General features: G+C 61.4%; 4 protein-coding genes across 8 annotated transcripts; all 4 read left to right on the top strand.

Moving 5' to 3' along the window:
- Positions 1 to 336: 336 nt before the first annotated feature.
- NCS1 (neuronal calcium sensor 1) lies at positions 337 to 26,165 on the top strand. Of its 5 annotated transcripts, none has more exons than XR_010886143.1 (10): positions 337 to 383; positions 1,093 to 1,301; positions 14,933 to 14,957; positions 19,498 to 19,636; positions 20,199 to 20,277; positions 20,455 to 20,543; positions 20,838 to 20,915; positions 21,022 to 21,137; positions 21,311 to 22,671; positions 25,398 to 26,165. XR_010886143.1 is itself a non-coding variant. In XM_067309082.1 (8 exons), the coding sequence occupies exons 1-7, from the start codon at positions 1,238 to 1,240 to the stop codon at positions 21,118 to 21,120; spliced, it is 573 nt and encodes a 190-aa protein (XP_067165183.1). In that variant the 5' UTR covers positions 891 to 1,237; the 3' UTR covers positions 21,121 to 21,137; positions 25,398 to 26,165. The 5 variants fall into 5 exon arrangements, 1 of the variants encoding a protein (XP_067165183.1); XR_010886144.1 differs by having other exon boundaries at positions 358 to 376; XR_010886142.1 differs by lacking the exon at positions 337 to 383 and adding an exon at positions 393 to 599.
- Positions 26,166 to 29,246: 3,081 nt separating this feature from the next.
- Positions 29,247 to 85,504, top strand: HMCN2 (hemicentin 2). Its single transcript, XM_067308989.1, has 79 exons — positions 29,247 to 29,478; positions 31,009 to 31,079; positions 32,151 to 32,309; positions 32,603 to 32,725; positions 34,186 to 34,357; positions 34,734 to 34,840; positions 35,161 to 35,281; positions 35,370 to 35,633; positions 35,836 to 35,980; positions 36,329 to 36,450; positions 36,589 to 36,861; positions 37,115 to 37,256; positions 38,053 to 38,180; positions 38,289 to 38,402; positions 38,517 to 38,666; positions 41,827 to 42,021; positions 42,412 to 42,507; positions 43,186 to 43,313; positions 43,638 to 43,782; positions 44,665 to 44,777; positions 45,090 to 45,246; positions 45,560 to 45,725; positions 48,523 to 48,650; positions 55,086 to 55,194; positions 55,674 to 55,843; positions 57,232 to 57,327; positions 57,741 to 57,917; positions 61,113 to 61,232; positions 61,561 to 61,722; positions 62,156 to 62,437; positions 63,069 to 63,236; positions 63,405 to 63,518; positions 63,726 to 63,812; positions 64,388 to 64,579; positions 65,048 to 65,221; positions 65,609 to 65,722; positions 66,065 to 66,207; positions 66,399 to 66,549; positions 66,784 to 67,002; positions 67,315 to 67,428; positions 67,557 to 67,744; positions 67,908 to 68,004; positions 68,859 to 69,020; positions 69,418 to 69,531; positions 70,407 to 70,538; positions 71,032 to 71,175; positions 71,301 to 71,460; positions 71,897 to 72,021; positions 72,109 to 72,286; positions 72,502 to 72,599; positions 72,985 to 73,254; positions 73,430 to 73,620; positions 73,717 to 73,798; positions 73,964 to 74,100; positions 74,236 to 74,377; positions 74,601 to 74,748; positions 74,922 to 75,049; positions 75,235 to 75,391; positions 75,468 to 75,589; positions 75,825 to 75,989; positions 76,067 to 76,174; positions 76,338 to 76,472; positions 76,824 to 76,958; positions 77,461 to 77,651; positions 78,048 to 78,261; positions 78,430 to 78,564; positions 78,645 to 78,835; positions 79,183 to 79,264; positions 79,640 to 79,909; positions 80,539 to 80,688; positions 80,930 to 81,067; positions 81,795 to 81,916; positions 82,042 to 82,279; positions 82,423 to 82,485; positions 83,027 to 83,155; positions 83,267 to 83,578; positions 83,815 to 83,934; positions 84,310 to 84,436; positions 84,518 to 85,504. Exons 1-79 carry the CDS (start codon positions 29,247 to 29,249, stop codon positions 84,867 to 84,869), a joined length of 12,195 nt encoding a protein of 4,064 aa, XP_067165090.1. The 3' UTR covers positions 84,870 to 85,504.
- On the top strand, positions 48,976 to 54,817 carry LOC136993888 (hemicentin-2-like). The gene is made up of 10 exons (XM_067309145.1): positions 48,976 to 49,015; positions 49,388 to 49,660; positions 49,820 to 49,903; positions 51,432 to 51,623; positions 51,877 to 52,007; positions 52,100 to 52,247; positions 52,858 to 52,984; positions 53,115 to 53,269; positions 53,646 to 53,924; positions 54,483 to 54,817. Exons 1-10 carry the CDS (start codon positions 48,976 to 48,978, stop codon positions 54,815 to 54,817), a joined length of 1,764 nt encoding a protein of 587 aa, XP_067165246.1.
- Positions 85,505 to 88,673: 3,169 nt separating the features above from the next.
- Positions 88,674 to 117,066, top strand: ASS1 (argininosuccinate synthase 1). Its single transcript, XM_067309030.1, has 14 exons — positions 88,674 to 88,781; positions 89,121 to 89,189; positions 89,633 to 89,821; positions 92,454 to 92,510; positions 92,618 to 92,692; positions 95,038 to 95,108; positions 95,570 to 95,600; positions 100,015 to 100,105; positions 101,609 to 101,693; positions 103,154 to 103,218; positions 107,794 to 107,925; positions 114,506 to 114,662; positions 116,362 to 116,427; positions 117,012 to 117,066. The coding sequence occupies exons 1-14, from the start codon at positions 88,674 to 88,676 to the stop codon at positions 117,064 to 117,066; spliced, it is 1,251 nt and encodes a 416-aa protein (XP_067165131.1).
- The last annotated feature ends 4,830 nt before the right edge of the window (positions 117,067 to 121,896 follow it).

Here is a 121,896-nt window from a genome sequence, read left to right as displayed (position 1 = left end):
TTTACTGTATCCAGGCACAGATATTTCCCTCTCCTTGGCTGCTGACACAGAAGTCCCGGCATGTCTGGGCAGCTCCAGCGAGGCCTTAGTTGCAACATAGGAAGGGAGGGAGAAACCTGAATTTATCGTGTGCATCAGGTATGGCTAACGAATGCGTGCACACACATACCCCGGGTGCTTTTGTAGAGGCATGAAACCCTGGATGATGGCGGAGAAGAGCTGAGTACTGCTGCTTTTAGCGCTTGTACGGGTCGCTGGCTGTGCCACAGACCTGCTGCAGGTTAAATCCATTGGGGTTTTGGACGGCTTGAACGTGGTCTCCCTATGCACTTGCAGGCAGCGAATGAACGCGCACAGGAGCCCTGAGGATCTCGGGGTGAGAGGTGGGGACCGGCCTCGAGGTGGGCACGCCGGGGGGCAAAGCGACAAGAATCGGACGACGCTCCTACAGCCGAAGGTCTCGGTGTCCCGCCAAGGTCACGCTGTGTCCCACGGGCCCCGGAGCGCCTTGCCCACGGCTGTGCGTTGCACCGCCAGGTCCCTTTTCTCCACGTCCTCTTGCAGCCCATCAGCCCTCCGGGACCCTACAGAGCGCTTGGGTGGGGAAGCTCAGACCAGCGTCATCCCCCCCCCCAACCCCCCCCTCTTTTTCAGCCTCCTAATATTTTGTTAAATATTCGCTCTGGGCGCATTTCCCCGGCGCGTTTGGTTTAACGGGAAGGGTCGGGGGACGCTCGCGGGCAGCCGGCGCTTCCCCCGCCCGGCCGCGGGCCGTTCCCACGCGCGGCCGCGCTCCCGCGGGGGGCGGAGCGGGGCGGGGGGGGGCGGGGGGGGGCCGGGCCGGGCGCGCCCGCCGCAGCGCAGCGCAGCGCAGCGCTCCGCGCCCGCGGCCGCGCCGCTCCTGCCGGCGGAGGGCGGGGAGGCTGCGCGTAGCCAGGGACGACGGGCGCACGCAGAGGCGGCCCTGCAGCGCCGCTCCGCTTGGGTTTCTGCCCAAACCCCGGCAACAAAGACACCCCCCCCCCCAAAAAAAAAAAAACCCAACAACAACAACACCGCGCAACCTTTTCCTCTTTCCTCCGCGGGATGTAGCCGCGCGGAGCCGCCGCCGAGGCCCCGCTGCCGGCAGGCTGCGCGTCCCCCCCCCGCTCCCTCCATGCCCCGCCAGTGAAGCCGGGAGGCAGCGGGCGACACGGCGCTGCATGCACCGCTCGGGCTGACGGAGCCGCCGGCCACCATGGGGAAATCCAACAGCAAGTTGAAGCCTGAAGTTGTGGAGGAGCTGACCAGGAAAACGTACTGTGAGTAGCCGGCCCTGGCGGCGGAGGGGGGGGAGCGGGGGGGGCGGCGGGGCCGGGTGCTGCGGGCGCCCCCAGGCCGGGCCGGGCGCTGCTGGCGGCCGGGGAGCCACCGCCGGGCAGCGGCTTCTCCCTGGCGATGCTCCGGGTTGGGGGGGTGGGGGGGCGGCGAGGGGGGCCCCTGCGTGTGCGTGTGTGTGTGTGCGTGTGCAGGGGGCCGGATGCGGTTGCGGAGGTTGCCGTGGTCTGCGCCCGGCTGGAAGATTTGCAGCTGCAAACCTGAAATGTTATTGCACCCCCCCCCCCGCCGCCGCCCCGGCCTGCTCCCCCGGCTGCTCGTCCCTGGGTTTCCGAGCGAGCAGCAGTGATTTCTCCGGGCATCGGCACTGCCGTGGACGTTCCCCGAACGGAGCGCGCAGGCTCCGCCGGGCTTTGTTGCAAGAATTCCGAGATTAGCCTGGGAAGGAGGGGAAAATAAATAAATAAATAAATAAATGCAAAAGGCAAGCGGCAGAGACAAGGAGAGCGGCAGGGGAGCCGGAGAAACGCTCTGTTTTCTCGTGAAAACAATCCTCCGCGGCCTATTTCTAAGCCTCCAGGAGCTGTGGGACAAGGGCCGCATCCTGCCCTCCCGCTGTGCCCCCCCCAGGGCGAGGAGCCTTCCTTCTCCTCCGCCCTCTCCCTGCCCCTGCGGCTCTGAGCATCCCTTCTCCCTGGGGCTGCCTGGCCCCCGGGGTTTCGCTGCCGGGAGGGTGCTGCAGGCCCTCGCGGGGGGTTCTTTTCCCCTCGCTCCTCTCTGGTGCTGGGCAGCTTCTCCTTAAACAGGGCACCGAACCGTTTGCGCGGCTCTCAAAGTTTGGGTGCATCGGTTCTTAGTTAGAGGGGTTTCCTTTGTTATTGTGCTCTGAAGCGCAGAGGAGAGCCCAACGCCGCGGAGTTCCCTGTTTTTCTATGAGCACCTTAATACCAGTTTAATAACCTGATTTTCTAAGCGAGTGGCTTTCCAGTCTGAACCTCCAATCTAATCTCATTAACGTGGCTAGTGGCTCAGCCATCCAGTTTTGGCAGAATCTTTTTTTATTTTTTTTTATTTTTCTGACGGATGCACAAAGGAAACAAAGGCTTCGGTGGGTCAAGTTTGCCTCCCGGCTCACAGGTTGGAGATATTTGCCCTTTGCCTAGCTGGGGAGCTGCTAACGTCTATCCAGACCTGCGAGCTCTCCCCGCTGTCATTGCTGCAGTCCCACAGCAGCGCTTACCCAAAAAGGCAATAGATTAGGATGCAGCAAGTTCTCCCATATGGAGAAGAGGCAATGCTGGTGCATTGCACAACCCTACGCTCAGGGCTGCTCTCGCGGCGTGGCACAGCCGGCAGCGGGCAGAAGGCGGGCAGGTTGCAGGGGGCAGGTCCGCATAGCCGAGCCACGCGTGATGGTGGGACAGGTTGGCTACCCCGGCTGGGCTTCCCCGAAGTGGCCCGGGAGCGCACGTAGTGCCGGCGTGGCAGTGCCGGCTGAGCCCTGCGCCTTGGCATCCTCGCTGCAGCCGTGACCCACGGCGGGCGCAGCCGAGCCAGGCCGGGTATGATTACCGCCGTGCTGCAATCGCGCGTTCGGCTCCCGTCGTCCGCAGAAGGATGTGCTCCGCCGATAGCATCCGTTCTCCGCCGGAGAGGGATCGGGGCAGAGCTGGCCCCAGCGCAGGCTCATCTGCTGGGTGATATCCGCCCTGCTGGGTTTTCTGCCCCCGCCAGGTGCACGGGGAAGGCGCTGAGCCCGGGCGGGCTCACTGCGTGCCACACCAGGGCAGCGACGCTCTGCGTCCCACCAGCCGCCGAGCAAACGTGGCGCTGGCGCAGCCGTCGTCTGCCTGCACCCGAACGTCTCTTTTGCTGGATGAGGCCGGCTCTGCTTTAGAGTCACTTTATTCTCAACTTTCGGGTGCTCTCGGCTGGCCGGGTGGGAGCGCGGTGGGAGCCCGCGGAGCCGGGGAGCGCAGCAGCCGGACGTGCCCATGGGAAGGCGGCGTGCCCGCTGGCGGTGCGGGGCCCGTCGGCGAGAGCTGCCGCTAATTCCAGGCTCTTGTTTGTTGAGCTCTGCTCTCTCCACCTCTCGTCTCTGGGATTAATTGCTTTTGCTGAGTGTTTCTGCACCTTTTCCGCAGTCGTCAAGGCGAGCAGGCATTCCCTCGCCTCGCTGAGCGCCTCGTACGGCCCTCCCAGGCGTGTCTGAGAGCCTCTGATTTATCGCCAGACCCTGGGAGGTTGGAAAGATATTAATTTCCTTTTCCATTTGAGGGAATCCAGGCACAGGGGAGGTGCAGGTGTTAGTCCAGGGTTGCACCACGTGCCGGGGAGGAGGACTGAGCCAGGCCCCAGTGACGCGTCCAGTGGACCGGCTTGAGTAGGGGACAGTTGCACCCACAAATTAGGTGGCTCCTATCCATGTTACGCTTAACGCTTCCCGGTGGTGTGGGTGGGGGCAGGTTTTGCTCCCTAGCACTGGGGTATTTCAGCCTTTCTCTGGTGGCTTGTCACCGACCACCTTTTGAAGCACCTGGCACGTGGCTGCCATCCCTGCAGTCAGTGACGTTATCGAGCAGACGCTGGGCCTGCCTCGAAGTGCTTGGAGCTGTTTCTGCTGCTGTTCCAGTTCTGGGGCTGTCACCTGGTGGTTGACTTGCACATCTGGACAGATGTCTCCCAGGAGCCGTGACTGGCTGCTAACGGAGACCCGCTCTTGTCCAGGGAGGGCACAGACTCCTCCGTGGTGAGGTCCCCGTGACCGTGCAAGCCGGTGGCTGCGGTACATGAAGGCTTTCTCCCAAGATGGGATTTCCTTCCATTGCATCATTTTCTACTTGCGGGATTTCAAAACAAAACCGAGCAAATAGCGAAAAGCCCGTTCTTGGTTCTGTTGCCATGGGAGGGGGGAGAGATTTCAACCTCCCACCCACGGCTGCTGTGCAGATTTATCAGTCCTGCGGGACTGAAGAAGACCCTCAGCCCAGACCCGTGCAGTGTGTCCTCTGGGCTCCTCCAATGCCCGGTGGCTCCCTCCTATGCCCTGTCCCCTCTGGTCTCACCGTTCCTTCCTGCTTTTTTTTTCATTTTTTTCTCTGGCCCTGCCTAGGTAGCAGCAATCCCGGGGGAGGTAGTTGATGGAGGAGAGGAGCTTGGGACCATTCGTGTGCCCGGGACAGCGGGGCATGTCGGTTGTGTTGGGGGTGCTGTAGGTTTGCCATCATGGGTGCAGATGAGATCTGAGCATTATTTTGCTGCTGTTTTCACTCTTCAAGGCAGGTTTTACTGGGACCTGCTGGTAACAGCAACCTGGGAGCCTTGTCTCTTGGCTTCCCCTCCCAGTCTGCCCCTGACTTACAGTGCTTAGGGCCAGATTTTAATGGTATTTGGATACCGAAAGACGCAGAGGGACCCCCAAAGGTGTCCTAGAAGAGCCGGCTGCCCAAGTCCTGTTGATTTGGATGCATCGCCAGGTGCCTTTTGGCATCTCCAAGCACCTTAGAAAATCTGACATGGCCAAGCTTGCCCGTCTGCCGGGCGTTGGAGCGGCGCTGGCGGGGGGAGCCCGGACGAAGGGTGCGGATTTAACCTTAGAGGCCAGGCTGTTGACATATAGGAGAGTGCAGGAGAAGCCAACGCTGAATGATAATAATAATGAATAATAAATTACGTAATTCTTTGTACTTCCATAGAGCCTTTCATCCAAAAGCTCCTAAGTGCTTTGTAATCATTAATTTATTAATCCTGCCGAGGCCTCGTCGAGGTAGCTCGGAGAAGCAGTTTTGGCTGCTGTGCATTTTGTCCCAGGAGGCGATAACGCTCGAGGCTCAAAGGAACCACCCTCTTCCCTTGGTCACATCTAGTGGCCCCGATTCCGTGTGGATTTAAGCATACGCTTAACTTTAACCAGGTGCTTACGGCTCAGGGCTGCGATGGGGTTTGGGACTGTGCTCAGGAGCCTCGCAGGGCTGCGATCAAAGGGGTCTGCTAAGCTGGAGGTTGATGAAGAAACCGGGATATTGCTACTCCTGCAGCCTGGCAAGGCTTCGAATTCGAGTTGCACGAAGTGCAGAGCGTGAGTATGGGTGCAGGATGCACGTCACGGGTGGAAATAGCTTGAAGTGGGCTCCTGGTCCTGCGTCCAGGGCTGCTAACACCACTTTTTTTAACGAAAGCTATAATGCCCGTGTAATCCCGCGTGTCTGGCAGCAGGGCTGGCACGGCGAGGGGCGGTTTTGCTGCGCTCGGCTCCGTTCGGCTGGAAGTGCCCCACCGCGAGGATCCGAGGGCAGGACCGGGATGCGGGACCTGGCGCTGCGGGTGCCTTTGCGGGCCCGCGGCGAGCGTGCAGGGAAGAGCGTGGGGAGGGCGGGAGGTGTGGGAGCAGCTCTCCGAGAGTGCCAACGTGACGCCCGCGGGAATTGGAGGCCCGGGCTGCAAAGTGGGCGCAGGGAGAAGGAAGATGCTCTTTTCCCAAGAGCCGCGTCCCACCCACTGCGATCTGTTTTGTGGATTTTAAGCTCGCTCTGGCATCGTCGTTTTCTTCTCTTTTAGAATAAGCCGCAAAATTGGCTCTGCTGGTCAACAGTAATGCGTTGAATTAATGGGCATCAGTTTAAGAGCAAACTACAAACATATTGATTTACAGTTAGCGAGGTATGTGGCGGCTGGTTGAATTCTGCGGGAAAGGGAAGAAAATTCTTTAATCGCAGTAGTTTAGAGCTAGGAACTTCCCTGTCGCCTCCTGGCCCGGAGGACGCAGGACGGGGGCCATCGGCGCTGGTAGCGCCCGCGATCCCCACGGCGGAGGCGGCTCGGGGGAGCGGATGGTGCCGGCGCGCTCTTTGCTCTCCTCAGCCTTGCTGCGAGCGCCGGGCGCGAGCCGAGCGCGCGGAGCCGGGCAGGATCGGCCCCCGTGGCCCTCCGGCATCACCGGGGAGCCGGGAGGACGCCCGAGGGGGCGGCGGGATGGAGGAGCAGGGAAGGGACGTCCGTGGACGGGGGCTGCCAAAGGCTCCCCGCTGCGGGTTTGGTTTTAGCCAGGGAAGCGTTTGGCCCCGGGCACCGGGTTTCGCTGCCAGGTCGGTTCGTTTTGAAATCCCTCCTGTTGCTCATCCAGCAGAAATTGGGGCAAGGAGGTAACCGGAAAGCCCGATGCTTTGGCACCTCCTGCCCGTCGGCAGCAGGTGGTGGGCGCAATCCCTGCAGGAGAAGCGAAGCGTGGAGGGGTGGCGACGCCGGGGCCCCGAAGCCAGGCTGAAACGCGTGGGTGGTGGCACCCGTGGAGGTACTTGCACTGCCGCGATGGGAAGGGAGAGAGGGAAGAAGCGACGGCAGCATCCCTGGCTCCCTCTGCGGCGGAGGAGAGAGCAGTTCCCCCCCGTCGCTCTCGCGGCAGCTGCCTGGTGCTGCCAAGGCATCAGAAGAATCACATTTCATTTATCCACTGACATGTTAATGGATCTGCTTAACCACTCTCCTGACCTTTGCTGCTGCCGCTGTAATTAAGGTGGTGAAACAAGAAACTCTGAAGTCATCAAAGGAAGCGACTGCTCCGGGGAGGAGCTGGCAAAGACGCTCGCTTCGTTATCGGGGTGACATCCGTGCGCTCGCTTTGTTCCTTCCTCCCCGCTCGTGTTCCCGGGCCTCCTCGGAGGCGACCGGGGCCGGGGGCTTTCCGCATCCTTGCGGGGGGCCAGGGCAGCTCCGGGGATGCTCGGAGCAGGGCTACGCTGCAGGATGCGGCCGGGCGGGCTGGGAGCAGCCCCGAACCTGATCTCTGCGCTTCCCTTGGTGGCAAGTGCTCCGAGCGTTTTGTCCTGGAGACGCGAGTCGTGCCCTGGATGCGGTTCCTCTCGGTGCTGAGGAGGGATCAGGGCTCATTCCCGTATCTCCTGCAAATTATTCTCCCCTTAAGGCACGTTTTAGGTTTCTAAACGGAAGGAGGGTTGTCGGGCACCTCCGTGTTTCTCCTGCGCGTGTTTCTCCGGCTTCTCCGCGTTAATCCGTAGGAGCCCGCGGCGAAGCCCTGGCTGTCGGGGCTCCCTGGCCGGGCAGAGCGGGTGCTCAGCGCCGCGGGCAGGCTCCCGCGCCCGCAGCCGCCTGCAACGGGGCTCCCGGGAGCAGCCGCCCGGAGCCCGCTCGGCATTGCCCGGAGATGTCTTCCCGACCTCACCTTGGCCCGGGCTTAGCGGTTGAGTCAGGAGGAGCTTCCTTCCCTCCCGTCTGCCCCGGCTCGGCTGCCCGGGTCAGGGTGCCTCTGAGCAGCCGGCAGCGATGAAATCCCCATAGGAAAGGGGAGAACGGAGCAAGCGGCCGTGGAGAGCCGCCGCCGTCCCGCAGGGCCCATGGGAGAGGGGCTGCCGGCCGTCACCGGCTTTTCCGTCTCCAGCAGTCCAGGGGCAGCTGTGCCCTCGGCGTGGGGCATCGCCCTGCCGGCTCCTGGGGAAGCCGGGATGAAACGCAGCCTGGGATGAAGCTGCTGCAGCCGCCGGCTCTTGCTGCGGGAGCGTTTCTGTGCGATTCATTAATTCCCACGCGAGGTCCCTCTCCTCTGCCCTTCCTCTGCCGTCTTCGTTGCAAGCAGCGACTGCTGCTTCTTCCCCGAACCCAATTTCTGAAACCTAATGTTGGGCCCTTAAATATTTAATAAAGTCTAAAAAGGATTTTAACTGCATATTGGCTTTCCTGTTGGTACCGGCCCCGGGGGAGACGGGAAGGGAGCCGCTCGTGGAGCTGCTTCTCCAGTCTGCTGGCTCGGCAGACCACTAATGGCAGCCGTTGGAGAGGAGCGCCAAATGCACGCGCCGTTCTCTCCGCACATTGCTTCGTGTCTCGGCGGCAACGAATGACAGCGACAAGGCTCTGCTCTTCTCCGAGCATCTCGGAGCCGATGCCGGAGGTGTCCGCGTGGAAGGGGGCGAGGGGAGGAGGAGCAGGGCGTCGTGGCCGAGCGAGCGGATCCGCGTTGCCGAAAGCGCCGGGGCCCCGCGCAGGGAGCGGTGCCGGCGCCGCAGCCCGGGCGCCGCGGGAGGACAGCGCGCTCTGTAATGTTTAACCAGGATGTTGGTGGCGTGCTTCAACCCCAGTTTTAACGAGAGCGAGTCGTCACGGCTGAACAACCCGAATTTCCGAAGCGGTGACGTGCGGCTCGGCTTCGAGGCCGCCCGTGTCATGGGGTGCAGCCGCGGGGACCCGGAGGAGCTCGGCGCTGCCTGAAGGCGCTGCCCGCCTCCCGTTTTGGGGTGAACGAAGCCCTGTAGCTGCTCTGCTCAGGAACCCGTTGGCACCTCCAACGCTGGGTTTAACCTTTGCTCCTGCCGCCTCAATCCCTTGCTCGTATGCTAAAGAGCAGTGAATAACTTCAGCTGCTGTTATGCTCTTGGTTACGTGTTTTGTAGGGACGAGGCCTGAAATCTGGTATACGTCTTCAGATTATGGTGATTCCTGATAATCCGGTCTGCAGGGGCGGAGGGTGGCGTTTATATTGCGCAGACACGGTCAGGCTGTTGCTTAGGTGTTTTGCAGGAGCCGGGTGTGAAGCTTGTAGTAAGCGTGGGTTCAGGCTGCCGTAGCACTAACCGCTGTAGCCCAGCGCGCGGGGGTGAGGGGTTCGTGCTCCGACGGGGATGCTAACCCCTGCAGTCTGCTTCCCAGGGGAAAGCAGTGAGACTTTAGCGAGTCTGTGTGCACATCGTTACGGTATTAATCCCTATTGTCTGTTCTGTAGGGAGGAAGAGCGGAGTTTATACTTGATGAATATTAACACTGAGATGATGTCGAAAGTAGCGTTTGTAATGGATTTATGTTCAAACAGTTCTGGAATATGTGTTTTGCAGAGGCGAGGGGTGGGATGTATTGGGCATAAATTGCAGGGTTTACTGGGTTCACACAGGAGCGCCCAATTCATTTATGCATGAGCACGCAATAAATTCATGCATGAGTGCCCAGTCAGTATGCACATGAGTGTGCAACTAATTTACGCATGAGCGCCTGATTAGTTCGTGCATGAGCACCCAATTAATCTGTGCATGAGCGCCCAATTAGCCCGTGCATGAGCGCCCAATTAGTTCACGCATGGGTGCCCAATTAATCTATGCACGAGCACCCGATCAGTTCATGCCTGCGCACCCAATCAGCACCTGCACGAGTGTGTAATTACACGGATAGGTGCAGGAGCGCCCGAGTAACTCGTGAATGGGCACGCGATGGCTTTGTGCATGAGCGCCCGTCCCTTCCCGCGTGAGTGCCCCTTTCATTCACGCCTGCGCGCCCAAGCGGTTGATGCATGGTCGCCCAGTGAGCCCACGCAGGAGCGCCCGAGTAATTTATGCATGAGTGCTCGATTAGCTTGCATGCGGGTGCCCAATTCATCTGCGCACAAATGCCCATCTAGCTCAAGCATGCGTAGCCAGTCATGCATAAGCGCCCAATTAATTTACGTGTGAGCACCCAGCCCGTACACGCATGGGTGCCCAGCCAGCGCGCGCATGGGCACTTCTACACCGCGGCTTTAGGCAGCCCCAAAACGTCCGCCCGTCCGGGGAGCAGACAGATGTAAGAAAAAGCAGCAGCTGCGAGGGGAGGAGACACGCGAGGGGACGTGCGGGGAGACGCTCGAGGAGACGCGGCGCTGCAGACCTCGCGCGGGGGACGCCCGCGGCTGCTTTGTGCCGGGCCCGCGCTCCCCGCTGGCTGCTCCCCTACGGACGGACGTACAACTGCAGCCAGGCAACGGCTCTTCCCTGTCCACGAGGCAAAGCCGCGGGGGAAACGCAGCCCCGCGACGCCGGCAGGGACCGATGCCGCCAGGCGTCTCGGCGGGCGATGCTGGACGAGTTGCCGTCGCGGCCGGTGGCTCTGCTGCGACGCAGAGATAAGGTTGCAAAGTGGTTTTTGCAGAGAGCCCTGCGGCGGTCAGGGGAAAACTGCTCCGCGGCTGGAAATAATTAACTTTGCTTCTCCCGACAGCTCGGCTGTGTCCGTGGCCCCGGCCCCTGTGGGATCAAGGTGCTTTTATCCCGTGCAAGGTCTGGAGCGAGGGAGGGAGGCGCTGGGGAGCTCGGCGGCGACATTTCCCGGTGGATCAGCCGCCGGTCGGGAGGGCAGCGGCGAAGCCACGCAAAAAAGCTTTGCAGGGCTGGACCGCGACGGCGTCGCCTCGTGCATCCCACCGTGGCCGGGAGCTCCCAAACCCCGCGGCTCCCAAAGCCTTGCCCTGCTCCCGGCTCTCCTGCCGGGGCAGGATGATGGATGAGGATTCGCCGTCCCGAGCGCCTCCTCTCCCCGCTGCCTGGCAAACACGAATTAACGGGCTTAAGCAATGATTAACCAGAGCTGCTCTTGCGGCGGTGGCAGCTGGGTGGTGGGAAGCGAGGGGGCACGCGGGGGGCGGGTGGCGACGGCGCTGTCAGTCCCGCGTACGCCGCTGCGCGGTGATTGAAAGGCGGGGGCCGAGGGTGGGGGGCTCCGGGGGGCCGGGGCGGGCGGGCGCTCCTCGTTAAACGGGAATTAGTGCCTGTCTTCGGTCTTGCCGAGGATGGAGCCGATGGGAAGCGACGGGAGCAGCGCCGACTGCAGAGCCAGGAAGCCGGAGCACAGCCCGGAGCTTATTTAAGCACCAGAGCTGCTATTTAAGGGGCTACGAGACTCCCACGTCTTTTAAATCCCCAGTGTCCCTGCCCTCCGCGCACTTTCGCTCCCTGCTAGCTACGCTTCTGCTCTTCGTCTCTCCCTAATTCCCCCTTTTTCCAGCCGCGTGCCTGGCTCAGCTTGCCTGCGCGCCTGGGCGGGAGGTTGTTCCCAAATCCCTGCTGCCGTGGCGCTGCCGCCTGCCGCAGGACGCAGGCTGGGGCTGCGCGTCGGGTCCGAGGCAGCGGTGCCGAGCGGGGACGTCTCGGACGTCTTGCCCGGCGGCTCGTGCCCGCGGTGCGGATCCTGCGCCTGGCGCTTCCCCGCGTTCTGCCGCGAGCGGCGGCGATGCGGATGCTGACGGCACGAGCCGGCGCGCGGCGCTGTACCAGCGGGCGGGCGTCCTCGGCGCGTGGCTGGGGCTTCCAGCTCGGCGATGCCGCTTCCAGTACTACGGTTAATAATGAATACTAATACCGTGCATTTATTTAGTGCCTTTCATCCCAAAGGATCCCAGGGCACGCTGCATCCGCTAACAAGCTGCTACGCGCGCTATTTATAGCTGTGCCCGCAGCCGCTGCTGGAACGGGCGTCCCGGGGGGCCGGCACGCGGCAGCTCTCCGGCTGAGCTGAGCACCAGCTCCTGGCTTAGCGGGGAGGCGCCGGGCACAGGGACGGCCCGGGAGCACTCCCCTCCTCCAGGGAGCCAGGGATCCCTTGCAGGATCGGCTGCAGGGCCGGGACAGCCGGGTCTGGGTGCAGGTGGCGGTAGGAGAGGCCGGAGCTGCTCTGCTGATCCGAATCCGCCCTCATCCTTGAGCACTGGGGGTCAAGCCTTCGGCTGCCTCCGCGTCTTGCTGTGAATTAGTTTGCGTCAGCTCGGCGTCTCGCCGCGATCGATGCTGGCGGACGTAAACGCCGCGGTTTCGGGGCAGGGGGCCGGCTCCCCACCCTGCCCCAGCGCTGCCCCGCGCTGCCCCGCGCACCGGAGCTGCCGGGACGGGGAGCCTGACGGCAACGCGGCGGTGGGGCCGGATCCTGCCGGGGCTGCGTGTCCCGGCGAGGCGCTGCTGGGAGTCCCGGGCTCCCGCTGGCTGCCGCACGCACGTCTCTCTCTGTCCCCATCAAGCCGTGCTTTGCTTGGCACCTTTCTGTGGGTGCCTACGAGCAAATCCCACCTGGGAAGCCCAGTTGCAATTTTAGGCCGGGCAATCTGGGAGCGAGTGGGTATGGATCCCATTCCAGATGGGATCCTTAAGGAGTCGTGGACCACCCTGGAAAATGGAAGCGTGGGCGCACGCGGCGCCTTCCATGATTCGATTGGGCTTAATCATTCGGTTGCCGCATCTCCTTTCGTCTTCGCCTGGCTCGGACGTTGCCCTCGGTCCTCCCGGGCGCACAGCCGTGCAGAGAGCGTGAGGGATGCTCCGCGGCCAAATCCTGCTCGCCCGGCTCGGGCCGCACTCCGGCAGGATCCATGCACCCAGGGAGCTGGTTTTTGGTAGGAGAGAGTTGGCAAAGTCGGGGTGAGCAGCACCGCGGAGGCGCTGGAGCCTCCTCCTCCGTCCGGAGCCGCGGAAGAGCCGCGGTGCAAGGCGCCTCTTCCCCCCGCGCCGGTGGCAATCGCTGCTCCCGTTATCCCTGCAAGCGAGTGGTTTCCTAAAGGCACAGGAGCGGCTCCGGCGAGGTGCTGCTTCCCCGCGACGTCTTGGCACGTACAGCGTCGCCTGGCCCCAGGCCCCGCTTGCGGCGTGCCACCCGCTGGGGAGGGGGGCGACGGCGGCGATCGCTGGCGGGGTTCCGGCTCAAACCCCTGGCAATGGGCTTTTGCTGCCTAACCGTTAGCTAGGACCCAACGCCTCCCGCGGTGCCGAATGGGCTGGCGTCCCTCCGTCGGAAAAGCTGGCGCCACGTGGGAGCCTTGCGCGTCCCTCCGGCAGGCGCGAGGGGAGCCGGCTCCGTCCCCCCTCTCCTGCCCCAGCCCCGGCGTGTCGCTAGCAGTGTTGCTCCGCTGCTAAAAAAAGCACACGTGTCTTAATCGCTTCCTGCCGGAGCTGAAAGGCTGCTCCAGGCCCAAAATAGCACGTTGGAGGAAAGGCGGCCCAACGGGAGACAGCGAAAGGCGGCGAGCCTGGAGGGGCTGAGCCGAGCCTCCGACCTCGGCTCCAGGCCGCTCTCCTTGCCCCGTTCGCCTCCCCCGGAGTGCTGCGAAGTCCTGCCGTCTGCCTTCCTCCTCCTCCCGTCCATCATCTGCAAAGTCCTGCCGTCTGCCTTCCTCCTCCTCCCGTCCATCATCTGCAAAGTCCTGCCGTCTGCCTTCCTCCTCCTCCCGTCCATCATCTGCAAAGTCCTGCCGTCTGCCTTCCTCCTCCTCCCGTCCATCATCTGCAAAGTCCTGCCGTCTGCCTTCCTCCTCCTCCCGTCCATCATCTGCAAAGTCCTGCCGTCTGCCTTCCTCCTCCTCCCGTCCATCATCTGCAAAGTCCTGCCGTCTGCCTTCCTCCTCCTCCCGTCCATCATCTGCTGCAAAGTCCTGCCATTTGCCTTCCTCCTTCTCCTGTCCATCATCTGCAAAGTCCTGCTGTTTCCCTTCCTCCTCCTCCTCCTATCCATTGCTTGACATCTCTCTTTTGGAAGGACGTTTCTGTGCAGCCCCTGGGTTTTGAGACCAGGGGTCCGTGGGCATCGGCGTGGCTGTCGTTTCCCCCTCTGCTGGCTCAGCCTCTCTCCGGCTGGATGCATGGTGTCATTCCCGGCTCCATCCTGCCAGGGGACCCTCTGTCCTTCCCAGTGTCTGTTCTTACCATCCTACTCGACAGTCCTGCCAAAGCAAGCGTCAGAGTCCCTGCCGCGGCGCTGCCGAAGCCCGTGTGCGTCCTTCAGGTGCCGAGCATCCCCCGTGCCGCCTCCCCACGCCTTCCCCGCGCGGCCGCCGTCTAGACACCCCGTCAGTAAAATATATATCGCTCCGCTCCCGCTGCGGCGCGTCCCCGGGCTTCTGCCGAAGCCCTTCGCCAGCCTGGGGCCGGGGAGGCGCCGGGGGACCCTGCCTCGGCACAGGGTGCCCGCGTCCCTGCCCCGCGCCGTGGCCGGGCTGCGGGACCAGGGCTCGCCTTTGCAGCCTGCACCTTTCGCGGAGCCCGTTATAAATCTCTCCGATGGAGACGGGCTTTCTTTTATTCGCCGTCCGAGGTAGCTGGCAGCTGCTGGTGCACCTTGGCTCTCTATTTTTATCAGCCGCTTGCAGGTTGACACATCCCCGCTCTGCCTGTTATCCCAGCCAGCCGCAGAGCTATCGCTTTTTTGTTGCTATTTAGGTGCACGATGCAAAGGAAACGGCTAAGGAGGCCGCTCGTCCTGCGGCCGGCGCCGGCCCTGCACCCAGGCGGGGGCCTCCCGTGCGCGGGCCCCCCCAGCCGGGCCGCGGCCCCTCGCTCGCCCGGGCAGCCGGGTGCCCCGGCGCTGCGAGCCCAGACGCGGGCAGCGGCGCCGGCAAACCTGGCAGTCAGGCTTTAAAAACAGCCCAGGGGAGGAGGGCGGCTGTGAGAAGGAGCTCACGCGCCGGCACGCGGCGTCTTCGTGCAAGCCCGGAGGGAGCCGCTCTGAAGCGGCAGGTTAATGCAAAAAGGGCCGTGACGGGCGAAGGCGTCGGGGGTCTCCGGGGCGGCGGCGGAGCTCGCCGGCGGGGAGGGGGCACCTCAGCAGCCCCCATCGGCCGGCCGGGCTAGCGAAAGCCTCCCCGGAGCTGGGGTTTGGAGGCAACCGCTTGCACTCAAGTGAAGCACCAACTCGGTCCAAAGGCTCTTCACCGGCCGTTGGCAGCCCCGCGGGGCGCGAGCCAGCCCCCGGGCACCTTCTCCCGGGAGAAAGTCCTGCGGGCTGCAGGAGTCGCCTGTGTTAAGTGTGAAACGGCGGCAATCGCTGGGAAAGCTCTAAATTTCTTTTTTCTTTTCTTTTTCTTCCCTCTTGTTCTCTTTTGCAGTTACGGAGAAGGAGGTGCAGCAGTGGTGAGTGTCCGGCCGCGGCGTGTCGTGCGGGTGAGACGCTGGGCGCGAGGGGGGACCGGCGCAGGGAGCCGGCTCTCCCGCGCAGCCTCGCGGCGCCCGGGCCCTGCGGAGCCTCCGCCAGCGCCGGGCCCTGCCGCCTCCCTCGCGGCCCTCGTCCTCGACGCTCGGCGAGACACGGCGTTTTCCTGCGCGTGAGCCGCTCGGCTTCATCGCTGGCGGAGGCTGCGTGACAGGCAGGCTCGGAACCCACGGAGCCAGACATAAATAATGTAGCGCGAGCGGCTTAAAAAAGAACAAACTGCGCCAGCGCTTGCAGGTTTCCGCTGCGGCAGCTTCGCGGGCGGGTGGGAAGCGGCGGGCGATCCCGCGGCCGTCCCGCGCCGGCGGCTGCGGCACTGGCGAGTTGCCCCCGGCCCCGGGAAGGGGCCCGCGGTGGCGGCGGCGGTGGTGGTGGCGCGGGGGCTCGCGCCGTGTCCTGGCCGCGGTGCCGCCTGCCCGCGTGGGATCGCTTGCGCTTCCCCACCTCCGCTCCTGGCTGCCGGTAAAGGTGAACGCTCCGCTTCCATCTGCTCCCGCTGGAAGGATGCAACGGGGAGTCGTCAGCCAAGCCCGGAGTTTGCCAAGCCCCGGCTTCGCCCCGTCTCTTTCTCCCAATCCCCCCTGGAGGGGAGACGGATCGGGATGGTTTCTCCTGCCTGCAGCTATCCCAGTGCCGAAGGGGAATCCGTTCATTGCCATGAGCGAGAGCGAGCGAGACTCGAGCCCGTGGTCCTCCGCGGGCAAAAGTGCCTCGAGGGCTTGCTCGCACTTTCCGGAGCAGAGGAACCCCACAAGCTCCTCAACATGCAGGTGCCTTCGAAGGCGGCACGGCACGGAGCTCCGCGGAGGGCTCCGGAGCCCGGAGCAAATGCAACGAGCCCCAGAGCTGCCATGGCGGGTTGCAAAAGCCTCCCGCTTGCCACCACCTCCGTGGGATCCTGCACGTCCCGGCAGCTGAGCGAAACGCGCCCGCCGTCTCGGGGCTGCTGCGTCCCTGTGCCCCCCCAAGCCAGCGCTTCGCGGTGGGTGACGGCATTGCTCGGCGGAGGGGACCTTGCCCTTCGCGTGCCGACTGGCGCCGTGGAGCCCGGCGGAGCCTGCCTGGGGCCCAGAGGTGCTGTAGCACCCTGGGGACATGGAGAGCGGCCCCGGTGCCTTTTTCCCGCTGGCTTCGGATGAGCGTCGGCGGGCCGGGATAGGCCAGGCGTCGCTGCCGGATGTTTGCAAGTCTGTGGCGCCTTGGGGTTGAACGCGGCCTTTGGCAACCTGCAGCCTCCAGATGGGGAAACTGAGGCACGGCCGGGCAGCGAGCGCCCGGGTGCGCGACGTTCGGAGAGACGGCTGCTGGCCCCGCCGGCGCTCGCGTGAAGAGAATCACGGAAACGTGATTCTGATGCCGTATAAAGATGATATTACGGACGGCACGCACGCGGCACGGCTCTGCCGCTGGCTGCTTCCCCCTCTCGCTGGCAGCCGCCCAGCTGGATGAGGCCGCCAGAGCCCGTCCTGTGACGCAGGGATCCTCCAAAGCCGGTGGTTTTGTTGGAAACTTCTCCATCCATCTCTGGTCCTAAGCTGCCCCCGCTAGGGACGGCCTTAACCCTTCGAGCGGCAGCTCGATGCCCCTCCGGCCCTTGGGGCAGCCTTTGCGGCTGTTTTAAGTGACGTGTTCTGGTTCCAGGCTGGTCCCCATCTCGCTTTGGCTCTTGCAGCCGTTCCATGTCGTGAGAGGTCAGGCCTCAGCTGGGCGAGTGCTGAGCCAATCTCGTCACCCGCCAACATCCTTCCCGCGTGACGGCACTAGTGAGCGCCACGGAGTGTGCCGGGGAAAACGCACGGATGCATCCCGGCGCGATGGAGCCCCGGGGCACCCACCGCTCGCCCTGGACGCGCTAAGCGTGGCGTGTCCAGCAGAAGTCAGCGGAGCCCGGCCGGCAGCCGGCCCCCAGCCTGGCGGTTGTCATCTTGCTGGGGTGCCACCGGCACTGGGAGCGGATGGGGAAGCGGCTTGTTGCGCGGGACGCTGTGGTCCCTGCCGGAGGCTGGCGGTGCCAGGGGCCGAGGGGGCCAGCGCCCGCCCGCGCCGTCCCCGCCGCACGCGGCGCCCTGGAAAAGCCACCGCTTCCCTTTTATCTCCCCATCAAGCCAGTCGAGGTTTTCATTCTTTCTCCCCCTTTCTCCCCCCCGTAGTGAGTCATAGCTGCAGCAGCGTGAAGAAGCTGTAACCGGCACTTTGGTTTCCCACCTCGACACCCCCTTCCCTCCTCCCGCCGCCCCGCCGCAGCCGCAGCCGCAGCCGCAGCGGGGCGACGCGCTTGCGTGACGCTCGCGCGGCCCCTCGGCGAGCCCGGCCCCGGCGGGGGCTGGCGGCACCGCGGGGGGCCCTGGCCTCGGCCCCGCGCGCTGCTCTGCCGTGGCCTCCTCCAGCTCCCGCGACCCGCTCCCGCAGGCGCTCACCCAAAAAAGCCCGCGGGGAGCCGCGGCTGAGCCGGGGCAAAGTGCAGGCAGCTCGCGGGGGCCGGCTGCACCGCCCGGGCTGCTTTTCGGGGTCGCGGCCCTGCTCCGGAGCTTGCTGCCGTTGCTTTTTCCCGTGGCTCCGCTGCAGCGCGCGCGTGCGGAGAAGTGGGCTGTAAATTGCCTGGGGGGGCGGCTGCTAATTGCGAGCGCCTCCCCCGCGGTGGGGCAGCGACTCTCCGGGGAGCCTTCCCGGCTGTCTCCTCGCCGGGAGCCGCTCCGGCGGCTCTGCCAGCCGCTGGGACGAGCCGGGCAGCACCGGCCCTGACTTAACGGGGACACGCTGCCGCGGTGGAGGCGAGGCAATGATGTGGCCCTTAGGTGAAGCTTTTCCATTTGCAGACCTGCCCCTGCTCCGTGCGCGCGGGGCAGCGTGTCGGTGAAGCGGAAGCGCTCGCCGCAGGCCCCTGCCGCCCTCTCCCCCTGCGCCGTCGGCGAAACCCGCGCTGCAGCGTGGCCTGGCTGGTTGCGGGTCACGCCGTGCAGGTGACGTTTTGCTTTCAAGGAGGCTTAAAAGACTCCTTGCAGCCCTGCTCCCCCTCCCCATGCTGCTCGGAGCCAGGAGGGCTGGGAATGGCGAAAGCCGGGGAGATGAAGATGTCCAACACTGCAGCAGCCCCCCCGCTTGCAAGGCGCCTTGCTGGGATGAGCACCTGCCCGTGCAGAGGGGACATGGCAACGCAGCCCCGCTAAAATCTACCCGATCCATCTCTGGTGCTGCTTTTTCCCTCCAGTCAGTGCATGCATTCCCGGTGTGCGGGCTCAGGTGTCCTTGCTGGGTGGCCTGTGGCCCCGGGGGCCTGCGATGGCTTTGGGAAGGCTTGGGTACAGGGCAGCCTGGCTAACAGATGGGGATGGGGGTGCACGAAACCCGAGGTTTCCTCCTTGGGAGCTCTGAAATTGCAGGGAGGATGGCTGCTCGGATTTCTGAGCCCATCACCATGGTATCTGACTGTGAGGCTGGAGGGCTGTGTTGGTCTGCGTCTCGCAGGCTCGGGCCCCCGCAGTGCAAGGAGCATCTGGGACAAGCCACTGAAGCCTCCTGCTGCTAGTGCTTTCTGTGCCCTGAGCCTGCCCACCCCAAACTTCGCTCCGCCTGGTTTTGCCCACGCTGCCGGGGCCGGCCCTGGGCCCGGGCGGACGGCGCCGGGGAGGAAGGAAGGAAGGAAGGGTCAGCGCGCCCCGCTGCGCTGCGGAGAGCGGCACGCGGCTGGCACGTGGCCCGGACCTGCAAGAGCAGCCGTGCCAACTGCAACCAGCACCGGGCAGCGGCACTTTCCCAGTGGGACTGCGCCCTCGCTGCCGTCGAGGACGTGCCGGCAGCAATCGCACGGGTCTGGAGCAAGGCGGCAGCTTCCCGCGCTGCTTCCCGGCAGCACCGTCGTGCCGTCGTCTCTGGCCTGCGGAGAGGGGCGCTCCGTGTTGTGGAGGGGATAAACCCAGGCTAAGCTGGGGACCGGCTGCTCAGCCCCTGCTCGCGACCCACCTGCCCGTCGGCTTGGGGGGGTTTCAGTGAGACGCCTCCGTGGCTTCTTCCCTTCCCAGCCCAGCCTCAGCCTCCGCACTCGGAGCAGACCAGGTCGAGGTATCTCTTTGGTCTGAGCTGTTTCCGTGGCCTTCCCTGGGCAGTTCAGGTGAACATGGGCTTCTGAGCCCGTCACCATGGTGTCTGACCCCCCCGCTGTAACCAGCTCTAGCTGAAGCTGATGCTTGCCCTGCTCCTTACAGAGGACTTGGGTGTTTGTGCGGTTGCTTTCCGCAGTCTGGAAGTCCCACCTGCGCTTCTTGGTGCTCCCGACTGAGCACGCGGGCTGGGGGGTCCCTGGCTCCTGGAAAACGTTTGACGTGATCGTGGCTTAGCCAGAAAGTTCCCACATCTGCGCTTGGGGCAGGTTTCGGAGGGAGCCCGGACCCGGCTCGGCGAGGACGTGCCGGGCGAGGGGACCCGTGGGCCGCCCACCTCCTCCCCGCTCTGCCTCCTCTGCAGGTACAAGGGCTTCATCAAGGACTGTCCCAGCGGACAGCTCGACGCAGCCGGCTTTCAGAAGATCTACAAGCAGTTCTTCCCCTTCGGCGACCCGACAAAATTCGCCACCTTTGTTTTCAACGTCTTCGACGAGAACAAAGTAAGTCTGCGAGCCGCCGGCGTGGCTCGGCTCGGCTCGGCTCGGCTCGGCTCGGCTCGCCGTGCGAGCAACGTGTTGCAGCGCTTCCTGGCGCATGAAATTAAGCCGGAGGAGCCGGCAGCGAGCGAGGCCTCGCGCTTGTTTTATTTGACGAAAATCACGCGGGCAAAGGCTGTTCGGTGAAAAGCCGGCGAGGAGGAAGGAGGTGTTTTGGTGCCGCTAACGACAGCCCGCCTGCAAGGCGTCCCCTGCGCGCCGGGGCCGGGGGGGCATTGCTCCCGGCGGGATTCTCGCGGCGCGGCGGGTTTTGCAGCGCCGGCCGCCCTGAGCTTTCTGCTGACAAGCTGCCAGCGAGAAACGGCCGTCGTTCGCCTCTCTCCTCCCTCCGGGCGGCTCAGACCCGCTTGCCTTTTTGGACGTGCCCCTAAGCGCGCCCGTCCGGCTCAGCCCAGCGCTGGGCCGCGCGCGGGGACGGCTGCAGATCGCTCGGGCGAGCGCTGGGTTTCGGTCTGGGGAGCGGGCAGCGGCCGCGGCGCTCTCACCGCCGCCCTTGCTCCCCCAGGACGGGAGGATCGAGTTCTCGGAGTTCATCCAGGCGCTGTCGGTCACCTCCCGGGGGACGCTGGATGAGAAGCTGAGGTGTAAGTGCCGGCCGCGGGGAACGCGGGCGGCGCGGGGGCTGAGCGCGATGCTCTCCGCGCCTGGGCTGCTCCTGCCGCGGCTCCGGCTCCGGCTCCAGCTCCAGCTCCAGCTCCGGCTCCAGACCGGGCGGCTCGGGCGCGGGGTCCCAAGCGCCTCCGCCTCACTCTCGCTTCCAGGGGCCTTTAAGCTGTACGACTTGGACAACGACGGGTACATCACGAGGAACGAGATGCTGGACATTGTCGACGCGATTTATCAGATGGTGGTAAGGGCCGGGGCGGGCAGCGCTGGGCTGGGGTGCGCCAACACCCCCCTTGGGGTCTGCTCCGAATTTTCCCCGAAAGGGGGCTGGAGCCGGACTCCGCGGGCGGAAACCCTGCCGGGGGGATGCTGAAGTGACTTCGGAGGCTCCCCGGGGGCCTGCGCAGCCCCCGCAGCATCCGCTCGCGGAGCCCGGTTCCCTCCCGGGCTGCTCCGGCGGAGGGCTGCGCCCGGAGATGCCGTCCGGGTGGGGGGAATGCGGGGTTCGCCGGCGACCCGTCCCGTGCCGCCTCCGCAGGGGAACACGGTGGAGCTCCCCGAGGAGGAGAACACGCCGGAGAAGAGGGTGGATCGGATTTTCGCCATGATGGACAAGGTGAGAGGCGGGCGGCAGGGCGCCCGCGCCCGGGGCGGGTGTTTCGGGGGCCGCAGGGGTCCTTCCCCGGCGCGGGGCGGCTGAGGCGCAGGCGGCTGTTTTGCAGAACGCCGACGGGAAGCTGACGCTGCAGGAGTTCCAGGAGGGCTCCAAGGCCGACCCCTCCATCGTGCAGGCCCTCTCCCTCTACGACGGGCTCGTATAGTCCCGGCGCGAGCGGCGGTGAGTCCGGCGCGCTCGGAGCCTGCCGTGGGGGGCGGCGGGGCGGTCCACGGCGGGATGCTCCGTCTCCCACCGGATGCGGGGTTTCTGCCGGGACGGTCGTGGGGCGGCACCTTGCTCCCGGTTTTACTTTCCCTCCCGTTGCCCGCCGCCGTCCCCGTCCTCTCTTGCAGCTGCCTGGGGGGAGAGTCTCTCCGTGCCATCCGACCGCCTCCGTACGAAGCTTGCCTGTCCCTCTCCGGCCTTCCTCCATGTTGCGCGAGCAAAGGATGCCCTCGCGGCGCGAGCTCTCGCCCCCGCTCCGCGCTCCGAACCAACCGTCGCCATCCGCCCACCTCCGCTTTTTCCAAAAAAAAACGAGAAAGAAAAGGATCTGAACGGCAGTGACCCCCCGAGACTCGCGGGCCGGGGGAACGGGCCACGCGGTGCCCGCCGGAGGGGCCCCCCGGCCTCCTCGCCCCCCCGTGCTCCTCTTGCCGACGTTTTTCGATGGGGCCACGGATGCGACAGCTCCCTCGTGTCCCTCTCCCGGGAAACGGCCGCCTGGAGATGGAGCCCAAAGGTACCGGGGGCTCCCGGGGAGCCGAGGCACCAGCGGCCAACGGGAACAAAGTCCTCGCGTCATCTGCGATGCCGGTGGCAGCCCAGCCCGGGTCACTAGGGATATATATTATTATATTATTATTATTATTATTTTTTGTGAGACAGTATTGTGCTTTTTTTTTTTTTCTTTTTCCCTTTGGTGGAAAAATGTGAGGCTTTTTTTTTTTTTTATATATGCCTATCTCTACGATCGACATCTTTATTTATTTGTTGTAAATGTTGCTGCCGTGTTTAGTCTCTCGTGTGCGTGTCCGAACACCTAGCTGATGATATGTAAGGTTTACATGCTCGTACACTATTGCGGGGCGTCGGGAGCCTGCAATAACAATGAAGCCAAAAATCTGCCTCCCCCCTCTCTCCCCACCCCCCGTGTACCGTGCTTCGTGGCCTGGCTGATGTTTTAGGGGGGGTCTGTAGCTTTTTTTCCTCTTCCCGCTCCCCGGTTTCCTGCATTTTTCCGTTCGCCCTTCTCCCTGCCAGCTCAGCTAAGGATCGCTCGGCCCAAGCTCCAAGCCGCACCGAAGCCCGTCCTGGCTCTGCTTCTCGGAGACTTCTGCGCTGCTTTTCCCGGCTCGGCCTTCGCGTTGGGCAGAGGGAGGAAGCAGCCCGTGTCCGGAACTTGCAAATTTGCATTTTCTTCCCTTTTCTTACTGCATGAAAAGTATTAACGGAGCCGAGAGTTGGGTTTTGCTTTCAAACCGACTCGCTTTCCTTTTTCTTTTTTCGCAAACCGTGGGAATGTTGTGTTTCTGCCCGCAGCGGGGATGGGGGGGGTGAATCGAGCCCCGCGCTTGCAGCGCCCGGGAGCCCTGCGGCCGCGGCAGTGCCGGTGGCAGGGACGGCCGCCTCCTTCCCCGCTCCCGGAGGAGAACGGCAGGTCGGGCGGCTCAGCGGTGCCGTTTCAGCCGACCGCGTTTTGTAGCCATTCAAGGTAAAATCGGCGCTGTGCTGCGAGCTGGCACTGCGCGGGTGGGTGTGGAGGGACGCAGCCCCGGGTCCCACGGCGGCTCCCGTTTCGGGGCCGGAGGTGCCCTCCGGCGGGAGCGCCCCGGTGCCGAGGGCTCAGCTCCCGCGCGGCTGCGGGCTGAGCCGGGGCTGCGTCCGCGCTCGGTCCCCTCTGGGCCGCGAGGACGGCCGGGGACGGGAGCCGGCATCTCCACCGGAGGAAGAGTGTAAGTGGACATTCTCCCGGCTCCTTTCCCGCTTGCCATCGCGCTCCGGCGTGGCTCCTTCCCGGCCACATGATGCCGATGCTGTTATCCTGCCGGCTCAGGGCTCAACCTCCGCGTCTCCCGGGGAAGCCAGCACGGCTGACGGCGGCATCAGTTTTCCGAGACGGACTCGTTCTGCATCCAGACACCTGCCTGCTCCCAGCTCCGCTTCCCCTTCCCCTTCCCACCGCTCGCCGGCGCCGGGCGCGGGTGCCGGAGGACAGGCATCGCCCCGTCCAAACTCAAAACCGCGGGAACCGCGCCGCGTGCCACGTGCTCCCCAGTCCCCGCTGGGGCAGAAGGCAGCGGATGGACATCGAGGACGTTCTCGCTGGCGCCCCCGAAATGCCGGAGGCGAGACGGTGCCCGGGGGGTCCGATTCCTCCCGGCGGGGCAGGGCCGGACTGGGCAGCTGAGCGGGGCCGGCCCTTCGCTCCGGGGAGGCCGGCGGCTCCCCGGCTCGTGCCCCGTGACGCCGGCACAGGCGGGAGGGACTGAGCCTCTCCTGGACTCAGCTTTGATTTCTGCGCCGGCTGGAGCCCCGTGAGACTCCGGGACGTGGAGAACTGGGATCCTTCTGCCGTTTGCAAACGCCTTTCCCACCCGTGGCACTTGGAGCTGCTCTTCCCGATGCCCGTACGAAAACGCCTTCCCCCGTCCCCGAGGAGACCGACCTCGTGTCCTTGTGCAATATTTAGGCAGCTGGCGCAAACCCCGCGGTGGCTTCGGGGGAAGAGCTCGCCGGGCGCCCGGAGCTGTCGGCGGGGACGTCTCCTCCGGCCCATCGAGGATCTGCGTCGGCGCTGGCGGGGCAGGAGAGACGCTGGAGGAGCCCTCGCCCTCGCTCCTCTCCCCGGCGCCGCCGGCGCTCGCGCCTGCAGGCTTCCCCTGGCGCCGACCCGCTGGGCGGTGGCGGTGAAAAGCCCTTTCTTCCCGTGCCGCCGTGCAGCGGCGCGGCGGGGCTGCCGGCTGCGCCGTCTTGGAGGTCGCCCCTTCCCCACGTCTCCCTTTCCGGGAACGCAAAGCGCACCAGGGCTTGGAGGCAGCCCAGGCCGTTTTCTCGCTTTTGAAGCGGTGCCGCGGCAGCTCGCGCTGATTTGCCTCGCGGACTTCTCAACAGAAACAGCGGCTCTGTTCGAGACCTTGCTCGATATGTTTGTATGCCTCTTAGCGGAGGAACGGGATTTGCTTTAGGGCTCGCGGGCAGCGTGTGCATTGGCAGGTGAAGGCTGGAGCAGGGAGCAGAGGGGCATGGTGGAGAGCCACGAACCAGCATATGTTCGCTCCCTGAAACGGCCTCGGGAGCTCCCCGGAGCATGCAGGGAAGCCTGTCCCCGCTTAGGAGATCCACTGATGCACGTGCTTCGTTTTAAGACCTCAAATTAGGAGTTTATGGGAATGTTTCTGCCTCTGCTGCAGTTCCTGCCCTGGTGAGTCGCCGCGTTTCAGTGCCGGGTGGTTGCTGGAAGGTGCCACCTCGCTCTTTTCCCTGGAAACTCCTTTTCCTTGATGCTTTGTGGCCAAAATGCAACTCTTCTAGGTAGATCTTTGCAGTGCCTCAAACTTCTCTGACTCTCGTCTGCCAGACTGGTCCCTTCCTGGTGCCAATCGACGTTTCCAATGAATGTGACACTGCTGTAATTGTCTCTGCTGATAAGTGATGAACCGTGCAACCTTTACAATAATACCCAGGCAAATGCACTTGTCATTTGCTTGACACTTTCCTCTGAAAGGCTTTTGATTTTGCACTAGCTTTGCACCTCCCAGCCCATCGTCCGAAGGACCTGCTGTACTTCAAGCCCTGCCGTGTAAATATTCAGGCTCGGAAGAGACCCGCCGTTTCCCAGAAGAGGCCGAGCTTGCCGGAGGCGGACGCCAGGGTGGCATGGGGAGCTGCTGGGAGCCTTGCTGGCCGCGGCGTCCTCCTGCTTGCAGCGAAACGCTTTGATCTAACGGCTGCCGGCAAAGCGGCGAGATGTAACCCGAGGTGACACCTTATGGAGAAGCAGCCAGCTCTGCCCCTCGCCCTTTCGGAGATGGCTCCTTCCTCGGGAAACCCGGGTGCCGAGGCCCTCCGTCGCCGCTGGGGAGGAGCGGGTGCTCGGCTGGGGCGGCGGGTGCCGAGGAACCAGTGTTGGGATCAGGCTTGGAAGAGCTTCACTCCGTAGAAATACCAAAATACGGTGTCCACCAGACCGGTCCCCGACATCCCCAGCAGCCCTTCCTCTGCCAACCGCCGCCTGCGCTGCCCGCCGGGTTTTCCGGCAGCGGCCGATGCCAAAAGGCTTAGGGATGTAGCAGTTCCTCAGCCCGACATCTCGGTCGTCCCTCACACCTTTTAAAACATTTGCACATATTAAAAGAAAAACAGAAAAAACAAAAAATGATTTTTGCCTGTATTAAAAAGCTCTTGGTTGGTTAATGAAGACCCTGTTTGGTTTTGCAGCGATGGCACGTTTTCCCGGGCGGAGGGCGCTCTTGCCGGAGCCGGGCTGGTTGTGGTGACGCCTGCGGTGGCGGCCTGTCCCCCTCCCCGCGGCAGGGCCCGCCGGCGGGGTCCGCCCGCCCCAGCGCTTTGCATGCCGAGCGCCTGCCAGCGAGTCGTTTAGGCCACAGTATTCAAAGCCGGCCGAGGATCTGGGACCCTGGCGATGCCGTGAGCCCCTCCTGCGGGAGCGCCGAGGGCCCCCGACTCCTCGCCGACGTCGTCCGGACCTGCAGCTTCTCTGTACCGCTGAAAATAAGGCTTGGAGCATCTCACGCTAGGACATGTTGGCCTTAACCTCTCTGTGCCTCAGTTTCCCCATCAGTAAGGCGATCCGGGCGAGCCCTCCCCACTCCGGAGAACGGTGCCGGCCTCGCGGTTTGGAGGGAGTCGAGTTTGGCGGTGTGCGCGAGGAGCGGGGCAGGGCCGCGGCTGCGGAGCGCTCGGTTTACATCACCGACTGATCCATTTCAACCTTCTTTTTAAATCCGGTCGTTATTAAAAACGAACAAACCACGAGACCCGATTCGTTGCTGTTTGTGATGTTTCCCCTCCTCGGCTGCTCGACGCATCACGGAAGCGGAGCCCGTGGCAGCCGGGGCTCCGGGCAGGAAAGCCGGCGCGGCGGGAGGCGGGGGCGAGGGGCCGGCGCGGCGACTGCACGGTGTCCCGCCACGACCTGTCATTTGTCCCTGTCCGTGTTGCCCCGATTAAAATGCAGTACCTGTACTTTCCTTTATTTTCATTTCTGTGCTTGCGTGGGGAGTGTGGCTGCTTTGGAACCATCTCTCCGGGGAGCTCCGGGTCTTGTCTGGGCTGCGACGTTCCCTCCCGGAGCGAAAGGATGTGGGTGAAGCCTTCCTGGAAGATTCCCCCACCCCCCCCATTTCATCCTAACAGCACCAACCAGAAAACGAGAGAGAGAAGTGAAGCGGGTTCTTCCCCGGGACCAGGCCGGGATTTTGTGACCCCTCCGTGAGCCATCCCGGCCGGGTCAGCTGCGGGATGGGGTCCCTCACCGGGGTGCCCGGCCTGCATCCCCTGCCCGGGCTGCTCGAGAAACGCCTCTTCCTGGGCCTGGACCAGCTTCGAAAGAGCATTTCCAGCCTGGGCTGCTTCTTGCAAGCTGCTGCTTTTCCGAGGGGTCAAATCCTGAACAGGACGGAGCTTGTGCCGTGCATTTTTGCTGGCAGCCAGGTGCCCGGGTGAGGGGCACCCGCCGGACGGCCGCGGCGGAGCCCCGGTGCAAGGCGCGCTCGGAGCAGGGCTGGCGTCGTGGCAGCTCCGGCGAGGAGCCTCGGAGCCCCGGGCCGGCAGAGCTGCCGTCTGCTCGCACGATCAGGCTCACCTGGCTGGGATGGTTCCGCAGCGGCCGGCGGAGATGCCGGCGGCGGGGGTGGGCGGAGGGACAGGGGCTGCAGCGGGGGCGCGGGAGGAGCCGGTGCCCCCGGGCGCTCGGGGGGATGCTCGGCCAAGGGGCATCGCTGCGACCGGGCGCGGGTTCGGGCAGGGGGTTAGGGGTTAGAGCTGGCTGCAGCCCTCGACACCGCCGGAAAGCCTCCGCTCCCTTCGCCGCTCCCGGCCCTCCCCGCGCTCCTGCGGCTGCGAGCGCCCGGCTGAGCCCCAGCAAGGAGCCGCCTGGGCACCGACGAAGCCCGTTCGCGCGTTCGCCCCGGTGTGCCGGCCTGCGTGCCCCGCGGCCTTGTCTTGAGGCGAATTCGAGAGCAAACCGAGCACCCGGAAGGGTTTAAAAAATAAATAAATAAATAAAACCACCCCCCGGGAACTCTGTGACAGCGGAAATAAAAGCTTAATGGCAGTAACGAAATCCCCGTGGTCCGTGATGTGCTGCAAAGCCGAGCTGGGGAATGCCGGTGGGGTCTGGACCGTGCGACCGTCCGGCCTCGGACGCCCGGAGCACGCGGGGCCGTAGATGGCGCCAGCAACCCGAGCGAGCGGCGGCCGGGCGACGCCGGCGCAAACGGAGGGTCGGGGGCTGCCTGCGGCAGGGAGCCCTCGGGGCTGACACCGCACCGGCTTCCAGGGCTGCGATGAGCGGTCAGTTCTCAGCTCCCGCGGGGCAGCCCGAAGGCCTGGAGCACGTCGCCTTGCAACTCCGTAACGCTGCTCCTTCTGCCTCCCTTTATCCAAATACAGCTTTTTTTTTTTTTGCCAGTTCCCATTTTTCCCCAAGCACTTGCATTTTTTTCCTCTTTCTCTTAGGCAGCAGAGACTTGCAGCAGTCCCGTGCCCTCCCGTGCCGTCCCCCTTCCCTCCGAGCCCTGTTGTCCAGGCTGCTTCCCCACGACAGCCGCTGGGGAAGCTCGTTATTAATATCTCGTAATTGTGTCTCCCAGCCTGTAACTGAGGCCCCCCCGCAGCCCCCTCCCGGTGCCGGGCTGAGCAGTTTGGCAGGGGTTTGCGAGGGGGCCGCGGGGTCTCAGGTCCGGCTCTTAACGTGCCGTGGTATCGCGTCTGCCGTTCTGCGCCGCCGGAACAGCCTCGTTTGTTTGCTCTCCTAACGAGGGCGACTAATTGTTTTCGGGAGCCCGGAGGAGAAGCGTTAATGGTCTGAACAACGCGGCTGTGTTTGCAGGGGAGGTTTCGCGCGGAGGCGCCGCAGGGGCACTGGCGTGTTCGTCCCCGCGCCGGGCGGCCTCCTCGGCTGCGCCAAGGGGAGCCGGCGAGGACGGACACGGCGCTCCGAAGTGCAGGTTTTGGAGGCGGTTTCCCAGAGGACGTGGCTGGCTTTGCCCTGCCTGCTGGGGCTGGGAGCCCCCTGGGCTGGAAGGGGTTAAAAGCCCAGCTAGCACAGGTGCTGCGGGACTGGGAGCACTGGTGGGGGTGGGGAAATGCTGCTGATGTGGAGGTGGGCAGAAGCTGCTGGGGTTTCCTCGTGCTGGTGGTGTTCCCAGGACGGAGCCGTGGCAGGATCGGTGCCTGGGGGTGCAGGTTAGCGGGGGGGGGGCACCCCCAGAGCATGCCGTGAGCACGGGGGCTGCAGGCGGCCGCCTCTGCTCCGCGGCATCACCGCTGCCGGCCCTCGGCCTCTCCCGGCTGCGTGGGAATTGAGCAAGAGCCGCGCGTCTCGCCCGGAGCAGATGAGCTCGCTCAGCCCTTGCCTTTAAGCAGAGCCAGGAAAACCTCCGCCGTGCCCCCCGGCTCAGCTATACGTTCCTTGGCTGGCCCTTCCGCTGCGCGCCGGCCAAGGGGCTGCGTTTCCCAGCCCTTGTCCTGGCTCTGCGTTTTTCCGCGCTTTGCATTGCCGTTTGCATCATGCCTCCGGCGAGGAGGCGCTTGGGAGCCTCGCCAAGCCCCGCTCCTTGCTCCGAGCCCCGCGGGAGTGCCAGGACCGGGAGCCGGGAGGCGGGATGCGCGTCCCACCCCGCGGAGGTCCCTTTGCGGCGCGGCAGGGGTTGCTCCCCCGCCGTCCCCCTCGCAGCTGCTTCCCCCCCCCCCCCGCGCCGGCCCTGGCACGGCTTCCCCGCGCGCCCAGCTGCGAGCCCCCGCGTCCTCCTCTAACCTCCCGTCCCGCCGCGGGGACGCGCGGGCGGCGCAGAGGAGGGGCGCCGGGCTGGGAAGGGGGCCAGGCAATCGCCGGGGCTTTAGGACCCGCTTCCAGCCCCCCCCCCCCGTCGCGACGTCCTCCAGCTCCCACCCACCGCTGCACTGGCCCCGAAAGTCCTGTTATTCTCCCTCCCAGGCGTCGCGGGCTGGAGCGGGGCGGCGGCGGCGGCAGCGGGGATCGTCGCTCCCGCGCTCCGACGTCGCTCCCCGGGGAAGGGAGCGATCCCCATGGCGTCCCCCGGGATGCCGCTCCGCGCGGGGGCCTTCGCGGGGCTCTGGCTGCTCCTGGCGCCCGGCCTCGCCGCGGCCCCCGCCGGCGCGCCGGGGGTCACCTTGGCCTTCGTGTTCGACGTCACCGGCTCCATGTACGACGACCTGGCGCAGGTGATCGACGGGGCCTCGCGCATCCTGGAGCGGACGCTCGGCGGCGCGAAGCCCGTCCGCAACTACGTGCTGGTGCCCTTCCACGACCCAGGTGAGCCCGGGCGCGGGGCTTTGGGGTCTGCATCCTGTTCTGCACTGTGCCGGAGGCTTTTTGGGCGGCGGGAGCCAGGCTTTTCCAAACGGGTTCACAGCATGCCTTGGTAAAAGCCCCGCTGGCTAAAAAGCCTTGGTAAATTTGCTGCAACACCGGAAAGCTTTCTTTCCGCCCCAGGATTTGCCTTGGGATTTTTGTGCACATCCATAAATATCTGCTGCTCCCCAAAGGCCCAGGGTAGAGGCTTAACCTTGAGTCTTGCCAAAGCCAGGACCAAAGCATTTTTTTGGGAGCCTGATTAACTTGCCAATTAGCCCTGCCTGTGTCCAAACCGCCTTCCGCTGCCCTCGAACGCGGCCGACCTTGCAGTGCACGCGGGACGGAGCTGCTCCCAGCTCGGGAAAGAGCTGGCGGAGCGCGGAGGCGGAAGAGGCTGTGGGGATCCTGCACGGAGGTTACGCCTGTGTTTTCCATTTGGGATCTGGTCCTGGGGCATGGCTTTCCAGCCGTTGCCTTTGCGTGGGAGCAGGGCGCGGGGACTCGCCGGGCTGGGGCGTCCGGCTGCGGGGCTCCGGCTCGGCGTGTTTGCTCTCGCCTCTGTTAAGCGGAGAGAAAAGACACCGGCCCGGGCTCCTTGGGCAAGAGCAGGAGGGTGGAGGGCAGGTTTCAGGGCCCTCCCTTGCCCAGAGGGAGGCCTGTCTGGGGGGGGCTCGGCTGGACACCTTCCCGAGCACCCACTAAAACTCGCCACCCTGGGGTGAGACAGGGCCGAGCTGTGGCCCAAGGCAACTGGGGAAACTGAGGCACCGTAGCTGCTTTGGAAATGCAGCTCTTACCTACCAGGGTGTGAAATGCGGCTTTTTCGGAAGACCAGAACAACTGTTTTAAATTGGTATTACCAGGTTGTGATGAACCTGGAGCCAAAAATCTCATCCAGGCCGTGTTAGTATCACACTTCGTAGGCAAAGTTGCAGTGAAGGCATGGGCTCCGTCTTAAATGGGAGCAAGCCAAGAGCATGCATAACACCTTTGCTAGTATCTCCTAGCCTCTTGCAAGGAGACAAGTGAAGCTGCGGGCCTTTAGTCCTGTAAGAATGTTTTAGCCGGGGCAGATGCTTGCTAATCCCTTGGGGACCCTACAGCAATCCTAAGCAAGCTGTGACTTCGGTAGCCGAGGGTGTCCGAGCAGCCCTGTCCGTAGGAGTGCCGGATTATACGTGGCAAAGCCAAACCCCATGTGGCTGCTGAGCTCGGAGGCTGAGGACACTGAGGCGCTGGGGCACCGCAAGGTCCAAAGCAAGGTGCCTCTGGCGGCATCAACATGTGCGACCGGGTAGGAAAGCAGCAAACAGCCGTGTTGTTGAGGGTTGTGCCAGCCCTATCCTAAAGTTGAGTGACAAAGGAAACTTCTTGGAAGAAAGCCGGAAAGGGCGTTTTGGGGCAGGGAAGGCGCGTTGGCTCTCGGTGCGGACGCCCCGAGTGCGTGGAGGCGGATGGGGCTGACGTGGTGGTGTCGTGTGCTTGCAGACGTGGGCCCGGCGACCCTCACCGCAGACCCCCAGCACTTCCAGCGGCGCCTCCAGGAGCTCTACGTCCAGGTACGCCACTTCGGCTGGCGGCAGGGCATCGGGTGGCCGATGATTGCTTGGCGCGTGGCCCTTAGCCCGTGGTGGAAAGCCCAGACCTGGCGATCCACACGCTGAAGAAAGCTGGTGAAGAATCGGTCACAGGGTGTCACAGTGGAGCAGTTTCTCCTCTGCTCCAAGCCTGGTGTCCTGCAGCCATCTGGGCTGACCTGGGCTTGCCGGCAGCTGGCCGTGCTGGGGCAGGAGCGGAGCAGGGCAGGTAACCGGTCCCAGCGCTGCGCTGTGCCGGAGGCGCTGTCCCTGTGGCGGGGAAGAGCCCTCTCGTTTTGCAATGCTTCTCCCAAAGCGCGAGCCCTTTCCCCAGGAAGTTTGCACAAACCCTCCATGGAGCCACAAACCTCTTCCTCTCAAATCGCTGTTTAAAAATTGGTTTTGAAACATGCTGATGTGCGCTGCGCCCTGCCAGCTGAAATGCTCTTGGGGGATTTAATCATGTTGCATTTGTCTCCGTTCCTGCCCTGCCTCCCGTGTGCTGTTAAATCCCCCATCCTGTTTCCCTTCAGACGCAGCCACGTTTTAGCAGGTTGCATTTGTGTGCTGGCTCCAAGAGCAGGAGGTGTAAAGCCACGGCTGCAAATCATTTCACAGCCCTTTGGGGTGCAAAGCCTGGCGGAGATGGGAGCTGCTCCTCGCTATCATCTCTTAACCTGCATCCGGCTGCCTGGGGCAGCTGGGTTACAGCTGAGTTGTCCTTATGGTGATAGACTGGAGCCGCACAAATGTGTCCGCTGAAGGTGGCTGCGGGAAGCTAGCAGCGCCGTGAGTCCTAATGCATGGTTTAATGAGCCATCGGCTGTGAGGGAGGAACGGCTCCGCTGTGACCCCGAGTGCCCCGTGGCGTGATCGTGCTGCCCTGGCTGCGCTCAGGCTGACTCCAGCAAACCTCTGCAACTCCTCCGCACGAGCGGCTGCGGGCAGGATCCTGCCGGGATGCAGGCACAGGCAGGGAGGGCTGAGTGCAGCGGGGATTTGGTTTTGGGCCCTGCCTGGCCTGCGTCCTCCACCAAGTGCTGTGTGCCGCAGGGCGGAGGGGATTGCCCGGAGATGAGCGTTGGGGCCATCAGGCTGGCCGTGGAGATCTCACACCCCGGGTCCTTCATCTATGTCTTCTCGGATGCCCGGGCCAAGGACTATGAGGAGCAGGAGGAGCTGCTGCAGCTCCTGCAGCACAAGCAATCCCAGGTGAGCCCCGCGGCGCTGCTCACGGGGCAGGTGCTCTCCCTGGCTGGTGAGACGTGCTCCAGCACTCATGCAAGAGCCAGCTCGTGTTGATCTCATAGCTGCACGAAGGGCATTTAGCATCCCCCTGACTGGGCCGTACCCTGAGCTGGCTCGATGCATCCGGAGCTGGTGGCTGCTGTTAGAAGTGCCACCCTGCGCTCCCTGTGATGGTGGCTGTGGGGTCCATCCGGCTCCTTGGGGCGGACAAGTCTCCATGGCTGCACGTGACGCTGTGGGAGCTGTCCCTCTGGCAGGTGGTGTTTGTGCTGACGGGGGACTGCGGGGACAGGAGCCACCCCGGATACCGGGTGTATGAGCGGATCGCGGCCACCAGCTCTGGGCAGATCTTCCACCTGGACAAGCAGCAGGTGAAGGAGGTGAGTGGGGGAGACTGGAGGAGGAGGGACGGGTGTCCTGGCTAGCTTGGGTGCCTGTCTTGCAGACGGGCTGATGGGGAGGGACAGCGACCTGGCAGCACACCCAAGGACGGGAAGGGGCTTGGAGCAGCTTGGAGATGGGGCTGTGCAGCTCAGTCGCAGGCTGGGAGAACCAGGCCTGCAGGGGAAGGATTGTTTGAGCTTATGCTGTTTCTAACGTCCATGAGCATCAGATATTCTCCACTTTTGGAGACAGAATATCTGAGGAACTTGTAGTCTGACCCAGCTTGGCTGCTCTTGTGTCCTCCAGGGTTAATCCTCATGCCCAAGGGACCTCCAGATTGCTTTGGGAGCCTCTAACTCCTGCTCTGGTCTGAAACCAAAGCAGGGGTTGGGGAAGATTGATTACTCTGGAGCATGTTTCTGGCTGCCAGGCTGCTTGTATGATCTTTGAGATGATACATCTTTGAGATGACTTGTCTGCCCTGTGGCTTTCCCCTCTGTGAAAGGGAGGTGTCCATCCTGGGGAGGAAAGGCTGAGAGTACCGAAGCTGGAGACCTTGCTTTGGTTTTGGCTCCTCTGGGAACAGAGCCAGCGCTCTGAATGCAGGGAAAGGAGCTTCCCTGCTGATTGCTGTCCTTGAAAATCTTGACCGGTGCTTGTGAAGTGCTTGGAGAGCTCGGGGAAGAGCAAAGTGCTTTTCTCATTACCGAGCAGCCGCTCTGAGCAGAGTCCCTGGTGAGCTCTGCCAGCCTCCTGCCCCTTCCCAGCCTCTGGCGGTTCTGTGTTTTAATGGTTCGTATTCCCGTGGGCGAGCTAGAGGGTAATAATGTATCTGCTCCGAGCGACTGAGCAGGAGCCATCTGGCAATAACAATTATGCCAAATTATTCAATTCCTTTTGCATCGGGAAGCGTGTGTGCCTGTCTCCGCTTGCAGTGAGGCAGGCTTGATCCGGGCTGTCGTCTCCTGCCCTTCCACCCCTGCTCCGCCCTTGTGCAGAGACCCGCCAGACACGACGCCTCCGCAGTGGCTTGGGGCTGGACCCTCGCCCTCGCGAGCTGTTTACCCCAGCCAAGGGTTTGGCCCTTGTGTCTTGATGAGTGGTTGCTTTCTCTCTTCTCCTGCCGAGCTGGAGCCAGCTGCAGAGACCAGTGGGGCCCATCAATTCATTGCACAGTTGAGTTGCTCCTTGTGCACAGCCTGGTGTCACCACCCAGCAAGCGGAGCAATGATGCTTATCGTGGTGCTGGGAGCGGTTTGCTGACATCTGGGCAGGATCCCTGGCCACTCCCAGCAGGCTGGGAAGCCCTCCACGACTTTGGGGTCTCACATCTGTGTCTGAGTCTTGCCCTGAGATCCTGCCCCTGTGCAATACAGCCTGGACCTGAAACAGCCTCTCGGATGGTAGTGCCTGATGGCAGGAGGATCCTGGATTAATCTCCCCCATGTACCCCCAGGTGCTCAAGTGGGTGGAAGAGGCCATCCAGGCCTCCAAAGTCCACCTGCTGTCCACAGACCACGAGGCTGGTGGGGAGCATACTTGGCGCATGCCCTTCGACTCCAGCCTGAAGGAGGTCACCATCTCCCTGAGTGGCCCTGCTCCGGAGATCGAGGTCCGGGATCCTGCAGGTAGGTGCCAAAGAGAGGGGAACAGGCAGGGGTGATGCTTTGCCCTCTGGAGAGTGAGAAATGCTTCCTGGGAAGAGCTCAAAGGATCCCAGAGGTCAGGACAAACCGCAGCTGCAGATAAGGGAACTGCCAAACCCTGGGCTGAAAACTTCAATAACAAGCAATGATCTGCAAAGTCCTCATTATGCACTGAAGTGTGTCTGCTCCCCCGGGTTTGTTTTGCCTCTGGTTTCCTCTGCTGTCCCTCTCTTTGGGCTTTGCACCTCTGTGAGCTGCAGGCAAAAGCCTCGATGGCCAGGGCCTCCTGGCTGGTGACAGATGGGACCTGGGGAAGGGACCCGGGTTGCCCACCCTAGAAGCTTGCTTGGCATTGCAGGAAAGGTTCTTGAGGAAGGCCAAGACCTGAAGGAACTCCTCAGCATCCCAAACTCGGCCAAGGTGGTGGCCATGGAGCCCCATGAGCCAGGGACGTGGTCGGTCAAGGTAGGCTGGCGCTGGTCCTGGCACACTGTCCCTCTCTGGCCAGGATAAGCAACAAGACCAAGACCATGGGGCGCCTGTTGCCTCTCCCTCGGGCTCTCCAAACACCTCGCTAGCAGGCACTGCCCCCCATCTGTCTCTTCCCCCAAGTCTAGGCTTTCCCTTTTTTCCACCCCTGGTCCCGCAGAAGAGGGCACAAGTGGGCTGGAAGGGGCTGACTGCCACCTTTCCCCATGCTGCCCTCCCATCCCCGGCACGCAGGGTGGGCGGCAGTGCCTCTCTCCTTCTCCCACCTCCGCAAGCGTGTCCCACTTCGCTTGCAGACCCAGAGCAGCGGCCGCCATTCGGTGAGGATCACGGGTGTCAGCAACGTTAACTTTCAAGCCAGCTTCTCCACCCAGTCTGACTTTGACCCCAGCCAGCCTGGCGAGCGGCCGGTGCAGGGTAAGGCAGGTGTTTCCCAGGCGTGTGAGGGTTGTGTCCGTGCATCTTGCAGCCAAGCACGTTACTGGTTTTCCCTCCCTCTCTCCAGGCCTTCCCATTTCTGTGGGGGTGAATTGCACTGGCCTGAAGCCGCCTGGACACTTGCAGGAGATTGAGCTCGTCGACAGCTCGGGCCACCCGCTCCTCTCGGTCCCCATGCGGCCTGTCTCCAACGCCTCCTCTGGGCAGCTCTGGGTGGGCTCCCAGCTCCGTGCGCCCCCAGGGGATTTCCTGCTGAAGGTGAAAGGTGAAGATGCCCAGGGCTATCCCCTGCACCGTCTCTCTGGGGTCACCTACACCAGCGTGGTCCCTGGTGAGTGGTCAGCCCTGGCCCTGGCTTTGCTCCGGCTCCTCAAAGGGTGTTGAGAAGGAGCCAGAGGCTGGAGAGAAGGAAGATCCCTTCCAGTGCCATGTCCGGTCTAGTTTCTCGTTGGATGCTTTTATCTGGCCTCTCAGTGCAACCCTTGATGAACTCCTAAGAAGTGTTATCTATATGCATGTCCAACTACTTCCAGGTCTACCCAAGGTGAACATCTCCAGCAAAATCCAGGCTTACAACCGCGAGCCTCAGCTGATCTCCTGCTCCGCACAGAGCGAGATCCCTTTCCGCCTGCAGCTCAGCCGGGGTGGGAAGAAGCTTGGTGAAGGTCGGTTCTTCAGGTGAATCTGGTTTGGCCCTGTTGGCTCTGTGCTGGACCTGTGCAAGGAGCAGCAGCCCCAGAGCTGTGCTAGCCAGGAGCTTGGTTATACACTGCCATGGGACAAGAAGCACAAGCTGGGGCTGGTTGTCTCTTTGAAAGCTGTGAGGGTCTCTAGGCAGCAGAGGAAAATTATGAGGGACTTGCTGTGTAATGCTGCTGGTACAGGAATGCCCATCTGCCTGATTAGGGAGAGATGAGGATTATTTTGTTTTAAATCCCAAGGATTGGAAGTGGGGTGGTGGCATGGCAGCCCCAGCTCCAGTGACTCTGGGGATGGGGATGACCCTGTGGTTTCATTCTCCTGTAGAGGTTCAGGGAACAGCAGCTGGCTGATCCCCATGGTCTCCAAGAGCGATGAAGGGTTTTATGAGTGCACAGCCACGAGCAAGGTCGGGGCAACACGGGCTCGCACCTTTGTCTCTGTTGCAGGTTGGTACTTCTTGCATCTCGTGCTGGGTGGCATCTGGTGAATGCTTGGTGCTTTGGTGCCTGGAGGTCTCTGGATCTGGGGACAGGCTCGTCATAGGGCCGTGCTCTTGATTTCCCCTTGGCTTGTTGCGTTTGCAGAACCGCCGCCACGTCTCCTAGCCCCTGGGAACATCACAGCTCTACCTGGCCAGGACGTAGTCATGTCCTGTGCTGTTCTGGGCGACGTCCCATACAACCTGACCTGGAGCTGGGATGGCAAGGCAGTGCAGCTGGAGGACGGCAGGACGAGGCTCCTGCAGAACCGCTCACTGGAAATCAGCAGCGTGCAGCCGGGGGACGGGGGCCAGTACGAATGTATTGCACACAACGCTCACGGTGCTGCCAGTGCCTCCGTCTGGCTCTTCATCCAGGGTAGGCTGTCCCCCGCATGGGACCATGGCTTGGATCTTGTTTTTGGCAGCAAGGTTGCGGAGTGGGCAGCGCTTTGTGGCCGGGGTTTAGTTGTGCAGGAGGATTTGCAGTCCCAGGTCCTCTCAGGAGCCCAAGATGAGCAAGTTTCACCCTGCTCTGATTTGGGTCCTTGCTAGTCTCCCGTGGGAGGGAGGAGAGGGAGCCGAGCAGGTCGTACCCTGAGGCCTGAGCCCTTCTGCTCCTCCCTGGGCAGAGGCGCCGTGGGTGAAGGTGGACTCGAGCCCCCAGCAATTCACCAAGGGCGAAGAGCTGAGGCTGAATTGCACAACGGGGGGCCACCCCCTGCCACGGACTACCTGGAAGCGCTGGGGCAGGACCCTGGAGGAGGACGAGAGGTAACCTGCAGAGCCCGCTCCGGTGCCAGGCTCGAACACCCAGCAGCTGGCATCCCATGGCTCCTGGAGGAGCACCTTGTTCCCTGGTGTAGGGAGGGGGATGCAGGTGGTGGCGGTGGAGGGGAACGGATGGACAGGGAGCTCTTGGTAGGAATGTCTTACTGAGTCATGTTTGTCCTCTTTAATCTTGTTGTGTCCTGTGGTCTCATCAGAGAGATGCACAGGTTGGTGGAGAAGGGTTTGCCGTGGCTCCCGGCTGTGGAGAGATGGAAGTGTTGGAACATTCCCAACCCATGCACCTGAGATGGTCGGCATGCTACCAGTCTTAATTTCATATGTTTAATTTTAAGCCATCCTTCCTTACCCACGTCACTGTCCCCACCAAGGGTGACTTGAGGTGGGGAGGAGCTCTTATAAGCTTGATGGGGACTCGAGCCTCAAAATGCTGTCTGTGCTTTGCCTTAACTTCTGCTTTTGGCTTTCTACCTCCCTGCTCCATGTGAGGCTGTAAATGCTTGAGTGAACTTTGGGGAGTTTGGTGGTGGTGGTGGGGGGTTCCCCTTTGAATATGAAAAAAACCCCAATCCTCAATGCTTTTTCCCTAGTTGAAAGCAATCTTCTCTTCTGCAGTAGCTGACACATTTGGATTTCAGTGCAAAACTGGATCTATCAAATTGCCAGCAAACTTTTCGTGGGTGAAAGATAGCTTTAAGCCTGCTCATTTATTTCAATGCATTTTTTCCATCAGCTCTATTTTTATAGGGCTCATTTCTCCCTCTCTTTCTGTTTGGCCCAGGGTTTTCGTCGATGCGCAGGGTACCCTGCACATCACAGCTGCGGTCCCGGCGGATGCGGGGAACTACAGCTGCCACGCCGGCAGCCTGTTGGGCTGGGATGAGCGGGCTGTGGCTCTGGAGTACACCGGTACCGGTTCCCCCCCTCCTCTAGGGCTCCCCCCTGCTCCCCCAGATCCAGGCTCCCTCCTAGCCGGCAGTAACCTGAAGCCCTTTCTCCTCTCCCCGATGGGCACAGAGCCTCCTGTCATCCTGGCAGTGACGCCCACAGTGAAGGCCCTGGCTGGAGAAGACGTGGTGCTGGAGTGCTGGGTTTCGGGGGTCCCCGCACCCCGGATCGTCTGGTACAAAGGTGAGGCTGGGCTGGGGGATTGCTGCTCCCGGCCCCAGGGGGACATGGGGTCCTGGCCGCACTGGAGGTGCCCCAGAGCGTGGGCGCTCACGTGGGGCATCTCCCCGCGGGCAGGCGAGCAGGAGGTGGCGGCGTCCCCCGGCGGCATGCAGCGCGGCGTCCTGCAGCTCCAGGCGGTGCGGGAGGAGGACTCGGGCGAGTACATCTGCGAGGCCCTCAGCGAGGCCGGCGCCGCCTTCGATGGCATCGTGCTGGATGTGGGGTGTAAGTCTCTTCCCCTATCAGCAGCTTTGGGGTTGCACCTGACCGCTAAAGGCGACCTCCACCTCTCTCCCACCCACCTGAGCTTCCCGCTTGCTCCTTTACAAGTCTCACCTTACTCCCGAGCCGCCAGTGTTTCCCAGGGCAGGGGCGGTAGCTCTCTGCCGCTCAGCACAAAGCGAGCTGAAGCCTGGCAGCACCTCCAAGGCTCGAGCAAGAGGCCACAGAGGACCTGTGTGGATGCTGTCGGGTGGGACGTGAAGGCTTGGGGCAAGACTGGGGATACAAAATGCAATTGCTCACAGTGCAGTTAAGTTGATGTGGCGGCTAACTCTTCTAGGACTGAAAATCCAGTCATGCCAAATGATGTTAAGAGTATCCCACCAAAACCAGAAGGGCTGAAAGGGCCTGGGGACATGAAGGGGGGGGTCCGAGTGGGGGCCCAAGGCTCAAAGCAGAAGAGTGTTAATGGTGGAAAAGTGCAAGGGGGTTTTGCTGAGGAAACAGCGTGCTGACCTAGGAGAGGTGCAGGGGCAGAAGGTGCTGGAGGGCTGCAGGTTTGTCGGTTTGGACTGGGAGTGGGGCCCTGTGCTGGTTCCAGAGCGATGGTGCCGGTCCAACGGAGCTAAAACCATTCAGCAAGCAGCTGAGGAGGAATGAGCCTCGGGGCTCGTCCCCCCAGACCACCGCTGCTGCCCTCCTTTGAGCCCTGCTCTCCCTTCCTCGACGTGTCCCAGTGTTGCTGGCGCCGGCCCTGGGCCCTGCCGTCCCCCGGGGCGGGTGCCGAGCCCCCTGCCCCGTGCTGGGGCTCCAGCTGCAGCTGTGTGACCGAGCGCAGCAGCAGGGAGGATTTCCTCGGGAGCGGGGCCTGGCCAAGCGCCGTCGTCCCCAAGAGGCAGCGCAGCTGGTCCGGCTCGGGGCCCGCTTGCTTTGCCGTCAGCGCGGGCTGATGAAACGCGGCTGGGGGCTGATGAAACGCGGCTGGCCGCTCTCAGCGCCGCAAGTGAGCGATGGGCAGAGGGAAGCATGGGGGAGCCCCACGAGCCTTGCGGCACGGCCCAGGTGGGATTTCGGGAGTTACCAGCTCCCACCTGGGAGCAGAAGTGCAACCTGCTGTTGGAGGGACCTGGATACCCGTCTGGTTTTGAGGAGCTGATTGCTGAACTGGGGCAGCAGGACTGCAATGCTGTTCCCCTCGATCGCTGCTGTGGGATGCCCCAGCGCCCCGTGTGTGGGGAGGCGATGCAACCTACCTGCTCTGGGATGCCGTGCTGAGACCTCGGGCTGCGGCACTTGCTGGGCATCCCCCTTCGCCCCGGGGGCTGGGAGGGTGGTGCTGGGCGGCTGGCACCTTCCCCTGCCTGCTTGCAGCCCCTGCGCCCAGCATCGCTCCCTGGCCACGAAGCCCCAGCTCCGTCCGCCGCAGCTGAGGTCTGGCGGGCCGCGCTGGCTCGCGCCCCGGCCCCGCTCCTCGCGCGGCCAGAGGGCTGCTGGCCAGCCCCTCCCCAGCCCCAGGGACCTACGCCTCCTCTCTGCTGTGGACCGAACCCGTTAGGAGACCCCGCTGCTGCCGGACCATCCCCTGAGCCCATTACAGCACGGCGAAAGCGTTCGGCGCGGCCACGCGGGTGCAGCCCTGGCCGCTGCCGCGGTGCAGGTGAGGCGGCTGCAAGCTGCCCCGGGAACCTGCCTGGTCCCCGCTGGCCTTGGGTAGGGGACAGGGACGCGGGGCAAGCTCACCCTCCCATCTTGATGCTAGAAAGCCTGGCCTCCTGCTGTCTGGAGCGGGATAGGGAATAGGGGTTGTCCAAGCGGATAGCTGCCGTTGTGGCCGGGTGAGGAAAAGGAGGGGGTGTGCGTGTCTAACAGCTGGAGCGGGAGCAAAGGCACGGTCCTGGCTGCTAGTTAGAGAGGAGCAGCCGTCCAAGGAGCCCATTAGTTGAGGAAACGCCGCCTCTGCTGCGCCGGTGGGCTTCTCCTGCCCGCCAGGAGCTCGGGACAGCTGCGGCTGGGTCTTTCCATGTGCTGATGGGGCCAGTGGTAATGCCCCTTGCAGGGGTGTGCTGCAGCCCCAAACACTCCCAGGCTGAACAGGGCGAAGATAAAGGTGGCCGCCTGGGTCCGGGGGCCCTGGGCCAGCACGAGTGTCGTGTGGCCACTAGCTTCACCGGGGGGGTGGGTGCTGCGTCGCAGGGGCTGCGCTTGCTGCATCCTGCTTGGTGCTGCCTGGTGCCGAAGTCCCGCTGCCAGGCACGTTTCCGCAGGGAGGGCTGCAGCTGGTTAGCTGCTGTGGCTTTATTTTATCCTGATGGAGCTCTGCTGCAAAATTGCAATTTGGTAGGGCGAGAGCCTGAGTGCCAGCGGGCTGAGGTTGCCTGGGGGCATCCAAGAGCGTTCTGGCCCTGGTGAATCCCATGCCAGGGAGGAGTCTCTGCCACATCCACATTGCAGATAGCTGCACCTCCATCATGATCCTTCCCCTTAAAACTGCCAAAAGATCTTGTCCTGGAAGCGAAAAGGTTGCGTGTCCGTGCTGTCATGCATGAGAAACTGCAGGATCTGGCAAACTGCAGATCCACTAAATCCTTCTTTTCCTCAGCTTCATCCTCTTTCAGGCCCCAGCGCTCCTTGCCCCGAGGCTGAGGTTGGTTTGTGCCTGTGATGTGGATTAGAGCAGAGCTCAGCTCGGCTTAAGCACACTGCTCCTGCTAAACTTCCCATTTCAAGAAGCTATGAATATTACCGTCTCCTTGCAGCCTTGCCGGGAGTCTGGTAGCTGCCGCTGGGTTTCGTGAAGCCCTAGCTCCTGGTGCCACATGCCTAGCAAGAATATTGGCTTTCCCATTTCATGGGCAGTTTCTAGCCCTGACAAGCCCGAAGAAATACTGCAACAGGTGGAGGCAGAGAAGTTCTCTAAGGGAGAGGTGTGGAAATTGTGAAGGCAAAGCAGAGGGGTGTAATAGCTTTGGAAGAAGTCAATGGCTTAAGTCAATCCTGTAAATTTTCAGGGGACCCAACTTGTCGGTTTTGCAGCCCTGTCTCTTCTCTGGGCTGGGGTACACAGAGAGCCTGATGCGGGGGAGCCGGGGCACCATCCACCAGCGAGACGGAAGGGAGCTTAGACCTGCCTGATGCGCTTCTCTGCTGCTGCTCTCTCCTTTAGCTGCCCCTTGGTTTTCCGAGGAGCCAGAGGATGCGTTGGTCGAGATAGGGGAGAGTGTGAGCCTGCTGTGCCGCGTCGAGGGCTCTCCCCGACCGCGGATCGCCTGGTCCCGGCAGGATGGGAAGCCTGTGGTGGGCCAGCATGGACCGTTTGATGTTTCCAGACGGCTGGAGGCCGATGAGCTCTTCATTGACAGTAAGAGAGCAGCGTGTGCGTCCGTCTGGTGTCCTGGGTGTGCGGGCTTAGCAAGTGCATGCTCCTCAAGTGTGTTTCTGCTGCGCGTTGCGCAGCCGCGTCCTGCTGCCAGTTTTTTTTCTTGGCAGTGGGATTATCCCCTGTGCCTTTCCTCTGCAGTAGCAAAGCACTGATGCTGTAGGTGTATTTGCACCTTTTACTCATTTATGCTCAGTTATTTGGTTCTGGCTGGTGCTGCAAGCCTCGGAGGTGATGGCACAGCAGCGGGGCAGGGGAGGGTGGTTTAACCCCAGCTTGCAGCTCGCTGCAGGGCTCTCCGGCTCCGCCAGGCTCAGGCCGGAGACGAGTGCCTCCGCATTGCCTGGCTGAAGTGTCTCCCCTCTGCTCCAGGCGCCTCGCTGGATGACCAGGCTGTCTATATCTGCGAAGCCCAGAATGAGTTTGGGAAGATCCAAGCGGAGGTCAAGCTTGCCGTCACCGGACATGGTTTGCTTTTACATGTTTTTATTGGCGTATCGATCCCAGTGAGGCTCGTGGCACGGTTGAAGCCAACGACAGCCGTGTTGGCGGCTCTGGGAACAGCAGAGCTGTGTTGTCACGTCTGCTCCCGAGCTGGCTGCCGGGAATTCCCATGCCGCCTAGTGTGAACTCCCTCCTCCAGTTCGGGGTTCAAATGCAGCCCTTCAGTCTTTCAGCTGAACGCACTGACACGCGCTTGAACCCCGTTCATAGTCAAATATCCCCAGACTCTTGGGGGAGTTGAATTTCACTTCGGGCTTGTGCTGATCCAAGGTCTGGACCTTGGAAGAGAGGTGATCCAGAGGCTCGTGATCATTCAGCGCAACTTGTTACAGCTACGTTCCCTGTGGGCTGTCAGCCGACACGGAACAGCCTTTGGCGCTGAGGAAAGGGGCTCTCCTGCTGGCTCCGGGAAGGCGAGGAGCCGTTCACGCACTCTTCCACGTGCAGCTCCGGGTGGGAGAGGGCAGTGGGTCCCCGCGAGTCCGCGCCGCTCTCCCTCTGGAGCCTGCCAGCTGCTCGGGTTACCATGGAGGTTACCATGGAGGTTAATTCATAAAGCTGGGAAGCAGGAGATCCGCTCCCTGGAGCGTTCGCAGCCAATCTAGCTCCAATTAATATTGATTTCTCCTCCCCTCTCTCTAGAGGCCCCAGAAATAGCTCGCGGACCCCCACGGCTCCGCGTGCTCGGAGGTCAGCCCGTCTCGCTGCCCTGCGTGGTCCTGGCTGGGAAGCCTTTCCCAGTGCGGCGCTGGCTGAAGCACGGGCAGCCGGTGAGGTTTCAGGGCTCGGCACCGCCGGGATGGCGGGAGGGCAGCCGAGAGTGTGGTCCTGCAGCAGTGGCTTTCCTGCTGGATGTGGCTGGGTGGTGGCCTCCTCCTGCAGGAGGTACCTGGGTTCAAAGCTGTTGACGGAGGATGCTAGGAGAGCATTCGAATCCTCGTCCGTGGGAGGATAAGGTGGTCCTTTGGTACATCAGGACGTTTCCACTATTATTCAGGGACCAGTTTCCAGATCCATCCCCAAGATGGAGCGATAAGGTGATGTTTGACCCCTGCCCCAGTCTGTCCCACTCTCTGGTTTCTGCTCGCACACAGGTAACTCCAGGTGGCCGCTATTCTGTCCGCGCTGATGGGAGCCTCCACGTGGATCAGGCATCACAGGAGGATGCGGGGAGCTACACCTGTGTGGTCACCAATGCCGTCGGCTCGCACAGGCACAACGTGTCGCTGGATGTCCATGGTGAGCGGCAGGACGCGAGGTGTTCCCACTGCCCATCGTTGCTCTGCTTTGAATGGTGGCGAGGGGAATGGGGATGGATGCCACCTGCCTGCCCCTTCTGCCAGCTCTGTGCACCCCAAGTAGGACGTGGCTGCGGCTTTGGACCAAGTGAGGCTCTTCCAGCAATCTAAAAGAGCAGTTCCAATATGTCAGAGCAGGAAAACTCTGAACACAGATTTCCAGATAAGCAATAGTCCCCAGGGCAGCGTGGTGTGACTACAAAGCAGGCTCGGAAAACATTTGTTGTCTGGCAACCCTGCAGCGGCTAGCTAGCCAGGAGAAATGAAATTTGATTCTGGACACGTGAAATCCAATTGCTTGCTGCCTGCCAAGCTGCTGACCTGCACTTAAAACTCTGGGCTGCGCTGACAGAGAAGCACGTCCAGTCTTGTACCGAGCCTAGGAAGTACAGCGAGGTCTGCGGGCTGATCGCTCGCACTGACTGAATGCCAAATGTGCAGCGTGTGAATGCTCGGGTTTTCATAGGGAGCTATTGCCTACAGCTGGGATGAGATTTCTGCTCCCATTTAGGCATGACCAGCCTGAAAAGCCAAGCCGTGCTGGAAATGTGGGAGTAAACACCTCGGGGAAGCAGGGGAAACCCAGTCATTACACACAGCTGAAACTGTGCGTGCACAAAGAAAGGGGAATGGTTACAGGATGCTCCTAAAGCGTGGCTGGAGGGATTTTGGGGCTGGGGGTGAGTTTTCTGCAGAGCCTGCTTGCAAACTCAGCTTTTTCTTAAGAGACAAAGCAGAGCTGGGCTCTTTGGCAGATGTGGCTGCAGCCACGCAGCCGAGGTCCTGGCCCCAGAGGACGAGGATATTTGTCTTCTATTCCCAGTTCCTCCCAGCATTGAGCTGGGCCCTGCCCTCATCACCACCACGGAGGGAGTGGCTGTCACCCTGCAGTGCAATGCCACTGGTGTGCCACCCCCTACTGTCACCTGGGCAAAGGTAGGTGTGTTCCCCCGGATGGGACATGGGCTTGCAGGGGACTGGCTCTGTGCAGGAGCAGATTGCTGTCTTGATGCCAGCCGGCCGGTGGGAGGCTGCCGGGTGCTGCTCCGTGTGTTCGGACGGGATGCCGCATGCCAGGTGGACGGGCTGTCAGGGAGGTGGCACTCCCTGCTGGAGCATCCTGGGGAGCCAGGAGTGGTGAGGCAGCTTGTCTGACATGTCCAAAGCAAGGCTCATGCCCTCCTCTGGCACTTGGGAAGCTAGGTTCATGGGGGGATTTTTACTTTCTTCTTTCTTTTTTCCCCACAGGGCACGGAGCCTGTGTCACAGAGCCACCGTTACCACCTTGGCAGCAATGGGACCCTCATGATCCCGTTGCCCTACCCTGGAGATGCTGGGACCTACTTCTGCACGGCTACCAACACGGCAGGCTCTTCCAGCCGGGAGGTGCAGCTCTCCGTCAGCAGTGAGTGCCCCACGCGTGGCAGGGACCGAGCCAGGCACCGGCGCCGGGGAAAGCGGCTCCAGAGGGTGGGCTGAGGGTGGCCGGCAGAGCACCAGCCCCCGGACAACGATGAATACCTCCCTGCTGACTCACCTGCTTTCCTCGAGGGCTGCCTGCCGAGCCGTTTTGTCCTGGCCGGGTGTCGGACGGGTTGGGATTGTGGGATGGGGAAGGCGGTGGCAAGGGCTGCGGGGCAGCCAGTATGCTCTCGCTCTCAGCTTGCGATGCCAGTTGTGCGCGCTCTCTCTCTCTGTCTGTCCGTCCTGCCGTCTAGCGAAGCCCAGGATCAGTGTGAATGGATCGCGCGAGTTGTCGGGCCCCATAACGATCCTGGCTGTTGCTGGACAGGAAACCATCCTGCCCTGTGAAGTTCATGGGTATCCCGCTCCCTTGGTGACATGGACCCAGGAGTCCCAGCCGGTGCCTCTCACCTCCACGAGGTAAGGAGGGCCGCTGGCTTGCGGGCTGTGGCTTCTAGGCCTTGTGTGCTGCCCTGCAGGGTGTCAGGCCTGTGAAGTGTGGTAACAGCCTGGTACGCAGCAGGGAGATGCCAAGGGGAGCACTTCTCTGGTGGGCTTGCACTGCAGCAAGGCCAAGAACATCTCTGCAGCCAGGTGAGGGTTGGAGAGCCCTTTCTGGACTGGCACTTTGCGGGTGCACTGGATCCCGCGGTGTTGAGGCTGCTTGTGTCTGCCCCCGGGCTGGCAGAGATGTGGGTCCCTGGGGGGTGGCTGATCCTGCTGGAAGGTACTTGGTATGTGCTTGCTGCTACTCTGCATCCAGATGGCAACAGGGTACCAGCAAGGTGGAACTTTTGGAATACTAAAGGAGGAGGAGAGCAGCGTGGAGAAGATGACAGGCTGTCAGGGAGGCTGGGAGTGCTGCAGCCTGCGTATTGAGTGTCTGGGATGCTGTGCTGACCACCCCCACCTTTGTTTCTTGGTCTCAGCCCTGTGCCCACCAGAGATGCTGCCCTCCTCTGCACTGGCCAGGTCTCCATCAGCTATCAATGAGGCAGATCCTCCGTCTCTTTGCATCTTCCATGTGGCTTCCAGCTAAAACTTGCTTCTGGCAGGGGAAGCTGCTTTCCAAACATTCCCTTGCTCCCACCTGACCTTACACTGGGTCCTGCTCCCAGTTTTGCAGCTGGCTTGAATTGGTCCACTGCACCAAAGCAAAGCGCTGGCTTTCAGCTCTGTGACTTGAGCCCACCTCTGTGAAGTCCCACCTCCAGCAGACAGCTATTTGCTGACATTTGCAGTGGAGAACCTTTCCTTCGGCACGTTGCTTCTCTCTGGGGGGAAGGGGCAGCACTGTCTGTGCGCGGGAAGAGATGCTAAAGTGTGCAGATGTGCCGAGGAGCAGACTGTCTGTAAAGCAGAGAGGTTTGGTGTTGAGGTTGTCCGAGAAGGAAACTTCTGACCCAAGTGCTCTGCAGCCCATGCTCCTGGGAGCTGCCAGGACTGAGTGCCTAGCAGGCTAGCTGTGCAGGGATGGCTCAGAGCAGGTGTCTAATAAGTGCTGCCTTTGTGTTTAATCCAATCTCTTTTCAATGCGGCTGTTGAGCCACATCCTGCTTCTGCAGACAGCATCCAGGCTGCAGCAGAGCGAGCAGAGTGTTTCATGGGAGGACTCCTAGGAGCACAGAGGTCATGCATTGCCCCCGTAAAGCCACAGCTCCCTTCACCGCTCCGCAGCGGAGCACAGGTCTGGTTTCCTCCCTTCCTCCAGTGTCTCTGTGCAGAAGGGCCTCTTGTAACCCTCTCCTGGACTGAGCTGGTTTTAAAGGGATTGCTTTGCTCCGGTGCTCAGTAGCAGTGGGTCTTTCTCAGCGTTTCCAGCATTTGCCATGTGTGGGTCAAGCCCTTAGCCAACAGCATGTAGATGTCTGGCGCTCATTGACTTCGTGGGGTTTAGGCATCAAAACACTTCTGGGTCCTAGGCCAAGGTTTGGCAGAAGTCCAATTGTTTTGTCTGCGCTGGGACGTGGGTTTAAGGGCCAGTTCCGCTCCAGCTGGTGGTATCTGGAGAGCCAGATTCACTTGTTGATGGTGTTGATGCTGATGCCAGCAGTGGACAACTATTTAAAGCCATTTGATGTGAGAAGACAGCCTTGAGAGTGGTTGGATATGTGTTTATCAAGCGCGTCTTGCTCTGTGACCAAGCAGATGGAATTTAACCTTTGGAAATGGGATCTGCTTTGTTAATATGTTAGCACTTCACTGGAAGGGGCAACCTAAGATCATGGGTACCTGATCTTGGGGTTGATCTCTCTCTCTTTTTTTTTCCTGCACCTGAAGATTACTGTGGCTTGGGGAAGTGTGAAAGCATCTTGGCTTCCCTCTTCTTTTCGAGGGACTATGTTGCCTTATCGTTCTTGTTTATCTGATTTCCTGTGGCTGTTCCCGGTTCCTCTGTGCTCCTTTCCCCAGCTCCGCTGGGTTCAGCTGCCTGTCTTCGTCTGCCTGAGTGATTTATGGGAGTGCGCAGTTGAGGAATCTGCGGATGTGGGCTGAGATGATGTTATGTCTGTAGAGCCCAGACAATGCTGGGTCAGCACTGGTGGTGAGAGCACGGTCAGCTCCAGCTGCAGGGGCTGAGTGCTACGGAGAGCCCCTCCCACCTTTGGGAATGACCTCCCAGCCCCTGGCCGGGGGTTCTCTCTCATGCCACTGCCTTGTGCTGAGCTCATGCAGGGACTGAGCAAAGGGATTTTGCATCCACGCACAGCTCAGCAGGCCTCCTACTAGAGAAGGCACGTGGACCTTCTCACTACCAAGCAGCATATCGCTTTCTCTTGGTTGTCAGTGTGGACCGTGTTGTTCGTGTGCAACAGAAATTGTTTGTCAGCCAGCACTTGGGCTTATCCTCTCCTGGAAGAGCGTGCAGAGTAGGAGTTACAGCAGAGCTGTCCTCCAAGAGTTCTCAAGCTTTGAACATCCCTTGTCTCCATGGCATCTGTGGGCAGCTCTCCTCCTATTTAGCTCCCCAGCAGATACAGTAGGAGGAAGGCTTTGTATCAGTCCCACGCACCCTCGCAAAGCCACTCTGACACAGGCAGAGGCTGAGCTGGAAGGGTCTGGCAGAGCCCTGCAGGAGCAGGTGATGGTGAGGCTTTGGCTCTTAGCTCCTGCCCAGGGAAAAGCTGTATGGAGTTTTAGAGCTCCAGGTGAAGAAGACATGGTAGTCCTTCACCAGCAAGGGGAAACGCCGGTTGTCTGTCCCCTCTCCCCGTAGGTATAGTGTCCTCCCTTCAGGATCCCTCCGGCTGGCTGAGCCCCGAGTGACAGACAACGGCTTTTACACCTGCACGGCCACAAATGCTGCAGGAAACGCCTCACTCAGCTACAGCCTGGAGGTCCAAGGTACATGTCCTTGCAGAAGCCAAGGCACAGCCTGCATGGCCAGCTTGGTAGCCTCCCCATCCAAGCTAATTCAGTTGGGCCCTTCTGATGCTGGGAGGCCACATAGGCTTCTGCTTGATGTTGCAGAGGACCCTGTCATCTGACCGGGCACTGGGTCACTCTCAATTGCATTCCCTTGTGTCCTGGCTGGCTCATGAGCCAGCACGCTGCTTCCCTGTACAAGCTGGGATGGTTCGGGGGGCCCGTCTGAGGTGCTGGGGTTCTGGACAGGCCATGTGGGTGCCCAAGCGAGGGTAAGTGACACTACTTGGCATCTTCTTAAAGCATGATGCTCCCCAGTGCTCCCACCCTGGTTGCCCATTGGGGTATGTACATAAAGTCAAGCTCCTTGGAACAGGCCGTGCTGCTTGCAAGGCTGGCCAGGGTCCTGTGAGCGTGTGCCCATGGTGACTTAGCCTGAGATGAGAGAGGGCAGTTTTCTTGTGCAACTCCACTCCAGCACCAGCTCCTTCCTTGGGAATGGAAAACTTCCAGGTCAGCCCAGAAGGAACCTGTGGACATTTTTCTCATTTCTGTGCTGTCTCTCTTTCACTGTTGAGCTGAAACAGGGCTCTGCATACCCCTACACCCCTGAGAGAGCATGCTGGCTGTTGTGTCACCCAGGGGAGTTGCAGATCATGGCTCTTTACTTCTCCTCTCAACACAGTGTTCTCTTCCTTTCTTTCTTTCTATCCCAGTCCCACCACAAATCCGCCCTGTGCCCAAGGTCCTGCGGGTGCTGGTGGGTCTTCATCTGGAGCTGCCATGCGTGGCTCATGGGGACCCTGTCCCCCACCTCAGCTGGTCCAAGGATGGCCACCCCCTGAGTGTGGGCAAGGAGGGCTTCCTGGAGGGGCCCGATGGGACGATCAGCATCGAGGACGTGCAAGTCTCCAACTCGGGACAGTACCGCTGTGTTGCCAGCAACAGCGCAGGGCAAGATGCCGCAGAGCTGGCTGTGGAAGTGCTGGGTGAGTGCCGGGCATCGCACTGCCCCGGGGTGGCCTCCACCAGGGCTGGGGCCCTGGCACCCAGCCCTGTGAGGCAAGGAGGGAGCAGTGGGTGAGGAGGGCTGAGTTTGGTCTGGTGGGGCCCTGCTGATCCTGCATTGGGGTGACTTCTCCCTGCAGAGCTCCCCTACCTGGAGGATGGTGCAGAGGTCCTGCTGGAGAGGGTTCTCCATGAGAACGTCACCATGCTGTGTCCTGCCAAGGGTAAGAGACCCCAAGTTGGGAAGGGTCCACCTCATCCTATCCTCAACTCTGCGCATGCAGGAAATACTTACCCATAGGCTAGCTGGTGTCCTTCTCCCCCTTCCCTTCATTAGGGGTGGTGTTAATTTGGAGCAAACGCTCCCTCCTGGGTTGTCCCCGTGCTCGTGCACTCCATGTATTCCTTGCTGGAAGAGGTTCAACAGTCCTTGCTCCTGTCTGGTTGGGGACCGCCAGACTGCTGTCCGGGCAAGGAATGAGGCGTCTCAGCGGCTCCCAGGTCTCTGAGGAAGATAGTCTTGCTGCCTTCATGGCAGATCAGTAGCACCACTGATGCTCTTCCATTTTCTCCTTTGCAACCCCTGTGCGGCTCCTCCACACCCTTCGCTAGGAAGGACCCTTTAAAAATAGTTCTTCTTCAGCCCATCAGGTTCTCCTGGGGATCCTGAGATCTCCTTTACAGCATCTCCAACATGTGGAGTGAGTGCACAGAGGCAGGCTGTCCCTTGGTCTCCTTGAGTGCACGGTGTCCTCTCCTTGGCTGTTCCAGATGGGTTATGTTCCTTGGTCCAGTTTTGGGAATGAGCCAAAATCCTGTACAGGCATCTTCTCTGCTTACCCATCCTCACTCCTTCATTACTACCGTGCTCCCGTCCTGCTTTCTTTGGGCTCAAGTCTGAACCCTCGCACTCACTGCTTTGGTAGCATACGATGGAGATGGTGCAGAAATAGCTGGTCTGCGTGAAGCTAGCAGGAATGTGCTGAAGAGCCTGTTCATGTCTGGGCAGCCTGTGCAGAGCTGGTGTGCATTATGGTCCTGCCTCCCTGTGCCTTGTCTACAGCTGCCTGCGCTGCTTTCCGGCTGCTCTGGGTGAGGAAAAGCCTCAGAGCCTGCAGCAGCAGCTGGAAATGAGGATCCAGCCTTTTTTTTTTTTTTCCTTTCTTTCTTTCTTCCCCCAGCACAAAGAATGTGCCGTAAAAAGCGGTCTGTGGGTTGGGTGGTGGTGGCTGATGCAGCCGTAGCTCTGCACGTGGCAAGCCATCTGCCTGCAGTGCCTGCGCCTGCGGGCACCGCCGGGTGCTGGGCTGCAGCGCTGCACAAGGAGCACCATCGTGCGGCTGCGACGCGCCGTACAGGGGACGCCGGCGGCAAGGCCCTCGGGGCTCCGCGTGTGTGGATGAATCCTACGGGCAGCCGGGGCAGAGACGAGAGGGGAGCGCATGTGTGTGTGTGTGGGGGGGAACCTAGATCTGTGCTGTGGGGAGCTGTGCAGACCGGGAAGGGGGATGCCCTTGAGCAGTCATGGGATCTCTGAGGAGGAGCAGGGAAGTGCGCTAACTATTGCCAAGCGAGGCAGCACAATGGTGAGACCTCAGGCTCTGAGTGTCCCGATGGTCGATGTGGATTTTTACAGACATCCCCCCTCCCAGCATGTTGCACAGCTGTCCAGCATGGATGGGAGACAGGGCACCTATAGCTGTTACGAGGTGGGGTGCTCACGTGAGCTCCCGTTGCCTTGCATACACGCAGGGACCCCCACACCATCCATCATCTGGCTGAAGGACTCAGTGGAGGTGTTGAGCATCATGCCAGGCGCTGTGGTGCTGGACGGGGGCTCGCTCATGATCCGAGCCGTCCAGCCCAGCGACAGCGGAGATTATACCTGCCTGGTGACCAACGAAGTGGGCTCCGTGAGCCGGACAACCCAGCTGCTGGTATACGGTATGCTGGCCCCCCTTGGGTCCGGGCAGGGGAGAGCATTCCTACGTGAACCTGGCCGGGTTCTGCTCCGTGTCCCCAAAAGGGGGTGAGTGCTGTCCTTGCCACACGGGTGATGAGAACCACTGGTGGGGCTGGGCAGCGGGGCAAAGCAGTTATTTTCTGAGCTGTGTGTGGGGAGCTGGGGACAGAACAGTGAGAAAGCCACACGTCATCTCGAGTCCCCACGGATGTCACTGCTCTTGCTTTCCTCCAGCCCCACCAGAGATGGTGGGAAGTAGCCAGTGGGAGAACATTTCTGTTGTGGCCAGCCAGGCCCTGACGCTGGATTGCAATGTTTCCGGCACCCCTGTCCCCACTGTCACATGGTACAAGGATAGGCAGCTGGTGAGTTGCTGGAAGATGGGGATACAGGCTCATGCCTTTCTGGGGTGTGGAAGCTGTCCTTGATGCCTCCTTTCCTCCCTCTTTTTCTGCAGGTGAGTGAAGTCAGAGGCATCCACTTCCTCCATGGGGCCCAGGCCCTCCGCTTCCCCAAGGTACGGAAGGAGGATGCGGGGTCCTACACCTGCAGAGCTCAGAACAAGGTCGGAGAGGCCCACAGACACTTCACCCTGCTTGTTCTAGGTGATTCAGGTCCCCATCCCCCTGTCTCCAGCAGGAGCACCCATGGGGTCAGGCTGGGCTTCAAAGAGTGGAGGGATGGATCATGCAGCAGGCTGGCCAGAGGCTGACCTGTCTGGGTTGGCTGATGGTCCCTTGGGCCACTTCCAACATGCAAGTGACCCCAATTGGCAGCAGTAGTCCTCTATCTGGGCTCTCCTGAAGCCCAGAGATGTACAGGGTAGAGTCTGGGGCCACTGAGCACGGCTTTGTTCCCTTCCCTTTGGAGTTTCTGTGCCCTGTCACCCTGTGCCCCAGCGTTGCAAGGCACTGGTTAAAATGACCCTCCAAATGCTCAGCCCACAAACTGGCAGGGCCCTGTGCTCTGCGTTGGTTCAAGTGCCGGTCTCTGGGTTTGAGAATGGTAGGAGGCCCTGGGTGGTTGCATTGAACCTACTGTTGTCTTCTGTACCCATTCTGCCACCTTGTCTCCTACAACAACAGCACAGAGAAGTGAGGAGGGTGGCAAAACCTGAGTGTGTCCGATACCATCCCAACCCCGGTCTTTGTGGCTTGCGGGGAGCCGTGCTTTCCTCCTGCTCAGTCTCCTCTGTTCTTCATTCCTGCCCCCCAGTCCCTCCAACAGCGCCAGGGCCCCAGTGGCCTCACAACGTCTCTGTGCTGGTGGGCTCCGAGGCAGTGCTGGAGTGTCGGACCTCAGGGGTGCCCCCGCCCCAGGTGGAGTGGCTGAAGGACGGGCAGTAAGTGAGCCGCGGCCAAGGCTCCAAGGACACTCCCAAGACCTCGTACCATTGCTCCGTACCCTGTGGACTCCATCCCCTGCTGTATGCTTGGTTCTGACTTTATTTTTGTACCGTTTTCTTCCTTGAGGCCTCTCCCCACACTGGACTCTCACATCCAGCTCCTGGAGGAGGATCAGGTCTTGAGGATTGAGGACAGCCAGCCAAGTCACCAAGGGAGGTATCAGTGCTTAGCATTCAACCAGGCTGGCCAGCACAGCAAGACTTTCCAACTGCATGTACTGAGTAAGTTCCTGGATGCCCTTGGCCTCCTTCATGTCCAGTTCCCTAAAACTTTCACCTTCCTGGCTGCCTCTGGGAAAGACCAATGTACGAAAGTGGTATATTGTCCTCTTTGGGAGTGGCTGGGCTGGGGTAGACAGGCCAGTGTTGTAGGCAGCCAGGATACCTGTCCTTGTGGGTGGATTTTGCTCCCATATAAGAGATCCTGTAACAACCTGGCATGGTAAAGCAAGGTAGCTCTTAGGGCAGTAGGTTTCAATGCATGGGGGCATACAGTATTCTGAGTTACAATTTGAGGCCCTTGGGAGCAGCCAAACAGCCTGCAGCAGTGGGTCAGGATCTCCCTGTGTCACATCTCCGCCTCCATTTGCATGGCCAGCTCCCCCCTCCATCCTGGATTCTAACGAGACGGTGGAGGTAACGGTGCTGCTGAATCACTCCAGCGAGCTGCCCTGCGAGGCACAGGGCTCGCCGGCCCCCAGCATCACATGGTTCAAAGACAGGCGTCCGCTCGTCTCTGGCGCAAAGACCACCTACGTTAGAGGGGGGCACATCCTGCAGCTGAACATGGCCCAGGTGGCAGATGCGGGGCTGTACACCTGCCGGGCCACCAACCCTGTGGGCACAGCGGAGAGGGCTGTGAGGCTCGAGGTTTATGGTAAGGCTTGGTCCCTTCACTTGATGTGCTTGTGAAGAGGAAGGCAGAGGAGCTGCCCTTCACGGCCAGCTAGGAAGCATCTGCGGCTTGTTGGCTGGTGCTTTGCTTTTCTAGAGGGACCATTTCTCTGTTGGTCTCCTCTTCAGCAGCTTTGTGGTGGCTGTTGGCTATATTCAGCTGTGTTAGTGCAGATGTAAATGCGTGTTTCTGTTTCTGGGATGGTCTGTGAAATGGCAAATGCACTGCATGATATCGCATGTTTCTGGGAAATGGGCTGACTTTGGGAGCTAATTTCCCCAGGGCGAACTCTCTGCCCTTGGCTGCTCTGGTTCACCCGTGGCTCTGAGTTTCTACTGAGCCAGCTTGCCGTCTCCCTGTGGGCTGTGTCCTGGTGTCTGCTGATGGAGCCTGACCCAGCTGGAGGTGGCATGTGCACCCAAGGCTTCCCAGGGCACAGCATGCCTGCCTTCCTGCTACCGTAAGCTTTCGAGACAAAGCCACAGCATCTGGGTTGCGTACTTTGTACTCACACTCCCTTCGTCTCCTCTGCCCCTGCAGTGCCACCAAATATTGATGGCATGGCTGATGAAGAACACATGGTGGTGGTGGGCCAGCCCTTGGAGCTCCAGTGCTCGGCCAGTGGCAACCCCCTGCCCGTCCTGACCTGGCTCAAGGATGGGCTCCCGCTGTCCGACAGCACTGGGACCCTGCTTCTGGGAGATGGCATGCTGCTGAGAGTTGAGCAGGCTTCAGAGAGCTCGGCGGGGATCTACACCTGCTTAGCCAGCAGTCCGGCGGGCGAGAGCGTGGTCCAGCACACGGTGGTAGTTCAGGGTATGGTGTTTGGACCCTTGCAGCAGAGCCTGGGTTGGTTGGAGTGGGGAGCACAGTGATTTATGGAGCAGCCAGATCTGCTCCTCTAACCATATCATCTGAGAAGGGAGGGGTGTGTGTGTGCAGAGATGGTGGCCTAAAACTTCAGCTTCTTTGAGAACAGAGAAGTGTGCAATAAGTCAAATTCAGCTCCAAACTGCTGCAAGTACTACTGTGTCCTCCAAATCCCCAGCTACTCCTGCTTTCCCAGAGCAGCGTCTTCCCCCATGCCAGAGTTTGAGGCTGGTTGGAGAGTGGTCTTTAGCCCGTTGTCCTCTTTTCTCCCAGCTCCCCCGCAGCTGCTGATCAGCGATGGGGAAAGGCACATGACGGCGATTGCCAACGACTCCCTGCAGATTCACTGCCACGCCACGGGCTTCCCTGCGCCCCAGGTCCAGTGAGTACCGCAGAGCAGCTGGGGGAGCCTGCCTCTACCACCCTGAGGTCCCTTTAGGAGCTATGTAAGGTCCTAGGGATGCTCCACAGCTGGACACACGAAGCTGTGCCAGTGATCGGGAAGGGGATCAGGATGAGTGATGGGGACCCCTGGCTTGGGGTGTCCCTTAGGGCACAAGCACAGAGCTTCCCCTTTGGGAAGTATCTCCCACTACCCCCTCACCCGCTCCCAGGGGATATATCCAGTAAAGAGAGGGAAGTATCCATCAGAAGAAGCCAGACAAAAGCTTCCTACAGTGACTTCATTAAGGGAAGCATCCATTTCTGTTCCTTGCCCCTAGGATCCTGTACTGCCAGCCCCCTTTCAGGAGATACCCACATAGTCCTTGCTGTCAGTACCCTGCTGTACTCCAGGTCCCTCTTTGGTGGACAGAAACAGGGTGTGGGCTGAGGACTTGCTGTCTGCTCCCCTTGTTTCAGGTGGCTAAAGAACGGTCACCCACTGGACGAGCTGGATGAAGTGGTGGTGTCTGAGGATGGCAGGACCCTGGTGATTCCCCATGTGGGGCTCAGCGACGAAGGGCTCTATGTCTGCCAGGGCAGCAACGAGGCAGGAGGAGCCCAGGCAGAGGTGCGGGTATTGGTGCAAGGTGAGCAGAGCATCTGGGGAGAGACCTGCTACCCTTCCCGCACACTGGGGAGAACGTGGCTGGTCAAAGGGGTGGACAGGGAGAAGGAATGGAAAGCACTCATGGATGCTTCCTGGTAGAAGAAATCTCCCCAGTCCCACTTTGTTTTTCCCTCCCCTGGCTAGAGCGCCCATCGGTTAGCATCGTGGAGGGAGAGAGCCTCAGCGTGGCCCTCCGGCAGCCGGTGACTCTTCGGTGCCTGGCCACTGGCACTCCACCTCCACAGCTCAGCTGGTGGAAGGACGGGGTACTCTTGCCAGCCACAGGCCACCTTTTCCAGGTAGGGAGGCTGTGCTTGGGATCAGGGTCAAATACAGAAGTGCTGATGCAGAGCTGTGCGCCGTGGGCTTTTCTACGGCAGGGTCTGAGCTGAAGCACTGGTGCTGGGGAGATGGGGCACACGGGTGGGATGTCGTGGTGGGGTTTTGCATTCTCGGGAGCACACAGGCCCCCAGCTCAGAGTGGGCTGAGGACACAACAGCTAATTGACATGGCATCTGCTGCATGCTTGCTGGGCAACCCCTGCTTTGTTGGCCGCTGGACTGGCCCAAAGTTTGGAGGAGAAACCCAGCCCTGGGATAGCAGGTGTGGGAATGCCAAGCTGGAAAGGCACATCAGAGATCTTGTGAAGGATTCTGGTGGGGTAGGTGAGACTCCAGCGAGTGAGGGAGTAAAGGTCCCCCTGTCCTGTTTTGAGCAGAGGGGGCTGGTTTGGGCTTGTGGGTGACTGATGCTAACTGGGAATCCCGTCTCCTGCCTCTAGATTGAGAAGGCTGACTTGATGGATGAAGGACTCTATTCCTGTGTCGCAGTGAACCCCGCCGGGGAGGACAAGCAAGACGTGATGCTGAAGGTTCTGGGTGAGAAACCAGGCAGGGAGCTGAGATCCTGCCAGGATGAAATATCTCTTCCCGGGGGACAAAGTAACCCAGAGGAGCAGGGCCATAAATCCTGATCCTCTCCTTGCTGTCCTTCCGCTAGCAAGGCTGACTCGGTGAGCAGCAGTGGCACTGCGCAGGAGTTAGGCGCACCCCCGCCAGCGTCCTGCAGCCCCTCACAGACTAGGCTTGAAGCCTCGCAAGGGAAAGTGAGGCAAAGGGGTTTGTCCAGGTCTGGGCACCCACCTGGGGCAGAGTGAACCTGGGGATGAGGGTGTCCTCTCTGCTGCTCCATCCATCACGTAGCAGTCCCAGAGTACGGAGCAAGCGCAGCTGTCCGGCTCCCAGTCCGTTGCTCTGTCGAGACCAAGGGCATGCTGCAAGCCCTCCGTGTGCGTGGCCATCTCCCCCTGCACGGCCGCAGCCGGTGCGGGCCGTGCAGAGCTGATGACCGTCGGTGCTGGGTTGCAGTGCCTCCAAACATCGAGCCTGGCGAGGTGAACGTGACTGTCCTGGAGAACGCCACAGCGTCCCTGCAGTGCTTGGCCTCCGGGGTGCCAGCTCCTGGTAACTCAGTCTTCTCCCTCGGCTCTTACTTGCTCCTCAGTTTTCCTTGGGCTCCCCTTTCCCCTGACAAGTCAGCATCCCTGTTTCCAGCCCCTTGGCTGCTTGCAGACACCTTGGCGACTGCTGGGCGAGACGCCGGATACTTGTTAGGGAATAAAGGTGTCGGGGGCCAGCTGGGAAATTCAGCCCAAGCTTTGATGGAGGGTTGAGCCTGAATCCCAGTTTTCCAAGGTCTGAAACCCTCGTCTCCTGCGTACCACACTAGAGTACAACGGGGGGACGTGCCTGAGCTGAGGACTAAGGGGAAGCCCCGAGGCACAACGTGCCCCTGAATAATGAAGGCCGCCTGCCCTGTCGGTGAAAAGGGAAGGCAGCCTTGCTCCTTCTAGCTCAGCTCTCCGCTTCCCTTCCAGACATAGCCTGGTACAAGGGGCCTGAGCAGCTCTTGGCTGGGCCAGGCCTGGTCCTGTCCAGAGATGGGAAGCACCTGGAGATACAGCATGCCCAGACCTCCGACTCCGGGAGCTACCGCTGCGTGGCCTCCAGCATGGCTGGTGGTGCCGAGATCTGGTACAGCCTGCAGGTGACCGGTGAGTCTGCTGCGAGGGCCGCAAGGACTGTAGATGTCCAAGAGGTGGGTGCTGCCTCCGGCAGCCCCTCATGTGTGCACAGGGCCAACGGGTCCATCCCAGCCCATGGGTACCTGCTCCTCTATCTATGGAAGATGGTTTTAGTGGAGACCCTGTTCTCTGCCGTGACTGCAGAAGGCAATGCCACCCCAGGGGGTTCCAGCCATGAACCCCCCCCCCCCCCAATGTCCATCCCAGCTAATATCCCAGAAAGCCTGAGCCCTAAGGGCTGGTCCACCTCGTGGCGCTCTTGCTGCGCCTCCTGCCTCGGCCACCACCCCTTCCTTTCGCATCCCCGTGTTTCTGGTGATGCTCAGTGCTTGCTTTGGCCTCCCCAGTGCCCCCACGGATCACGTCTGGCCCCAGCCCTGTGACAGTGGTGATGAATGAGCCGGTGCAGATGGAGTGTGACGCCACGGGGGTCCCTGCCCCGGTCCTGCTGTGGCTGAAGGACGGCAATCCCGTGCCCAGCATGGTGGCGGATGGGCCACAGGTGAGACTGCCTGAAATGGAGCTGCTTGCTGGGAATGTCCCTCCAGGCCGTGCAAAGATGTTCTCCTTCCCCATTCTGACTTTTAAAGACCACGTTGCCAGGGCTGAGTGGATGCAGCATTGCCCAGACCTACCCCTGCGCTCGATCCAGGGCTCTGCACGGGAAGCATGAGCTCTGCGCCTGGGCTGGGCTCCCTGGCCGAGGAAGGGAGCAGTGAGCCTGCCGCACGGAGGACAGGAGGGCCTCCGGACGCGGCAAGGACAGGCTCCGGGCAGGCTTATGCCAATCTGTTTCCCTGTTCCTCTTTGCTGGCTTGCAGCCCAGCTGGCTGCACGGTTCTGGTTTTTCTGCTCATCTGGGCTCTCTCTGTTTCCGGGCCCGGGGGGAGCACAGATCATCTCCGGCGGGCGCGTGCTGTCCCTGCCGACCGCTCGCCTCCTGGATTCGGGGACGTACGTGTGCGTGGCCAGCAGCGCCGTGGGAGAGGACAGGCAGGAGGCCGCCCTCGAGGTGCGGTGTAAGTACAGCCCTCCCCGTGCGCCTGCGGCACCGCCAGGGCCCCGCTCCCTCCTTGCGACTGCCGGCTGCGAGGCTCGGAGGCAACGTCCACGACTGCTGTGGGTCCCCTTGAACAGGCTGAGGGGCCGTGGGGCTTGCTCCGCCGTCCCACGGCGAGCGCACAGAGGTGTCAGGCGCTTGGGAAGGCGGAGGGATGGGGCAGTGCGGCTGGGACACCCCAGCTGAGCGGATGGTTTTGGGAAGGCGTTTCCCTGTTGATCCCCTCTGGGGGTGGTTGTTTTCCAGTGCCGCCCACCGCCCTGGGCGAAGAGCAGAACGTCTCCATCCTTGTCAACCAGTCGGCGACCCTGGAGTGCTTGGCCCCTGGGGTAGCTCCTCAGGGGTCCCGCTGGCTGAAGGATGGGCACTTGCTCACGCCAAAGCCGGGAGTGCAGCTCTCTGCAGAGGGGACCACGCTCCAGGTGATGCTTCAGAGCATTGCAGAGGTTGGGAGGGGAAATGGGGCTGCCAAGACCCTCATCCCCCTCATGCCTGTCATCGGGAGGTGGCAGATGGGGATTGGGGGCCTCCCTTCCTATTGACCACAGTTGTTCACAGCCCTGTCTAAACCCTGAGCCCGCTCCTCGTCCTGAGCCCTGATGACTTCAGCCAGCACCAGCCCAAAATCTCTGGCTGGCTGAGGGGCCGTGTGGGCTCCAGGTCTGCTGCAGAGCATCTTAGTGCCATCTGCCCCAAGGAAAGCCAGGCAGAGCGAGTGCTCCAGTGTTGCTTGTTGCCACAGATCAAGAGAGCTGACGTGCAGGATGCAGGCAGGTACACGTGCGAGATGTCCAGCCTCCTGGGCCACTTGGAGAATCACTACAACCTTGATGTGTGGGGTAAGGGAAGTTTCAGCTGAAATATCCCATTAGAGGAAAACATAATACATAAACACACATATGTGTGTGCATGTATGTGTACATATATATATGTATGCGTATATACGTATAATATGCAGCTGAGGTAGTTCACTGGCTTGGAAAATATTAAGCCCAAAGGTTAATGCTCTGCAAAATGATGCAGCTGGAGCTGGTAAGGAATCCCCTATGAGAATAGGCATCGGAGGGAAAAAGCCAATGTTTGCATGAGCCTTCCTTTGGGGGGATTTCAGTGATGATGGGGAAGAGTTGTGTTTCTAAAATTTGACAAGAGAGTAGAAATATTTCCTTGCCATTGCCAAGGAAATTGTCACTTCTTTACGTTTGGACAATACAGAGGCTGCTGGAAGTATTGACTCCCTTCCCTCCCCCTACCCAAGTCTGGAAGATGCTAGTGGTGGTTCCCAGGCTGTTGCCAAGATGGGAACCAGCTGTTTTTGCTTGCTGAAGTCAAACATCCTTGCAGCTTCGCAGCCGGTGCAGCACGTCCTCGGCTAGCTGGAGAGCCGAGGCAGGGTCTGGCTTTTCTCAGGGATGCTTTAGGCCAGTTGGTGGAAGTCCTGCAGGCAGGTAGCCAGGGAATGGAAAAAATCCATTTCTCCCGATATGTGTTTGTTCTTAAAATCCCTTCCCAGGGAAATGTTTGCATGTTTGGCCTGGTGTCCTGGCTTGGGTGGATTGTTTGGGTTCTGCTGTTCTTTGTTTTTCGGGCGTTTCTGGGTGTTGGGTTTTTTCTTCCAAAAGCTAATATCCCTCCTGGGAAGGAGTTACCGTTTTCCAGCCAGCTGTAATTGTAAGCAACTGAAAACAAGGGCTGATAATGGAAAGTGTTAGCTAACCTTCACAGTGAGTAGTGCTGCCTAATAAGGCTGTGTCTGGCCAACCTGAGCTTGGCCTGATTGTGTGGCTGGCGCGGGATGCTTGGTCGTCCTGTGCTGTAGGCCATGTGCAATCAAAAGTGTATCTCATATTTAATAGCTGGAAGGTCAATATTATCATTTCCACATGGATCCAGTGCAGAGCGGTAGTGACTTGCATAAGACCCAGAGGAGCTGTGATTGACGGGTAGCGGGCAGAGCCGAGTCCCCCATGGGGCTCGACAGTGCCGTTCCCCGAGCACATACGGCTGAGCCAGCTGCCCTGGCATCGCGCTCGGCCTGTCGTCCTGGCAGCTGTGCCCGAGGCCAGGTGGTCAGGGAGCTGCTCCTCTTCTCTTGTGTCGTGCAGTGCCCCCGTCGTTCTCCTCAGCGGAGCCTGCTGCCGTGTCCGTGCTGGAAGGGCAGGTTGTTCAGCTGGCCTGTGAGTGCCATGGGATCCCGTTCCCCACCCTCACCTGGTGGAAGGACGGTAGGGTCCTTTCCTTGAACTTCATCCCACCCTACCCAGATATTGACCCACCCCAATCCGGGTCCTTGTAGGTGATGCCTGTTGCATGGGATGGGAGCCCCTTGTGCTAGCAAACACTGGGCTAGATTTTGAAGCTGGTTTCAAGCCTATTTCTTGGGTCTTCCTGCTCCTAACATAGTTGAGCATAAAATCACTGCACACTGGTCTCCTTGGAGCAAGAGGTGCTTTACTATGAGCAGTATCCAGCTAACCCTTAGATGCTTATGGGTAGGGAGCTGGTCCTGCTGGGAGCCTGAGAGAAAGCTGGTATTCCCCCTTCCTTGGGCAGGCAAGCTCCTCTCCACCAAGCCGGGGAGCCCGGAGCTGGTCTCTGCAGGAGGGAGGATGCTCTACATTGAGAAGGTGCGGCTGGCGGACAAGGGGTCCTACACGTGTGAGTGCAGGAACGCTGTGGGCAGCATCAGCAAGGAGTATCGCCTAGGGGTGCATGGTGAGTCAGGGAAGGTGCTGGAGACATGGGACTCTGCATTGGCAGCCATGGATGCTCCTGCACATGGGTCTCTAGGCTCTGGCACTGAGGCCTGCCTCTCCCAAGCTGTATGTCTGAGCAAGCCACAATCTGTCTCAATCCAGGGTCCGGCTGGACCCAAAAGTTCACAGCTGTTGTCTGCTGCCTTGGTCTTCCTGGAAAGCATGGTGCCAACTGGGTTGTCTTTGCCTTTCCAGCTTCCTTCTTGGCTCCAAATTGGTCTCAGCTTGTGTTCGCTCCAGCAGCCCAATTGTACTAATCGCACCCACTTGGATTTGCTTTGCCTTGCTGCTGCTGCCACCATTGTACAGATCAATGGGCTTTTATTTCTGCTTATGTAAGAGCTAGGAGTTCTTACAGCATCGCCTCTGCCCTGTGTCCCTCTTGCCCACAGCGCTGCCAAGGATCCAAGGCAGCAGCAAAGCCCTGAGGAAAGTTTCTGTGGTCAAGGCTGGTGAGACGGTTTTGGAGTGCGAGGCCGTGGGAACACCACCGCCCACAGTGACATGGGTGAAAGACGGGCAGCCTGTGGTGAACGGGGACGGGCTTCTCCTTACAGACCAGGGGAGACGGCTGCGCATCCTGAAGGCAGAGGTCACCCATTCGGGACGCTACGTTTGCCTGGCAACGAATGCAGTGGGGCAGGAGGAGAGGGAGTTTGACGTGGCTGTGCATGGTAAGGATGCAGGCAGGGGCTCGCTGCTGGGGTGTGTGGAAGCAGGTAGGCTTGAGAAGGCTTGTGATGCTCCACTGCACATCTGGTGGAGCATGAGAGTGGACAAGAAGCTGACAGGCAGGAGGGTCTTTGAACAGGAGGGAGAAGCTCCAGGCAACATAGTGGCAGAAATGGCTCCCTCAGCCCATGGTAGGAGTTTTGTTTTTTTTTTTGGGGGGGGGGGGTTGTTTTGTTTTCCCCGGTGTCAGCAAAGACGACTGTGTCATGCTTTACAAAGTCATCTGCTTTCCAAGGACTCAGGGAAATTTTGTGGGTCAAGGAACCAAGCACTTGAGCTGGAAAAGGAGTGAAGCTGCTCAGGGCATGTGGCTGTCTCGGTGTTACACCTGTAAGCGTGGGCTTGGGCATGCAGGTAGATGGCACCTACTTGCTATGGGTCACCTGTCCCATAACATCTCTGAAGTCTACAGCCTTGGGAGATGGTAATGGTCTTTCTGGGCTTTTGTCCTCAAACTATGCAAACATGAGGATGGGAACAAGTAGGGTTCTCAGTTTGCCCCTGTTGGCTCGCTCTTCTGCTCTCTTGGAGGCTGCTTTGCAAATGGATGTTCATGCCTTCCTGTCCCTCCAGTTCCTCCTGAGTTCATTCAAGGATCAGGATCAACAACCAACATCAGCGTGTCTCTGCATAGAGCACTGACGCTGACCTGCGAGACCTCCGGTGTTCCCCCACCCATTGTCACCTGGTTCTGGAACAGCTCTCCCGTCATCCCTGGCGAGCACACGCGTGTGCTCTCAGGTGAGGCCCGAATGCTGGACACAGCGAGGGATGAGAGCTCTGGGGTTGCGTTCTGCCCCAATGCTGATGGGTTTACATGCAGCAGAGCTCCCACAGTGCAGGAGCACTGCTAGGATGAGCAGGTGCCCTGGATCAGGGCCCTGAGACCTCTTTGCATCATGTTTTCAGGGGGCTGGATGCTGAGGCTCCCTCGCACACGAGCCCAGGATGGAGGCCTCTATTCCTGCCTGGCCAGTAACGTGGCTGGGGAGGCCAGGAGGGATTTCCACGTGGAGGTCCTCGGTAAGGAGGGGGTCTCTGCCTGCTGCAGGACTTCTGGTGGGGCATCAGAGCTTTCACCCTTGCACAGACAGGCAAAGTTAAGACTTGGCATGTTGTTGGGAGCTGCAGTCCCAAGTCTTTCGTGCCTTAGCATGTGAGCTAAGAGGCTCTTGTTTGACCCGGCAAAGCTGGCCAGCTGCTGAGATCCCTGATGGCTTGTGTTCCTAGTTCCTCCCCGCATTGAGAGCATGGATGAGGAAGAGGGCGTCAAAGTGCCCGAGGGTCAGCCCATCACCTGGTCCTGCCTGGCTACAGGTGAGCGTTGCGCAGGGGAATGGGAGGTAGGGACAGGCTGGAGAAGGGGCTGGGAAGCAGCCGACCCGAGTCTCCCTTTAGTGCGTGGAGCAAATGGACAGTGCTCCATATGGGGTTATTCATCTTTTCGGAGGCCTCCCAGGCTTCTGTTCCAATCAATGACATACTAATAGCTAAGACTGGCTGAAGAGCTTTCTTGAGATAGTTCCTGGCTTTGCAATTGGGCAGTCCGGGAAGTGCTTTGGATGCAGGGGAGGGTGCCCGCACTGGGAGCTTGTTCAAGGACGTAAGCGTCAATCTTTCCCAAATAGAGCTAAAATTCCTATAATCTGGTTTCTCCTTTGGCGATGGGAGTAATTAATCACCTCCTACTCAGGACAGTTTTCTTTTCTCTCACTGGCTCATCCAGCAGCCTCTAAAAAACAAATCCAGACTGTGGTAATTCTGGACGTGGACCTCTGTCCCTGCCTCTCACAAAGGCTCCAGAGCACCAGCTTAGTGACTTCACCCAGGCTGTGTGCAGATGCAAAAAAAACTTTGCACAAAGGCTGAAACCTGCTTTCCACTCTGCACAGGCAACCCCCAGCCTAAGATCACCTGGCTGAAAGACGGTCATCCCCTGACTAGCGGAGACACCTACTCCATCTCCCCTGATGGGTCTATACTGCACATCACCCAGACCGCCCTTTCTGATGCTGGTCGCTATTCCTGCGTGGCCTCCAATTCTGTGGCAGATCAGACCAAGCACTACCTGCTAAATGTTTTGGGTATGAGATGCCTTTGGATAGAGGCAGTGTCGCAGGTGTGAGTAGGGGACATGGACTTAGAGGGCTTTTTAAGGGTCTGCCCCAGGTAGGTGGTGAAGATTTCTAAGCCTCACAGCCTACAGCATGAAATGAGGTCCTGGGCCAGTTACAAAACCCTCATAAGACTTGTGTGAAGGGACATAAGGGGCCCAAGAGGATCTCTAGTCCATGGTCCATCTCTGATGGTGGCTGGCGGGAGTGGGGAGCACCTCTTCTGCTACATCCCCCAGGTTTCTGGGAGGCAGCAACAAGGGCAGTGACTGCTGAAGTTGGGCTTGCGGCTGTATGTGTTGCGCATTTTGCGTGCGGTGGTCAATTCAGGCTCCCTGAACTGGGGTCACGTTCTATGGTGGAGGGATAAAGCATCAGGAAGTCTAACGGGTGCTTATGCTAACCTCCTGTCACACAAACAAACGTCTGCCCCTGCAGTCAGCCCCATGTTTCCTGGAGAGGTCCACGATGCCACCACAGAAGATGTTACCGTGATCATCAACAACCCCATCTCCCTCATCTGCGAGGCTCTGGCCTACCCGTCTCCCAACATCACCTGGCTCAAGGATGAGGTTCCCCTCGAAGCCTCTAGAAATGTTCACCTGCTCCCTGGTACCGCACCAGTGTCTGGTGACTCCGTGCGACCGCGGACCCCTCCTGCTGCATGACCCGGGGGTGGGAGTGGAGCCTTTTCTGGGTCTGGCCACGGTCTAGGGTGGTAAGGAGTCACTACCCTGTGGTAACCGAGGGGGCTTGGGCCGTTGGACAGATGCTGCTGTCTCCTGCACTGTGTTGTCTGATATTAGCTAGAGCCTCCTCGTCAGCTTTGGTGAGACAGCCCTGATTTTCATAGGCCTGGAAACTGGGCTTCAGAGGGTATTAGGCTGCCTTGGGTCAGGTTTGCAGCTGATCAGCAGGTGCTTTAAGATGTCCTCTTGTGCTGTATGGGACTAGTCAGCTGTGCGGGGGGAAGGCTCTCAGTACTCCTCCTTTGCCCAGGTGGCCATGGGCTGCAGATCCTGAATGCCCTCGAAGAGGATGCAGGCACGTACAGTTGCATCGTGGCCAGTGAGGCTGGGGAGGCTGTGAAGAACTACACCGTGAAGGTCCTGGGTCCGTAAGCTCTCCGTGTCCTGCATAACTCTGGTTGTAGCCCTACAACTGTAACCCATGGCACTGCCCCTTCCTTCCTTTCCAGATGCCTCACCCCGGGCCACTGCATTACCACCTTCCCTCTTGCAGTTGGTGCCATCTCTGTCACACGTGTACCAGCATGTGGTCTCAAAAAGCTTCTGGTCTAGCTCTGAGGAGGGCAAAGAGTACTGTCTGGGGCATCCGTGGCACTCTGAGGTGCTGCCTGTCACTGTGACTGTCAGGGTGCCGGTCAGATTAGGGCAGAGCAAGGGCATTAGAGGGCTATTCTCTCACCCCAGCCACGCCACGTGTCCCTACCAGTTCCTCCTTGGATTGCCAAAGATGACCCTTCAGGGGAACTGGCTGTGACAGAAGTGAAAACCAAGGTCAACAGCACCGTGACACTGGAGTGCGAATCCTGGGCTGTGCCTGAGCCGACCATCCAGTGGTACAAGGATGGGCAGGTGAGGCCCTAACCACGGGCAGGGAGGAGCTGCCAGTTCTGGAAACTGCCAGGTGGATGGAGGGGGAAAAATACCTTTTATAAGCCTGGGTAATCTCTGACTTGCTTCTGGATGCTTCAGCCCTAGTGTGTAATCCTCCTCCCTTCTTTTTTTTTTTCCATCTTCCTTTGGGGCTGGGGTTCCCACACCAGCTCCTGGAAAGTGCTGGTCACCTCCAGATCCTCAGCGAGGGGCAGATCCTTCAGATCAAACCAGCTGGCATCTTGGATTCAGGGCACTACACCTGTGTTGCTACCAATGTTGTGGGTGAAGATGACAAGGACTTCAGTGTGCACATCCAAGGTGAGCTGAAGTGGGACACCAGCCAAGTGACCGTCCTGTGCCCAGATAAGTGGGTGTCTCAGCATGAGAGGTCCTTAGCTGGGTCCCTTGTGGGAGAAGACTGAGGGAAGCTGGAAGGGGGTTCATGTCTGCTGGAAAATGTTATCTCATTAGGCCTGAGTCAGGTGCTCTGGTTGCACCTGAGGGGATGTGAGTCCTCCTTCTCTTCAGCTCACCACAGTGCTGTTCCTGCAGTGCCACCACTGTTCCAGAGGCCGGGGAGTGCCAACGAGGCCTTCGAGATCCTCTACAGGGAAGAAGACCAGGATGGGGAGGTGGTAGAGCACCGGCAGGCTGTCCTCGACAACCCTGCTGCGCTCTACTGCGACACCAGTGCCATCCCACCTCCCCGGCTCACCTGGTACAAGGATGGAGAGCCCCTCTCCTCCAGCCAGGAGGTGCTAATATTGCTAGGTAATGGGCACGGTTGGCCGGCATGCGATTCGAGAGGGATGGGACTCTTGCTGGGGAAGTTTTCTGGAGCAGCTTTGTAGGTAGAGAGCATCCGTAGCACATGGTGGGGGTGGATCCTGCCCTCTAGCTCCCACCAGTATGCACGGCACTGTGTTACCGGGGCTGCGTCGGTGGCTGGGTGCTGCAAGGTTTTGAGCCTTGCGGAGGGGGATGCGGGAGGACCCCGAGGGAGCGTGCCGTTCCCTGAGGTGGCCTGCCTCACGTCTCCTGCATCGGGGAGCCCTCCTGCCCCAACCTTGCCCTGTGCCGCAGGGGGCCGGGTCCTGCAGCTCCCCGCAGTCCGGGAGGAGGATGCGGGCAGGTACACATGCGAAGCAGCCAACGACGCGGGGGAGGACCGGATGCACTACGAGCTGGAGGTGCTGAGTGAGTATGGGGAAAGTGGGGCCTGGCCTGGGCAAGCATCATCCGTGGCAGCAGTGATGGGCAGCACGTGGGGCAGCAGGGCTGGACGGGAGCCCCATAACTCCCTGCTTCTTGCCGCCCTGGCCCAGCTGCCCCCGTCATCCATGGGAGCATGGAGGACCTCGTTGAGGAGGTGACCGCCACTGTCAACAGCACTGTCCACTTGAAGTGCGAAGCCACTGGGAACCCAGCGCCTGCAGTTTCCTGGCTCTGGAATGATGTCCCCATTGTGGCTGGCCCACGGCACCAGCTCCTGGAGGATGGCGAGGTCCTGCAGGTCCGCATTCCCTTGGGCTGGGGAAATATGGGAGATGCTGGGCAGATGGGCAGGGCACCTTCTCCCCTCTTGCGGAGTGCCATTTCCCTGAGGGAGCCAGGCAGCTCCCCAGCTTGCGGGGAGCCCCTGCAAGCCTCAGCAGGGCTCTGCTCCTCCTTTGCAGGTGGCGGCAGTGGAGGTGGGCGACACAGGCAGCTACACGTGCGTGGCCGAGAACCCGGCTGGTTCTGCCGAGAAGCACTTTGCCCTCACTGTGCAGGGTAAGTCCTCTCGGCTGACCCTTCTCCGGGCCACCGCTTCACCTCCTCGCCTTCTCTGCCAGCTCAAGTCCCCCAGCGAGCCCTTGCCAGAGCCGTTGCAGAGCTCGCGTGGCTCCTGATCTGCTTGACTGCCTTCCTCCCGCTGCACTTCCCACCCTTCCTCCATGCGCTGCGTGAGGAGGCCAAGGTGCAGGGGGCCTGAAAGCGAGCTCGGCTGCCAGTGGCCAAAGAGCTGAGGCTGCACTGCTTGAGGCTGGGAAGGCACCTGCAGGCTTATTGAGGTGCATTGCCCCAGAGGGCAAAGCAAATTCTGCTCGCAAAACCTGCCATGTGCCTGCAGCTGCCCTCGGGAGCCCAGCAGCAGCGTGCTGGGGTCCGACCGCATGAGGCTCTCGGTGCATGTTTCTTCCTCACGTTGTTTTGGCAGGAGCGCTTGGGCCATCGCTGCCTTTTAAAGCCCTCCTCTGCATCCCCAGCTCTCAAGGTTCCTGGGGAGCAGGGATTGGGGCTTGCTTGGCGTTCACGTGTGGATGCCTGCCTTCTTGGGTGACCTTTGAAGAAGGCAGGGGCCAGATGTTCGCTTTTCCAGCAGCGACGGTGAGCTGGGAGTCAGTGCTTCCTGCTGGGGTTGCCTGGCAGCTGGGTTTCTCCTCTTTCTGCCCATGCTTTGCTTGCTCTCAGATGCTCTTCCAGCATCTGAGCTGCCCTGTTATGTCCCAGCTCTCCTGCTCACTGCGGATGGGCTGCAGCAGCCCGTGCCTGGTGTGTGCACGCACCACCTTGGGAAGCATGAGCTCAGCCTCAGCAGTGATGGTCACCCTTTGCAATGATCTTTTTGGGGTGGGCCGGAGCAGAACCACCCCGGATCATGGGCACAAACCCCGAAAGCATTGACGGCATTGTCGACGGCAGCGTCTCGCTGGTGTGTGATGTCCGATCCCACCCGGATGTGGAGATTGTGTGGTACAAGGATGGCCGCGTCCTACAGCTTGGTGAGGAAGCGTTCGTCACTCCAGGTACGTCCAGACAAGTCCCCCAGGGCCTGGCACAGCTGCTAGCCCTCTACAGAGGACTCTAACTCACCTAACCAGCCCCTTCTGGATGCTGCGTGTAGGACTTCTAAGCTAAGACTTTCAGCCATAACCACGTGCTAACAACTTGCTGCCGAGCAATCTTCCTCTCCCAGGAGGTTGCATCCTGCAAACTCTAAGCTGATGCTCCCCAGGAGTTCTGCACCTTCTGCTGCTGCATATGTCAAGGCCTCGAACCTTGAAGAGACACTTTGGCTCCCTGGTGCCTGCTGCATGGAGCTTGTGCGGCTGGCAGGGGGATGAGCCGGCTCATGAGCTTGGTGTCTTGGAGTTGTGCCCGGCTTCTGCCCGACCCTGACTTGCTGCTCTTTGCTTCTTCCAGGCTCACGCATCCTGCAGATCCCCCATGTGCAGCTTTCCAGCACAGGCATATACATGTGCGTGGCTCTGAACGCAGCTGGCAGAGACGAGAAGCTCTTCATCCTCACTGTCCATGGTAAGCAGCAGGCGCTCGGCCTGCAGATCTGCCCACGCAGGCACTGACGTATTCCCTGCCTGCCCCGTCTCCTACTGATCGGCTCCAAAGGACCCGATGGCAACCACTGGCCATGGGTCTCCGTGGAGGTTTTCCCCTTGCCCTGGAAGCAGCAGCACCCCTGCCCTTGTGTCTGCCTCCCTCCAGCTCCGCCGGCCGAGCCCCGGGCGCCGGCAGGCCAGCAGCCAGCTGTGATGGTGCGTGCCGGGGACACGGCCGTCCTACGCTGCGACTTGGAGGAGCAGCCAGGATCCACGGTCACCTGGTACAGGAACGGGCAGGAGCTGGCAGCGGGGGACGGCGGCCGCATCCTGCTGAAAGGCCGGTGGCTGGAGATCGAAAACACCCAGGTAAAGCCACATTGAGAAGACTGTCCCGCTTGCTCTGCCCACGCTGGGTCTAACAAAATCCCCTTCCCTCCGCCAGGCCTCGGATGAAGGGCTCTACAGCTGCCGGATGGCCGGTGCTACGGAAGAGGCGGCGCAGACCCTCGTGCTCACCGTCCAAGGTACGGGGGCAGAAAACCAGGCTTGCGTGTGTGTATGTATATGTATAATGTGGGTATGTATGTGGGTACATATAAAAAAAATGTCCACCAAACCCCTGAATATCCAAACCCAGAAATAATTTTCCTTTGGGAAGACCGTTGCAGTTAGCTCACAGTCCACCCTGTTCTGGGACTCTTGCTCCCAAGACGCTGCTGGTGTGCAGGGACAGAGATGCTCTTGTGTGGGGAGCCGGGATGCTGCTGGATTCACGGCTGAGGGGGGGGATCCTGGGTGCCAGGGCAGTGGGGTGCGCACACCGTGCTCGCCTGTGCTCGCTCCTTCCCGTAGTGCCCCCGGGCATCGAGGACCCGCGGCAGGAGACGCTCGACACGGCCATGGGAAGCCCCCTCATCCTGACCTGCGAAGTCACCGGCGTGCCTGTGCCCGCCGTCACCTGGCTGAAGGACGGGCAGCTGCTGGGTATGAGCTGGGGAGATGCTGCGCTGGGCTGCGATCTCGTGCCACAGCCCGGCGTGAAGCTATCCTGCCTCAGTTTCCCTGTTTCTAATCCAGCTGCGAGAGAACAGAGGGGTGTTGCAGGGCTCCAGAGGGGAGAAGGGAGAGCATGAACAGACTGGGATTTCTCCTGCCCGCTTTTAAGAGGCCTCAGAATTGTTCATGAGGCTGAAGCAAGGGTATCTGGGTGCGGGATGCGGTGCGGGGAGCTTTCTGGGTACCAACCATCAGGTTATACCCCAGCATTGGTGTCTGCCCCCAGACTGGTGGCTTGTCCCCTTCTGGGAAGCCCCAGAAAGGTGCAGTGCGGACACCCTGCCTCTGCACAGCTCCTGCCTCTGCTTTAACCCAGTCCTCACAGCTGGGTCCCGGGGCCGGGAGCCGGGGGGAGCCCGGGGAGGGCTCGGCGGAGCAGAGCTGCTGCAGCCCCCGTCCTCTTCGCCCCGTCTCCTTGCAGAGAGCAGCCCGGAGCGGGGCCTGGTGTCCCGGGGCGCCCAGCTCCAGATCAGCCCCTTGCAGCCCTTCCACGAGGGCCGCTACACGTGCCTGGTGCAGGGCCCCGACGCCGAGGCGCGCAAGGACTTCTTGGTGCTGGTGCGAGGTAGGGCTTTGCCTGGCTGGCGTGGTGGTGGGCGACCCCCAAAGGACCCTTCCTCGGAGGGGTGCGTGGCCTGGGGAGCCTTCCTCCTCCTCCTCCTCCTCAGCCTCGCTCTCTTCTCGGCTCAGTGGCACCTCGGATCGCGAGCGCGGGGGTCCCCAGCGAGCACAGCGTGCTGGAGGGCAGCGGGGTGACGCTGGAGTGCCGGGCCGAGGGGCAGCCCGCCCCACGGGTCACCTGGCTGAAGGACGGGCAGCCCCTGGGGCTGCAGCCCCCATCGCGCGCCCGGTGAGTCCCCGGGGAGGCGGGGGACAGCCTGGCTGGGGACCGCGCCAAAGCCTGGCGATGGCACGGCCGGCTGAGCTGCACATGGTGGGCACTGCTTCAGCTGCGGCCAGGCCAAGCCAAACCAAACCAGCCCCGCCTGTGCCTCAGTTTCCCCACCTGCAAACTAGTATTGCAAGGTGTGCTGCGCTCTGCTGCTTCTCCACCCTCTCCGTGCTCAGGCTGGGACTAGCATGTCCCGGCTGTTCGCTGAGCTGGATCATCCTGGGTTACATCCTGGTGTCCCCAACTATGCCATAACCCGGCTTGGTGGCTGATCTGGCCCTGCAGCGTCCCCTGAGCATGGGACCTGCTGGGGTAACCTCAGAGCGTCTCTGTCCCCAAGCCCTGGGGTGCTTGTGGGACACGGCCGGTCACTGCCCTGGGCTCCCCCCCGCAGGCTGGCTCCGGACGGCAGCTCTCTGCTCCTCGAGGGGCTCCAGGCCGCCGACGCGGGGGCCTACACCTGCCTGGCCGAAAACAGCGCCGGCGAAGACACGCGGCTGCACACGCTGAGCGTGCTGGGTGAGCGAGCCCGGGGCACGCGGGGGCATCGCTGCCGCCCGCCCGCCCCGCTTCAGCCCCCTCACCCCCTCTCCTCCCCTCGCCCAGTTCCCCCGTCCATCGAGAGCGGCGGCACGGAGGTGGTCCGCGGCGTCCTCGCCGGGCTGGTGATGCTGGAGTGCCGGGCGCGGGGCTCCCAGCCCCTGCGGCTGAGCTGGCTGAAGGACGGGCTGCCCCTCCGGCTCTCGCCCCGCGTCCGGCTGCTCTCGGCCGGGCGCACCCTGCGGTAAGCAGCGATCCCGCGGCGGTCCCGGAGCGACGCTCGGCCGCGGGCCCTCGGGCCGATAGCCGGCAGGGTCGCGTGCCGGGCTGGCCCCGGCGTCAGAGAGGTCTCCGCGGGCTGCATGCCCTGCCGGGCTGAGGGCTGCGAGGAGCAGGAGGGGAGGTGCGGAGCTGACATCTCCTCTTCCTCGCCCCCCCGCGCTGCCCATCGCCGCGTAGGATCTCTCCTGCGCAGGTTTCCGACGCCGGGCTCTACACCTGCGTCGCTGCCAGCCAGGCAGGGGTGGCCGACCGCAGCTTCGTCCTGCAGATACAGGGTACGGGGCAGCCGGGTGTTCACTGGGAATTTGGGGCCTGCTGAGGTGAGCAGGGTGGTGGGCAGCCGTGGGTGGCACGCGGGTCCCCGGGCTCGTTTTGCTTGCCGAGCGCAGCTCTGGTTCGTAGCCCTGTGCGTGCTGTTGGCCACCAGGATGGTCTCCTGGACAGCGTAGCAAGGAAGGGTCAGCCTAAAAGCAGGAAGGAAAGGGAGCTGAGATGGTGACGTGTCCCCCTTCCCATCCGGGGTCACCCTGGTGGTGGGCAAGCCCCTGCGGGGGGAGGTCGACCTGCCCCTGGTAATTCCCCAGTCTCCTGCAAGCACCCCGGTGCTGGAGACCCAGCTTTGCTCCTCAGCCCCACTAACGCACCTTCCTCCCTCCCCAGTGCCCCCCGTGCTGGAGGAGACCCCGGAGAGCAGCGAGGAGCAGGCGGTGATGGCAGGCTCCGAGGTGACCTTCGCCTGCAAAGCCACCGGCTCCCCAGTGCCAGCACTGAGCTGGCTGAAGGACGGCGAGCCCCTGGCGCCGGAGAGCAACGGCGCGGGCTCGCGGCTGCACCTGGAGGCGGTGAGGCCGGCCGATTCGGGAGTTTACTCCTGCCTGGCTGTGAACGAGGCGGGCGAAGCCAGCAAACACTTCCGCCTGGTGGTGATGGGTACGTGTCCTCCCGGGCGTTGGGAGAGGTGGCTGGCCGGAGGGAGCAAAGCACGCCTTGCCCACCCCGTGCCCGCAGGCTGGCAGGCCCCCAAATTGCCAGCATCCCTCCACCATTCGTTTTTGGGAGCACCTAGGGGTTGAAAGCCCCTCACTGGGCACGCTGTGCCTTGCAGAGCCACCCCATGTCGAGGCCCCAGCCCAGCCGGTTGAGATGTCCATCACCGTGGGTGCCCCGCTGGAGCTGACGTGCCTGGTGACGGGCGTCCCCCTGCCCACCGTCACCTGGGAGAAGGACGGGCGGCTGCTGGCCGGGCCCCGGCTCGTGGCAGGGAACGAGAGCACCCTGCGGATAGAGAGCGCCGAGGTCAGGGCTCCTCTCGCCTCGTCTCCCCACCCACCTTCTCCTTTCGCCTCCAGTGGGTTTCACCTTGATTTTTTTCCATCTTGGGGTCTCTGGTAGGTGGCCGATGCTGGCTTGTACACTTGCCTGGCCACCAGCCCTGCTGGGGAGGACAGCGGGACCTTCCACGTCAGAGCCCAAGGTACTGCCACCCCGAAGGTGCAGGGGGCAAGGGGAGCGAGCACCATGGGGTGGGATGGTTGGTGCTCCTGGGACCGGTGAGGTGGGCATGAAGCCTGGGGCATCCCGAGCCAGGGGGACGTGCCCAGCTCAGAGCGGTGTGTCCCCTGACCCGCGTGTCCCGCAGCACCCCCCAGCATCGCAGGTGCCGGAGAGACCCACAGCATCACCGCCCCAGCGGGAGGGCAGCTCACCTTGGAGTGCCCTGCGGATGCCGTGCCACCTCCCCGCATCGAGTGGCACCGGGAGGGCTCCCCCCTGCAGGTACGTGCGCTCGGGGCCAGCGGTGCCCAGGTGCCGTCGCAGCCTGCCGTGTGCCAGCCCCGCCATGCGGGATGCTCGCGACGGGGGGATGTGATGGAGGAGCGCTGCTGACGGGGGCTCTCTGGGGGCTGCTAGGAGGACGCCCGAACGCAGGTCCTGGCCGAGGGGCGCTTCCTCCAGATCCGGGCGCTGCTGGTGACGGATGGTGGGGAGTACAGCTGCACTGCCAGCAACGCGCTGGGGAGGACCAGCCTGCGCTTCCAGGTGGACATTCATGGTGAGCAATGCACCATCGCGGTTTCTGGCTTTGCTGGGGACATGTGCTAGCTCGATCCCCCTTTTGTGCAGGGATGCATGTTGCTATGGGGTCTCCTATAGATAGGATAATGGGAAAGGGGGAATTGGACACTGCCCAGCCCCGGATGCTGGTCTGGTCTGAATTTCTTCATCCCCGAGCTGCGTTTCTACCTATTTCCCTTCTCTCCCCGGTGATGCTGCAGTGGCCCCGGAGATCCAGCCAGGCCCCGAGGAGGTGAGCGTGCCCGTGAACGGGTCGGCTGTGCTGCCCTGCCAGGCGGAGGGGTGGCCCGTGCCCCAGGTGACGTGGCGGAAGGACGGCCAGCTCCTGCCCCTTCACAGGAGCCCCAGGTACGAGGCTCTGCAGCGTAGGAGCCGGCTCTCGGCTCACGCCAACCTCTGTGTCCACGGGCGTCTTGACGTGCCTGGAGCAGGGATGCTGCTGGTGAAGGGGTGCACCGGGTGCAGCCTGGACATGGAGAACCCCAACAAGCCTAACGGGGCTTAATCCCCCCCCCCGGCAGGCTGCGGCTGCTGCCGGGAGGCTCCCTGCGGATAGACCCTGTTCAGGTCCAGGATTCGGGCCACTACCTCTGCGTGGCATCCAGCCCCGCCGGGTCTGACCGACGAGGCCTCGACCTCCAAGTCCTGGGTAGGTGGAAGAGCCAGCCAGTTCCTCGGGACTCGGTGGGCTGTTTTGAGCCTAGCTGTGCTGGATCCCTCCTGCATTCACCTTCCCTGCAACCCACCCGTGCACCTGCAGCAACGCACCGTTGTCCTCAGCTCATTAATGCCTGGTGACCCCCCAGTTAACGACCTCCGTGTGCTCTTCCGCAGTCCCTCCTGCCATCGCCCCTGGGCCCTCCAACTTCACCCTGGTGGCGCAGCAGCCGGCCTTGCTGGCCTGCGAAGCCACGGGGTCCCCCGAGCCCCGCGTGACGTGGGAGAAGAACGGCCGCCCCCTGAACCCGCACCTCCCGCCCGGCGCCTACAGGTACGGCAGCGCCGGCCGGCCCGCGCGCCCCGCCGGGGAGAGTTTGCGTTGCCGACGCGCGCTCTGCCCGCCGCAGGCTGCAGCCCTTGGGCTCGCTGCTGATCGCCAGCCCCAGCCTGCAGGACGAGGGGCGGTTTGAGTGCGTCGCCACCAACGCCGCCGGCGAGGCCCGCAAGCCCTTCCTCGTGGCCGTCCACGGTGAGCTCCTGGGGGCCAGCGATCCCGTGGAAAGCTGCTTCCCGAGGATGTTTCGCTCTGCGGGGCGTGACGTAGATGCACCTTGGCTCCCTGCTTGGTGGGATCCCCTCTGGGGTCCGGGAACAGGGGTGGGCAAGAGGGGAAATGGGAATAACTGCACCCACGGGCACCACGATTCTGCTCCGGCGTTTGCTACTCAGCCCAGCTCACCTCCCTTTCTTGCCACCCTCTCCAGTGCCCCCCACCATTGCCGATGATCTCACGGACGTGGCTGTCACCCGGCTGTCCCCCGCCGTCCTCACCTGCTACGCCTCCGGCATGCCCCCGCCGGCGGTGTCGTGGAGCAAGGAGGGGGCTCAGCTGGGGCGCCACGGAGGGGGCTACCGCGTCCTGCCCACAGGTACGGGGGGCCGGGGCGGCGCGGCGGGGGGCCGGGGCGCCGTCCCCGTGCCTCCCCTCTGCTCGCTGTCTTCCCAGGCGCCCTGGAGATCAGGCAGGTGCTGCCCGCCCACGCCGGCCGCTACACCTGCACGGCGAGGAACGCCGCCGGCGCGGCCCGCAAACACCTCCTGCTCACGGTGCACGGTACGGGGCTGCTCCGGGGATGCCAAGGCAGGACCTTCGGGCGCCTGGGCTCAGCCTGGGGGCTGAGGGAGGCCCTGCATGTCGGCGCTGCCCCTGCGACGCGCCGTGCGGCTGCAGGGAGGGCAGTGACGCCCGGCAGCGTTTTCCCCATCTTCCGCTGCAGAGCCCCCCGTAGTGAAGCCCCTGCCCAGCATGGTGATGGTGATGGTCAATGCCAGCGCGGTGTTATCCTGCGAGGCGACCGGCGTCCCTCCACCGGTGATCACCTGGCAGAAGGAAGGCGTCAGTGTCCCCAGAGGTGAGCTGGAGCCTGCAGAGCCCTGGTGGTCCCTGGTCGAGCGCAGCAGAGTCGTGGTGATGCTGCGCTGCCTTCCAGCCCCTTTCCCTGGTGGCGATTTGGGTGACCAAGCTGTGTCCTGGTGTGGTGTTGGGTAGCACCGGGGACACCAAGGACACGTGCAGGAGGGGAGATGTTAGCTCTGGTGCCCACACCAGCCCCGTTGCTTGCCAGATGCCACCCAGGGCGCTCTGTGCGCGTGGTGGCTGCTGGGACGTTTCTTCTGCAGGCAAAGCAGTGCCGGTGCACGGCCCGTTCGCACACAGGCACGGCTGCTCTCTCCTGGCCCTCATTCCTGCCCCATCCCTGCAGGGCCTGGGTTCAAAATGCTCCCCAATGGGCAGCTGCACCTCCTGCGTGCCTCCGTGGAGGATGCCGGCATCTACCTGTGCGTGGCTCAAAACCCCTCGGGCACTGCTTCGGGGAGGACCAGGCTGATCGTGCAAGGTAAGGCTGCGATCACGGCCCCAGCCCTCTCCTGGTGCCCTGCTCGCTCTCCTGGCTTCCTCCCTTCCAGCTGGCTCCTGGCCTAGTACCTAGCAGGGTTTTGATCGTTTAGTAGTTGTCAGTCTGTTCCCTCTACAAGCGTTGCTTCGCATAGGTGTTCAGGCCTCTTCTCCCCCGCTGGTTCCCTTGCCACGTCGCTGTGCTGCTGTTTGGAGGCCACATTTGATACCAAGAACAGCCTGAGCTGCAAAGCTCAAAGTCTGCCTCCAGCTCTCCCCCTGAACATGCCCAGGTATCGGCTCTGGCCGGTGCCTGTTGAAGGTTTCCTGGGGAAGATGCTGTTGCAAATGATGCCTGGGACTGCCCCAAAGCTGGACTGACGGCACAGTCTGTGCCGGGCATTGCTTTGCTGGCGTTGAGGAGGCGCTGGAGGCTCAGGACACAGAGCCGGGAGCACAGCATCCCTGCAGCACCTGGTCTCTGCCTTCCCGCCCCCTTGCAGTGCCCCCGGCCATCGAGGCTGGCCCCACGGAGCTGGCTGTGCTGGAGGGGCTCGAAGCCCTGCTGCCCTGCGTGGCCCGGGGCATCCCGGAGCCCCGCGTGTCCTGGAGCAGAGAGGGAGCCCCAGTGCGGGGCCGTGGCGCCAAGGGCATCGTCCTGCCCTCCGGGGAGCTGCTGCTCAGGGACGTTCAGGTGAGCGTTGGCGCTGGCGCGGCCATGTGCTCCTTGGCCATGTGCTCCTCAGCCGTGTGCTCCTCCGGCAGCTAGGCTAAAGAAAGTCTAGGTCGTCCTGTGCCCTGCTGGGTCCCGCAGCCTGGGTTAGCGGGTTTTGGTGTTGCTTGACAGCACTGCAACCTTGCTGTTTTCAGAAACATATCTGATGGGGAGGGTGCTGCACAGTCCTGTGCAGCCCGGCCCACGCGGGTTTGCTAGCGCGGTCTGGAAGAGGTGGCCGTGGCCAAGCCGTGACATTCTGGGCTGTACCCAAAGGGCAGCGGAGCTGCAGCCCAGGCAGCCGGACCTGCCCCTCTCTGTGGCATGGATCCGAGCCCTTCCCCGCTTTGCTCCTTAAACCTCTCCTCCGTTCAGGAAGGGGATGCCGGGAGCTATTCCTGCATGGCAGCGAATTCGGCTGGGAAAGCCATCCGCCGGCTCCACCTCTCCGTCTACACCCTCCCCACCTTCACCCGGCTGCCCGGGGACGTCGTCCTGAGCCGGGGCGAGCAGCTGGAGCTGGTCTGTGCCGCGAAGGGGAACCCCGAGCCCCGGATCACCTGGACAGCCAACGGCCAGCCCGTCACCGGTGCGTGGGGAGCCGGGCAGGGGAGCCGTGGGCTGGGGGCGCCGGCGGGACGGAGGAGGATGAGGATGCTGAGTGTGGAGGAAGAGCCCGTCCTCCACTAGCTCAGAGGGACAATATCATTCCAGCTCCCCTCCCTGCCCTTTTCCCACCTTTTTGTTCGCCTTGCAGACGGCGTTTTGGGGCAGAGTGGCCGGAGCACGCTGCGGCGGGACACCATCACCCAGGCGGCCGGCGGGACCTACGTCTGCCACGCCGAGAACAGCGCCGGCGCCGTCAGCACCGCGAGCGTCGTCCGCGTGCGAGGTAGGCGTGCGGCCGGGGCGGCCCCGCGGCTGCAGCGCTCGGCCGCCTCCGGCCCTCTCCCACCCCTCCGCCTTCCCCAGAGGCGCCCGTCTTGCGGGGGGAGCCCAGCGCCTACCAGGTGGAGCCCCTCGGGGGCGATGCCCTGCTGGAGTGCGAAGCCCGGGGCCTCCCGGCGCCCCTCGTCCGCTGGAGCAAGGACGGGGTCCCGCTGGCCGCCAGCCACCGCCTGCGCCAGCTGCACGACGGCTCCCTGGCCATCCGCGGCACGGCGGTGAGCGGGGCCGGCGGCGCGCTCGGGTTCGCTCGCGCGGCGGAGGCGAGGGGAAGAGCTGTGGGCCGTTGCTGAGATGACTTCTGTCAGGTCTCTGCTGGGACGGTGCTCCTGTGCAGAGCGTGTCCCTGCTGGGAGCCGGCCTTTGCCCGCTTCCTCCCTGCTTGTTTTTCAGCGTTTCTACCCCGTTAGTTGCCGCCGTCAGCACTGCTGCCAGCGCGCTCTGCTCGGTTTCGTGCTGCATTAGAGACGGAGCTGGCCGCGGGCAGCTGCTTCGGTGCCTCTCCGCTCCCGCGCGGGGCGAGACGGGCCGCTGTACTGACGCCTGTGTTTTAACCTCCTGCTAGAGCACCGATGCGGGGCATTACCGCTGCGTGGCGGAGAACGAGGTGGGCACGGCGGCGAAGGTTGTCACCCTGGTCCTGCAGAGTGAGTGCTGCCCTCTTTGCACCCTCCTTTTGGGGAAAGAGGGTATTTTAGGCCCATGCCCCTTTTCCACCAGTCAGGGTACGTGTCCTGCCAGGGGGGTCGGGTTGGAGGGAGAATGGGGAATGGTAAGAGACAGAGAAGAAGTGGTTCAATGAGAGCAGGGATTTGGGTCGTGCAAAACGGGCACCACAGATGTGACCAGCTATAGATGCTTTCTCCCGGGCGGTCCTGCCCTCGGCCCCATCTGAGCAGCTACAGGACGCCAAAACACAGGTCACCCCCGTCCCCGGGGACCTCTCCCCTCTGCGCACGGGAGAGCCATCCCGGCATGGCTCGGGCACCACTGCACTGCCAGGGTCCCTGTTCCCCCCCCAGGTGCCCCCGGGGTGCAGGTGCGGCCGCGGGAGGCGGCGGTGAGCGCCGGGCAGCGGGTGCTGCTGCACTGCGAGGTGTCGGGGGAGCCCACCCCCTCCGTGGAGTGGCGGCGGGACGGGGCCCCGCTGCAGGAGAGCCCGCGCGTCCGCGTGCTGCCCAACGCCACCCTGCTCATCGGCGCCGCGGGCCGGGAGGACGCGGGGAGCTACGCCTGCCTCGCTCGCAATCCCCTGGGCTCCGCCGTCGCCCACGCCTCCCTCGCTGTCCGAGGTGGGTGTCTTCGTCTCGATTATGGGGCTTTTTTTGGGTGGGGGGGGGCTGGGGTCCCCCCATCCCCTCCACATCTCCATCAGCCCTGTTACAGCTGCATTAAGACCTCCCACATGGCAGCGTGAAAGGACGCTGCCTTCCCCCGGCTGCTCCGATTCCCTTGATTTGCATCGTGTTTTGCACTCTCCCATCTCTCCTATTGCTCACCTTCCCAAGCTGAAGGTCTCCGGTGCCTCTGTTCAGATTCCGGAGCCGAGATGAACCTTTACCGAAATAGCTGCTGTGCGCGAGCCTGCAGCCCGCAGGAGCTGCGCTCGCCCCTGCCTTCCTGAATCTGCTCCAGTGATTAAATTCTGATTTCCTGGGGGTCCTGCTGGCCGCAGAGGCGCGTCCGCTCCTGCTGCCCCTTGGGGAGCAGCTCGCCGGGGCAAACGGCAGCGCGGCAGAAGTGCCGGGTGCCTTGCGCTCCCTCGCACGGCTGCTGGAGGATAAGCAAAGAAAAGCCTGGGTTTTGGGAGCTGTGCCCGCAGCCGGGTGAACGCTCCTTGGCAGGGATGCTGCAGGCCTTGCTCCGGCTGCTTGCAGCTCCAGCAAGGAGGTTTCCTGAAACGGCGTTTCCCCCGCTCCAGCAGAGCCCCGCCGGGTGCGGGGCAGTCTCATCGGCGTCATCAACGCCCAGGAGTTCGGCGTCGCGACCCTGAACGCCAGCGTGCTGGAGGATCCTCGCGCCGGCACGGCCGCCGTGTGGAGCAGCATCGGGAACATCCCGCCCTCCGTCGGTACGTGGTGATGCGGACCCCTTCCCTCCGCCCGGGCAGGGCTGCTGACCTCTGTCAGGGGGAAATTTGGGGGAAAGAGGGAGAATGAACAAGCAGAAATGTGCAGCAAGGAGCTTGCTGGAAGTGGCACCCCAATTCTGTCCCCACGGATTACGGTGGTTGGGGGGCTGCCGGGGATGGCTGATCCCTCCTCTGCAGGATGCTGGCTCCGTGTTGATGCCTCTTTTCCTCCCGCTCCCAGGACCGCTGATGCGGGTGCTGGTGGCCGTCATTGCCCCCGTGTACTGGTCCTTCGCGCACGCTGGCGGGGACACCCAGAGCGGGTTCCTGCTGACCCAGGGCGCCTTCAGGCAGGAGTCGCAGGTGGAGTTTGCTACAGGTGAGGGACGTGGGGCCACGGGGAGCCGAGCTCACCCGCCGGGTGCTGGGGAGGCCCCGGGCATCTGCGCCAGCTGCTCTGGGAGACGCCAACGGCTGCAGCAGGAGTCCAGGCTGTTGGTGTCCCCAGGTACTGGGTGCAGAAACGGTTGAGAGGGGACAAGGCACGCCCCAAATTTCCCAGGGCTTAGGGTGCTGTTGGAGTTGAGATGTGGGTCTCCTGGGACTGTGTCTGGTGCTGGTGCTGCAAGGCAAAACCATGCAGTATGTGCCCAGCAAAAGGGGGGTTGCAGGCACGTGGCTGGGCACTCTCTCCACTACCTCCCTTGCAAGAAGAAACAGGAGTTTTGGGGCTCTTGTGCCTGGTCCCGGATGGCTTAGCCTTCGTGTACCCCATGTTACCGGTCCCTGCAGGCACTGGGGCTCAACCCCACGCTGTCCCGAGCTTCGTGGCGGGGTTTGGAGCTGGCTGGGGGGAGGTGGAGGGGTTGAGCCAAGCAGGGAGATCCTGGGCAGCCGCAGGGTGGTGGGTGTCCCCTGAGCCCTGCAATCGTGGAGGTGAGGATGTGCTGCATGGGGAGGAGCCCAGGGGTCACACGAGGTTTTACGGAGGAGCTGGAGTTCATCAGTGCTGAAGAGCCGGGTATTTGCTAACCTTAGCTTGGGCTGGAGAGCCAGGTCTTGCGGGGAAGCCATGGGCTGCCTGTCACTGCGTCCCGTCCCGGCAGGGGAGCTCCTCCGCATCACCCACGCCGCCCAGGGCTTGGACGCCGTCGGCGCGCTGCTGCTCGACAGCGTGATCAGCGGCTCCGTGCCGGAGAGCGTCGCCGAGGCCGTGGTGCTGCTGCAGGTGCCCGGCGCTGCCAGCCCCCTCCTTGCCCCCGCGACTGGGGCGGTCTGGAAGGTGACTCCCATCCCGGGAGCCCTGCGGGTGCCCCAGGCCCTGATCCGTCCTGCCTCCCACTCTTTCACCAGGATTTCGGCGAGCGTTATATCCAGACGGGACCTGGGCAGCTCTACGGAGAGTCGGTGCAGAGCTTCGCGCAGGAGGGGCTCGTTGCCCGTGCCCGCTGCAACCACACCATCGAGTACGACCCCGCGCTGGGCCGGCAGCCGCTCCGGGTGCAGCACGTCCAGGCCAGGTCAGTCAAAGCCTCCTTCGACCCGGCCTCGGAGGAGCTCCTCTTCCAGCTCAGCGCCTCGCTGGATGCAGGTAACGAGGGGCCGGATTGCTAAGGGATGGGGGCGAAGGCGCTGCGATCCCTCGCAAACAGGCGGCTGTTTGCACACCTGATGGCAGCAAAGGCCACTTCCCTGCAGTGACACATTTCTCAGCCCTCTCTGTTTGCTTCCCAGGGGCGAACGGAGACCAGTGCCCGGCAGGATTTGTCCTGGGCCCTCAGCAGCTGTACTGCGTCGGTACGGACCCTTCCCGTGGGCTGGGGGGGCTGTGCTGGGTCATGGCTCTGAAGGGTCCCCTTCAGGGCCGTGTCCCCACATGAGGCCGGCCAGGGGACATGGGAGCACCCTCGTCTTGCCGGGCAGGAGGCAGTGCCGAGGCCTGGGGGGTCTCCCCGCGCCTCCTCTCTCCCCGGCCACAACAGAGGAGCAGCTCTGGAACAAGCACGGAGACTTTGCCCTTTGCTCGAGCCAGCGAGAAATGCTTAAGTGCATGACGGCGCGTGCCCTTGCAAGGGGAAGAAACGCTCCGCTGCTGGGGACACGGTGTCCCCCTGTGATGGGGTCCCGGCACAGCTCAGGGCCCTGATGAGCACAGCCGGGGGCTGCGAGGGTCCGTGCGGGGTCACCCAGCGTGGCTGCGGCTGTCCCGATCCGCCCTAGGTGGGATGGGAGCGTGCAGGGCACCCGGGGGTAGCCATAGGGCCAGCCCTTGGCACCCACCGGCCCGGCCTCGGCCCCCTGCGTGGTGACGTCCCCCTGCCCCCCGTCTGCTCCCCAGATGTCGACGAATGCACCCAGGGGTCCCACGCCTGCCGCTACCACCAGGTCTGCGAGAACGCGCCCGGGACCTACCGCTGCACGTGTCCTCGCGGCTACCGCTCGCAGGGCGCTGGCCGGCCGTGCTTGGGTGCGTGCAGGGTCTCGGGCATGTGCTCAGACATGGGGCGCTGGGCTCTGGGCGCTTCCCGGCCTCAGTTTCCCCATCCAGCTGCAACTCGCCGGCGCTTTCCCCCACCAGACGTGAACGAGTGCCTGCAGGTTCCTCAGCCGTGTGCCTTCGAGTGCCGCAACCTCCCGGGCAGCTACGCGTGCCTGTGCCCGCCCGGCAGAGCCCTGCTGCAGGACGGCAAGTCCTGCAGCGAGCCAGGGGCGGCCGCGGCAGGCGGCAGCCCTCCAGGAGCCCCTGTGCGCCGGCTCCGGCCGAGCAGCCGCCTGCAGGGCAGGTCCTTCTATGCCCGGCTCCCCGTCGGCCGCGAGGGGACCGCGCTGGGGCTCGGCACCCCGACCCCCTGCCCACCAGGGTTTGTCAAGAGGAACGGCGCTTGCACCGGTGAGCGTGCATCGGCAAGGGGGGGGCTGCTGCGAGGGAAGGGCTTTGCAGGGGGTTTCGAGACCCCTTCGTGCCCAAAAGGTCCCTTATTTCCCCTCCCCTCCCTTTCCTGCTGCATCTCCCATCTCTTCCCCGGGCTTGGGGTCTCCCTGGGCTCAGCCGTGCAGCCAGGGTGTCCCGGGTCCTGCGGCAGGCGCCGGAGGGGATGGGTGGATTTACCCCTCTCCTCCCCGCAGACCTTGACGAGTGCCAGATGCTGAACCAGTGCCAGCACGAGTGCAGGAACAGCGAGGGCAGCTACCGGTGCGCGTGCCCCGCCGGGTACCGGCTGCTGCCCAACGGCAGGACCTGCCACGGTCAGTCGGAGCCGCCCCTGCGCCCCCGTCCCTCGGGCTCTGCCTCGCGGTGCAAACCCGGCCCCCGCGGGGACCCGGATTTCGCGCCCTTGTCTTCTAGGCTGCAGCCAAACCCAGAGTCTTTCTCCTTGCGGAGGAGCCCCAGGGTTACTCCTGGGCTCAGCACCCCTTAAACGCCCCAGCATCCCTGCCGAGCCTGGGTGCTTCTGCATCCCTGCTGCGCTTGGGTGCTTTTGCATCGCTGACCCCAGGCAGGGGTGGGAAGGTGTCCGAGCCGGGATTTGAACCCCCGACTCTGCTCTGGGGAGGGGGGGAGAGCCCGGCAGCAGGGCCCATCCCGTCCCCCCACCCCCTCGACCGTCCCTGTCCCCGCAGACGTGGACGAGTGCGCCGAGGGCACGAGGCGGTGCGGCGCCGGCCAGCTGTGCTTCAACACCCGCGGCGGCGCCCAGTGCGTGGAGGCGCCCTGTCCCGCCGGCTACCGCCGAGGCTCCAGCCCCGGGTGAGTGGGGGCCGCGGGGGCCGTTTCCCGGGGCCGGGAGGTGCCGTCCTGGCTCCTGCTGACCCGCTGGCTCCCGCGCAGGCTGTGTTTCCACCGCTGCGTGCCGGACTGCGGCTCCGGCAGCCCCTCCACGCTGCAGTACAAGCTGCTGCCGCTGCCCCGGGGCGTCGCGGCCGGCCGGGACGTGATCCACCTGGCCGCCTTCTCCCGCGGCGCCGCCCTCCGCAACGGCACCGTCTTCACCGTGCTGGAGCGGGAGCCCGGCGCCCCCTTCGCCCTGCGGGACGAGGGCGGCCGGGGCATCGTCTCCACCCTGCGCCCGCTTCGCGCGCCCGGCGTCCACCGCCTCGCCGTGCAAGCCCTGGCTTTGGGCGGGCAGCGGGCGCGCAGCGTCTTCGTCATCCTCATCTCCGTCTCGCCCTACCCCTACTGACGCAGGCCGGGGGGGGGCTTGGGGCAGGGGCCGAACCCAGCTCCCGAGCCTCGCCAGCCCGCATCCGTGTCCGCCTGCCCCTCACCGTGTCTCTGGCAGGGGCACCTGGCTCAGGAAGAGTTTTCACCTTGCCTGTAAATCTTCCCGCTCCTGGAGCAATCCTGCGTTTTCTCCTGCCCCCTCGTCTTGCTGCTCCATCAGCCCCTGTTTGCATTGCTGCAAGCGCCCGCGCGCTGGACCTGCCGCCCAGGGCCACCGTCCCACCGGGGGGGGGCAGGACACCCCAGGGAGCCTGAGCCGCAGACTGTGTGGCCCCAAGCTGGGCTGTTGCACCATGGTGGCTCGCGCCGCCTGCCCCAGCCCGGGGAGCAAACACGGCTCCGCCGTGGCCTTGGCCCCCGGACGGCGGCGCTGGGAGGGGACGTGCTGGCGGCCAGGGATGGGGACAGCCCGCGGCCATCCGGTGCGAGGAGAGGGGTGAACGCAGGAGAGCACAGGGCCCCCCAGCATTAACCCTGTAGCAATACTTTCATATCCTTACCTTCAAAGAAATTTTTTTAATTCACTCATTTTCTGTGCACACTTATTTATTTCTGGTTTTGTTCCAAATAAAGGTGTTTTGTGAATAAATAGCAGCAGTGTTTGAAGAAAGTGGCTTCATTCAGCAGCCAGCTGGGACTTCCTGACATTTGCCTGCAATTGGAGGGGCTGCCCCCCTGCCCCCAATGCTAGTCCTGTTTTTTCCTTAATCCCCGGGCTTTGGACACCTCCCTGCGTGGCCTTGGACCATAAGAGGAGATTGTCTGGATGTGGCAATGTCAAAGGGCCAATGTCCAGCGTGCAAAAGCCTGATCTTGCACCGGCGTCGGGGCCCGTAGTCAGCAGAAGCAGGACGAGGCCTCTGCGCGCGTGATCAGGTGGAGGCTGTTCCCCAAAAGCCGTTTCAGTCCCACCGCAGGGGACAGGAGCTGCTGCCCCGCGCTCCTGAGCCGGCGTTTCCCAGGCATCACCCATCGGGTAGCTCTGGCTGTGCCCTCTTTGCTCTGCAGAGCTGCAGCTGGATGGAAACCCCTGGGGCTGAGGGAGGAGGAGGAGGAGGAGGAGGAGGAGGGCTGCCCGGCTCAGCCCTGGGGAGGGGTGGCAGGATGCAGCGGGGGGCAGCGCTATCGAGCCATCCCTGCGATGGGGTCCCTGGCGTTACGGACTAGCTCCCAAAGTCGGGACTCAAAGTTCACAGACACTGGAGAAATCCCATTTTTGGCCCCTTTGCAGGGCTGAGCCCCCCAGTCCATTTCGGGGTGGCGGGGGGGGGGGAGTCCAGGCATCCCCGTGCACTCCCGGCGTCTCTCCCGCCTCTCCGCAGCGAGCCGGGAACGGCCCTCTCCGTGCGGCCCCAGGGTGCTGGCTGCACCCCCGGCGGAGGGCAGCGCCTCGCCTGGGGACGGTGCCCGCGGCGGGGACAGTCCTGCGGCGGCTCCGCCTGCCCGCGCCCGGCTATAAGGGAGGAGGAGGAGGAGGAGGAGGAGGATGCTGCGGGCGCCGGACCGCACCGCGGAGGCCGGCCGGGCGTCGCGGGTCCCTGCGCGCAGCGGGTGAGCGAGGACGCGCTCGGCTGCGCCGCCGGGAGGGTGGGCACGGAGGGGGCCAGCACGGCCCGGGCGCCCCGGCTGGACGCAGGGAGGAGGGGACCCTTTGCCGGGGGGGGGACCCGTCCCCTCCGCTGTCCCCTCTCTGCCCCCGCTGGGCCCCCCCACCCCTGGGTGCTGGGGAAGGGCAGGGGCGGGTGACTGCTGCTCCCTGCAGGAGCATCCCGGCCGTCGCGGGGAAGGTGCAGGATGCGGCCGGGTCCCTTCTGGCCCAGCCTGGGGGGACACGAGCGATTGCCACCACCCTGGCGGGGTCCCCAGGCTTGGACCCGCCGGCCTGTCCCCGGGCAGGGTGCTGCAAGCCGGGACCCCAGCTGGCACCTCGGGCTGCTTCGGAGGGGCGAGCGGGCACACGGAGACCCCCGGGGTTACGAGGCCGGGGAGAGGTGCAAATCCCGGTGCTGCTGAACGTGCCCACGCACCCCCGGAGCCCGGCGCTGCAGCCTGCCCGGCTCAGCCCCGCGGCGACCGCGCTCGGCCGGGCACAGGCTGCTTTTCCAGTCGGGCTGCGGAAGGTGTTTCTGCCTCTTGCCAAAGTTTTGAGTTGTTTTTTTTTTTTTTTCTTCCCTCTTTTACTTTTCCTGGGTTTGAAACCGAAAGCGCCGTGTTCCTGCAGGGGCAGAGCAGAGCTGTTCTGGTAAAAAGCATGCTCCGGCTCATAAGGAAATTGCTCCAGAATACTAATCAGGGCTGAGAAAGTCCCCGGACCTTCCCTTTAGCTGCGCTTTGTTTGCTTTGATTTATTACCGTGTAACTTTGAAATTTCGGGGCTCACCCTTCCTGGGCAGCCAGGCTTGGCCTGAGCCCCGTTTCCAGAGCTGGAAATGCTGGAGCCCGGCCCCGTTTCCCTGCACCTTCCCGGGGCTGCGAGAGCGCGGCGCTGCGGCGAGGCGCCTTGTGCCCCTGCACCGCGGGGAGCTGCCGCTCGCGAGCATCCTCTCGGCTCGGTCCAGAGCTCGGGTTTTGGGCACCGGGGGACCCTGTGCTGAATTTCCCACGGGCAAATCAAGGCTTTGTCTGAGCAGCCAGAAACGGAGGCTTTTCCTCTAACCCACTTGCTGGCTGACGGGTGGCGCGTGAACTGAGCATGCCGGTTCTCAGAGCGGTTTAGCCAGGCCAGCAGCCGCAGCAGAGATGCTGCAGGACGCAGAGGGGCCCCAGTTTGGGGGTAAAGGCGGGAGTTTTCCCGGCAAGGTGCAGCCTGTGCAGCGTCACGGCTGGGCTGGCCCCTTTCAGGAACTGAAATGTGCCTTCCCGTAAATGCCCCATGGAGAAGGGAACTGCTGGGCTGCCCGGGCAAGGGTCCAGCTCCGCGCACACCTGCGAGGGCCGGAGGGCAAGGAAATGCCAGTTGCACAAGCCCGGGCGCAGGTGCTCCGGCGGCGCCTGTGCCAGGAGGGCTGGCCCCGGGCAGCCAGGCGTTCCCCAGCCTGAGGGCGAGAGGTTTGGGGCGCCGAATCGCTGCCGGCCGCTCTGGTTTTGGGGCGGTCAAACCCCTTTGCTCTGCATCAGTAAAGCGGGTTTGGCTCACCGGTGCTGGGGCGCGGGACCGGCTCCAGGCTGTGCCGGGGGCGCGCTGGCCCCACGCCGGGCTGGGGGTAAATACAACCCTGCTGCGAAACGCGTCGTGCCGGGGCACTGCGGCCCCGCGGGAGCTGCTCACGGAGCCGTCGCTGCTTGCAAAAGCAGGCGCAGGATCGTGCTGACTCGGCAGCAGCTGGGACAGGACGGGATTTGGCCGGCTCCGCTGTTCGCCTTCCCCGGCCAAGGGTCAGCTGGCACCGCGGCACGGGGGCCCTGCAGCTTCGCAGCCTGGCCGGGGAGCTGTGGGGCAGCTCCGCGGGGCTGGGGGAGCCCAGAGCCCCTTCCCGCAGCGGCCCCCCGCACGCGGGCTGGCGTCTCCCTGGCACCAGCTGGCCCCGGCTGAGCATCCCCCGGGCCAGGGCCCCAAATTCCTCCCTCTGCGCCTCTTTGCAGCGCGCTGACCCCCGAGCGCGGGGCTGCGGGACCTCCTTTGCCACCCCGTCTCGCTGCCTGGAGGCCTTGGTCTCCTCGGCCGGAGGCGAGGGGCACCGAGCTCCTCACGCAGGGGTTCGTGCTGTCTGTTGGGCTGCAGGAACCACGGAGCGGCGCGATTCCCTTCGCCTCCGCAGGCGCCATGGCCGCGTCCGAGGGCACGGTGGTGCTCGCCTACAGCGGGGGCCTGGACACCTCCTGCATCCTGGCGTGGCTGAAGGAGCAGGGCTACGACGTGGTGGCGTTCCTGGTGAGCCCGGCGCCGAGCCCTCGCGCGGCCCCCCCCGCGGGAGGTGACGGGCGGGATGCTGGTGCCGCGGGTAACCACCGGTGGCTCGGCACAGCCTGTCCCGGGCAGCAAGTGACCCTCTGCTAATGAGGGCAGCGCGCGGGGGAGCCAAGGGGCTTGGCGGAAGCAGAAATGACCCAAATCCGCTGTCTCCTGGGGGTGACCCCCCCCCTGCTCACCGCAGGTGGCAGCAAGCCCAGAAATGCAGGCTCCTCGGGAGCTGCCCGTGCCGTGCCGGGCTCGCGCTCGTGTTTTTGTGTCCACCTTTCAGGCTCAGCCTTGTTTTTTCCTCCCTTCCAGGCCAACATTGGGCAAAATGAAGACTTTGCAGAGGCGCGAAAGAAAGCGCTGGCCCTGGGGGCCAAGAAGGTAACACCATCCCTTCCTCGGGGCGCCCACGCGGCACTGAGCATCCCCGCTCCCGTGGTGGGGCTGGAGCCTCCCGGGGGCTCCCAGACCCCCCAGGGGCCTGCGGCCACCAGCCGCTGTCCTGCGCCCCGGCGAGAAGGAGGAAGCCCTTCTCTAGAGGTTTCGCACTGAAGCCACGCAGGAAAGGGGAGGCGATTTCTTGCTCCCCTCCTCCTTGTATCGTTATGTTCATTGCTGCAATAAATCAGTGCTTTGCTGGGAGAGATTTTGCCCCATTCACTTTAAAGCTATAGTCAAATTTGGGAAGGTGGGAAGGTGTCGGGCCACATGGGAGCTCCCCAGCTCTCTGCGCTGGCCGGCGAACGGCCCCTTTGCCATGCCACCTCCGAAGCCCCGGCGGGGCGGGAGACCCTCCCATCGCAGGCGTCTCCCCGCACCGGCAGGTCCACATCGAGGACGTCAGCAGGGAGTTCGTGGAGGAGTTCATCTGGCCGGCGGTGCAGGCCAACGCTCTCTACGAGGACCGGTACCTGCTGGGCACCTCGCTGGCCCGGCCCTGCATCGCCCGCAAGCTGGTGGAGGTCGCCCGGAAGGAGGGCGCCCGGTACGTCGCGCACGGCGCCACGGGCAAGGTGAGGGGGGACAGCGGGGCGGGAATGGGGCCGGGATGCTGGGGGAAGCGGGGTCGTGCCTCCGGGCTGGGAGCTCGCTGCAGGCAGCGGCAGAGCCAGACGGGAGTTTCTTTAATAGGGTTTGCTGCAAATCCGCTGTTTCCCTGCAGGAAAAACACACTTTCCTCCTTTACTTGGTTCTTTTCCCCATGCTGGGAAAAAAAACCACGCCGAAATATTTGCCCGGGTTGAGCAACGTGGCCACCCGAGCTGCGGGGACGGGGGTCCCTCCTGGCCAGGCGGTGCCCGCGCGGCCGTGCCGGCCCCAGCCCGGAGCTCCTCGGGGGCGGCGAGCCCGGGATGAGGCGAAGCTTGGCTGCGTTTCAACACTTCCTTCCTGCGCCCGGGATTTCCGCGGTGCAATTGCACTTCCCTGGCTGCAGGCGGGAAGGGCTGTGTTGCAATTTGGGAAGCAAGGCCAGGGTCTCCCGCAGGGTGGAGATTTCCCGCTTTCAGCATCTTGGATGCAACCTGAGCGGCTTTTAGGGCAGAGCCCCGGGAGCAGGTCCCCCTCGGTGGCCGTGCGTGGGGACAGTGGGAGGTGGCAGCCCCCAGCCTCCCCTTTTCCCTGGAGAAGCACTGTGCCCTGCACCGTGTCCCGCTGTCCCCTCTGTCCCCTCTGTCCCCGGCCCTGCCAGCATGGCCGACGGTTTGCCGCTAGAGGCAGCCAGAGACCGCGGAAATGCCATCTGGGGATGAAACACCTGCACCAGCGACAGGGAAAACGCTGGTTTATTCCCTTCTTATTTTATCTAGAGCAAACCCGGGCTCTCCCTGCAAGGCAGCCGGTTCCCGCTCCTCTTCCACTGGCCGGTCGCTGGCAGTGGGTCGGGAGCAGGGGAAGCGTGGGGCGGACGTGGCCATCCTGGCCTCTCCCAGCCCCTCTTCAGCCTCCTGCCCGCGTCCCTCCCGGCCGGGCCACCACCGCGGCCGGCACCGAAGGCGGAGGCTGGTGCAAAGGGGAAGGTGACCTCGGAGAAGTTAAGGCTACGGAAAGGGACGGGCTGGGAGGCGATAAATCGCTTGTCCCGCCTCGTCGCAGCAGTGCAGCCGCGAGGTTGCAGGGCTCCTCTGCTGCAGTAACCCTTGCTTCCGTCCCTGCAGCTCCCCGTCTCGCCCTCCCCTCCCGGAGGCCCCCTGCGAGGGTGCCCGCAGCAAGGCGCTCCCCGAGCCCCTTGCCCTCCGCTCGGCCAGAGCACCGGCCTCCCCCCAGCCGGGCGCCCTCGCGCTGCTGCCCGGCACCGCCGTCTCCCCGAGCCATTAAGCCCGCGGAGCAGGCAGCGACCGCGGGTAACCCGACCCGGCGGAGCCCGCAGCGTCTTAAATGCGGACCATCTGCGGCAGCCCCGCTGCAGGAGCAGATGGACTTGTTTTGGGCCTGTAAGGGGAATGAGTGGATGTACCGCGTGTCTAACAGTCCCGGGGGATTTTTCGGCCCGGCAGTAAATGTATCCTGGGGGCTGGAGGGGGGGGGGGGGTCCGTACGCCCCCTCGGTGCCGCTGCAAAATTGGCTTTGGTGAGCGCTATTCCTGTGGGAGGGCTAATAACTCCCAGGCTTGCTCCTCTCCCTTTCCCGAGTACCTGGCCTCGTTAGAGGGCTCTCCCAGCAGGGGCCAATTAAGATAAAGGAGGTTCAGGTCTATTTAATGACGAGCTGCTGCTTCTTCTCAGACACTGTGGTCTTCCTCCTTCCTTGCCTGCTCCCTTCATGCTTGCTGGGGTAGCAACAGGGCTCGCAGTGGTGCAGCACCTGGTCCATGCTGGGCAGGCGCCTGCAGAGGCTTGCATGCGCTCGTGACACCCATGTGGGAGACATGCTGTGCCGGATGTCCCTTCCCGCTGTGTCCCCATCGGAGAGGCAGGGAGCAGCAGCTCTTCACAGCCGCTTCCTGGCAGGGTGCAGCGGGGAAAAGTGGGGGCAGAAGGGACCCAAATGGGGGGTGCAGGGGGCACCTGGGTTGTTTTCGAGGGCGAGATCGGCGCCCTAAAGTGGCGCAACTCCCCCTGGGGCATTTCAGAGCTTAGAGCCCTCTGAGGGAGGAAAAAATACAGAAAGGGGGGTTTGCACTAGCTGAGGTTTTTGAGGCTCAGCCGGCATGAAAGCGATGCTCTGCGCATGGCTCCCGGAGCCGCCGGGCGAGGGGTCCGGCACCCTGGGTCTTGAGCTGTTTTTTAAAACCTGATGCTCGGCCGTATCTGGAGTAGCACGGAAGGTGACTTTGGGTCCAAACCCAGCGTAGAGGAGGGCAGGACTGACCCCAGGCGGGACAGGGCAGGTCCCGGCATCCATCAGCGGCTGGTGCAGCCCTCGGCACGGCCGTGCCCTGCTGCCGCTGGGTGCGGGGGGTCGCGGGGGGCTCTCGGCGCACGTGTTTGCGTGTGCAGGTGAAGGGGAGCCGAGCAGACCTTTGCCTCTGCCCACTTCTCTCCAGTCATTCCTGCACCTTTAGCGCTCCCTTTTTCCAACAATTCCCACCGATTGTGCAGTTTCTCTCCCCAAACCCGTAGCCTTTCCCTCAGCCCGTGGGCACGCGCTCCTCACCCGGGGGTGCCGCGGAGCGTGTCCCCACGCGTCTCCCGCCTGTGTTTCAGGGCAACGACCAGGTGCGCTTCGAGCTCTCCTGCTACGCTCTGTGCCCCGGCATCAAGGTAAGGCGCCGAGCCCGCTCCAAGCGCCCGACCGGGCCACGCGGCGGGAAGCGCGCCGAAGCCGAGACTCGGACGCCACCATCCTCATCCTCCTGCCCTCCCGCCAGGTCATCGCGCCGTGGAGGCTGCCCAAGTTTTACCGCCGCTTCGCGGGGCGCCGCGAGCTGATGGACTACGCGGAGGTAGGGGACGGGACTGGGGATGGCGCCGGCTTTCCTTTCCTTTCCTTTTTTTTCCCCTCCTTTCTACAAGGCCCGTAATTACCTGGCTGCTAAGCATAACCCGCTTTCCACGGGAGCGGGAAGCAGCTCGCTGCCTGGCGTAACAGACAAAAGCCCCCGCGCTCCCCTCTGGCCTCCCTTCCTTTTTGAAGTACAAGTTGCAATAAAACATATTAGAAGTTTTGCATCAGGTTCCTTAAGTGCCCACCAGGGTACCTTTCTTTTTTAGCGACTTCACGGAAATGCTTGACAACTCGGCTCAATCAATCAAAAGGGAAAAGGCAGCGCTGTGCATAAACCAGAAAATTGCTTCGGTTTTAAATAGCTGCCGTCTAGGCTGCCTGGGTAATACCCGCGAAGGCGAGGTGCGGGGCCGTGCGGCGTGGCGGCCGGGGCGCTGAGAGCACCGTGTCGAGGATTGTATTTGCCATCTGTTGTTTTACTGCGAAGGGGCGAGTTTACGAGAGCTTTCCATATGTTGCCAAACAAATTGTCAACTAGGAGAGTTATTAAGAGCACCAGGTTTTTATTATACGGAAAGTGGAACATGTGTTTTGGGTTTGTTTGTTTTTTTCTTAATTTGGAGGGGGGGAAAAAAAGGAAAAAGGAAAACAAAGTGGGTTGGGGCCCTGTTCAAAGAGAAGAGGTTGGGGTTGAGGGTTTTCAAGTCATTTTGGCCTCTGGTTATGTTCAGCGCTGGCAGAAAGGGGGTTTCTCTTCCTCCTCGTGCTTGGGAGAGGTAGGCTTTGCAGCCAGGTCCTTCCAGCGCCCGGACAGCTCGCCTGGCCCTTCGGGACAGGTATAACGAGGTGAAAATCGGTGCCCAGTCGCTCCCTGGGAAGGCGAGGATTCACCTTGCTGCAGGTCAGCTCCAGCGTCTCGGGCGCAGATTTCAGCCTGCATTTCCATGGGCTCCAGAGCCTGGGCTTCCCGGGCAGCTGCTGAGAGAGGGGATGATCCAGGTTGCAAATCAAATTAATTAGGGTCTGTAATCATGATCCTGCATGTACTCAGGTCTGAAGGAAGCTCGTATAAATCGCAGGTGAGATGGGTGTGAGCAAAGGCATGAGAGAGCCTCTCAGCACAGACAGAGTTGAGCATTAATTGCTCGGCATTAATTAATTAAGGCAAAACGCCCTCTGCTGATATCCGCGGGGGCTCAGTGCTGGGGGCGAGGGAGCCGGCAGGGCAGCTGCTGGCGGGGGTCCGGCACGGCGCTCGGCTCCCCGTGCTGCGGCAGAGCCGTGTGGCCAGACCCGGAGACGGGCAAGGTCTGCCGGAGCGCTCCGGGCCTCTCCCGCCGGCTCGCCGAGCTGGGGCTTTCTCCGGGCTTTGGCATCAAAAGCACATGCAGCAAAGGCAGCGTTTTGCCCTCTCTGCAAGCCGGGGCCTGCGCTGCAGAGTCCATTTGAAATGTAAATGCGCCGCGCCAGCGTTGCCCTGCGGAGCCGGGACTGTGCCGGCGGGAAAGCGCGGCCCCGGGCCGGGGAGGGAAGGCTGCCCGGCGCCCGCCTCCGCAGCGGGACGGCTTGGGGCGAGCGAGCACCTCTGCAAACACCTGCGTTACCCGGCGCTCTTAGCCCTGCGCCGGGCTGACTTCACAAGCAAGAGCGTGCCGAGGCGACGAGCTTTCCGCCTGCTTCCGCTCCTGCTCAGACCCTGCTCCTCTATTTTTGGCCGAGCTCCGGGAAACACAGATGCTGCAGTGGTGCTGGAACTGCCACGATGCCTGGGCTGCATAACCGCACCGCGGCCGGTGGGAACCCGGTGCCGGCGGCTCCAGCCTGCCTGGGGCGCCGGGCTGCCTCGGCCCCGCTCGTTTCGAGTTAGCCGGAGGGTGTCCAGGCGGCGACAGGCCGGGCAGCGAGAGCCTCCTGCCCCGGCAGGGTGGACGACTTCCCCGCCGCCGCTGCCTCTCGCTCGCCTCCGTCGCCTCTCCTGCTAATTCCCCTGCGTCTTCACCTCGTCTTCACAGGCAATTTCACCCATTGAGATGTCACGGGATAATTGAGCGCGCCGGTGACTTTGTTAGGGAGCCGGGCTGCGCGCGGTGTGCGGCGCGGTGGGAGGCAGCCGGCGCCGGCTGGGCCGGGGCAGCCGGGCGCCTCTGCCATGGGGCACTGCGTGCCCGGGGGTGCTGGCGCGCGGGGGAGTCGTGCTGGCCCCTGCGCGCGTGCAGCCCCGTTGCCGCACTACATTTGTGCCGGGGCCTCCGGTGCCTTGGCCGAATGGGGCGGGTGAGGTTGGCCGGCTTTCTCGCGCCGCCACCGCCACATTCCCAAGCGCTGCCTCCCTTCTCTCCGCAGAAACACGGGATCCCGGTGCCGGTAACTCCCAAAACGCCCTGGAGCATGGATGAAAACCTCATGCACATCAGGTGAGAGCCCCAGCCGCAGCGGGGGCGAGCGCCCAAAACCCGGGGTCCCGATCTCGCCCATCTTGCGTGGCCACTTCGCACCTTTAGAAAAGGCGGGGGAGAAGCCACCCCGTCGCCCCGGGGCATCCTGCCACGTGCTGGATGGGGCTGGCCCCAAAATCTCCAGCCTCGCTTGCTAAAGCTGCCCGGCCACCCGCATCCCACGCCGGCCACATCCGTCGCCTCGGCTGTCCCGTGAGCCTGGCGCTCCCTCCGCGGGTTGCCGGTAAAAGCCCCCGGAGAGCCGTAACGCGTGTTTAGCTCCATCCATCCTTGTGGGACATGTGCTGGCCCGGCCTCGGAGATGGCTCTGCCGGCTGAGCGTGCCGCCCGCGGGACACCCGGGATCACGCCGCGATCGGGGACGGTGCACGCCGGAGGCTGCAGCGACCGCTCGCTCTCTGTCTCTCTCGTCTCCGCAGCTACGAAGCCGGGATCCTGGAGAACCCCAAGGTAATCCATCACGGCCTCCCGCCCCGCCGCCCACGCGGCGCCTACGGGGCCGAGGGCGGCTCGTGTGTTTGCAGCCTAATTTGAAATTTCACGGCCGGCCGTGTGTGGCGGGGAGGCCGGGCCCCGCCGCCCCCTCCGCCGGCACACTCATTGCCGCGGCCGGGAGCGGGGACAGGCGCCGTTTCGGGGCGATATCGGGGGAGCCGATGTCACGGGAGGGGTGATGACGGTGCAATTAAGCGGGCGCTCGCGTGAGAGCGGGGCTGGCCGCCCGGCCGCGGCGATGGAGGGCGTTCGGGCTGCCTCCCGCCCTCGTCCTCACGTCCCCTCCGCGTTGCCAAGGTCTGTGCCTTGGAAAGAGCTTTTTGCTGAGAAGTGGCCTCCCTCCCCTCTCCGTGGCCTGGGAAGGGGGGGCCGTGCATTAAACCCCCCTTTGCACGGGCATGCTTTGAGCAGTGCCCGCAGGTTAGGCATGGGTCCCGCGCCGGCTGCCTCCTAATAGGGCTCCCGGGCTGGCTGCCCGCTGGCCCCAGTCTTTCCAGTTCATGCTCCGGCGGGCCGGCGATGCTTGGGAGAGCCGCTTAAACTATCCATCAGCGCTAATTAGACAATCCGGGGAGAGGAGGGGGAGGCCGGGCGAGGAGCCGGCCGGCGCGCAGCAGCCCGCAGCCCTGCCGCCGCAGCCGGGTTGGCGCGTGCCTCGCGCCGCGGCCGGGGTCCGAGGGGGATGACGAGGGGTCCGGCCGCGGGGCCGTCTCGCGGGCAGGGTCTGCCCCGCGCCTCGCAGAGGCCTCTCGGGGCCCCAGGTCCTTTCGGGAATGCCCCCTCCTCTGCAGGAGGAGTCGGTGCCGGGATGGGGTTTGCACGCCGGCAGCCTAAAAAAGCAGGGGCTGATCCCTGCCCTTCCCGCTGGCGCCTGCCGGGGAGCACCGATCCGGGCCGGGAGCTGCCCCTGCCCTGCGGGCTGGCACCGTCCCTCTGCGCCCCGGTCCTGCGCTCCTGCACCTCTCCCTCTCTGCTGCCGGCACCCGGTTTTGTTCCCGGCCAAAGCCAGCTTGGAAAATCGGGCTAGTTCAGCAGTGACCGGACTAGTCAACCGAACCCTTTTCCGGGCATCCCTTAGCCCCCGGGTGCCTTCATGGGAGCCTCCGGGGCCGCTTTTGTGCCGTCGGGCACCAGCGCCGGCCCCGTCCCTTCCCGAGCCCGGGATGGAAAGTTGGGCCTGGGGTGCCGCCTGCGGAGCGGGTCCTAAACGCGCCGGGGGTACGGAGCGCCGCGCGGCTCCCCTCCCCGGAGCCCCGAGACCTGCCAAACGGAGGGATTTGAAAGCAGATGGTTGAGCTATTTTCTGCCTCTGTGAGGCCCGATTGAAGGGCAATGAGGCAGCTAATGCGGAGAAAGATAGAAATTTACTTGCTTTAACTTCATATGGCACTCTGAAAGAGTTCATTCAGTCCCGGGCACAACAATATCAGCCGGATGAATAAACCATTTGCGGCATCGATAGCTCTGCATCATGGTTTACTTCATGGACCATTTGCTTCCAATTTCTTCTCTTCTTGCCCCGTTTTTCTTGCTTCTTTCTCTCCCCCTCCCTTTCCACACACTCTTCCTTTTTTTTCTTTTTTTTTTCCCTCCCCTCTCTCCCCTTTAAAGATGACATTGCAGGACTAGCCCCCCTGCGGGGCCGGATAAATAGGAGGCATTGATACACTGCAACAAACTATTTGTCATTTGAACTGTGCTTTTAGGAGAGAGAATAAAAAGAGGACAGACTCGCACCGTAATGATGGAATGCAAGCCAAATGTCACTTTTATTTCTATTTAGTTATTTTATTTAATAGGGGTTTTCATAGTTGCCTTAGAAAATTGGAAACTGCCTGACTTTGACTTCCAATGTTTAGTAAAGAGTTTTTAATACTTTCTGTTGTTTTTTTCCCCCCTCCTCACCCCCCCCAACCTCATCTTTCCTTTTGAACTCAAAGTTTTTCATCATCTCCAACGGGTTTGTCTGGTTAATAAGTATGATCAGGGCTAGGAGAGGCCAGACGCTGTCGAATTGAAATCTGCAGCCCGTGTAATTTGCGTGTGCGCACGGGTGCGAGGGTGCTGGTGGCGGCGGGGGGACGTGCGTGCACGCCCATGCTGCTTAAGTACAGGGAAAGGGGCAAAGACAAAAGCAAGCAGAACCCCCGGGATGTTTTTGCTGGAGTGCGCGTGCTTATACGGATGGTTCTGGGTCCTTGGAAATAACCCCGGCGCGTTGGCGTTTCCCCCGCGCCGAGGTTTCGGCAGAGTCGCGCTGTGGCCGGCGGGAGCGGGGAAGCGGCCGCCGCTGCCTGCAGGAGTTTTCCTGCCCCGGGGTTTGCGGCGTGGGCGAAACGGAGCCCCGAGTCCCGGGAGCGGTGCGGGCGCCTCGCCAGGGCGAGGGCACCCCGGGGGCCGAACGGGCGGGACGGGGTGGCGAAACCAGGCTCAATACCCACGAACAGGGACTGGGCGGAATAGTTGCTTTTGGCTATTTAGTGGACAAGAAAATGGACATTTTCACTAAAAGAAGTTTGTTTCCTTGCTTTGAATTTTAGATGAAAACTTTTGCAGAGAAACTAATTTTCCCTTTAGAAAAAAAAAAAAAAGACTAAAAAAATTTTTGAAAGCAATTACTTTTTTTTTTTTTTTCTTTTTTTAAACCTGTTTCCTACCTATTTTCTGCCTTGGCCTTTTTTCTCACTGGAATGGAAGAGGAGGGGGGAAAAGTGAAAGGAAGAAAGTTTGTCTTTTAAAAGGAGAAGCAAAGCAGGGAAGCGCAGGGCGGCCTGCCCGGGGAGCCCTTGGGTGCCGGCAGAGCCCCCGGCTGCCCGGGGCTCCAGCTCCGACCGCCTGGGTTTTGCGGGAAAATGCTCATTTATCACGGCTCAAAACGTTTGCAGGAGAGGATCAGTTTGGAGAAAGGCCAGGCCGTGCAATGCGTGAGCGTACAAGTGTTTTACGCCGCCAAGGCTTCTCAGCTGGAGGTTTGCGGGGGCGGGAGCTGCCTGGGTGTTTTTCGGGGGCGTCTTCCGGTTCGAGCTGCCGTCCGTGTGGTGTTAAACCAGAAAGCGGCAGAGTGTTCAGCCTGAAACGGAGCCGTTCGAAACTGTTGAAATGTCTGGATGATCCAGATTAAAGAAACCAAGGGAAGAGTTTTGTTGGGCTGTCCGTTCCGAGAAGGACAGCTTTTCTTTTAAAACCTTCTGATTTTTGGAAAACGCGGAGAGGTTTTGGGGACGGCATAAGCGGCTTTGGCCCGGCTCTGCGGTTGCGACACGTGCCGGGGTGTCGGGAAGCTCTTTTTCGCTTTTTACCTTCTCGCACGTATCCCGGGGGACCCCGGCAGGCGCTCCGTGCCTCGGTGTCCCATTAGACGCACGTGTTTGCAAATGATGGGCTGAAAGCGTTTCAGGGCCACTGCGCGCCGTCGCATCCGCACGCGGGTGCCGAGGGGGGGCCGCGCTAAATTGCAAAGCTCGCTCGGCATTTTGCTTTCCGGGACGGAAAGCCTATATATATATTTTTTTCTTCCTCTTCTGGTACGTGCTTCAATTGTGGCAATTCACTGTCGTCACCCGAGCTTCCACTGGCCCAGCTCTAACAGAGATAAGATGCCTCTTTACTATAAATCTGGAAAAAATATACATAAAGGTTGATGTGTTCTGAAATGGGTTTTTGCTTTGTTGCTCTATTTTCCCCCCGTGTGTATTAACCTCGAGGACACCATAAAAGAGCCCATGCGACTACAGCACCTGCTGGGGTCAGGCCTCGTCATTAGTTTTTTCGGTCAGTGCAGAATAAAGCCCGCTTCGGCGGGGCCGGGGAGCGTGCGCGCGCGCGCCCTGCCTCGCTCCGCCAAAGTCGCACTTTTCCCTGCCTGACTTGCTTCCCCGCAGCTATTCCACCTCCAGCTGTGGGGGCGTCAAAGAAAAAGATGAGATCAAGTTGAGGGGAAAAATTGTCTGATTTCTCTAGCCCTTTGTTCCCAGACCCCCGGGAAGCTCCGGCGCGTTTTTGTGCCGGCACCTCGCGTGGGGCCATGGGTGTTGAGCCTGGAGCAGGATTCGGCTGGTGGGGCGGGATGGGTGTCCCGGGAGGGCTGGGTGACATGGTGAGCATGGTGGGGCTGGGGGACGTCGTGCCATGGGGCTGGGGACGTTGTTACCGCGGGGTTGGAGGAGCCGTTCCCGTGGGGCTGGCGATGCTGTTCCCATGGGGCTGGGGAGACCATTCCCATGGGGCTGGGTGACACCGTGCCATGGGGCTGGGGACGTTGTTCCCGTGGGGTTGGAGGTGCCATTCCCACCGGGCTGGGGGATATCATGCCATGGGGCTGGGGATGCCGTGCCCGTGGGCAACCTTCCCTCTTCTCTTCCCCCACCAGAATCCAGCTCCCCCTGGGCTCTACACGAAGACCCAGGATCCGGCCACCGCTCCGGACACCCCGGACACGCTGGAGATTGAGTTCAAAAAGGGTAAGCGCTTGCTTCGGAGCAACCTTTTTGCTGGACACCCGGTGGGGATGCTGGTGTCCGTGCAGGGCGAAACCTTCCTCATCCTCGCAGCTTCAGCCCGGAGGCATTTCGCTGCTGCGGGAACCCGCTGGCACGGCTGCGCCCATGCCCGGGGGCCGTCTCCCGCGATCCCCGTTCCCGGCCACGGCACGCGCGGCCTTTCCCAAGGGGCGCCCAGCCGGGACGTCCCCGTGCCGTGGCGAGGGCCGCAGCCACCTCCGCGTGCCCGAGGCCCCTTCCCGGCCCCGGCGCGGCACCGCCAGCCTGAGCAGCCCTGCTCCATTTTAATGATCCTCCCCGAGGACGGGGAGACCCTCCTCTGCACCCCCAGCCGGCCCCTAGTTAATTTATTTGAAGTTTTAATCTAATTATTAACTATTTTAAAGGCTAAGCAGCTTTCGGCAGCGGCGGCCCCCGCAATGCGGGCTCTCCGCCGGGTGGACGGCGGCCAACACCCCGGCGAAGGCGCGGACAGAAAGAGCCGGGGCGAGGGGAGGGCGCAGGCGGGCGCCGGGGGGGGCCCTTGCCGAGAAGCGGCTTAAGGTTCATTATTGCCGCGACTTACATTTAATAGCAATTTACAACTGAGTTTATAAACCCCGGGAAAATAGGGGGTTTAGGCGGCGGGGGGGGGGGGAGCTGCCAGACCCCGTCACTAGACCCGGCGGCTCTAGCGGGCGCCTCCGTGATAAAGACTAGAAAGGGAGGCATTGAGCGCTGATTGGCAACTGATAGCGCGTTAAATGGTAATGAGGAGGGCAGATGGAGGGGGGATTAGCCTCCGAGTCGGCGCTGCTTTTCTTTGTGGGCCCCGCAGCCCCCTTGTCAGCTTCCTAATACATTTATTGCTCATTTCACACCGCTCAAGAAAATGCTTCTTTCTATTCAGGGCTTCCCCCCCCCCCCCCCCGGGCTCCCGCCCCGCTTCTCCTTTTCTCCCTCCCGCCCAGGGCCTTTAAAAAAATAAATAAATAAAAAATTAAAATAAAAGGGGGGGGTAATAATTAATTAATCCACGGGGCGCTTGCGGCGGGCGCGCGCGCGGGGGTGTGCGGCGGGGCCCCTCTGCCGGCGGGTGGCTCGCCAGCCCCGCGCCCGCCCGGCGCTGGTGGGACAGAAGGTGCTGCGCCGCCGGACAATCGCCGAGCGTGAAATTCAATTAGTGAAGGGCCTGGTTGCGATTTCACAGGCCCTAAAAAAAAAGAGAGAGGGGGGGAGCGGCGGGAAAAGGAGGAGGCGGGGGGGGACGGGGACGGGCGTTTTTATGGGCCTTTTTTAATTTATTTATTTCGGCTTTTTCTCCCGAGGTGGGTTCCCCCTCCCTCCTCCTCTCCCTCCGGCAGCAGCTTGGATATGCCTTTTTAAGAAGTTATTTAGAGTTCATATCTGTCACATCTATTTAACGCGCGCGGGGTGATGGCGCGAGGTGAGGCTGATCCTGCCCCCCCCCCCCCGGCTCCGCAGGTGTCCCCGTGAAGGTCACCAACGCCAAGGACGGAGTCACCCGCCAGGCGGCCCTGGAGCTCTTCGTCTACCTGAACGAGATCGCGTAAGTGCCGCGCGCCCCGAGGCGCCGGCGTCCCCGCGCCGCGCGGTGCAAGCGATGCCCCGAGCCGAGTGAGCCTGCACGAGCCCCGTTAGGGGTAAATTCCCACGTGCGGTCGAGGGTTTATATCGCGCGTTCCCACGTGCGGTCGAGGGCTGCCTGGCCCCAGGTCCGGAATGGTTCCCGGGGCCCCGCGCAGCCCGGCTCAGCCCCGGGCTCCCCCGTCCCGGCACCGGCGCCATCACCTCCCCGTTCCTGCCTGTCCGAGGGTGCCCAGCTCCACCGGCCTGGCGTCCCGGCTCGGCGGGCACTCAGCTCTTTTGAGGCTTGGAGATTTGGTCGCCTGCGTGGTCCCCCCCCGTCCTTGCCCCCCTCCTGCCGCAGCAGCGGCTCCGTTGGGGTTTCTGCGCTCTGCTCGCCCCGGGCCCCGAACAGCTCGTCCAGCCGCGGCGGCAGAGTCCGATTTCCCCTCTTGGGAGAGTGACTCAAGTGCCAGCAAATTGCACCCTTCGGGGCCAGCTCGTTTTTTCCACTTTGTCCCCCACTTTGAGGAAAACGGCAGGTTTGGCAGCCCCCGGGACCATGCGCTGGGGCAGCCGGCCACGCTCCAGGCGCTTTGCCGTAAGCACAGCCCTCGGGACACGGCCGCCGGGAAGCCTCCCGGGACGGCGGCGGCCCTGGCTCGGGAGCAGGCACCCACCGGGACACCCGCTCATCCCGCCCCTTGCTAAGTGCCACGCAGCTCCCCGGTGCCGTCCTCCTTTGTGCCTCCGCCTTTATCCCCCCGGAGCTGAATGGGAATGAACTTTTCCATGTAGTTCTCTTTTTAAATGTTAATTAAGTGGTTTTAAAATGACTTCAGCCATCATGAATACAGCTGCAGCATCGCCCCGTGTCGCCCCCACCGTCCCCTTGCCCGGTTCGTTTTCTGGTGGCCACCAAGCCATGGTTGACTGTGGGTCTTTCCAGCCCGAGCGGTACGAGGGCAGGAGGGGGAGGTTGGCACCAGCGACAAAGCTGAGAGAGGGACAAGCAGAAAAAGTCCATCTCTGTGTAACCCATCCTATCTGGCTGACCCAGACAGCCTCCTCCAAACGGTGTTGGCACTGCTGTCTCTGGGTGTTGGGACAGCCCTGTCCCATCTGCATACGGTGGCAAGTCATGCAGGTCGCCATGTCCCAGGTAGCCAGATAGCTTCGCTGGGAGCCCTGTGCCCTACAGCCAGGAGGTTGGTGCCCGGGGTTTATTAAGAAGGGTGCTTCTCTCATGGTGGAGAAAAGACAGTATTTGGCTGTCAGGATCGCTGTCGATGCGGCTGGGCACAGCGGAGCTGCTCACAGGTTGTCGTTTTTGGGTTTGCCCCCCTGTTGTCTCCTCAACTTGCCTCTGGGCTCCTGGCTCGGCCACCCGCTGCAAGGGCCGGGGGTGTGCAAGGTGCCAGCTGCTCCATCTCTCCTCCGCAGAGGCAAGCACGGTGTCGGGCGGATCGACATCGTGGAGAACCGCTTCATCGGGATGAAGTCCAGAGGTGAGTGGCTGGTCCCACGTGCAGCACCTTCTCCCCTCCTGGCCCTGGCAGGTCCAGCAGCCCTGGGCTCCTCTCCTTTAAGTAGCATCAAGATTTCCCTTTTAAAGGGACTTATAACTAACCTCGCTAATGAAGGTCCTGCCAGTGTCTCAGTTGGCGCCAAGCCTGGGGTCATGTTGCCACCAGGGACAGCAGGTCTCCTGTGAGCTCCTTCCCCTTCAGGTCTTGCAGCGGGAAAAATGTCAAGGTTTGGGCTTGACTCACTGCCGCCAGCTCCCAGGGTTTTTATCAGAGCTCCAAATCCTGGTGCTCTTCCTCCAGTCCCAGCTTGCAGGACGAGGTGAACGTGAGAGACTCAGCTTGCTTTGGGAAATACTCTTCTAAGGTCCTCAGTGACGCAGATGTTGTATAAAGAGCGATAGAGGTACAAAGCTTAGGAAGCAAATACCAGTCACTGATACATTTTTTTTAAAGCCAGGTCTTTGATTAATTGATATATCTATGCAATTTTTTGCACTCTTAGTATTGATCCTCCATTAGGAGCAGCTTAACTGAAAACCTCCAGAGGCAGAGAGCTGCCCCTTTCAGAACTAAATAATGCCACGGCTAATAATCATTTCCCTTTCCTTGTCCCCGCACTCTTCTGTTTTAAATCTCGTTAATACCTAATTAGGTGCTCCCTTTCTTTAAACTTGCCCTTTGTGGCAGGGCGCGAGCAAATATTGTGATAACACTTCACAGCGGAGCGCAGCCCACCCCGCTCTCCCTCCCCACCGCGGGGGCACGGGCCGCTTTGCAAGAGCATCAGCCACAAAAGGCGAAAAACAAAACCCCAGATCATTCGACCTGAGTTCGAATAACTGAATTAAAAAAAAAAAGAGAGAGAGGAAAAGAGAAACCCTCCCAAACCACACATGCACTCACACAACCACCCTGCGCATTTGCATGCAGGATGCTGAGTAATTTGTCAAAATCCCGTTTTTTTTTGTTTTTTTTTTTCAGGAGCCAGTGACATGCTCTAGTGACCCTCACAGCATTTAATAATTTCTCTAAACCCCATTTAACTGTCACGTTTGTCTCCTGCGCGTCACTGTCAGGCACTCGCTGCTGCGGTGGAGTGTCGGCAGATGACGGCTTCGCGGGCCGCCTCCGCCGGGGCGCTAGGACAGGGGGTCCTGGGCCCGGCGGGGATGCCGCGGCCTGCCGAAGCGCGCTCAGAGCCGGCTTTATTCAGCCAGGCTCAACAAAACTCCGCGCGGAGCAAGCGTGCAAGCTGAGGCCCTCGGCAGCTCCCCCGCCCCAGCGATCCCTGCTCTGCCGAGGGGAAACTGAGGCACGGCAGTGCGCGCCTGGGCCGTGCACGGCTGCAGAGGCTCCTCTGCTTCCCCCAGGGCTCCTGCGTGACTTGCCAGGTGCCTCCTTTCCTCTCCTCCTCCTCCTCGCTGCCCCGAGGAGTTGGGGAACGGAAAGGGAAAATGCATTTGGATTGATTTTTACCAAGCACCTAATTGAAATTCGTTAAGGCCTAATGGGCGAGGGGCGAGCGCGCGGGCCCGCACCAGCCTTTTAAGCCCTATTAACTCGATTTTGTCGTATTTGTTTTTGCGGGAGGATGGAGGCTAATGAATCGGTGCCGGGAGCTGTGCCGGAGCGGCTCGGCGGCGGCGGCGGCTCAGCCGGAGGCTCTCGGCTGCACCGGGAGCCCTTCCCTGCTGCTCGCGCCTTTTCACATCCTCCTTAGCAAATTATCTTTTTAGCTCCGAAGGGGGGCTAATTAAGTCAAGTAAATGAAATCAGTGGGGAGGAAGCGGGAAGGAGGGGATGGCCGCTGCCAAAACAGCCGAGCTCTGCATTCGACAGGGGGGGTTCCTCTATTTTTCCCCCCTCTCTCTTGTCTTCTCCCCTTCCCCGGCTGCACTGCGCCGCAGGGCAGGGGCCCGATGCCCTCGCAAAGCGAGGTGGACGCCGCTAACCCCCTTCCCCGCAGCAAATCCATCCCGGGCCGCCCTCGGTGCCGCAGCCCGGCTTGGGAAGCTTTTCCAAGGCGGTAGAAATTTGGGCATCGTTTAACGCACGGGCTGGTGTGGGAGCCCCCAGGCCGCGTCCCGGCAGGGCTCCCCCTCCTCGCCTCGGCCCCCACGTGCCAGCGCGGTGACGCCTCCCGCAATGACAGTCCTCGCTCAAAGCAGCAAAATTGCTCGGATGGAGGTAAACTGACAGCGGCGGTTACAAATTAGAAAATTTTAAGCAGCGGCAGCTGTCTCCTCTGCTGCCCCCCCGCCCCGTCCCGTCCCCCCCCTTCCCCAGCGGTAATTATGGGGTGATTGAAGCTTCGGCAGGCTGCTTTGCTGACACCTCTGTCTTTTTCCTGTAAACACGGGGAGATGAAAATAGACACTTGGAGCCACTGTGAGTGTCACTTTGAAGGTGCCTCTTGTCTCCGCGGCGGCGAGGCTGCGAGCGGGGCTGTCATTTCCCTCCCCTCCGCGCGCCGTAGCCCCTGCTCCGGCTGTCAAAGGCTCCTGCATCCGCGGTCCTCTAGCATCACGTTTCTGTCACGGCTCGCGTAGGAATAATAGCGAAACGGGCAGCTGGAGCAGGCACGGCGGCGCTGCGTCCCCCCGCCGCGGCCGCGGGGAAGAGGTGGGGGGTGGCAACCGGGCACGAGACGAAACCAAGCTTTTGATCAGCCCGAATTAACTTTAACACCTTCGAAGGGGGAAGGAGCGGGAATGTTAATCGCGTTACCGGTGGGCTCGGCTTAGACACTTCCCCAAGGACTGGGTTGCTCGTTGCCAAAATTGCTGGCGGCTCGTACGGGAGCGAAAGGTCCCCACGCGGCTCACCTCATGGACAGGCTGCAAGCCCCGGCGTGGAGCGGGCGCCCTGCGCGTGCTGGGTTTACGGGGACCTAACGGGAGCCTGTGATGTAGCGGGGGATCGATCCTGCAGCTTCTGCACCTTTGCCTGGTGCTCTAAATACGCAGGGAGGGCTCACAGCAGCCTTGGAGGCCGGCTGAGCTACCCCATTTGGGGGACAGGTTTGGGCTGCTGTGGTAGATGGGACTGAGCTGAGCTCCTGCCACGTTCTCGGGAGCCTTGTCCGTCCCCCAGGGACGGAATGGGATGGGACACCGCATGGGAGCCCGTGCTGTGATCCAGCACATGGGGAGAGCCTAGCGCAGGTGAAAGCTCCTGTGACAGCACCATGCTCTAGGTGGGCTCCCCTCAGCCCCAAAGAGGGGGGCAGTGATTGCAGGCACTGTCCCTCATCGTGGTACCTGGAGAGGGGCTCATGGCCCCTTCAGAGCTGAGCATGCAGTTGGAAAGGCCTGCAGGTTTTTTTCTCTTCAACCCCTTTAATTAAAGAGCGCAGGTAATTCGGTGTCGGAGATGAGTGCTCCCCGTTGCGGGGACGAGGGCAAAGCCATCCGTGCAAGGCGTGGGATGCAGCCGTGGGGCCCCGCAGCCATGGGGCCCCGCTGAAAGCGGTTCTTTAGGCAGGTCCTTCGCCCTGCCTGGCAGACCTTTGCAGCGTGGGCATTTGGAGGTGGCGTTTCTCTTAAGTTTTATTATTACAGAATTCAGCATTTTTGTGCTTTTAGGGAAAAGGGCTGGTTTCTCTGTGGCACAAGCTAGCGAAACCCAACGTGTGGGTGCCCTCTGCCATTCCCACGGCCATGCCATAGCCATCAGCGCGGACCCCAAGCCTGGCCCAGAGCTGGGTGCTGGGTGCCGGCAGCACGGCTGCGCTGGGAGGGGACAGTCCCAATGTGGGGGTGGGCAGGGGAAGGGAACGTGAGGGTGGAAAGCAGGAACGGGCAGGTTATAGCCGTGCCAGCTGATCAGGCGTCACGGACAAGGGTCGCTGTAGGTGCCTGTGTCTCCATCTACTAATTTTTGCATGTGCCGTATTAAACAAGAAGTAAACAAGTTACGCGGAAAATAAGCCACGAGCAGCTGGAACAAAGGGAGCAGGGTTTCCTGCCCCGGCTTGCCAGCGAGCTTCGCCCCGACCATCGCAATGATTAAATGTCCCTCCACCGAGGTGCCTTCCCCAGCCCGGAGAGGTTCGGGGGGCGGACGGGGAGGAAGCCGGGGGCTCTCGCCAGCCCCTGAGGAAGTTGCACTCCCAGCCCCCAGGTAGCCTCCTTTCTGCACAGCTGATGCGCGGTGCTCTTTCTTGCCAGCGGAGGGGAGAGGAGGGTATTTCAGGCCCTGCGCTCCCCGTGCCTGTGCCCCGCATCGCTCGTTTAATTACAGGTTTTCAGCCGCAGACCGTTGGGCATGTATCGGTGGGGGGATCGGTTCCCAAACCCTGTCATTTAGCCTCGTCAGAGTGCCTCTTCAAAGAGGGGAATCTAGAAATTTTCTCCGCAAGGTGCGGAGTGGACTGTCTCAGCCCCAGCATGAATATAATGACAGATGCATTTTACAGCAAGCTGGGACTGAATGTGCTCGACCACAGCTCCTTCTGTCAGCCAAGTCATTATTTTTTGTCATTTGCTGACAGTTTTGGTCTCATTCGTTTCTTTCTCTCTTTCTGCTTTTCCCCCTGCCTGGAAAAATGGCTAGGTATCTATGAGACCCCAGCGGGAACGATCCTATACCATGCGCATTTAGATATTGAGGCCTTCACCATGGACCGGGAAGTACGGAAAATCAAGCAGGGGCTCGCCTTGAAATTCTCCGAGCTGGTGTACAATGGTACGTACCGTCCTCCGGCCTGTCCCCTGCCACCACAGGCTCCCCCCGCCACTGCCGCTTCTTCCCAGCCCTCTTCCTCCTCCTCGCGCCTGCACGAGCCCTGTCGCTACGAAAGGCGGCAGGTCCTGCTTGTTGGTTATGCTTCATAGTGATGGGCCAGGGCTACAAAATGCAGATCTGGACTTGAGGCTAGTCGTAGGAGGGGAAAAAAGATGGGTTTGCTCCTGCCTAGGGTTGGTCTCTAGAGCATCCTGCCTGCTTTCATGCTGAAGGGGCTCCAGGTCTTTCTTAGGAAATGATGCCGTCCTGCAAGAGGGCTTGCTGGTGGAGGAAGCTTCTGGCACCTCCTTGAGTCCTGTGTCATGGCTTTGGCCCGTTAGCGCACTTGGCTGCGCCACAGGTTGTTCGCCATCCCTTCGTCTCCTCCCCATCTGCTGGAGCCGTGTCTTTCCCCTTCATCTCTGGCCGCTCCTCCCCGCACCAGCCCCGCTGGACTCTCCCATGCCCAATGCACCCAGAGGCACGCACTGTGGCGTGGAGCAGCTTTCCAACCGGGAGCCTGCTCTGCTTTCACTGTGCCCATGTGAATCAGAAAGGGTCTGCTGGCCTCGAGAAGGGCTGCAAGCACAGGATTGCGTTTGCGTCCCTAGGAGCACAGCGCCTGTTGCTTGGGGTGCTGGGGGAAGCCGCAGGATCTCCTAGCTCTGCGGGTTACTGTGGCCACAGCAGAGGATGTACCCAAAGGTCCCAAATCCTGTCCTTCAGGGCCTGTGCCGATCCTGGGCCAGGGATGCCCCGTTTGCCTCTCTCCTCTGTGGTGCATCGCCTGTAACTAGCCTGGCGTGTCACGAGAGCTTCATCCCTTCTGCTAACACTTGTAGTGCCAGCGGTGCAGATGGGATCTCGGCCAGGAGCAAACCGCTCTGCTCCAGGATAAGGGCATGAGCATTTCCAAACCGCATGTTCCCCAGCTCGGCAGCCACTGCCATCGGCCCCCGAGCCGGTGCTTTTCTAAGCCTGAGAGCTCTCCTGCCAGACCAGTGGGGGGGGGGGGGTGAAAACGCTGCAGTGTTTCAGTGCAGAGAGGTTTCGAAGCAGCGTGGGGCGCGTCGAGCTCTCGTCCCTGGCTTGCCTGCGCGTGTCCGTCTGCCGCAAAACGTGCTATGCGGCGTGCAGCCCACACAGGGGCACTGCGCGTTGTGGCTTCGCCGGGGGCTGCTTGGCTGGAGCCACACCACCAAACCGAAGCCAGCTGGGGCTTCCAGGCAGCCCTGAACCAGGGTGGTGTCTGACCCGGCTGTGGCTGCTGCCGCGCCGCCCGGCCCATGCCCGGGTGAGGATGGCGCTGCCAAGGTGTTGCTTAGGAGCCGTGAAGGACAAGGGGACACTTGCTGGCACCAGGAGTTGCAGACAGCAGTGAAGCCCGTTGCCCTTCATCCTCTACTGCAGCCCTTTGGCTCTGCTCAGATCTGCTCAGCTGCCTGCATGGGCTGAGTTTGAAGGGTCTCAGCTCAGTTCTCCTGTGCTGCGCTGCTGGTGTTGGGACCGCAGGGAACAGACCACTGAGGGGACGGGGGCTCTGGCCGAGGCTGCTGTGTGCTGGGCCACCATGAGCTAGGCAGGAAAAGCATCCCCAGAGGGGATGTCAGCATTACCCTGGGGCTCTCTCCATGCCAAAACACAGGGTCAGTTAGTGATGCTAAACTGGAGAAAGCAACACTCCTAAATCTTGTAAAAGTGCTCAGAGCCCCCATGGCCCGCACCTGAATGCCCCTTATGCTGCTCTGCTCCCAGCACTGGCATGTGTCCTCGGTGCCACAGCTCCACTGCGGTCCTGTGCCTACAAGGGATGATTAGTTCAGTATTAATTTCCTTGGAGATCCCCCATCAGTGAGATTCCCTGCCCCTCTTCCAAATGATACACCCGAGACCTTCCTTGTTTTATCTGTTTCCTTTTTCTCAGCTTCTCCGTTCCTCCCTGCCTTGCTTTTCATGCTTTTCTCTCTAACCGCAAGGGCTGCAGATGGGCTGTGTTACATCAACGGGAAGGTCCTCCTGAAATAACCTGACTCCAGGAGCTCAGGCTTTAGGAAAGTGGCAAATTTGGCAGGATGGGGTCAGGCTGCCCTCCCTCCTGTACTTTCTGCTACAGTTGGTTTCCGATCCAGGGCCCCATGTCCACATTCTCATCCTCTGAGCTTTCCTCTTGGAGGATGTTACCTGCTGCTTCTTCCTTGGAGACCTGCAGCATCATGCAATGACATTTAATGCAGGAGCCCATTTGCTGCCAAAACTTTATTTTAAGGGCTCTGGTGCAGAGGTTTTGTGCTGCTGGCTGGCAGTGGGGCGAGCGCTCCCATGGCCAGGGTGGTCCAAGCCGACTGCATGGGGAGCAGCGGCGGAGGTGGTGGGCCGTGGAGAAGTCACAATTACCCTCCACTGCCAAGCAGGGAGAAAGAAACTCTTGAATCATGGCCTCTTTTAATTTGCTCCCTGATGCCGCATCTGCCTCTGGCTATTTTTATTAGACTTTGTTCTGTGTTGCCTTTTTTCTCTCGTTTAAGTGTAAACCTGTTTATTTCTAAACACTCGATTGTTGTGAAGCCGCAAGATTAAAGAGCCACTTGGATAATAGTATTTTTGTTTATCTGTCCTCACCTCTTGCAAGCAGAAAGGTTTCTGTTTCTGCGGCTCCAAACGCTGTCAGAACAGAAAATAAAACGCTGAGTTTATCAGCACGGCCTCTTGGCTTTCCTGCAGGAATCACAGCTCTGTTCCCGTGCTGAGTTCGACAAGGCTTTCTCTGAACCAAACATTATAACATTGAAACTAATGATTAGCCTTTTTAGCTGGTAACCTTTCCACAACGGCTGCGATAGTCACCAGGCTGCTTCAGACTGCGGCAACAACCACTTTGAGCATGGGAAGCGTTTTTTATCTGACCGTTGGTGTATTTTCCAGAGCCTCCTCATACTGGGCAGCAGCAGCTAGGCGAGTCCTGAGTCACACCATGGCGCCCGTAAAAAGGCAGATTGAATCTGTCGATTCGCGCTGGTGGAGAGTATTTTCTGGCACTTTTGTTAAGAATGCTGCTAACCATATTGTGCTTTATTGATATGTTCAGTTTATATTAGGAAAGCGATCTGAGCAGCAAAGTGGAAAGTGTGGCTGTGAAGCTACTAGGTGCTGCAAATAAGGAAGGGACAACCTCAAAGAGTGAAGGCTGCAGGCTGGTTTGACTCGGAGCAGAGTTAAGGTTGTTTTGCATATTGCACTTGTGTTTTGATGTGGTGTTGTACATGCAGCTGTGTGGGCTGGCTAAAAATGCCCTTTTTTGTTGTGTTGTTGTATTGTGCATCTATGGTTTAGCCACTAGGCTATGGTGTGTGAATCCAGATCCAAACTGAAGCAATGTCTGGGCATGTTCGAGGCCCTGATCTCTCTACTAGAGTTTGCAAGCCCTGTCCCCCAGCCCGTCTATGGGGCTGAGACCATCTTGCCATGTCCCTGGACACGAGTGCCACAGGTGGGGGTTTGCACGGGGTGAGAGCTCCTGTCCACGTGCATCAGGGCTTGCTCTGAGCAAGGCCCCTGCTGCCAGCGCCTGGTTGCAGATAGTGCGAGCAGAGCCTTAGTGATTTGGGTTCGGTCAGGATGGCATCGAGACGCTTCAGCCAGGACAGAGTCCATGCGGCCGAGTCTGAATGCAGGGAATAACCCCAACGTGGTGCAAACAGGCTCAAAGGCGATGCTGCTGCCTGCGGTCACCTTCCACCCAAGGGTGGCCGCTGGAGGCCAGGCTTTCAAGCTCTCCTTCCTTTAACACCTCATTATTGTAACTAGTTTCTGATTTTAAGAGAATTAGTGTTTATCTCCCCCCCATCCCGATTGATCCCATTGTGGAGATGTGGCTTTGAAGAGAGCTCCCGGTTGCTGGCAGGTACGGCCAGGTGTTTAAATGCCATTGTCTCCCACCGGCCCTGCCTGCGCCGCAGATTGAAACGATTAGAGCTGGATGGCAGTTACAAAGTGGGAAGGCTATTAAGACGGATCACTTCAAGTGGGGAATTTGTTTGCAGTGGGGGGTGAGAAGGGAGGGGGCGCTTCCTCACACCTGGAGTTGTCAGAGTCAGGATTTAAGTAGCTGGTTATTATTTTAATGTGTCTTGCATTTATTTTTTTCCCTCCTGTTACGGGGACGCAACAGCCCTAAATCAATCCTGACATTTGAAGAGTTTTACTTTGGGTGCATTTACCAAAAAGAGGGATTTATTTGCTTGTAGCCAGGCTCTCAGTCCTGCGATGCTGCTTGCCCAGTAGACCTGCTTTTGGGGAAGGGGTGCCCGAACCCTTCAGCCATCCAGCAAACAGGCATCCAAGGGAGAGGTCTGGGCTCAGACATGTGTGATGGCTAGCGGTGACCCAGGGAGCCCAGCGTGCAAGAAGAAGTGCCACGGTGGAGGAAGGTGGCGTGCTGTCCTCCCGTTGCAAGGAGCTTGGCCCAGCCATAGAGACCTCGGGAAGGGACGGAGATGATTTCATCGGTGAGAAGTGGCTGCTGTCACAGCAGGGCGTCAGAGCAGGCTCAGTGCGTTTCCAGCACCGGGTCCCACTGTGGCAGGACGGGGCTGGCTCCTGTCGAAGCATCCAACACATTCAGGCCTGCGTAGCTCCTGAGTCTATCAGTTATAGCCAGGAGAGCTGTAAACCTGCCTTCTGTCTCCACGCTATGGTTGGACAGGCTCTCACCCGTGAAACCTTGGCAGGGGAACAGCTCCGCTCCTGCACCACGTGCCGTCTGCAGGAAGGAACATGTCTGCACAAGGGTGCCGTGTCCACTCACTGCTCTCGAAGTGTGCGACAAGACCCAGTGCATCCGAGAGCGAGAGAGCAAGGACGGGGAGCTGCCACATCGGAGTCCCCGCTGCAGGACCATGATTGTGCCAGCCCCACCCAGGGTCAATGTGCTCTGCAGTGACTGCATGGCAACAGCCCAGGAGGAGATGTCTGTCCCCAGCTGGTCCCAACATCGGATCCCTGGGGAAGGCTGCAAACCCCCGGCATGTGCAAGGAAATGCGCGCTGGCTCAGTGGGGATGGCTGCCACGTGGATGGGGAGGATGTCCTGGCTGGTGGAGCCGGAGGGGGCCAGTGTGCCTGGCCACGTCACTGCAGCCCAGCTCCAGGGCTGGCGAGGTGAAACAACAAAAGCAATTGTTTGTTTCTCTAATGGCTTCGGCCTCATCCCCAAAGCCCAGCTGGGAAAGGAAAGGTGAGAGGGCACCTGTGTGTGAGCAGAGTGGGAGAGAGATTAGAGAGATAAAACTTCAGCATCACTGGAGGCTGGTGAATAGGCTCTCTTTCTCTCTATCTCCCTCTCCATCTCCCAGGCTTTATTCCGGGTCTCCGAGGGCTCCCTGGCTAATTACCCTGCTTAGTGACAGGACGGTGCACAGGAATGGCAGGCCGGGCCGCCGGCCCCTCCACGCACTCGCCCCCAGCAGCGGGCCGGTGCGGAGGTGCTGGACGAAGGGTAGCTTCGCTCCGGCTGCCGGTGAAGCCGTCATCTTTGTCCGAGCAGGTGGCGGCTCCCGTGGGCTGTGTTTCTGGGGGTCAGGCTTGAGCTGTGTGCCCGCTCAGACGCGATGCGTTTTGGGCGACCCAAGTAAAACTTCCCTGATGGCGTGAGCAGGAGGGGAGCCCGGGTGCTCTCTGCACGGCCAGGGCACCGCAGGTGCAGAGGGACAGATGTGCCTCTGCCGCGGCGGCCGGGCCAACAGCGGGAGGAAAGCAGAGCTGTGTTACCCTAGAAAGGGCTGGGGAAGGTGAGCCTACCTGGGAGCTGCCCGAGACATATGTGCCCTGATCCGGAGGCCGATAAAGCCCCGGGGTCAGACCCCCCCGGGCTGTGTCACCTTTCAGGAGCTGCCTGCTCCGCGGGCCCCGGCGGGGACGGGAGCATGGGAGTGGGCAGGGGGCTGCTGTCCCAGGTGCGGGCGTGGAAGCCTGTGGGGCCCCGTCTCCTCCCGTCTGTCGTCCAGGAGTATCTGTTGCAGGGCAGGGTTTCCGTTCCCAGGGCAGCCCGGAGAGGGACATGGAGGCCAGCCCGGCCGCAGGGGGCTGTTGCTGGTGTGTGCCCTCTGAGCCGAGCGCGCGGTCGCTGGGGTTGACCCCCTTGGGCCTCTGCTGTGCCCATCCTGCGGTCATCCCAGAGAAGAGCCACTCTCCTCAGCCGGGGTATCGGCATGCTCCCAGAGTCTGAGTCATGCGGAGGCATTTAGTGCCCCACGCGAGGGCGTCCGTTTGCCTCCATGTGCAAGCAACTGTTTTCAAACCCGTTTCACAGGTGAGAAAACTGAGGAACATCAAGGCAAAGGGATGTACTTGAGATCTCCATAGCTCCTCATAGCCCCTGAGCATCCTGGCTCCTCGTCTCCCTCTCCAAAGCCCCCAGACCCCCCATCCCTTCCCTTGACACTTCTCCAGCACCTTCCTTCCAGGATGCGGTGCGGGGGGGACCGTCTCGCGTGGCCCCAGGGAGAGCGGCCCCCGGCCCCGCTGACACTGCCTCCCGCCCACAGGCTTCTGGCACAGCCCCGAGTGCGAATTCATCCGCCACTGCATCGGCCGCTCCCAGGAGCTGGTGGAGGGCAAGGTGCGCCTCTCCGTCTTCAAGGGCCAGGTCTACATCTTGGGCCGAGAGTCCCCGCAGTCCCTGTACAACGAGGAGCTGGTGAGGTGAGCACCGCGAGGGCACCGGGGCCATCCTCCCGTGACCGAAGCAGGTCACCGGGGCTTGCGAGCCCCCTGGGGTCGGAGGGAAGGGGTGTGTGGTGAGGAAGATGGTGGCGTGGGCGAGGAAGACCGTGGCACAGTGCTGGGGAGCACTTCCCCGAGCTGGCCTTGCCCTGGCACCTCCAGACCCGGCACGGTGGAGGGCTCAGCCCGTGGCCGACCCCTGGCTTTAAAACAAGCCTTTCCCCCAGCAAAGTCCCCCAGATTGGGCTCCCCGGCGCCCGTTTGGGCTCAATCTCCCTCCGGCAAGTGCAGCCTCGAGCAGCTCGGCTGCGACGCCTGGGACGGTTCCCTCAGATCCGAGCACCTGGCGAAAGCACGAGCCTTGTTTTGAAGTCAATATTATTCTCTTTTTCTTCAGGCTTTTGCTTTAATTCGTGTTGTTTTCTCGCTCGCTTGTGCGCTGCTTCCCCCCTCCCCAGCCCTCCCTCAACCCCTTTCAATCTCTCTAAACACTTTATAAGCCATAAATATACCCGAATGAGTTTAGATCAGTCGGAGTAAATGTCAAATTATCTTCTCTCTTTCTCTTCTCTGGCTTTTTTTCCCCCCTTCCCTCCCCCTCAAAATCAACAGCTCCTAATAAGCCGTCCCAACCCTTCATTATGCTTCGCGCTCTCACTTGGAGAGATTAAATGAATAAAGTAAAAAAAAAAAAAAAAAAAAAGGAAGAAAAAAAAAGAGGATGGAGGGGGGTGGGACTGAGGAAAGAGAGGGAGAGAAAAGCAGGGGCACTTATTCTCCCTGCGTCTCCAACCATTTTCCTTTTCTTTTTGATTTCTACATCGCTGGTTTGAAAGCCTTTGAGTGACGGCGTCACAGGAACCCGAGAGAAAGCTGTGAGAGGCAGAGCTGTGTGGAAATGCCTCTGCACAGTAGGTAGAAAGTAACGTAATTATAGAGCAGGTCAGAACCACTCGAATGAGCAAAAATAAAAGCACAGAGGTTTTTCTGTAGCCCGTCAGGGGAGGTAAAATCATTGTAAACTCTTTCTTTTTTTTTTTTTCTTCCTTCTTTTAAGGTTCGCAGTTTCTGGGAAATGAGCCGTGTGTTTGGGGGATGTAGGCAGCCTTGGGAGTTGGTCGGCGCTTTGGGGCATCACGTGCGGTGGCTGCCGCTGCCGCCTCACGGCCGAGGCCACCTCAGGGCTAATGGCCGGGGGCCTCCGGCGCCTCAGCCTCCAGGGCCTGGCGACACGATGTGGCGCTTTCACCCCCAGGGCCTGGTGACACAACATGGCGCCTCCGGCCTCCACCCCCTGGGGCCAAGTGACACAGCATGGCGCCTCCTCAGTCTGGCGACACAACATGATGCCTCTGACCCTGGGGCCCAGAGACACAACATGGTGCCTCTGCCGCCCAGCGACGCAACATGGTGCCTCTGGCCTCCATCCCTGGGCCCGGTGACACAACATGGCGCCTCTGGCCTCCATCCCTGGGCCCAGCGACACAATATGGCGCCTCTAGCGGGGCTCAGACCAGGCTCCAGGCGCTGAGGGGGCGCGAGGCCCCATGTCAAGTCGTCTCCCCTTCCCCAGTGCCCCATGGGGCGCCATGCGTCCCTGCCTTCATGGTGGCGGCGGCAGCCCCTGGCCCACTCTGGGTCCCCGGCACTGCCGTCACCGTCGCCTTTCTCTCCGCAGCATGAACGTGCAAGGGGATTACGAGCCTGCCGACGCCACCGGCTTCATCAACATCAACTCGCTCAGGTGTGTGGGTAGGGCCCGGAGCCATGGCCTCGCCGAGGGTGCCCCACGACACCTTTCTGGCACCGTTCCTGGCCGGGCCACGCGGGCAGAGCCCTGGCTTGTCCCGGCCTCGCAGCCTGCTGCAGCCGCGGCCTCCCTCCCCGCTGCGCCCGGCCGGCCCCCTCCCGCCCCAACCTCCCTCCAACGCTAACAGCCCTCCGGGAGCGAAAGCCCTGCCTAATTACAGCCTTCCGGCGAGCATCCATTCTTGTTATTTTACTTATTTCTCAGGCCCCACAACGCTTTCCAACACCCCCCCCCGCCTTTAAATGCCGTGAAACATGCTGCATTTACATAATGGGCTCTTAATTTTTCCGTTGGCTGTTAACTGCTTTGTTCTCCGTGATACACCATGTCCCCCCCACCCCTCTAAGATAAATTAATTACATTATCTCGTGGAAAGGAGAAAAAAAAATATAATTAAACTGTACAGGCCTTAACAAACGCCTGCTCTTCACGCCCCCTCATTCTGCTTAAATTAATTGAAAGGAAATGTGTGTTATTACTGTTAATTTACAATTAATTTTTTTTAATCTGGTTTCCAGGCTAAAGGAATATCATCGTCTCCAGAGCAAGGTCACCGTAAAGCAGAATGAATAGCAATCAATCGCATGTGGGCCTCCCGCTCCCCTTTCTAATTTCTCTAAGAACTAGCACTAATTGTGGTGGTAATTTGTAATTGTAACTCGTCTCCCGGAGTCAACGCCGAGGTGATGGCTTTGTTATGGGGCGGCTGCCGCAAGTGAAATGGAATCATTAAAAAGGTGGTCGGCCAGAAGAGAAGTGGGGAAAGAAATTAAAACAGCCACGCGCTGGGTCTCTTCATTGAGAGCGGGGCTTTATTCTTTGCTTGTTTGTTTGCTCTTCTTGCGTTGAGTTGGCCAAGCGCTTCCCCGAGCTGGGCTTTGTGAAATTTGTAATGGATTAAGTGCCTCTGAAGGACGTGTGGGTTTTGTCGCAATCGGTACCTTTTTATTAAAGCGGGAAGGGGGACAGAAATCTTCCCCCAAGCAAGGCATCTACCTGGTTTCTTCCTCTGTGAATCCTGCCAGGCTGGAGGGAGCAAGGTGGGTGGGCAGGGGGGAATAAACCCGTCGCATCACGGCGTGCTTTGTTTTTATGGTGGTTAAGAGGATTTGATTGTTCCTCTTTTGTCTTCATTTTAGTGTGTAGGGATCAGACTTAGGGCTTGTTTAAAAAAAAAAAAGAGAGAGAGAAAAGAAAGAAAAGAAAACCACAACACAGCCAAATATGAGGCTGAAGAGAACTGTCTAGTTCCCTATTTCAATTTGATTGAAAGAGAGGATTTCTTTCGTGTTGTGTATGCAGGCAAATTAAAGATCCCTCTGTCCCCAGGCTTAATATTGCAGCGCTTTGCCGGGTATCGAGTGTGTTGCTGGAACAGCTCAGCAAGGGGAAGTGAAACCGGCTGAACCTGCTCTGAAATGTAAGATGGAAACAGGCAACTGCAAAGAAAACACTTTCTAACCCCTGTAAATGCCTGGGCAGCGTTCCCGCTGCACACAGCCGGAGGGGAATGCGGAGGCTCCCCATCACCTCCAGCACCCTTGCTGCAGGGGATGGGGAAAGGCTCGGGCCTGGTTTGGGTCCGGCAGCTCTCCCTGGCCATGGGATGTCCCTGAGGGGCTGCTTTTCCCACCGGGAGCAGAGGTGCTCTCCCTTTCCTGGCTTGGAGTGCCGACGTGGCTGCAGGGAGGTGGCTCGCGGGGCTGCAGCACGATGGCTGCATGGGAGTTGCTGGTCCCAGGGATGTGGGAGCAGTGCCCCATGCTGCCCAGCCTGCCCCTGGTCTGGGCACTGGGCATCCAGGCAAACCTGCTCCCGGTAACTGGGAGGTGCTGCTTTCCCGTAAAGCATTCAGCTGCAAGCTGGCTCATTTGCTACTCCGAGCTGCCCCAGGCATTGTGGAGAGTAACGGCAGAGCCATCCTGCACCCCTCTGGGGAGGGAGAACGTTTGTGCCAGTGAGTTGGGCAGCCAAGAGTGGGACTACCATCCCTCTTTGGGGATGCTCACACGTCCTTTGCTCGCCCCGCTTCCCGAGCATGTAAGTGTGACAAGTTCTGACATCACAGCTGGGAAAATAACATGTTATTTTCCCAGCTTGGATGTTACTTTCCCTGCTATTACTGGCAGCTACCATCTTGGGAGGAGAAAGCAGCAGAGGGTTGTCAGGCAAGGAAACAGAAATGGTTTTCTGGGCTGGTGGAGCCTGTCTGACCCCCATGGGGTGGAAAAAGGGAGGGATGCTGTGAGGAACTGCCTGGTTTTGTATGTCCCATTGCTATCTACTGCTTGAAGTGAGAACTTTGGTGCTGCATGTTGCAGGTCACATATAACATGTAAGAGTCTGGGAACCTGCCCATGGCTGGGCTTTGCTTTCCTCTTCATGTTGCCATACATCTGTGCTGTGGTCCTCCTTCCTGCTGCGTGGCCTGCTGTCAGCGCCATACCAGTTTCTGCTGTTGTATGGAGCCTCAGGGCCAGTTCCCCCCTTCAGCAGAGCCTGTTCCATAGGGATGTCTCTGCTACAGTCTCCTCTAGCATTTTCTTTGCTTATCTGCTGGCTGCCCACTTTCTCTGGGCCATTGGTTGTCACATCCAAGCTAGACAGCAAGAGCTTCCCCCAAAGGCTGCAAAGGGCCCTTCGCTCTCCATGGCTAGGTGAGGAGACCACCCTGTGGTCTAGTGCAAGAACTGATTCCTCCTGGGATGATCCATCAGCAGGAAATTCTTGCAGAAAATGTGGCTACACTTGGAAATCCTGGGTGACCAGCTTCCCAGATCCATGCAGCAGGCATCAGTAGTCATCAGCAGTGTGCTGTTGACTGTGCAACCCCTTCAACTAGGGGTGCACACAGTAACCAAAACACAATAGAGCATGCCAACCTCATTGCTCTGACACCAGCCTACCCAAACACATCCTAGACTGGAGGGAGGGCTTGAAATGTCTTCAGGAGCCATATTAGCTCTCCAGGAACTCCTGAAAAGCAAGATGGGAACCAACCTGTTGCCCTCCTGTAGGCTGAGGGAATGACAGTGTGTTGACCCACGTGAAGACAGGCATGGCAGTCCTGCAAATGGCATATGTTTAATCATGTCTGACACTGTAAGCATTAACTTCACTGTGTGCAAGTCTTCCTGGCATTGGCACAGCTTGGCATCAACAAAGATCTGGGTGCTGAAGCTTGAAAGAATTTGGTGCAATGAGGAGTTGATGTCTTTTTTGAGAAAAAAAAAATCCTACGGTTAAGTGGCACAACAGAAGTTTCTTGTGCCAAATGCTTGACAAGTGTTTGATATGCTTTGGAAGGCCTTGTTAGAAGCACTGAGCTACCTCCCCCAGCTCCCCAGGATTGTTAAATCATCAACAGAAAAAAGTCATTTAAATTTGAGGCCTCTAAATCTCCTCAAACAATTGTGCTCCAGCACTTCAAAGTGTGGACCCGAGGGTGCACCACAGAGCTATCCATTCCTTGCAGTATCCATGCTGCCTGGGTTGCACAAGGAGGTTGGGGCAGGATTGGTTTTGGCTGAGGGTAGAGAATCACGCATAAAACAGCAGCTCTGAATCCTGACCCAGACCTGGGGAAGAACGAACTGGCTTGGAGGGGGCTGGGGTTTCACAGGTGTGTTTGATTGCCATCGGAGCAGGTTGTAGATTCAGTAGTCTTGTAGATCCTGGCAGGGGTGACACAGGTCTTCCAGCTGCTGCTTCTGGTGGCTAACTGGGATAAAGCCAAGGTGTGCTGGATGTCTGGCTCAGGTGTGCGGGCAGGACAAGCCACACCCAGAGCAAAGGGGACCCTGTCCTGCTCAGCAGCACCACATCACCGCTGGGAAGTGGCCTTCATCTGCTCTTCATCTTTTAGTGCTCTTTCACCTTGGTGTAACTATCAGAGGCTGCTGTGTTAGGATGCTTTGAGTCAAACAACGCATCTTTAATTCTCTGGTGTCAATCAGACCTTTCTATTCCCATGATTTTGTGGTTTCTCATTCCCCTCCTTGCAGTTTGCCAGCATCCTCCAGTTCCTGGTGTGTCTAACAACAGTGTTTCAGGCATGGCTGTGGTGGAGCAGGTACCATCCTTGCTCAGATGTTAACAGGGATAGGCTCTGGGGAGGAAAAAGCAATGGGCAAGCAAGGCTATTCATGTGATTCCCAAACCACCTGGTAAATCCCCCAGCAGAAGCATTTTGGGTGTAACATTTTTGGGCTTTCAAGGTGGCTGTCTTACAGCTGATGACTCCCAGGGCTTCCCGTCTCCTGGGCAGGGCTGTGGCTGGGGAGAACCCAGAAGGACCATGGGGAAGAGACCTGCAGCTGCCCTAGGTCACAGCTGGGCTTTGAAGGTTGGTGCCCTGCTGACAGGATGATATCTGCCTACCCTTTCCAACATCTTCACCCCATAGTTCGAGCTCGGATCCTGCCACTGTGCCCAGGAACTCCCATCCCTGGAATGCAACTTTAGGAAGTTGCTCCTCCTTTTTGCTCTCTCCAGTTCTTCCTCCTGCATGGGTGTTGGGCAGTCTCAGGGCTGTGGTATGGCCCTGTGTGCAAACGGGCTGGCAGAGCTGGGGGTGACGGGTGGCCGACGGCGACCCGGCCATGGGCTGTGCTGCAGGGCTGATCTGCAGGCCTCACAGGCTACAGGGAAGGGCTCGTCTGGGGTCACTGCAATCGATATCTCATCTGCGGGCTCTTGTAGCGGAAGTGATAGTATATTGGAACATGGTAATGGGTCTTGTCTAGTGGAAAAGGCTAATCTTCCCCAGCTGTACAGGATCTCCGCAGGTGTCCTCCAGCTCTCCCTGCATTGCCACCAGCCCTGCAGCAAGCCAAGGAGCAGACACATTTCTTTAAAGCTGCAGCAGTCCTATTTACTGCCAGTCTCTCCCAGCTGGGACTGGATGAAGGCTCTCCCCTTCCCAGCAGCTTTCTGCAAGCTGTGGCTTTTGTCCTGCAAGCCCTGCCTGGGCACTGCCAAAACGCAGGCAAAATCAGGGCGAAGGAAAGCTGTCTTCATCCCAGGCTCACAGCCTGCAGAGCACTTTCCTTATCTTCCAGGCAGAGGATCTGCACCCCAGAGCCCAGCTGCAGCATCCCCACCGTGAGCACGCAGCAAGGGTGGCCACAGCAGATCAGGTTTGCCCTCCTCAGCTCCAGCTGAGCTCCCACGGCCCAGCCCTGCTGCTCCTGGTCTCAAAGCAGGGAAGGAGAGGGATCCCCAGGCCCTCACTGGGCCAGGGATGGCACTTCCCCAGGCTGAGTGCCCAGGGAGGGATGTGGTCTCCTAAGCGTGCCACCTGCAAGCGCAGGTGGGAGGTACGCGCATGCTGGGAGGAGAAACAGGGGAAAAAACTCCTTGCTGTGAATTTGGCTTTTGCGATGTGCTCGCTGTCCTGTGGGG

Source organism: Apteryx mantelli, chromosome 21 (assembly GCF_036417845.1).
Source record: "Apteryx mantelli isolate bAptMan1 chromosome 21, bAptMan1.hap1, whole genome shotgun sequence".
Lineage (NCBI taxonomy): Eukaryota > Metazoa > Chordata > Aves > Apterygiformes > Apterygidae > Apteryx > Apteryx mantelli.
Note: the sequence above shows the minus strand (reverse complement) of the source record. Positions and strands in the feature narration are given on the sequence as shown.

Excerpts from the sequence above, each read along its gene's own strand:
- HMCN2 (XM_067308989.1), top strand. The coding sequence starts at position 29,247 with ATGCCGCTCCGCGCGGGGGCCTTCGCGGGGCTCTGGCTGCTCCTGGCG. Across the intron at positions 76,175-76,337 it reads CCTCCTGCTCACGGTGCACG|AGCCCCCCGTAGTGAAGCCC; the intron begins GTACGGGGCTGC and ends CTTCCGCTGCAG. Across the intron at positions 81,068-81,794 it reads GCAGGTGGAGTTTGCTACAG|GGGAGCTCCTCCGCATCACC; the intron begins GTGAGGGACGTG and ends CCGTCCCGGCAG.
- LOC136993888 (XM_067309145.1), top strand. The coding sequence starts at position 48,976 with ATGATGCTCCCCAGTGCTCCCACCCTGGTTGCCCATTGGG. Across the intron at positions 51,624-51,876 it reads AACCCAGCTGCTGGTATACG|CCCCACCAGAGATGGTGGGA; the intron begins GTATGCTGGCCC and ends GCTTTCCTCCAG. Across the intron at positions 52,985-53,114 it reads GAGTGGCTGAAGGACGGGCA|GCCTCTCCCCACACTGGACT; the intron begins GTAAGTGAGCCG and ends TTCTTCCTTGAG.
- NCS1 (XM_067309082.1), top strand. The coding sequence starts at position 1,238 with ATGGGGAAATCCAACAGCAAGTTGAAGCCTGAAGTTGTGGAGGAGCTG. Across the intron at positions 14,958-19,497 it reads GAGAAGGAGGTGCAGCAGTG|GTACAAGGGCTTCATCAAGG; the intron begins GTGAGTGTCCGG and ends CCTCCTCTGCAG. Across the intron at positions 20,278-20,454 it reads GCTGGATGAGAAGCTGAGGT|GGGCCTTTAAGCTGTACGAC; the intron begins GTAAGTGCCGGC and ends TCTCGCTTCCAG.
- ASS1 (XM_067309030.1), top strand. The coding sequence starts at position 88,674 with ATGGCCGCGTCCGAGGGCACGGTGGTGCTCGCCTACAGCGGGGGCCTG. Across the intron at positions 95,109-95,569 it reads GAAAACCTCATGCACATCAG|CTACGAAGCCGGGATCCTGG; the intron begins GTGAGAGCCCCA and ends TCGTCTCCGCAG. Across the intron at positions 107,926-114,505 it reads CTCCGAGCTGGTGTACAATG|GCTTCTGGCACAGCCCCGAG; the intron begins GTACGTACCGTC and ends TCCCGCCCACAG.